General features: G+C 37.6%; 10 protein-coding genes across 12 annotated transcripts; 4 read left to right on the forward strand and 6 right to left on the reverse strand.

Annotated features, from left to right (window-relative positions):
* Window positions 1-3833: 3833 nt before the first annotated feature.
* apom (apolipoprotein M) lies at window positions 3834-7009 on the reverse strand. The gene is made up of 7 exons (XM_063017262.1): window positions 6842-7009; window positions 6084-6223; window positions 5050-5126; window positions 4850-4954; window positions 4662-4763; window positions 4313-4352; window positions 3834-4178 (listed from the first exon to the last, which is right to left on the reverse strand). Exons 1-6 carry the CDS (start codon window positions 6941-6943, stop codon window positions 4333-4335), a joined length of 546 nt encoding a protein of 181 aa, XP_062873332.1. The 5' UTR covers window positions 6944-7009; the 3' UTR covers window positions 3834-4178; window positions 4313-4332.
* A 7300-nt stretch (window positions 7010-14309) lies between these two features.
* igflr1 (IGF-like family receptor 1) lies at window positions 14310-21130 on the forward strand. The gene is made up of 7 exons (XM_063017337.1): window positions 14310-14373; window positions 15079-15271; window positions 15364-15430; window positions 16667-16745; window positions 17481-17579; window positions 19386-19493; window positions 20719-21130. Exons 1-7 carry the CDS (start codon window positions 14310-14312, stop codon window positions 21042-21044), a joined length of 936 nt encoding a protein of 311 aa, XP_062873407.1. The 3' UTR covers window positions 21045-21130.
* Window positions 21131-22566: 1436 nt separating this feature from the next.
* kmt2bb (lysine (K)-specific methyltransferase 2Bb) lies at window positions 22567-60157 on the reverse strand. Its single transcript, XM_063017338.1, has 37 exons — window positions 59816-60157; window positions 54552-54630; window positions 49327-53790; window positions 48885-49096; window positions 48246-48350; window positions 46479-46635; window positions 45434-45647; window positions 44514-44575; window positions 44146-44394; window positions 43936-44042; window positions 43587-43697; window positions 42944-43057; window positions 42532-42678; window positions 42220-42312; window positions 41773-41890; window positions 40956-41069; window positions 40456-40667; window positions 39742-39855; window positions 39449-39559; window positions 38855-38931; window positions 37402-37616; window positions 37024-37127; window positions 35121-35258; window positions 34883-35041; window positions 34682-34799; window positions 34503-34581; window positions 34256-34416; window positions 33995-34144; window positions 31081-33862; window positions 30630-30725; window positions 30392-30501; window positions 29380-29517; window positions 28970-29222; window positions 28075-28182; window positions 26487-26570; window positions 25565-25694; window positions 22567-25195 (listed from the first exon to the last, which is right to left on the reverse strand). The coding sequence occupies exons 1-37, from the start codon at window positions 60155-60157 to the stop codon at window positions 24920-24922; spliced, it is 12303 nt and encodes a 4100-aa protein (XP_062873408.1). The 3' UTR covers window positions 22567-24919.
* A 1191-nt stretch (window positions 60158-61348) lies between these two features.
* Window positions 61349-64763, forward strand: psenen (presenilin enhancer, gamma-secretase subunit). 2 transcript variants are annotated; one of them, XM_063016712.1, is made up of 4 exons: window positions 61349-61454; window positions 62920-62986; window positions 63332-63436; window positions 63969-64763. In XM_063016712.1, the coding sequence occupies exons 2-4, from the start codon at window positions 62926-62928 to the stop codon at window positions 64106-64108; spliced, it is 306 nt and encodes a 101-aa protein (XP_062872782.1). In that variant the 5' UTR covers window positions 61349-61454; window positions 62920-62925; the 3' UTR covers window positions 64109-64763. The 2 variants fall into 2 exon arrangements, with proteins under 2 accessions (XP_062872782.1, XP_062872781.1); XM_063016711.1 differs by lacking the exon at window positions 61349-61454 and adding an exon at window positions 62426-62444.
* A 2603-nt stretch (window positions 64764-67366) lies between these two features.
* Window positions 67367-71412, forward strand: hspb6 (heat shock protein, alpha-crystallin-related, b6). The gene is made up of 3 exons (XM_063016544.1): window positions 67367-67671; window positions 70296-70418; window positions 70740-71412. The coding sequence occupies exons 1-3, from the start codon at window positions 67513-67515 to the stop codon at window positions 70899-70901; spliced, it is 444 nt and encodes a 147-aa protein (XP_062872614.1). The 5' UTR covers window positions 67367-67512; the 3' UTR covers window positions 70902-71412.
* proser3 (proline and serine rich 3) lies at window positions 71405-79364 on the reverse strand. Its single transcript, XM_063016543.1, has 13 exons — window positions 79160-79364; window positions 78958-79066; window positions 78563-78819; window positions 78002-78159; window positions 77323-77435; window positions 76160-76245; window positions 75165-75304; window positions 73956-74161; window positions 73416-73858; window positions 72919-73126; window positions 72583-72754; window positions 71715-71796; window positions 71405-71561 (listed from the first exon to the last, which is right to left on the reverse strand). The coding sequence occupies exons 1-13, from the start codon at window positions 79168-79170 to the stop codon at window positions 71522-71524; spliced, it is 2025 nt and encodes a 674-aa protein (XP_062872613.1). The 5' UTR covers window positions 79171-79364; the 3' UTR covers window positions 71405-71521.
* A 583-nt stretch (window positions 79365-79947) lies between these two features.
* lin37 (lin-37 DREAM MuvB core complex component) lies at window positions 79948-85880 on the forward strand. Of its 2 annotated transcripts, none has more exons than XM_063016790.1 (10): window positions 79948-80045; window positions 81580-81629; window positions 81757-81832; window positions 82173-82223; window positions 82302-82331; window positions 83343-83428; window positions 84648-84805; window positions 85067-85198; window positions 85329-85399; window positions 85542-85880. In XM_063016790.1, the coding sequence occupies exons 2-10, from the start codon at window positions 81596-81598 to the stop codon at window positions 85618-85620; spliced, it is 717 nt and encodes a 238-aa protein (XP_062872860.1). In that variant the 5' UTR covers window positions 79948-80045; window positions 81580-81595; the 3' UTR covers window positions 85621-85880. The 2 variants fall into 2 exon arrangements, with proteins under 2 accessions (XP_062872860.1, XP_062872859.1); XM_063016789.1 differs by having other exon boundaries at window positions 79957-80045; window positions 81540-81629.
* A 4233-nt stretch (window positions 85881-90113) lies between these two features.
* On the reverse strand, window positions 90114-91136 carry LOC134334872 (C3a anaphylatoxin chemotactic receptor-like). Its single transcript, XM_063017339.1, has one exon. The coding sequence runs from the start codon at window positions 91134-91136 to the stop codon at window positions 90114-90116; it is 1023 nt and encodes a 340-aa protein (XP_062873409.1).
* A 2020-nt stretch (window positions 91137-93156) lies between these two features.
* On the reverse strand, window positions 93157-97286 carry LOC134334120 (chymotrypsin-like protease CTRL-1). The gene is made up of 7 exons (XM_063016304.1): window positions 97238-97286; window positions 97028-97131; window positions 95821-95900; window positions 95638-95719; window positions 94845-95019; window positions 93697-93827; window positions 93157-93566 (listed from the first exon to the last, which is right to left on the reverse strand). Exons 1-7 carry the CDS (start codon window positions 97281-97283, stop codon window positions 93405-93407), a joined length of 780 nt encoding a protein of 259 aa, XP_062872374.1. The 5' UTR covers window positions 97284-97286; the 3' UTR covers window positions 93157-93404.
* Window positions 97287-99175: 1889 nt separating this feature from the next.
* Window positions 99176-107221, reverse strand: hsc70 (heat shock cognate 70). The gene is made up of 9 exons (XM_063017236.1): window positions 107132-107221; window positions 105819-106028; window positions 103846-104051; window positions 102800-102952; window positions 101836-102391; window positions 101526-101728; window positions 101178-101376; window positions 100749-100981; window positions 99176-99761 (listed from the first exon to the last, which is right to left on the reverse strand). Exons 2-9 carry the CDS (start codon window positions 106021-106023, stop codon window positions 99576-99578), a joined length of 1941 nt encoding a protein of 646 aa, XP_062873306.1. The 5' UTR covers window positions 106024-106028; window positions 107132-107221; the 3' UTR covers window positions 99176-99575.
* Window positions 107222-130192: the final 22971 nt, after the last annotated feature.

A 130192-nucleotide genomic window follows, 5' to 3' on the forward strand; every position in this document is an offset into this window, starting at 1 on the left:
TGTTTTTTAAATTTATTTTCCTCACTATCAATTAAAAATTAAATGGACTGCGTTTTTATTATCATTGCACCATTATAATACTGCATATCACTTAAATCATGTATATTATCTCCTTATGTTTAGGTACAGATACATAGAAATACATTGGCAGCCCTATCACCTTATTTAAATAAAAACTTATTTACCAGTAAGGTTAAAGCCAAGCAATGGAAGAAAAATCTTAATTATACAGTAATTAATATTGTAGTATGAATATTACTAATAACAGTAGATGACAGAGAAACTGTACTCACCTCAGCATGTACTGTAGTGTAAGGACTAATGAACCAATGTGTGTTTGTTCCAGTCCCACACATCAACTCTGCCCACAGGATTTCCCCTTCTACATTTGCTCTTCACACAAATTCACACTCACTCTGAACTGACTGTGGGTGGAAAGGAAACTCAAGCCTGGACATCATTTTAAATAAGAGAAAGTACAGCTTTAAAAGTTACCACTTTCTCAAACCATCTGGTGATGACCATGCCACAACATGAAAAATCACGACCTGCCTGGTATAATGTTATACCATTTGACTGCTATGGCTAACTAGGTACACCTGACCCACTGCCTCCCCATTAAAATGCTATGGTTTAACCTATAAAAGTGCAAGCAAATATCACTGAATATCTTTCAAATTAATGTAAAATATTGGACAGGGTGTTTTACACATTCACTTAATTGTTTACAGCTTGACAGTATTTTTTAGTGGCCAGTCCATTTCATGACATAGAGATGAGAGGGTAACTAATCCAAACAGTGCATGTTTGAGAAGATAGAAGGAAACTGTGGTGCCTAGAGCAACATGTACGACAGTTCTTCAAAAAGTTTCCACACTTTTTAACTTTATTGAGAATTCTAAACACAAATTACATCACTCGTAGCGCCGTACCGACTTTTTAATGCCGTCAGTAAAAAATGTTTTTGGTTGAGCGTGTAGCCACTGATGCCCCGCTGCTTTCACATCATCATCACATGAAAATCTTCTTCCCCTTAAAGCTTCTTTGAGTGTCCAAAAAGGTGGAAATCAGATGGAGCTAAATCTGGACTATAAGCTCTCTTAGACACGACCAATTACTACTCCAACCACCCTCACCAATTCCAACAAAAATATAAAACTGCAGAAACATTTTGAAGATTCTTCATAAATACATGCCAAATTTGTCATGGCAGTGACCTGAGAATGGAATTCCACCACATTCCAGATGTAAAAGGTGTTAACAGTTGTTTGTTTTGTCTGGGGTGATATACTCTAGGTAGTTAAATTTCTGGGACAACCCCGATGAAGGCATTTGTACTTTCCTATGAAGAAAGACAGGTACCCACCCACACAGCAACATACCCCACCCACAGAACACAAAAACACAAATAGCACATGCAGTGCACTGCAGTGTTGCCAAGTCATCAAATAGACATGAACAAGGTTTCAAAATGCAGAAGTAGATTATGGTGTATGACTGCAGTGGTCAGCTTGCTTTTTTTACTCCTACTTTTAAATTTTGTCTGTGTGAACGTAGATCTGAATTCTTCTCCAATAAATCAGTTTATTTCAATAACAAAATGTGAATGAGAGTAGTAAAAGAGATGTTGTGACTACACACGTCACTGTGAGATATGTGAATGAAACAGTGCATAAGTCTCAACACGGCAGTTGTACCAAAGATGATCTAACTAAAGAAGAACTCACTAGTTAAAGCATGAACAAACAAGAACATAACATTAACTCATATAGGGGTTTTACTGCAGAAAGTCCCAGTGGTTAATAAAACATTTCTTGTAACAATCTATTTTATGTACTAATATGCCTTATAATACAGTTGACAACAGGAAACAGTTTGGGATCCTGTCCTTTTTTGGAAGATGCAATCACTACAAAACCCTTGCTAAGTCCATCTGCTGTTACATGTGCTAAATAATCAAACCCTTACTGCACAACACAGCAGTGATTTTCTAGGCATTTTGGCATTCTGCTTTGTTGCTAATGAATGTTTTATGAATCCTCATATCTACCTGATTGACCAGTGCCATTCAAAGCCTGAACAATAGCATTGTTATAATAAAAAAAGAAGAAGCTGTAGAACCAGAATTCGCATGTGGGAAGAAAGTGTCTGGGATTTTTTTGTTTTGTTTTCTGAGGTTTATAAGGTTCTCTTTGTTTTCAATTGTATGGGAGGGGAAAGAGAAAGTGAATTTGAGGGAGTGATAGAGACTAAAGACTAAAAATGAAAAATCACTTCTGCTATATTTATCAAAACTAAGCAAATTTGTTGACTTTCCTCTTGTGGTCGCATGTGCAGTTCTGAAACGCTCTAAAAATTTCCCCACCGTGCTTTCAGCCCACTTTTTACAAAACACCTAAGTCTTTTTTTAGTAAACCTGCAACTTATTTATTAGTGGAATGTAGCAAAATGTAAAACCTGATCCAATGGTAAACAGACCCCTGAAATGTAAATTAACCCTTATACACTGATCAGCCATAACATTAAAACCACCACTCCAGCAACACCATCACAAATATTTGGACAGGGCAAAATAGGAGTGAAAGGTTTATAGAATATTCAAGTATTACCATTTTGAAACATTTCGCAATAAGCGGGTAAATTGGTATCAGTCATGATTGGGTATAAAACAAGGATCCAACAAAGGCTCAGATGGGTCATGGCTCACCACTTTATGCCAAACCTCATGAGGAAATCTTGTTTTGCACACGCTACAACCAAGGACGGATTAAGGATAGTCTGGGCCCCTGGGCAAAGAGTTGTTGTCAGGCATATTGTCAGGCATGAAAAGAACATCAAATAGCTCAGTTAAGTGTGTGTATGCATTCAAACTGCTTAAAATTGCTTGTCTTAAATTTAAATAATTGCAAAATTGCTAAATTAATTTGTGTCTCTGCGCTTAAGAGAAATTGAACATAATAATTTTGAAACAATACAAATTCAGAAACATTAAGTAAGGGCCTGAATCGCATATTTGCAACAAAACATCTGTTATGAAATATGGTAGCTTGCCTGGCAATTTGTAGGTCCCTAGAAAGTCAAGGAGCCATGGTAAACGACTTCTATGGAAGTCAAGGGCCCCATAGCAGGGGCCCTCGTGATCAAGGGCCCTCTAATGGTATGCCCTGCTCTTCTCTAGGGCCCCCTGGTAGGGGCTCTCATAACCAGGGCCCTCTAAAAATATGCCCCCCTCTTTCCTAGGACCCCTAATAGCCAGAAGTCAAAGTCAGAGCAGTGCCACAACGCCTCATCCATTTTCATAAGGGGCCCAAAAGCATGGCTAGGGCCCCCAAAAGTATGGCTAGGGCCCCCAAGAGGCCCTGGGGTCAAAGTCCCTAATAGTCAGAGGATCCTTAAAATGAAGGAAATAAAAATATATTGTATCATAAATGTTGATAGGCATCGCAAAATGTTTTGGGCCAGGGCCCCCCCGGGGCCCCCTGACCTCAAGGGCCCCTGGGCGCTGGCCCCACTGGCCCGGTCAGTAATCCAGCCATGGCTACAACAGAGTGGCTTTAACGATAACAGAGTATGTGTAGTTGACTGGCTTGTCTGCAGTCCAGCTCTGTCTTAAATTGAAAATGTCTGCCTCTATATAAAGAGGAGAATCAGACAACGGCACCCACTAACTCCTGAGTGGCAGAAGTAGTGGTACTAAATAGTGGTGTTAAATAGTATTTTCTGCACAGTACATTGTTAGTGTCACTGCTCTGCTAAAATGATCCTCATCTCAAAATATGAATATGTTAGTGGTATTTCTTTTCCATTAATGGATGAACTGAGATGGGAGACAATTTGGTCACAGCTTGAGATAAGCTACATTTACTTCAGTTAATAATCAAAAAGTGCACATATACAGCAGGTGTACCTTATTAACAGACTATTACATATATTTTATTTACATCATCAAATTGTAAATATTGGAGATTAAGGATACCAATAATTTTAAACACTGACCCTAAAATTACTGGAACTTTATTTTATTACGCTGACATACACTGACTATATTTAAAAGCAAAGTAGAGACAAGTTTATCTGCATCAGCAGGAGGTCTTCATCTTTTACACACTGAAGTTTATGCATCTTAGCAGTTTTCTTCATTACTGGTCAGCCATTAATGATTTAAGATCTGTCTGTGTCTGCAAAAAACATATATTAATAAAAAATGTATATTATTTTACAAACAAAGTTATTGGCATTATGAGTATGTCTATTTTCAAACAAAAATAGCAAAATGATCTGTCATGTAAAAGTTAATTTAAAGCTTTTTTACCTGCTTTGTTTGCTGTATGTTTATTCCAGTTCACAGAACTCTGAAAAAAAGCAGATGCTGAGTTGACATATCTGCTAGATGTGAATAGATGCATATTTAATTATAATTATAATTATGTACATGTTAAACCATTTTTTATTTACACTGACTAAAACACACTACAACACGCTAGCCCACTACTGCTGAGATCTGGGAGCTCTCCAGTTGCCTACACAGACAAGTATTGATATATGCTTATGCAAGACGTTATACTGTATTATAAATAACATTTAACTTCTTATTTATCATGACAAAACTTAATTTAAAATAAGTTAATGGTAAATCGTAAATTATGGAAATTATGACTTACCTTTTGTCTGAGCAGTCATCATAAAAGTATCAATGACCAAAGAACATTTCATTTTTGCCTTAAATCTGTGTACAACCTCAGCTGGTACACTCTCAGAACGTGCTGAAAAATAATGGCCAATATTACGCATTACGAAATATCTGTGAACTTAATCTGTATTTTGAAACTAAATGGTTAAATATACTGACCAAATAACATAATTCTGATAAAGGCTTCATTTGGATGAATCTTTGCAAACATCATACATAAGGGACATTTGATCCAATTTCCACTTAAAGCTACTCCAATATGATCTGTTTAAAAAAAAAAGAAAAAAAAAAAAAGAAATAATATAACATAATGACATAATAACACGTTTGAACTAAACATTATGCTGGTAGAACATTACCTTCACCCTCTGTCATGATGGGATCAAAATTTGAGTCAAGTTTGTAAGTCCAGGCCGTGTTGTTGCACTGATCATTCCTGTAATGACATGGTATGGTTATAATTTACCAGCATGTGTATATAAAACAATACAATAAATAATCTACCCCTAGTAGGACTCATGGGCCAGAGACTACAGCAAAAAACTCCTCAAATTTTTTGCAGTACTATGTGACTACAATGAATTAGTGATGGTACATAGGCCACATACTATTAAAGATGATCTTTAGGAATAGCATGTACTTTTAAAATGTCTTATTGTCAAATACTAGTATAGAGTAAGAAAATAATAAAGGTAAAAACAGTGAATGATAAAATGCAGTTAAGATGATATAGCATTATGTGGATTAGTGTTAACTGGTGTTTCATACAGAGCATCATCCAGTGGATATTGTCTTGTCAGAATTTAACAAAACAGGCCATGAAATGCAGTTAAGAACATTAGACCAGTTGCTGCATTTTACACTTACTTGTATTTTTAGGAATAAGGAATCGGTAAATCAGTTTATTTGAATGTATATTTTAAATCATTATTCTCGATGAAAAAACCTAAACTGACATATTTTTATTTAAATATTCCTGGTTTACAGTTACATTTATTCTGCAAGACATTTATTTTGAAAGACAAAAAGACCTAAACATTACACTGGTTACTCAGCTCTTCTCTTTATAAACATACCTTTTGTTAGCAATACCCACTGTGTTTGTTGGCAAAAGCTTTATCATCTTTCTTTATTCTGTCACACACTTTTGAATAGTTTATTGGCATAAGTGTGGCATCTAACTGTACATTTGTAGATTTAAAACATCAGGATAGACTCTCTGTATGCTTCTGATGCTCAAGCAGGTACCTTAAACTAAGAGTACACATTACTGCAGTAGTAAGAAGGCAAAAAAGGTGACTCCCAGTCTTGCCTTACAACCACCAAGATACAATCTTGTTTCTGCCACATTAGTTATTATTGTAAAAAGTGAACTTGACTACTTTTTACTTACTGCCGCAAGGCCCCAGCCATTACCAAAGTGTCTTTGTCAGCCTTCTTCAGTTCCACCACTGTGCTGTCAATTCCCTGAAACGCTGCAATGTCCTCATTATCCCATGAAGCCACTCCAACAAAATACCACTTTCCTAAATACTGCATGGAAAAAAAAGAATCTGCATTACGTTTTTACAAAGCACAGATTACTTTACGTGATATATTTTTTTCTTTCTTACTGATCCACTGCACAAATTCATGTTTGTTTAGTTGTTGCAATTATCACACTGTTGAAATAAATTCAAGAAATTAACAACATAACTGTACTGTATATACAAAATTATTTATTTTACTGTCACAACTTTAAAACCTTTAAACTTTAACTTTTGAAACATTATTATTTTAAATGAGTAGTCTTACATGATTTTCTTATGTGTCTATACATACATATATACATACTGTACATCTATACAGACACAAAACATATTTTCAGAAAGTATGTGTTCAGAAGTACATTTCTTTTGAATAGGGAAGTATGTGTTCCAAGTATGTGCACCAATTAGAAAATCTTCAGGCTTTCATTTCTTACATGTCACCTGCAATGGACTGTAAGTCAGCGTTTGAATTAAGGTATGCCATGAAGCCAAAAGGAGGCTTCAGGGCATTTTATGCAAAAGCATTTCAGCATGCTACATAATTTTAAACTGTGCTATAATGCTTTAAGGCTCTTATATTATAATGAAAATTAATTATTTGGTAAACCCACCCTTGTCTTACCTGGTCAGTAGTTAGAACTTCATGGGACAGAGGAACTGGAGGAAGGCATGGCATCAGAGCCTGTGCTAATGTGTAAATTATAGTCAATACTGATCCAATCATGTTTGCAGCTTAGAGAGTAATCATGCACACATGATCTTTAGTCTCTGACTGATACCGTTTCAGAGATCGGCATGACTTTAAATATGCTGGCGGGTTCATTCACCCTGATAGATGCCGCCGTCAATATGAGCTGATATTTTAAAAAGGTTTTGGGCATGTTTTAATTGTAGTGACACGAATGAATTTGTGTAATGTATAGATTCATCATGTTTTATCATTAAAATATTTTAGATAATGTTATTTGGGGCTATACTTAATCATTTATCTTTGAAATAATGCCTTATATTACATACTGCAATGACTTTTATTGTAAAATGTAATCAAAATATATTGATTGGAATGTGTATTCCACCAGTGGTCTTTACTGGAGGGGTCATAGAGTCTTATTATTAGAATCAAATAATAAGAATGCTACAATACTTAAAATGAATAACATCTAAAGCTTGTAGCATTTGAATCAAATAATAAGAACTGAAGTGAGTGGTTACTGAGTAGTTGTTGACAAACAAAAACAACATTTTAAAAACAGATCATTTACCATTCACTGTTTCTAGCAGTTTTACATTAATGTCTGCTAAAAATCAATAATGTTATCAGGTGGCTTTGAAATTAAGTTTGCATGTGTCTGTCTGTGTGTGTGTGTGTGTGTGTGTGTGTGTGTGTGCGTGTGTGTGTGTGTTTGTGTGATATAAAAATGGTTATGTCTCATGTCTAAACGAATGATCATAATTATTCAAATATTGTCTAAAATATTGGGACTCCACAATTCAGCAGTGTTTGATGCCAACAGAATGTCACTTTGTCCTATTTTCGGGTTTGACTTTAACCCTGCTATGGATCCGTTGGGATTAATGCCAGAAAATAACTGCACAAACCAAATTCACCTAAATGAACTGAAACTGTGTTTGTATGCCTGGTTTGTGTGGTAATATGGTCAATACAAACATCATTATTAAACATTAAAGTCCATCATGGGGAGTAACACATTCATCCATTCACATACTTACACATCAGCCAACTGCATGTTTCTGGAAGGTGGAAGGGTACGGGAATGCTTGGAGAGAGAAGGTGGAGGTGAGGCTTAAAACCAGATGACTGTGGGACATCTTCAAAAATTCTTTTTGAAATTATAAAAAGAATTTTGTACTTTACGGTGTCCTTGGTTTGGAAACTGATTTTTAAGTTGCATCAACATTTTTGATATAACAACTGACACAGTATTAAGTGGTTTTGACAGACAAGGGATTATATTTTGGTGTATTATTTAAATTTGTAGTATTGCAATGCTTGGCTGTAGTGCAGTGGTAAATGGTTCAATATTTACAGTTACATCATCTGAGTACTTACAGCAAGGCTGAGGGTGTTTATTTAATCTTACTTTTAAACTTTGCTCTTGTAATTGGAATCAGCTGGTACAACAAAGCCAGTGATTGCAGAAATATCTATGGAAGATCATCAAGCAGTTTGTTTACAATTTCATTGGACTTTACCCAGTGCCACCTCATTCAAAATATTTAAATCAAATAACTGTTGGGTACTTTGAGTTATTGGTCAAGAATTAGTAAATAAAGCATTTAGCTATGATTTGCAGTTAGAGTTTGAGATCCAATGATGGCACAAATGTTTTAAATTTTAGAAGTAAAAGCCTGTTCTTAATTATGTGATAAAACAAGTCCAAATGGTTACATAATTTGTGGCAGTATTTATTTTAAACTTAATTCAGAAAATAATAAATTGTATTTCATATTAGTTTATTTAATTTAAAAAATACAACTAAAGCTTGTAGCATTTTATGTATATAGTTTGAGAGTTAAATACTACATTTAATTGTTCTGGATTATGTAAAACATTACAAGAAGAGTCATTCATTTCAGTCATGGTAGTGTTTTGTTCTGATATGACTGGATCTTGTTGTTGGGATTTTTAAAAACTTGAATGTCAATGCTGAGAGGAAAATAGTGAAGCACCCTGTGATCAGAAAGTGTCCACTAATAATGGACCAGACAAAGATTGGAGTCAGTGGGGGTCCTTTGAAAGTAGAGGGGTTTGACAAGGTGTACAGAGCAATAGAAACTGTATACTCACAAAGTGCATGTATTTGGTAGGTTTAGCTCATGAAATGGACAGTGAATTTACTTAAAGGCAGGTCTTTATAAAATGCTCGGTGAGTGTATTAATGAATTTTAAACAATTACTAATAGAATTTTAATCAACATGACATTATATTACTGTGATTTTGTTACAGAAGAGCACAGACAGCAATGTTTATCATTGCTTTGCAGCATATGAATCACTATTACAATATGGTAGTTCTTTCAAATACTGTCTTTGAATGCTGAGTTTACAAAAGTTCAATCAGGGAGAAAGATATACAGATTAATCATTTACAGCAGTCAAGTTGACTCTTTACATTTACCAGACATCAGTTGTCATTTCAGCTACAATGACCCAGATAGCAGAGTCCACACTAACAGCCAGTTTTAGCACCTAGTAAGCAGCTCCCCAGATAGGCAGCATGATAAGTATAGTGATAGCATGATCAAATGTTTATTATACTTAATAGCTACTGACAATACTAAGATGGACTACAGATTTGTAAGAATTAAGGTTAGGGGGTTTGATGCAGGATTAGTTTTTATATTAGGGCTGTAGTGAGGAACACTTTTGTTGATTACAAAACAAGTAAAAGACCACAAACAGTGGAGATCAAGTCAAGATTGAGGTTTTACTAGCATTCAACTGGTTCCTTTTAAAATGGTGGAACAGTAAATGCATGTATTTGTATAAATTGTCAATTAAAATTATTACAAATACATACAAAGATATGTGATGCCTGACCATGAGCTTGTTGGACATTCCAAAACCATGAGCATTTATACATGGTCAAACCATGTCTTTATGAACCTGGCTTTGTGTTCACAATTTCTTTGGCCACAAGTCATTCCACTGGTGCTTGTTTGCTATACACATTAGCACAAAATGATCTTTGTCTCTATCTAGTGGTATAACTGTAGTTAACGCTCGTATCCAGAGCAACCTAAAGAAGCGTTTGTAAAATTGTGTTGAATTGTGAATTGATTGCAAATTTGTTTGAAAAATTTAATTTTTAATTAGTTTTCAAAAAACTAAAAATATGTGATATTTTTCTTAATAAAAAGTGTAGACAAGTAGGCAAAATTGCCATTATAAAAACATTATTAAGGGGTCTAGAACTTGCCTGATCCACTTTATGTTTCTATGATGAACAAAATTTTAATTAGGAATATTTTAGCGGGCTAGAAACTAACCTTTCACTTATAGCCATTTCGAACTATTTATATCTAAAGCATGTCTGTATAATTCACATTTAATATGTACGAGTCTGGCTTACTTATGATTCAGGTTATTAATGATCATTAATCATGTTTGGCTAGCTTGCTGCATTTTGAGCTGTGACTAGTAACATCTGGAAGCCATGAATCCACACAGCTGGTGTTTTCCAAATTCCCCTAAAAAAAATGTTTTACAGGGTGGTGGTCCTGTGAAAATGCAGAACTACCCAGTGTTATAGTCAAGTTCTTTTCATTTGTCATTAAGTTTATTAAAAATATGTGAATGAATTGTTATGATTGTCGGGGATTTGTGGCCACAGAATCAAGTTATTTACAAATAGTACACAGTACAAAGAATTTTGCTTTGACAAATTCAGTTAACCAAAGGTGAGTAGAGGCCTGAGTGAAAGTATACTTGTGGAAAAAGGTACTTAAGTGTTGTGTTACAGTTTGCAAATAGTTGCAAAAAAAATGATAGAAATTAAATAGAAAAAAGATTCAAACTTCCACCATATCGCACAAATGATTGCTTATTTAATATATATTAAGAAATAACAAAAGGATAATAGTGGTTACCTCACATTAACCCATTACATCATAGTGATTCGGATAATAAAACAACAGGTTTAAAATTTACTGGGGGTGTAAGATTTGGGGGATACAAACACAAACAGATATTAAATCTGAACATAAAAAATATAAACCAAGAACACAGAATGTATGAAGCATAAATATAATAAGCTCTCTGAACCCTTTATTTATGAGCCCCCAAGATCAAACATGTGCCTCTGATATGATACTGATATAACTTTGTTTTTAACTTTGCAGGTGCTTTGCAAGACTAGTTTACTTGTAGTATAAAATAATAAAATACAGTAATAAATCTTTTAAGACTTTTTGCCACTTTTGTAAATCGATTAGGAGCAAATTCAATTAAAAAATGGACGCCTCTTGCAATAAGATCACATTCCACTAGAGGGCAGCAGCCCAAAATTTAAAAACCACGACACTGAAGTAAAACCTGCATTTTTACTCATCACACTCGCAAACATCAGTATTGCATGAGCATGATGCTTATTTGCTGAGTACTTCAGCCAGAAGTTTTCAATCCTACTTCATTTCTGTCCTGTAGACACAAATGCAGATTTAATTTTAGTCACTGTTATGATGATCAAAACACTTAAAACACTTAAAGTCTTAAATTACTTTCAATCATGTATAGAAAAACGTTTTTACAATGTTAGACTGTAGGCTCATGTAGTTTTTAATAAAGTGACAAACCTATGATCGTAATTAAACGAGCTTTTACTACAGACAGCACCAGCAGTTTTGTGATGGTTTAACAACTTTTTTCAATGAAATACCTGTAGACGGTTCCTGTTCCAACTTTTTTTGGAATTAGGTTTGTGTTTGTTTTAAATAAATGTACTCTAAACAAAGATTAGGGCGGCACGGTGGCTCGGTGGGTAGCACTGTCACCTCACAGCAAGAAGGTCCTAGGTTCAATCCCCAGGTGGGGTGGCCCGGGTCCTTTCTGTGCGGAGTTTGCATGTTCTCCCCGTGTCTGTGTGGGTTTCTTCTGGAATCTCCGGTTTCCTCTCACAGTCCAAAAACATGCAGTCAGGTTAATTAGAGAAACTGAATTGCCCTGTGTGTGTGTCTGCCCTGAGATGGACTGGTGCCCCGTCCAGAGTGTTACTGTGTGCCTTGTGCCCACTGAAAAGCTGGGATAGGTAGGAATTGTATTTTGTTTAGGCATTTTAATGACAGTTATACTTATTTTGCTAGGGGAGCCAGTTATTATGAAAATAACTTAAGTAAATTTAAAACAGTATTTCATTACTTCAGCACGATTCCAGACAGGTCATGTGTTTTTTATCTCCTATTGTCAAAATTAAAAAAATAAAATAAAAAGTTGTTTACATGAGATCACGACTTATTTTTCCTGTGTTCATGAGATAACAAATGTTGGGTACACTCCTCCATAGTTGGTAAATCGTATTTAGTATTTATAAAACGGATAGTTCCGGTCCTAAAGTCCTAAAATCTGATTGGTTCGAAGCCATTGTAAAATCCCCGATAAACGCACACCTAGGACCACCTCACATCATTCCATATTAATACGCCACTGAAAAGAAAAAGTTAATGTTATTTTCGCCCTCATGTTGCCTAGCAACACTGTTAATCGAACTACCTGGCGTCGCGGAAGAATGCTTTATTGTAAGTTTATACACAATAAATACATTTATGAATTAAACATTGTTGTATTTATTGTATTTTATGTTGACCGCCGTTTTATAAAAGCAATAAGCCACTCGAGACCATGCATTACTGCTATGATTTTAGCACGGGGAAAGAAGTTTTAGGCACTCCGCTTCGCGTCGTGCCAAAAACGTCATCCCCGTGCTAAAATCACAGTAACGTACGGCCTCTCGTGGCTTATTTAAGCAATAGAACACGAGAGGTTGTGTGTTATCGCGAATAACATCATGTGATTTGGCCGTAGATCATCACAGCCGTGATGTTATTCGCGATAACACACGACCTCAAGTGTTCTACTGCTTTTATACAACAGTTTTTACAAAATAAAGAAAGAAAATAAATCAAAGAAGCCCTGAATTTCATATTAAATATGCTTTAATATTGACAATACCTTCCACCAAAAAGTAGTTCCACAACGAATATAAAGTTTAACACTACAAAGCAGACATCCCAAGTTGCAAAAACTCATTTCAGGGAGGTAAGAACAACAAGAAGAAGAAAACAAGAACCTCCGAAGGGAAAAAAAGAAATAAAAAAAACCTCTCGCACACACCAAAGGCTATGGATGAAAACAAAACTACTACGAGCTGCTAACTGGCTTAACTAACTGTTCGCGTTACAAACACATTAATGTTCCCTAAATAGTGCACTAGATTGTGTATCAGATCATGGATATATGTTCCCTACATAGTGCACTAGATAGTGAATTAGACAATTGGTTATGTTCCCTACACACTGCGCTAGATTGTATATCAGATAACGGATTTAAAACGCGACCAGGAAAAAAAGTCTGTGTCCCTGCGTGCGCGTTTGTGTGCATGAAGCTTGTCAGCGGAGTAATACAGTTGTGGTGTGAAAAGACCGTGCTGTTATCACGAAAATCAGCACGTTTAGAACGCTTCTCAACCAATCAGATTGTAAGGTCGGAACTACCTGTTGTATAATGCTTTATTAGAACACTCTATTTTATCACTTTAGTAATGGTCTAGCACTGATAAACATCATTTTTCCCCTTGTGTCAGTCCCTGAACAAAACAAATGTGTGGATCCATGATGTGATGGACAGAGCAGAGGAAGCCCTATGCATTTAATCACCATTAAGGCCGACGCTTCAGCCACATGAAGACCCGAACGACCAGGCTACAGAGAAGCTTTTATCCAAACTCCATTACACTCATGAACAATTGAACACTACTGTACTGATAATACTCGGGACACTTGCACATCAAAAACTACCTATTTCATTTATGTAATGGCATACACAGGATTTTCACCTTTACTTCCATTTCATATTTATATATTTTTATATTTTCTAGAGTTTTTATATTGCACCTTTTTAAAATTACAATGTAAATAGCACATGCTAAATGTTTACAATGTTTTCTATGTTTACAGGTATGAATGTGTGTGTTAGAGAGAGAGTGAGCTGTGTGAATAAGATTGTCTTTACTATATTTTTCGTGCACTGCAAGCATCTGTGTAACCAAAAACAAATTCCTTGTATGTGTGAGCATACTTGGCCAATAAAGCCCGATTCTGATTCTGATTCTGATTAAAGTCATGATCACAAAAACTTCTGTTATCGTGAGATCACAAGATAGAAACTCCACCTTTTTCCTTTACTCACGGACAAACCCAGACTTATTGAGGGAAGTTCAAGCTGCTGAGAGGTTCAGATCTCCTGGGGCTGATTTAACTCAGTGAGAACATTTTAGAGCTCAAGTTGGATTTTAGTTCTGTTGTTGTTTGCTGATTGCTGATTGAAGATGTGGTCGTACAAATGTACATATAACATGTACTGGGATGAGAATAAAAACCAGTGCTTGCACTGTGCTGTTCGTTTCAATATAACAGCGGGTAAGTAAAAAAATAAAGCTAAATAAATAAAAATAAACATGTATTGCTCTATTCTATTGCACGCGTTTAAATCCGGGTTCTCGTATTAGTGGTTGTTTTTAGTGCTAAGCGGGGCGGCGCGGTGGCTCAGTGGGTAGCCGTGTCGCCTGACAGCAAGAAGGTCCTGGGTTCGATCCCCGAGTGCGGCGGTCTGGGTCCTTTCTGTGTAATGTTTGCATGTACATTGTTGAAAAATGCATTGACATCCCTGAAAAAGATGTCGCTTCGAGGGCAGCATTATGTTGCTTTAAAATCTTAATGTACTTTTCTGCATTAATGCTGCCATCACAAAAGTGTAAATACCATGACAGGGTATGACCTGCGCTTTTGGACACGTTGTTTATAACAGTCTGGATGGTCCTTTTTGTGTTTGGTCTGGGGCTCTTTTTGTCTAAAATACTAATTTGTCTGACCATTTGCACTGTATGACGGTCCATCCCAAATAGTTTGGCGACATAGCTGGGCACTCAAGTAGAAACAATCAGAGCTCAGCCACTGCAGAGGGGTACAAGTGACAAGAAGAATTGCAACAAGGGAGGAAATGATTAGACTATGTGAAATACAGGGACTAATATCCTGCACTAATATCTAATAATGATGATCTATATTATACAACAAAGTACAAATGTTGTAACCCTGTTGTAAATTTCGCATTTACAACCACAGGTTATGAATTTGCTCCTAATTGTGGACGGTCAGATGATGGGAGTCAGCATGTTTCCCCATATATAAAGTGCACAAGTGGTACATTTAACAACGGCTCATTTTTGGACTGTCAGAAGTGTTCTTCCATGTGCCCATCAGGGCGCTTACTTTCTGAATGCACTGCAACTTCAGACAGACGTTGTTGTGCAGCTGAGTAAGTACTGTTTTATTGCACTAACTAAACAGTTGCAAATTTAGTTAGCTTACCTGTAATTGACAAATCATGTGTTTTGTCTTTTTGTGTAGGCAACATATTCAAAAGTGCAGAGAAGAATTCAGCCCTACTACTGCATCACTGTTTACAACAAGTCAAGTGAGGGCCAGTACCACAGTGACAAGTACAGAAAGTTTAATTACCACATTAACAAACTCAGAGACTGCAAGTACCACAGCATCAAGCACAGAGAGTCCAGTTACCACATCAGGCACAAAGAATGTAGGTGCCATATTGCCAAGCTTTAGGACTACCCATTCCAAAACCCTTAGGTGGCAAAGCACTCACCTTATAGTCAAAAGATTCTAAGTTTGAATTCTAGTAATGCCCTAACCACCCATTGCCAAGAGTTCAAATGAGCAATACTGGCCTGGTGTTACAATTACAATAATAATTAAGACCATCTGTAAACTTATGTATATAAATTAAGACAGTTTATCTCTTGGTGTATTGGGCTGTTCAGAGGCATTGCTTGAGCAGTTGATGGAAACTGACAATGACTACTTTGGGTAAAAATAAAAAAGCAATTCTAAATACATTATATGGGCAGTGGTATAGACAGTGGTAGCTGAACGATTAGGGTATTGGACTGGTAGTTTACATTTACAGCATTTAGTAGACGCTTTTATCCAAAGCGACTTACACAATGAGCAGAACACGATGAGCAATTGAGGGTTAAGGGCCTTGCTCAGGGACCCAACAGTGGCAACTTGGTGGTGGTGGGGCTTGAACCGGCAACCTTCTGTTTACTAGTCCAGTACCTTAACCACTTAGCTATCACTGGTAGTTGGATGATTATAAAGGTTGCTGCTTCAAGCCCCACTACAGACACATTGCAATTGTTGGACCCCTGATGCCTTTAACCCTCATTTCCTTGGATTAAGTTGCTTGAGATAAAAGCTAAATGCCATAAATGTAAATCTGTATACTCAATGGTATGCAGACACCCCTGCTGTGAAGAGCAGTGGTAGCTTAGTGGTTACTGAAATACTGGATTAGTAATCAGATGGTTGCTGGTTCAAGCCCCACCACAGCCACTGTTGGGCTATTGAGCATGCCCTTCTCCCTTAATTACTTGGATTGTATTCTGTCGTTGGCTAATTGCAGAAAATATAAATGCTAACTATTGAGTTTAGATTATTCATTGGCAGACTTACTCACAGGATGCATTCAAACTCTGCTGGTGTCTCATGTTTTTGTAGTTTTTTTTATTGTTAGCCTTTTGCATATAAAAAAAATCAAATGTTTTAATTCCAATAAGTAATCTAAAAAAATCTTTTAGTCTTTTTGCTTCTTCTAAGTGACAAAAATGCTTTAAAAAAAATAATTTCATAGGAATACATCCCTAAGTCAACTTTGAGCTACACATCTCAGGCAAAGACAACTGTTCGAAGTTCAACCAACTCCAATCCATGTAAGTGTATATTTGCTTTGTAAATTGCAATTTTAACCTTACCTGTAGGGCTGGGCGATTACTGAACATTTACCAATACCGAATGTCCAGTACTTTCAGTTGAGTACTTTCTGTGTTAAGTCAGATTTTTTTCTGCCTACATATATATACGTATGCACACACAGTGGATAATAATCAGTCTAAAAGGGTTAAATATATGTTTCTAAAGCTTTAAGAAATTAGGACACCGAACTAGTGTTACTCATTAGAACAGTGGTCAGTGTTCCTAGATGTGCTTGGCCTACCAAAAATCCTCCAAAATCAACACCTCAAGTAGTAAATTACAAGAAAGTAACTGCAGGCCTTGCTCTCTTCTGATAAGGTCCAGGTTTACAATACCATCAAAGGCACCATGCGGAACTATTATGTGTGTATCAGGTGTCAGTATCAATCAAGCCTGTCCTGCAAAAAAGTGATCACCAGTGGCTTGGCACAGCAAACCCTCCAATCTTAAATACCCCTTTAATGCCTTTTAACTTGTCGCCTGCAACATGTAAACTGGTGTTCAAATTGGTGTTAGTGATTTGATTAAGTTTTAAAAAATAAATGTAAATTATTACATTTGTTGCCAAATATACATTTTGTATTGTCCAGCTCTATTAAGTAGTTTTCAGTTGTTTGGCTCTTTTAGTGTTCTTTTTTTTATACTTTGGATGGTTATGTTTCAGAAAAAACCTTTCTAATGTCTGTATGCAGGGGTTGGCTTTGGTGCTGTTATTTTCACCATCCTGCTGTGTGTTGCTCTATATTTTTTATTTCACATTATAAGGAAGAGGAAACACCATAGCTGCAGAGGTTAGTGTATGTATGTGTATGTGTATGTGTGGGTGGGGCGGGGGGGGGGGGGAGGGGGAGTTCTGTAATTTAAAGAAATAACCCACACATTCATAAGCTAACGTACTATGCTGACCACATTAATTTCCAAAGATCTGAAATATAATAGGCTGGAGGTGGGGAATCTACTATGTTTAAAATTCGTCATTTTGTAGGCCACGCCATGTTGTTATGCCCATGCCATGTTGTTATGCCCATATTTGGTAACCCGGGTCTAAGAGAAATTTTGAATGGGAAATATGAATGGAGATTTCACAAATTGCCTCTCTCGCATCCTGTAGTCATAAAAAATGTTTCAAAGCTGTTACGTTTAGTTTTATGGAGATTCTTCTGTCTATTATCACTGGATCCTCTGAATTATGAAGTCGTTAGAGTCAAAATATGAATATTGCTACATGTAAGCTAATGCTACTGCGCACTGAATTGACGTCACTAAACTGGAAGCCTCTTAATATTTTCATTTTTTTTCTTGTATAAGCCTCTTAAATAACCGCACAAAGCAGCGCGATTCAAAAGTGTAACAGTGGAGTGATATTCACAAGTTTTGGTTGATATTTTTAGTAGCTAGCTACATTAAAGTAGAAAGCAAGGATGTTGGGTGTTACGCCTTTGGTTGTACTCAACAAAAGCGAGCCGCTCGTTCCGTTGTTTTGGTTGGTGTAGTTCAGTGACGTCTAATTAATGTGCAGTAGCATTAGCTTTCGTGTAGCATTATTAGTATTTAACAACCTTGTAATTCAGGGGATCCAGTGATGTACAAGAGAAAAATGTACACAGGACAAAACGGACAGGGTTCTGAACATGTTTATTTAGCACAGGATGCGCTAGAGCCGATTTTTGGAAAACCCCATTCAAATTTCCCATAGGAAATCTGAGTTAGACCCGGGTCTCCAAATATGGGCATAACGAGGACTACAGAATGACGCACGACTTCAGTGGTCTATTGCTTTAATATAGAATATTATAATATATATGGTTCTAGTATTCAATCTACAAGCACTTAGGTACACAGAGTGATTATTTTGTAAGCTATACCCACCATAAATATAAACTTTGTGAATAAACAAATGCTGAGAGTAGTCCATTTATTACTTTGTACACTGTCACCCCCTGTACCAATCGAAAGGTACCCCTATGGAACCTCACTGACCAAATGATGTTTGGGTGATGAACCAGGTCCTGTTTTAGCATTACTGTCTCCTGTGCGCAAAACAAGACATGAAAAAAAGCTTGGTTTAAAGAAACTCCAGTGTCCTGCAGAGCCCTGACCTCAGCCCAGCTGACCTGATTTGGAACGAACTTGAACATCAATTGAGGCTTTTTGACCGAAGTCAGTACCCAGTCATACAAATTCACACAAACATACTTCAATGTCTTGTGAAACGCCTTCTTAGAAGAGTGGCTGTTGTTATTGCTGAAAAGGTCACGAAAAAATCCTTCTATTTTAATACAATATGTGGGATGTCCAACAAGTTTATGGTCAGATTCAAATACTTTTGGCCATTTAGTGCAGGTGTAGCTTATAATAAAAAATCACATGTACCAGTAATATGTATTCAGTGAGTGTGTATTCGAATTTTTTTTTTGCCCAATACTTAGATAAGATTTTTTTAGATAAAAAAAAAAAAAAAAAAAGTATATTCAAATTGCTTTTGACCTTACTGCCCTTTTCCACATGCATGAACATTTCTATAAAATTAGATAAGCATTTTTGAATGGTGCAGATTTACCAGTGACTTACATTACGATGAATTTCTTTGTTCGAAGGCATGAAAAGACGAGTAAGTAGAATAAGTGTGAAAACCCACGAACCTCTGGAAGATAAACACTTACATTTGAAAGAAAACAGTGTTGAAGATCTAAGAAGTCTGTTGTGTAAGTAGCCTTTGCTTAAGCCACTACATAAGAGACACTTTAATTATTTAAAAAATATTTGAAAATGCAGAAACATGCTGTAATCTGAAGCTCTCTTCATGGACTATAAGGACCAAGTCTATGTGGACACCCAATCCAATTTTTGTGCTTGCTAAAACTCGTAGGCATTTATATGAAGTTGGTTGTCCTTTGCTGCCATTTACTTTTTATATATTTTTTCAATGTCCAACTGGCCCTCTTGGACAACTGTGGGTGGATACTCAGTGTAGCTGCGTGTGAGCACCCAGTATTATTTTAAAGATACTTTTGAAGACTGTTCATAACAATATGGCCCTAATAAAAGTCTTAATGCCTGGTCATAACTGCTGCATTCAACACATACTATGAGTAACTACTTTCAGCCCAACATTTATTATACCCAGAGCTTGACATGCACATATTTGGCACAACAGTCATGGCTCACACATGCTGTTCCAGTTAATTCAAAAGTTTTTAGATCAGTCCATTCCTTTGCGATACACTCAGCAACTTATTGGCTACAAGTTTGTTCAGGCACGTGGCATTCACCTGGCATGTAACAAACAAAAATTTACTAGTCATACTTCCAGATGAAGTGAAACTTCGTTATTTGAGATAATGTTTTTATTAATATTAAGTTTAACAGTGGCAATCATTTCAACACTCTGTACTGAGTTATTGCACTGCTGGTAATTTTGGGTTGGTGTTCAGCTGTTTAGCCTTGAAAATGTAATCTGTAAAGTGAAATAAGCAGCTTTTATGATGACAATGTTTTCAAAGCAGTTTGGAACTTCCCTAGTGAGGACATGTTTTTCCATGCTATGTCTAATTTGTGTGATCTTGTATGACCTATTGCTTTATGGCCCAGTTGTTTCCGCTTTTCAATAACAGCATTTTAGGTTTACCAGGGCAGCTGTAGAAGAGCAAGGTGGCATAAAAACATGGCATCCTGAGAAAGGCTCACATTAAATTTATTTAACTACTTAATTTTATGCATATGTTGCCAGGGAAAGTTGCTAAAACTGCTACATTATTTATTTATTACATTAAAAATGTGTTCACATGAATTCTGGCAATAGATACATAAGAACAACAGACAAAATGTTACTAAATGTGTTCTTGGGAAAGTTATAAGATAACACTTTATTGATCCCGAAGGAAATTGCAGTGCAAGAAATTATGCATGTCTTATGGTTTCTGCTAACAGCTGCTGAAATCCAGACTGCTCCGCTTCAGACAGTGCTGAATAATCTAGATGTGGTGGAAGAACTGATTGTTCTTCTAGACCCAGAAACACCTGGAATGAAGAATACTCGACACCTCGCCGCCAGCTGTTCATTGCCCTTTACATGGATCAACTACACGTATTCAATGAAGGATAGCAGAAGTCCCCTTATTGCTGTACTGGAAAAAGTAATTGCCAAACACCCGTACTGGAATGTGGGTCACTTGGTTGACTTACTGAGTAAAATAGGGCGCAATGATGCAGTAGCTGTCCTGGCAAAACTCAGTGTAACTGCAGAAGAGGTGTAGTTCAGATTAAAAATATCAAACCATTAAGGGAACATGTCATCATCCTTAAACAGACTCCTTCCATCAGGACAAAAATGTTCCATTTCTTTGGTCAGGTGTGGTCATGATAACTTTGTACTGATTCGCAATGAATGTCTTCTATATGGAAACAAGTGGACTCAACCCATAATAGCAAAATGCTCGCTAAGCATGTTCGTCTAAATTTCTTGTTCATCATGCACTCATGCTAAAATCCTCTGTAAAATGCTGCTTTAACATTTCTCTTTACATATCACACTTTTGCTTGAGCATCATGATCACTAAATATGTGCCTTCCAACACAATTTTAACCCTATTTACTAATTTGCCGTCCTCTACACTGATCTAAATGCAGATGTTAGTGCAGTCACATCATCAGTCAATGCTGCCAGGTCAGTGAGATTAAGTAGGTCATTTAAGATTTTTTATCAAGGCCACAAAGCATTAAAACAATTGCTTCATTGTATCATACAGTTAATTGTTTACTCATTTATTTCGACTTTATATAAATTTAATAAAGCCTGCATATATTTTGTATTAAACTACAGCAGAGGACTGAAGCAGAACATTGAGGATTTGTAATCTTGTTGATCTCAATTATGCAGCATTAAATTCATTGTTCATTACTGTAACAATGCAGTAACCAGCTAAAGCAAGCTACTGTAGTAGCCAGCATTTAATATAATACTCAAATAAAGCAACTATAGTAACACTTAAGTATATATTATACATATTAATGATAGTCATACAATATATGGTCAAAAGTAAGTGGACACCCTTCCTAGTTATTACGTTTGGGTGTTTCAGGCACTGTATATTTATTAACAAACATATAATTATCAATACAGCTCTGTACATCCGAGTCCTCCCAAAACATTTGTTTAGTGGAAAATACTACAGATAACTAGATTATTTACTGTATCAATGTTTCACTTTAACACAAAGTCCGAGTCAATTTCTAGCCATTTTACTACTTTCTTTTCTAGGCGTTTAACTTTGTAATGTTAAATGGCAGCACCAAAGCTTTTGTTTTTTTGAGTGAAAAAGGAAATTCTGTATTCATTGATATGTATTATGTATGAATGTTTGACTGTTGGAGTTATTAAACCAAGACTATGAGCAAAGAAACAATTCATTTTTTTCCAGTTTCCAGGGGTAAAGTAAACATGTTTTGTATTATATATAGACCCTTTCACATATGCATGTTTTTTAACCGACAGTTTACCAAGTTGAGTAGAAATGCAGACTTGAAATGTGCTGACAACAATTTTCTGAAAAGTACAACCAGAAAATATTACATACGAACAAAAGCTGAGGCATTACTGGGTAAAATTAGTTAGATAAGCCATCAAACTAAGTGCTGTTGATAGTCCAGTAAAAATTGGAATTTAGGCTTTGTAAACGGTATATATATATAGTAAATTACAGTAAAGCTAGAATGTGTGAAAGTAACCCAGTATTTAGAGTCTTTATTGTTAAGCAACTCACCGCAATCCAACTAGTGTTTGTTCAAACATTGTAACGTCTTTATTAAGCAAATAACATCATAAATAAAAAAGTGCATAGAAAAATTAAACAGGTTTAGAAATATGTATACAATTATTTACAAACTCAAGGTACTTTGTACAAGGTAGTAAAAGACACACTTTCTCACTTTGAAGTCTTTTCTCAACAGTTTTTAAAATAACCTTATGTACGAACATACACTTTTTCCACATGACTTTAGGAGACAGATCGGTACAGACGTTCTTGACTAGTGCTTTGCATCCTTCATTGCACACATGCTGACTCTGCAGGACGTTTAAGACTGAGCGATATCGCATCGTCATCTAAGATTTGCATTAGTATTCTCTGACAGTCTGTCTGAACAGCCTGAGGTAGAATCCTTGCAAGTTCAGAAAAAATGGTTCAAATTCTAATCGATGCATGATTATTTTGTCCAGAAGGAGGGACAGACAAGACAGGAAAATGACCAAAAGGGTGTTTGTTTATACTGAGCTGAGTTTATGGGTGGGGAACATCCTTCAACTGCTGCTCCTTTTCTGTTATTCAAGAGCTGGATACTAGCCCATAGTCAGGATAGGAGTTTATCCAAAAGTATGTGGCTGGTTACATTTTTAAAACCAACTAAAAGCTTACTATTAAAAATGATTCGAAACATTTTAAAACATCTGGACTACAAGAACTCCTTGAATAATGTTCAAGTGAAGAAAAAAGAAGAGAAAAAGATATGTAAACAAAATCAGCTGTGGCAAGATCTTGGCCCAAGAAAAATTCTGTCTGCTCCCGTGATCTAAACACTAAGAACAATAAATACAACCATAAAGCTTGAGTGATCTTGTCTTTCTAGGACAAACTGTCAAATTGGCATTGGTTTATATGTAGTTCCTCATAATAAAAGAATTCAAATTGTCTTAAATCTTAAAATGCAGGAACGTCAAGGTGCTGAGTGCTAGGTCATCATTATTTGAAAGACCGACCAGTAATTCTTAACAAGTTTAGAAATATCAGTAATGCATTCTGGAAACAATAATTCTAAATAACTGCATTGAGAGACTTTCTTGAGCATTTGTGCATCATCAGGATATCTTTAGCGAAATGTAAAAGTAGTGTTTTATTTAACAGCAGAAAAAAATAGTTTTATTCTTTATACTTAAAGAAATGATCTACATTTAAAACATCAAGTACTCAAAAAAGTCTCTTATACTGCAATTAATGAAAAACCAAGAAGAAGAAGGAGAAAAAAAAAAAAAAAAAGTTCCCACTTATTTCACGACTTTTGTTAAGTCTAGCACCATGAAGACAAAGACAAAGGATAAAAAGGTAAGAAATTGGCAAAACTTTTAACATACAGTATAAAACAGCAGGGTCCCAACAAGGGCGACAGATGTTTCTGCATGAGTAAATTAACCTTAAACACAAAGTAAAGAAATAAATAATATACACAGGAATTAAGCATCTTACAGCAGTGGCTTCAGAGCTTAACGGCTGATTTTACGAAAAATCTACAAATGGAACGATCGTCATGGCGTATTGCAGGGCTTCACAGCATCTTCCTGAGCAGAATAAAGCCATTCTTCTGCTAAACATCAAGTCCTATACTAGCATGAGAATCACAGATAAACATCTCAGTTAAAAGTATATATAGATATATTTCTCTAACTTTCGCTCTCTTAGTCATATATTCATTGAGTTATAGAATATTCTCATTCACAAAACTCATGTACATCTATTTGCACTAGGTGCAGGAGTATGCAGTTGAATTTTAAAACGAGTAAGGAGTGCAGAATTGCATCTGCTTTAAAAAGACCACACACTCAACATCCTTACAGGAACCAAAACCGCTTTATGAGCTAAAATAGACATAGCAACCACTTATATGCTTTTGTACGAAGAACTCAGGGTCCAGCAGAGCTTGGTTATTTCCATGATCTAATGGACCTACTAAATATAGTAATTAACTGATGGGCTTTATCAAGTTTCAAGCAACTGTAATCTGGCCCTTGCATGATCTACATGAAATACTAGGACACAGTATACATGTTTCAGTTGCACCCTTAAAGTTATCATTGGGAATGTGCCTTTCCGTTTCTACTGTCTTTGACAATGCATTTTCTTAGAAATGGTAACCACAATTTGGTGCATGATCATTTATACACCATGCGTTTTTTACAGCAGATATGTTTTCCTGCCTCAGTTGGTCTGCATCCATTTCCATTATTTTCCGATTTGTCCGGTGAATCTAAGCCCCATTTCAAAAAACACCTAAACATCTCAGTGGTAAGAACATACCCTTGTACCTGCAGGTTACTGCATCTGCGCTATATAGCTAGCCTCCAGCCTCTTCAGTACTTTCCTCAGTTCAGGAAGCGGCGGCAGCGCTTGGCTCCGCAGTTGCAGCCGAGCTTGTTGCTGGCATCCTCGATGGGAAACTTGTAGTCGTAAGTAAGCTCCTCACCCCGGTAGATCTTGCGCAGGGCAAAAATGACAATGTGTTTTTGCCCCTCTACGTTGATGACACGGGAGTAGCAGTTGGGCTCACACGAGTGGTTGATGAATCTCGCGGCATTACCATGCATGGTTGCATCGACCACATCAAAGTCGTCAATGCGGAACATGTAGCAGCCAATACCCTGGTAATAACAATCAAATGCCGTTCATACATACAGAAGAGACACAAATCAATATTTTCTTCCTTATTGTCCCTGAAAATTTCTACCTGCTTCTATTAAATTTGTCAAGGTCTCATGTAAAGCTTTCTTAAGTGTGGTGGACAGTAGCAAATCTCAGCAGGTTTTAGACCATACCTGTTTATCACATGTAAACTCATGATTTGATCAGAATTCAGATTTTTCACTTCCCTGGCTGTTAAATTTTCCAGTTGGACAAAAGGTAATTCCTAATTTAGTAGACCACTCTAACTTAACATTCGGTACCACTTAAAAGAGCATAGCTGAATTAAGGGCAGCATAAATGGTCATGTGAATGTTTTTTCCTCATACCTTTCCATCATAGTATTTCTCCCGTTTGTCTGTGAGAACAGAGCGAATGACGATGCCTGAGTACTCGATGACCATTTCACCTGCCTCAATGTTTCTCTTACAGAACAGTCCTCGCCCATGAATGGCCGACCTACGACAGGAAGTAATATATTATCATTAGATAATCAGGGCAACATTAACCAACAATAAAAAATATGTACATTTACAAATGTATGCATACCTGTCTAGTAATGACATACAACGATAAGCATAACATTATGACCACCTTCCTAATATTGTGTTGGTCCCCCTTTTGCTGCCCCATACGCAACCAACTGTGATGCTCTGTGTATTCTGACACCTTTCTATCAGAACCAGCATTAACTTCTTCAGCAATCTGAGCTACAGTAGCTCGCCTGTTGGATCGGACACACGGGCCAGCCTTCGCTCCCCATGTGCATCAATGAGCCTTGGTCACCCATGACCCTGTCGCCGGTTTACCACTGTTCCTTCCTTGGACCACTTTTGATAGATACTGACCACTGCAGACTGGGAACACCCCACAAGAGCTGCAGTTTGGGAGATGCTCTGACCCGGTTATCTAGTCATCACAATTTGGCCCTTGTCAAACTCGCTTAAATCCTTACTCTTGCCCATTTTTCCTGCTTCTAACACATCAACTTTGAGGATAAAATGTTCACTTGCTGCCTAATATATCCCACCCACTAACAGGTGCCATGATAAAGAGAGTCAGTGTTATTCACTTCACGTCAGTGGTCATAATGTTTTGCCTAGTTGGTGTAAATGGCAAATAAACTGACAATACTCCACCACAGCCTCTAACACTTTGATGACTCACATTACTTCCTGTTTCAATGTCGTTAACAAACCTAAAGCTCTGACTCAGTTCCTGCTACATTTGAGTAAAAATATGTAAACCAACCTGTAAACCCCAACTGCTTCTTTGGAAGTTCTTTCTAAATGTCTGAAGCGCATTGCCATGGGAAGCTCCAAACTGGTCGCACGCCTGTAATGCAAAAGTTAAGAAAACATGGTTCATTGTTTTACATTTACACTCCTGTGTAGACCAACGTCCAATGACCAATGGTGACTGGTTTGAAACAGAACATCACAAATAAAACCAGCTGTTAAGAAGTTTTAAATATGTATGCAGAGGTCATTGGTTTGCTCCATTAAAAAATGCACTGAGGTACAAAAAAGTGCTTTCTATTTTAATTTCTTTTGGGGTAAGCCTGTATTCACAGGTAATAATCTGGCTTGGTGCCAAAACCACAACACAGAAGTATGTTCCCATTGCCATTTGTAGCATTAGATGTTCTTATCCTGAGCCACTTACAGAAGGTTTTTCTTAGAAAACATTTTCTTACTTGTGTAGCCAACAGTCAAAAATAACGTAGATATAGAACTGGATTCTTTTTTTAGTTTTTAAAGAGAAGGAAGCATTAGTAAGTGCAAGGTTAGTTTCCACTGAAATGCTTAGTAAAGAGGTGAGTCTTTAGTCATAGTCTGACGACAGCAAACACACAGGGGAAATTATGAGCCAGAATCAAAGGGTAAAAGGTACATGTTGCTTTAGCAGATAAATAATTTTACCAACAGTTTCTGTTGTGATTTGTTATTAAATTAAGCTAAGCAGTACAAAAGCTAAGTGTACACTGGTCATTTCATTAAAAATACACAAGAACATCAAATTGAAAATTAGCTGGGTGCTAACAGATAATGGTAAAAATATGCACCAGGAATAACTCTGGATCAAGCATTGGTTTAACCAAACCATTTGGGATTTCCAATCAGAGCACAAAGTTAATCAAAAGAATCTGGATTATTGTGTCATGCTAAAACACTGATGGTCTGATGCTTTCAGTGCCCCTGACTGTCAGTGTCAACACACTAAAACAATCATTTTGGTCTGCTATTTTGACACACAATTTAATAGAAATGGGCAATATTGTCTGAACTTCAGATTACAATATTCTGTGAGATGAATTGACGTTAACAGTAGTTGACATTAAAACTCATTTTAACAGTACAATTCTTTCTATCTCTACTTTTTTTAGTTTGCAGTTTGGCACTGAGCTCTAACTATTATGCATTTTGGCTGTTTTACACTATTGACTGTTTTAATAGAATTTTATTACTAACCACTTGAGGCTGGAAAATAAAATTCATTAGCAACAGGATAATCAGCTCTTAAGTGCATGTTATGTCTGCAAAAAATGTGGGTTTTTTTTTTGTCTTTTGATTACAGGCCTGGACCGCACTTTAGAGGAACAATATTGTATTTAAACAATATTTCATAGTAGTGGACATGAAGGACTTAAGACAAAAACTAAGTAAAAACACTAAATTTAGGCAAAATCTGAACATTTAGTAACAATCTCAATCAATGTGAGTGGATGGAAGTGGAAAATAGTATAGAGACATAAACCCATCACCAAACAATTCTTTTCAACACATCAGTAATGTTTAAGCTGTAAAAGTGTGAAACATTGATGTTTTTTGTTTCTAACCTGCTTGATTTGAGCAGAACATCATCCTCCTCTTCATCATACAGGTCTGTGTCAGGAAGTTGTCTGTGCTGAGAAGCCAGGAAGTTGAACATGTCGAAAGTAGACTTTCTGTAATATTCGAACAACAAACAATGAATAAAAAGAATTGAGCACAAAAAAAAACAATAAAAAGGCTTTGGTCATGGAGGTGGGAAAAAACCCAACAGTCAATCCAAAAGTCCTGAGCAGAGATAGAATTATTTCTATTTATTTGTAAAAGCAGCAAAAAACAGATGCCACTGTAGAGCTTGGAGTTAGTTAAACGGCATGAAAAGGATGCTGGCAACATGAGGAAAAATATTCTCTAGTCTGATGAGAGACAGACATAAACACAGACATCACTGGCTTTATGTGAGGGAGGGTGGGCTGCTGCAATGGTGGCAACAATGTGGAATAAGACTCTGTAGCAGTGCTGATCCTTGTGTAAACACGCAACACTAAATGAGATTTAACTGGGTAATTTAATAAGACTAGATTAGAAGAAAAGAGAAAATGCAGAAATTAAATAAAAGAAAAAATAAAACAAACTTAAAAAACAATCAAACATTATAAAAGCTAGTTGTAAAGGAAGCTGCAGACTTAATCATTAGGCATGAAAGTATAGGTAATATTAATTACAAAAATAATAATTAAGAAGATGAAATAAAGGAAATATATGTTAGGTGTTCAAATAGTGTTTAAAACTTAAAAGTAGTGTTTTTACTAATACAATGACTTTTTATTATTATGACTTATTATATACAGGTGGTGGGTATTTAACCAGACAATTCGTAGTTTTGTGCACTTGTATATGAGCATGCAACGGTGGGTAGGGGACCAGTAAGAAAAGCCTGGAGCCCTGCACAATCGTACTGACCTCAGGTAGACCTCAGAGCGTGAGCAACCACTGGGGTTAATAGGCAAGTCATCCTCCTGGCTAGGCTGTCTATGGAAGCGGAAAGTGTGACGGTAACAGCTTTTGGCTCCTTGAAGCTGCTCCACCAAGTAAACCACAGCATCATGCAGCAAACCCATCATACGGGCACCACTTATCCCAGTGAAGGACAGCTGCCTCAAGCTGGCAGCAGCTCGAGCCTCCTGCACCCCATCAATCACTGCTCTCCAAGCCACTGTTTAGTTATGATGGGAGAAATAAAGCAAGTGTAAGGGAGTAATATTGCAATAAATTGGAATTAATGTGTTCAATGTGTGATGGAATAAATAAATAGGGTTTAAATCATGCCATATACTATATATAAAGTTTAAGTTTGGAGAAGTTCATGTTACCCTCAATGCTGTCTGCCTCCACACTGAAGCCGTCGTCACTGCAAATCTCAAAGCGTAAATGGGGCTGGTCTCCTCTTGGAGGGCACTCTTCTTTACTTTCTGGCACAGATGCTTCATCATCCGAGCATGACATCATCCCTAGTGACAAAAAAGCAGCCAAATATTTACATGCTCATGTGATTTTGTTTTATGATTTCATATATTTTTTCTAAAGATCTGGTAAGTCAAGGATGCAGAACTGCAAATTAAATTTTCACCCAGTGACATCTTACTTAAATATTAGACCATGGTAAGAAAGCAAGTCAATGGTTAACCAGCAATCATATAATGATACACCCCTGAGCTATCAGAAAATCTTCATACTTTCTTGATTAATAAAAACATCTTCTGCACTCACTAGCTCACAAACTGCTGAGATTCGAGTTACAATTTCAGCTGTGCAATTAACTGGCCGAACACCTACACACATATGATTGACTGTGTCTGTAAGGGAAAGAGGTGGTCAAACAGGGGTTCATTACTGCTGCAATTACAGCCTCTGCAGGCTGGCCGAGGCACGTGCAAATGGCATGGTGGAACGCAGATGCCATTGCACTCTTAATCCCCTATACTGAAGCCATTAAAAAGCAGCAGCCAAGCTGAAGAGGAGAGTCCACTAAAGAAAATTTGGAGAATCTTAAAAGATTGTGCACTGAAGAGTGCTTTCAGATTCTATGCTCTGACTTCTCCCTTCTCTTCAAGCCTTAGTGCTGTTATGTTGGGAAAGAAATGCTGCACAAAGTGGTAAATGCAGAGGTTCTAGCAACAGTAACACAGTTTTGTTTTTGTCATCAGTTTTTGTTCTTAATCTAATTAATTATCTTTTTTAACCCATTTTTTTAACCCAGGATTACAGAGTCATCGCCAAAGGTTTTGGAGATGACTGGACCGCTGCGATTTGTGGCCCCAGAGTTCTTTAAATCCTGGTAATTCAAATGATTTTGAATTAACTTTGTAAAGCACTGCTGTGTACCTGAGTATTTGTTCCAGTCGGACAGAGAACTGCACCCTGTGGCATCCCAGCTCTGTGGTTTTCCATTATCTCCACACCGAGACCCTGATAAACACTCCCACAGTCCTGGCCTTTAGTGAACAGAGAACAAAAATGATTTTTAATCAAATGAGGCCCCAGTAATCTAAAAATTTTAAATTTGCACCAATAAAAATGCTTTACACACAAGTCACACAAATTGCATGAAATGTAAACATACCTTGTACTCTCTGAATCACTGCTTTGCTCTTCATTAAGCTTGTCCAGGTCTAAGACGCCTTTGACAGATGGAGCTTTGATGCGAACTCCCCCACACCTATTATTAAGAAAAACAAAAGAAAACAAGGATTTAATAGACTGGTTAAAAACATATTTTAATACCTCCAACTGAACAGAATGTAAGTAATTAAGGGTTAATGGCCTTGCTCAGGGGCCCATCTGTAACAACTTGGCAATGGTGGGACCTAAACCAGTGACCTTCTAATCACTAGTCCAGTACCTTAACCCCTGAGCTACCCCCGCCCTCAGTCAAAACCCATAGTGTGTAATTTTAATCTACACACTCATCAAATCATTCAGTTGTGGTCATATCATAAATGTAAGAAAACCTTTATTGGGTTTTTAAAAGCATTAATAAAAATTCCTTAATGTCAAATTTATCTTATTCTTACCTTGCAGCAGCAGAACTTAACATGTGTTGCTCTTCAGGGCCACTGGACAGTTCCGGTTCTACAAAGTCAGACTTGGATTTTTTTATGGCTACTCGTTCCGAGAAAGTGGAAACTCTCTTTATTCGAACCTGCTTTGGTCTAGAAGAAGCTGACTGTGGAGTAGATGGTGGTGAGTCGGAGGTCTCTGATTTAAGGGCTGGGGGGGTAACTATGGAACTCTGTGATTGAGGTCTGGCAAAGGGACTGAGAACTTTGCCAGCATTTCGTTTTGGGTCATAATACCCAGCCATAGCTTGGTTTATAATGGCTTGAGCACTTTCTGCATGATTGTCCGCTGATCCAGGCTTAATAACAGACTTGGTTTTGGATGATGTTAAAGATTCCTTTTTTGTCCGCGACTTCTTAACTCCAGTGTTATCCGTGGAATCTTTTGTATTTCGCTTTGACTTCTTGACTTCCGGTGGTGTTGTTGTTTCTTTGCCGTTAGAGGTAAGGAGCTGGGTAATTGTATTGGAGGTCTGAACCACAGGTGCCCCTAGAGCGGGGACTTGGGCTGGTATGGTGGCTCCAGAAACTGTTGGTAAGTTACCTGCAGCAGCCAGTGTAGCAGAAAGTGTGTTGCTTTGCAGAAGACTGGCAATTTGCGTAACACAGTTGTATGAAGGTGAGTTGGGACTAGGTAGCTGGAAGGTGTTACTTTTAGGGTTCTTAACGAAAATTTGACCGAGACGATTAACAAGTAAAACGTGAGGGGTGGGATCCACATTGGGTCCACCAACCTCTTTCACAGTGAGAATTGCATGTCCTGGTAATGCTTGGGTGACCTGTTGTTGAGGATCCATTGTTGGTCTTGGATTTGCAAAGTTTATGGAAATTGTATGTCCAGAGGCACCATCCGCTTGCACAGGCAGGGAGCTATAGCCGTTAACAACAAGAGGTCCAGAGACTGGTTGAATAATAGAGGGCACTGAATGGCACTGAACAGATGTCTGGGAGGTTGCAGAGGGGACTATGCTGACTGTTGCTGTGGCTACAGGTTGTGTATTAGCTGGGTACACAGAACCACACACTGACCCAATGGATGCAAAAGATACACTGCTGCCTAATGATAAAGGAAGATTTAAATCTGGCTGAGAAGACGAATTTGCACACATTGCTCCACTAGGAACTGACTGGACATGGGAACCAGCATCTAGAGGTGGATTCTTGTTTGTAAAGCTCTCCATTGGTGGAAGAACTGTTTTGCTGTCATGGGGCTGGATAGGGTATGAAGTGATTTTAGAGGATGATGTAGAATTTGAATTAGAAGATGATGTTGGTGCAGCTGACACTGACTCCTTGATACTTTTAAAGGAGTCTGGCATGGAGACTTCTGAAGTACCATCTGACAAGTTATTTGAATAAATTGTAGAACCATCAAGGAATGAAACAAAGTGACCACTGTTATGATCCAGGTAGATTTCTTTTGTATTCACGGTTTCCGGAGTGTCAAAGTGAGAATCATCTTTTACTGGAAGCAACTCAGTAAAGCAAGTGCTGGGAGAGGGTGGGTCACATCTGTCCAAAATAAGAGGTAACCTCAAGTCTGCCGTAAACTCAGAATAGGTTGAATCCATGTCCTTTGGCACAACAGTATTGATGGAAGTCTCCTGAAGAGGTACCAGGGAACTTGACTCAAATGTCTGAGCAATAAAGTCCGTGTTCTGGTAGGCATCAAAACAGACTGGATTACTGGAATTTTGATCAGTAGTACCACTTAATGAAAGAGATCCAAACCGTTCTCTAGGGAGTTCTGCACATAGCCCATTACTGGTGATCTGTTTATGAGACTGACCAAGATCAAGAGACTGAGGTGGTTTCTGAGTCAGCTTCTTTAAATTCTGGGTACTACTGCTAGACACACTTGTATCACTCTCTGTCCCATCATCTACACCATCTAGTTGGGAAATTGATCTTCTGGAGGAAGCAGGGCTCTTTGAGGTATCTCTTGAGCCCTTGCAGGTAACTACAGTTCGTGAAAAGTCGAAATAATTTCCCATATCTTCATCTGAGGAACTATTACCCCAGTCCTCTGCACATGTGTCTGCAGCAAGAGGTAATCTTCCAGCCGGCACTTCCATGTCTTGGTCCCAGAATTCTTCTTGATTTTCATCACCCTCAGCTACTCCCTCATTTAGCACTGTTGCCTCAATTTCAAGCTCAGATTTAAGTTCTGATACAACACTCAAGTCTGAGTCCAATTGAAATGGAGTGTAGGGGAACTCCTTTTCTGTCTGACCTTTCTCTGAATCCACAGCATCTCTGAACAGTGAGGTTCCATTTGCTGCAGGCAGTTCCTGTGGTGATGCCATTAAATTATGTGGCAGTTCAGGAGAGTCTAACAAATTAAGATCAAAAGGCAGCCTTGGTCTTGAAGGAGGAGTAGGAGAGGACAGGGACTGGTTAGAGAAAGGGGTGCTGCCAGCGCCATCATGCCACATGGGCTCTGGAAACAGTCCTGAGGTAGAATGGGGTGCCAGTATTCCGGGACCCCGGGAAAAGGAAGCGCTTCGACCCACAGGGCGGGCTGAGGAGGAGGTCAACAGGTTATCAGTAGCACCATGCGGGAAAACTGGGGAGGTAAGCTGGGTGGTTTTTGAGTGATGAGAGCACCCAGCTGAGCCAGTGGGTGGTTGTCTACGAATCCCGGTATTCTGCAAGTGTGGGTTGTTCCTTCGTGGTCTGCGGGCATCTTCAAGATCGCTGATAGTCAAAATATGATGGGACTTAGATGGAGCAACACCTGGAAAAAAAAATCCAGCACTTATTTATTCAGACATCAAACAGGCATGGAAACGAGTGTTGATCCAGAGATTTCACATATTTGTAGACAGAAATTCAGTTAAAATAATTTGTATTAATTAATGTAAATAACCTGGAGATGGTAGTGGTCTATATAGTCCTCCAGCTGGTCTTCTATTTAGAGGGTAGCCAGAGACTTTGGGTCGAGAATTATGGTCAGGCTTAGCAAAGGGAGACACTGAACTGGGTGTTAAAGGTGTCATATCTTCTGCTGTTTCTGGTTCTAGTAAGAAAAGTGTTGTTGTTTTCACTCAAATCAATAAATAAAATAGAACGAAAAAGTCACACCCAAACACAATAATAATTGTAGTTATGTAAATAAAACAAAGTCTACCTGTTTGGGAACATGGACTGTGAGCAATAGTCCGGTTGTCTCCCAGCTCAGGCAAGTCTTCTACTGGCTTCTCTTGAACTGGTGGTCGTACCTCCAAAACCCGGCACGTGTACTTGCAGCGACGACGTGGGTTTATTGTGCTCCAGTACCAACGAGAGCATCTATTAACATAGTGCATAGACTTAGAATTTATCTCAATACTGTATGAATTACACAAGTAACAGGGACAAAGTCAAAATGTACTTACTCATAACCCACAGGAAAAAGTTTTCCCTGGCTAACTGACAATTCATTCAGCTTTCCAAGTCTGCAGACCTGAAGAGAACCTATAGTTGGAAAAACATCAAAAGAGTACATGTAAACATTGCCAAGATTATAAAAGTTATCAACCGTCATTCACTTTCATACCAGCTATAAGATGCTTACCAATCATTATATTAATGTATTCTGGTTCTAATCCTGTCAAAAACTTCCTGCGAAGGCTGATCCCTTCAAAGTCCACAAAGACCCTACGGAGCACCTCAAATCCTTGTCCTGTAATAATCTGATAGGTCAAGAAATAAGAAGCTTTTAAAATAAAATGAGAATTGAAAAAGCCAATTAAAGTAATGTTAGTTAAAACAACACCTTTCCACTGATGAGGTTGCGATGCTTGTAGCAGAACACTTTCTTGTCATCTTGGAAGACGCAGTTACGGGAACGGGCGCACATAAAGTGGTAGTTACTTTGGCAGGACGTAAGGCAGCAACCCACTGTTGCTCCAGTCTGGTTACACCGTTCACAACGCTGATAAAAATGTAGATGTTAAAAAAATACAACATAAAGCAATAACAACTACAACTTGCAAAGCCATATTTTATCTTACCATAAGACGACCTCGAGCAACAGCACTATGCACATGCATGAGGCAACCATTGTTCTCTTCAAACACCTCTGCTGACCACATGGAGCAGTTCACGTGAGCCCACTCATTTTGACCCAGATACAGCAAGCGCCCTGCATCCTGGAGATGTAAATATGCATAAAGGCACCACATTTACACACAATACTTAAAACAGACCAAAATGAGGATGAAGAGTACAGTAAATGTGATTATGAATGAGTAAAAAAACATACAGTGTATCACGAAAGTGAGTACACCCCTCACATTTCTGCAAATATTTCATTATATCTTTTCATGGGACAACACTATAGACATGAAACTTGGATATAACTAAGAGTAGTCAGTGTACAACTTGTATAGCAGTGTAGATTTACTGTCTTCTGAAAATAACTCAACACACAGCCATTAATGTCTACATAGCTGGCAACATAAGTGAGTACACCCCACAGTGAACATGTCCAAATTGTGCCTAAAGTGTCAATATTTTGTGTGACCACCATTATTATCCAGCACTGCCTTAACCCTCCTGGGCATGGAATTCACCAGAGCTGCACAGGTTGCTACTGGAATCCTCTTCCACTCCTCCGTGATGACATCACGGAGCTGGTGGATGTTAGACACCTTAAACTCCTCCACCTTCCGCTTGAGGATGTGCCACAGGTGCTCAATTGGGTTTAGTCCATCACCTTTACCTTCAGCTTCCTCAGCAAGGCAGTTGTCATCTTGGAGGTTGTGTTTGGGGTCGTTATCCTGTTGGAAAACTGCCATGAGGCCCAGTTTTCGAAGGGAGGGGATCATGCTCTGTTTCAGAATGTCACAGTACATGTTGGAATTCATGTTTCCCTCAATGAACTGCAGCTCCCCAGTGCCAGCAACACTCATGCAGCCCAAGACCATGATGCTACCACCACCATGCTTGACTGTAGGCAAGATACAGTTGTCTTGGTACTTCTCACCAGGGCGCCGCCACACATGCTGGACACCATCTGAGCCAAACAAGTTTATCTTGGTCTCGTCAGACCACAGGGCATTCCAGTAATCCATGTTCTTGGACTGCTTGTCTTCAGCAAACTGTTTGCTGGCTTTCTTGTGCGTCAGCTTCCTTCTGGGATGACGACCATGCAGACCGAGTTGATGCAGTGTGCGGCGTATGGTCTGAGCACTGACAGGCTGACCTCCCACGTCTTCAACCTCTGCAGCAATGCTGGCAGCACTCATGTGTCTATTTTTTAAAGCCAACCTCTGGATATGACGCCGAACACGTGGACTCAACTTCTTTGGTCGACCCTGGCGAAGCCTGTTCCGAGTGGAACCTGTCCTGGAAAACCGCTGTATGACCTTGGCCACCATGCTGTAGCTCAGTTTCAGGGTGTTAGCAATCTTCTTATAGCCCAGGCCATCTTTGTGGAGAGCAACAATTATATTTCTCACATCCTCAGAGAGTTCTTTGCCATGAGGTGCCATGTTGAATATCCAGTGGCCAGTATGAGAGAATTGTACCCAAAACACCAAATTTAACAGCCCTGCTCCCCATTTACACCTGGGACCTTGACACATGGCACCAGGCAGGGACAACGACACATTTGGGCACAATTTGGACATGTTCACTGTGGGGTGTACTCACTTATGTTGCCAGCTATTTAGACATTAATGGCTGTGTGTTGAGTTATTTTCAGAAGACAGTAAATCTACACTGCTATACAAGCTGTACACTGACTACTCTAAGTTATATCCAAGTTTCATGTCTATAGTGTTGTCCCATGAAAAGATATAATGAAATATTTGCAGAAATGTGAGGGGTGTACTCACTTTCGTGATACACTGTATACACATAAATGGCTAGTCTAAGAAATATGACCAAAACAAAAAACTAAAATTTACTTACACTGGATTTTGCATCCCCATACTTCTGACACAAGACACACTGCCGCTCATCCTCTTTTGACCAGCCAGTGTCCAAATCTTCTTTTGATCCCTGGCTCTTTTTTCCTGTCACACCACCAAAAAGATTCAGTACAAACAAATATTATACTGAAGTTTAGGGCTCTGAAGAGATTGAGGTTACATTTTTAGATAAAACAGAAATTCATTGAAACCACTTAAATTCATTGGAAAGATGGGAAATAGATTGGGCGTAATATAACCCATACTTTAAAATAAGCCTTCAAACGCATAGATTTTAATGATACAAAGATTTTTTAAATATGCCATCATTTACCTTAAAAGGATGATTTTATGGTAGTTATAATGTGTAATTAATTACCTGTTGGCTTGTAATGTAAGCCCAAGTCCTCATGGGTACTAACAGGTCTATAAAGAGGTGAGGTGGAGAGATCTGCTTCATCCTCTCCTTTAACCTCTGAGTGCCCTCTCACTGCTGGCATGGTGCTGTTTAGAGACCTGCTCTTCTCTCTCTCCCGCCACTGGGCAAATATGTGCTCATTTGTGGGGGGTACGACAGCATGTGAAAGCATTCCACTAGATGATAAAAAAACAAGAATGAGGGGGCTGCACATTTCATTTCGGTTCCTACTCATCAGTTACAACTGGCTTGTGCCTACAAAGCCCTGAGTTATTACATGTTGTGCTGCAGCACTTTGTAGATATGCACTTACAGACTGTAGCCCATCATTTACATTTTCAGCATTTAGCAGACGCTTTTATCCAAAGCGACTTACACAATGAGCAATTGAGGGTTAAGGGCCTTGCTCAGGGACCCAACAGTGGCAACTTGGTGGTGGCGGGGCTTGAACCGGTAACCTTCTGTTTACTAGTCCAGTACCTTAACCACTGAGCTATCACTGGCCATCAGCTGCAATGCACTGTGTGTAAGTCCAAAGCCATAATAAATAATAACTCAAAAAAGGAACTTGAACAGGACAACCTTTGACAAATATTATTTGGGTGGTTGGTTGTTACTGAGGTGTATAAAAAAATCCACCAACCGGAAACTGACAGTCTTAAATAACAAGAAAAACAAGACATCACTCATGGAAAAGATGAGGCTATTAATGAGCTATCTGATTTTACGCCTACATGTCTCAAAAACAGAGCAGTTAAAACATGCCCTTATACATACAAAATATCTAACATCTAGGGTTGCACCCACTCCCAGAGCACTCATACAAGCCCTGTTCATTGTTTTTACTTTTCTGTAACTTCAAGCATTTACGTAACAACATTTATTGTTGTATTTGGTAGTAACTTTTGGTGTTGTATTTTTATTTGAAAATGTAATAATTAACCTGCATATTATTCTACTTTCTTGAACTTATCACCTCTGTAGGTGAAATTAAACATAACCACTTCTTGGTCGAATACTGGGCCAAAAGCAGATGTGGAAGGGGTTTGATTATAACTACAGTAAATGTATCCATTATTTACAATACCTGTGTAGTATTGTAATCTTGAGTAATACATGTACCAGCACCACAAACATTCACATGTCAGTACTGTGTCTTGTGGTGTTCGTTTTCTTTTACTGATGGACAGTGAGAGGCTCAATTGGTACAGTTCATGGTTACAGACAGTAAGAGTATACTGGAAAGTGCACTCATATAATAGGTGTACTCGATAAAATGGTCAATTAGTTATTATTGATCTTTTAGGCAACATTACAAATTTAATAGAAAATAAAGTATAACACAGCTTTCTAATGCAAACACAAGCTTGTCAGATTAGTTAGATTAGACCTCCCTGTTGGACCAGATACTTACGCTGGCAGATGTTTGGAGCGTGGATCCCACACTTTAGGGTCCTGACTGTTGAACCAGCTAAAAACCTCCTCCATCAGCTACAAAAAGTTAGAAAAAATGATAAAAGAATTCATTATTTTGAGCAGTAAAGTAAAAGATTTTCCTCTCCTAGCTAGTTTGTTTTGCTGCCTGGAAACAATCTCTAAACCACCTACCTAATTCATTCTTTCATTTATTTACTCATTGTTTGATTTACCACTGCTTTATCCTGGTCAGGGTTGGGGTAGATCTGATTTGTTGAGCGAAAGGCAGGAAAATCAGCATTACCCAAGCTTTAGATTTTTTTGCTTTCACTAATTTTGTGTTTATTTAAGAAGTGTGAAATTCATACCCTTCTCTCAAAACATTAGTTAAAAATATACCATCACTGACTAACAAGTTAAAACTTGTTTCCACAAGAAGCAGAGTAATTGTAGCTGCAGTGATCATTTATAAAAACAATCATACCTTTTTGCAGGTGCTGATAGCATTTGTATTTAATTTGTTAATAAACTAAAACCAGCACTCACTAAGCTATCTAGAAGCAAAATGTACATCTGAAGGACTAGATCTGACCTTCAGGTAGTAGGAGCGAGCCAACGCAGTGGGTCTTTGATCCTCCGGTAAGGTTTCCTCCTCTTCAAGCTTTCTGCGAACTACCCTAACCACATCCTCATGAAAAGATTTCTGCATAGAAAATTACAAACATCAAGCATCTAAACAGTGTATACTAATAATCCACATTCAAGAATTTGTCTAAAATAACTGCTTACTTTTATACAAATTCAGGATTCGGCAATTAAGGATAGCTCCTTACATTAAACAAAGCATTCAACAATTCTACTAAAAATGTATCACTGAATACTCACCAGTGTGGAGTAATGGCCATTATCAAACTTTTTCCCCACTGCACGTAAATCACAAATAGGAAGTTCTTCTTCCACTTCATCATCTCCTCCAGCAGGGTCACACAGCGCCGCACACTACAGTAACACAAAAATGACAATCCAAAACTTTGACATTGTTTTGTCATGTTATTGTAGTAATATCTTGAGTATAGGACATTTATTAATCCTTTAACAAGCTGCTCACAGTTACTAAGGGATTGTAATGATTGTTATGATTTTACAGTAGATGATTTTTAGGATCGTTATAATTTTTGAAGTAGATGTTTACATGACCAAACCTACACCGTAGCAATCAAGTAATTAGGGACGTCAATGATGAACTGTTTTACACATAACCAACGAAGAAGTTCATTTTATGCAATGCATGACTTTTCACACACTGTACTAAGCTCTGTAAGACCCTGGCAGGTGAAAAGAAGCAACTGACGGGTGCACGCATGTTGGCCCTCCTCAATCAGGGGTGAGGGTGGTCATAGCAATGATAAAGATAGGAAACAAAAAAGTAAAAATGAATAAATAGAAGATGAAAAAAATCACTTCCAACAGTTGACGCTTGGTTTTGATTACGAGTGCATTATTACATTTAAAGTTGAGAAATGTGAAAAGAAAAATGTATTAAGTAAATGATTCATTATTAAGACCTAACAGTGCAATTTTAGGGCGTGCGAGTCGTACCTCTTTGCAGGTGACCAGGTGCTGGGTGAGCGTAGAGCTAAGCAGGCATGCGAGAACTTTCTCCACTCCAGCTCGGAGCTCCATCTGCAGCAGTTCCCTCCATCCTCCACCCGCTTCACTCTCTTGTGCAGCACCGGGCTGTGCTTGAGTGCACGGCTGACATGAGTACACCACACTCTCGGGCAAACTCGACAGGATCTCATACAGATCATCTGTGGGGTGTTGGAAGACAAAACATGAGCAGGTCTTAAAGTCCAAGAATCTGCCACTGATTGGTAGGTTGTGCTTACATACACTATTTGACAAAAGTATGTGGACACCACATAAAAATAGTGTTTTAGCTACACCTGCCAGAGTGGTAACTGTCTGCTTTCCTCAAAACACAAATTTGTATTTGAATAAAATATTTTACAGCATTGTGTGCAGCAACAGCTCTAATACATGATGAAATGAGTGTTATAGCTTTATTGAATGAGTTGAGTCTCATAGGTCCTACTCACCTGTCAGGCCCTCACACTTGGCATGGACCCAGTGGTTACATATAGAGCACTGCATCATCTGACTCTCATAGTCATTATCCTCATAGCACTTGAAGCACATTGTGCAATAGTTACCTGAGAAACAACCAACAGGAGAGAATTACAACCAGCGGCTTGGCTTACATGTGATTTACATTTTAAGGAAGAAAGGCTGTATTTGGTTTATACATTTACATTTTCAGCATTTAGCAGACGCTTTTATCCAAAGCGACTTACACAATGAGCGGAACACGATGAGCAATTGAGGGTTAAGGGCCTTGCTCAGGGACCCAACAGTGGCAACTTGGTGGTGGTAGCGGGGCTTGAACCGGCAACCTTCTGTTTACTAGTCCAGTACCTTAACCACTGAGCTATCACTGGCCCTAGGTAGGTCCTATAATGACATTGTGCAATGGTAGTAATTTGTCTAATTATTGTTTTCTCCTCCTGTCTCCAAACCAAAAGCAGCTTTTATGATGAAGTCATGAAGTGATTTGCACTAATTCTTATGAAAAGTAAGGAAGCCTGCATTCACATGATCCACTGCTCTAGCACTCCATTGTTTGTTTGTTTTTTGGACTGAGGCAGTGCTGCTTACCTTGCCACATTTACAGTTTTGACAGTCATTTATGCCTAAAGTGTAATCTGACTGAATTGTGACCGAGTCTGCCAATGACCTTTTCAACCAAAAGCGTAATTGGATTTGGTAAATAAAGGGAAACGTTAAAATAAAATTAAAAATTCACTGGTAAATTGTTAGAACTTAAAGTATAATCAGTGCAGCTTGTAAGGTTCTGACCTTGATCATAAAGCCGGGTGCAGTCAGGACAGAAGCCCTTATCAAGATTCCACTCAGTGTCCCAAGTCTTCCCCGGAGTCACGCCACAGCTTTTACACCTGATACAAGTCATACACACCTGCACAAACACATGGGTAAGAAGAAAGTAGTGACGAGTAACAGATTTAGTAAACAAAGCAAAATAATTGCAGCACGGCATTCTTACAACGTTGACAACTTAAAGTTTATTACTAAAATAATTGGTCAGGATGTGTCAATTACAGCATCTAATTTTGCAGCTAGAGTAAAACCTCAGTGCCTGGAGAAACCCACACCGGCTCAAAGAAAACATGACAAAAATTTCATACACAGTATTTGGGAGCAAGGTTTGAACTGTGTCACACCCACCTACTGTGTACGCTGTCACAATTTGCAATATCTGCATTTTATTTGACTTTGTAAACTCACCAAGGTCCTTTTGCGCTTGTTGGGTTTGGGGTAGTTAGGCCCTAAACAGGCTGGGTGATAGCAGTTCTGACATCGCTCACACTCTAGAAGGGGCTGTGGGGGTGTAAGGAAAATTAAAAATATAATACAGATGTTAAACTCACAAAGGAAATGAAAGCAGAAAGCACCCAGACATGCAATACTGCTTTTATCCTTTATCTTAAAAGTTTTTGATGGGATCTAAATTTAACATGTGGTAACATGTGCTAAGGTTCGTTTTTAAATCTGTGATTCCACAGTAGTATGATCAGTGCAATGTAAAGTTCAACTAACTTTGGAATGTTTGTTCTTGCGACCACAAACACGGCAAGACTTGCAACAAGGGCAGCACCAGTTCTCTTTATTCTCTTCCTCAGGCCGCTCCGATGGCTCCAAGCAGAAGAGATGAAAAGGCTCACAACACACTTGGCAGTACAACATCTGGAATGAACAATCAATAAAGAATAGGAAAACAACCACCACACACAAACAGCTGAAATAACAATACCCAATGCAAAATACCAATCACACACTATACGAAGCTGTGCAACTACACACACACACACACACAAACACTGCATATCTTTAAAATGGGATGTCCAACAAGCTTATGGTCAGGTGCCCTTATATTTTTACTACAGAGTACCTACTACAGCAGCTCCTACAGTGATGAGTAAATCAGAATAAGGAAAGATTCAGCCCATACCTCATGTTGTCCTTTGCTGGCACATAGCAGGCACACCGATGGAGGCATGAGAGGCACAGAAGTAAGGATGCTCATGCCTCCTGTTGACCACAAGCTCTGCAGGCTAAAGTCCTCCTATAAGATAAAAAACACAGAAAAGGAGATACATCACTTAGCACAAAGATAATGGTCTTCAGTATAATAAAAGGTCCAAAACAGCCACGTCAAATGTCACGTTACAGCCATTTGAACCTTTACGTGATTTGGTATAGTTACAAGATTTGTATTTTCAAGGAAAATGTAAATTGTAGTGGAAATTTTGTTTGTGCTGCCATCATGTGGTGTTTTGACAGTATTACAATCCCGATATCTATTCACAAAGCTGCACAAAAACACATGCAACTACACACATCATAAAAGTGTTTCATTTATTTGCAAACACAAAGATACCTTAAACAGTTTGCTATTGGCAGTTATAGCGTGGTGTAAAAAACTTACCATAGCAATATAAGCTATGATAAAGTACATGAACACACTATTATCGCTATACTGCTAGTGTTTCTCATTTTAAATGACGCCAGGGTAGAACAAGTTTCATAAAATAATTACACACTTGCATACAATGAAAACTCACATTATCAAGTGCTAATGGTTCACAGCTTACCTTAAAGTCAATACGGATCTTGTATGTGGGTTCAGACAGCTCCTTCGTTCTCTGAGCAAATCCATTAGCCAAGGCTGCCAGTACACTGGGGGGTGTTTGCTCCGAGGTACTCTATTAATAATTAAAAGTGTTACAGTTTAGGGAGTTGTGTTGTATTAATGATATCTAAATAATGCGCATACAAACACTTCTTTTCACCTGCTGGACAACTTTCCCTCAGACATGGCCAATTGTGTTTTGGGGGTATGCCTGGCCAAGTTGGAGGCTCTGCTCAGATTCGAAATTAAACCTTTTTTGTTAGAATCCCACCATAAACTAAAATGTCTCAGTGTTGACTAAAATTCGTTACCTTTTCAGGTTTCCGTCTGATAGTTGGAACTCTGTGTAATCCAGGCTTTCGCTGTCGTATACCATCATCAAGTCCATCACCGACAAAGTCTTCCAGTGACACAAAGTCTGAGGTTCATAAGTAAACATTTACATAAACAACAGTACTTGACAATATAAAGTAGCTGAACTGTTGTTTAACAAAAACAGTTCCCACATTAATTCCTTTTACCTGCGTTGCGTGAACCGGGCACTCTCCTCCGGGCTGGTGAGATGGAATTTGGAGTTTTGTTCACGTTGGTTTCAAGGTCTGAGTCGTATTCCAGCAGATCGCAGTAGTAACGTGGTTTAACAGTTCGCTTTGGTTGCTTGCGTAGTGAGGGGCTCTGACTGTCTCCTGCAGAAGCTCCCTCTGTCACCTCACCCTCCTCATTACTCGAGTGGCCAGCACTGACTGATGATCGATGCCGCTTTATTTGCCCTACAAAGACAGTGGCAGAAGAATTATGTAGACAGACATGGACAGTGCATAGAAAAATGGCGATCAGGTGGCGCAGCAGGAAAACTGTCATGTGTATTGCACATATTGAAGAAGTTTACCTTTATGGAGTTTACCAAGTCGTATAGCCTTCCGTTCTTCAACCATATCACATCTTTTAAACCTTCAAATGAGAAACACAAAATAAGAGTTTAAATAAAGTAGAATTTATAAAAGTATAACTGCATGGTCAGGGTATGAGGAAATCAATAAGTGATTAAGTGATTTGATTAAAATAAATTAAAAAAATCTAAAATTCATGATGTTCTTTTCTACAACAACATAAAATGAAGACAGTTGGACAGTTTTCATATCTATTCACTTTTTCAGGGGGCAAAACTATGATAAATCTGTGCATGAGAATTATGACTTACTTAGGCCGACTTAACATTGAATGTAACCATATAGTACCAACTGGTACTTTCAGATAAAGCTTTTTAGATACACAGAGTTTTAAATGGATTTAGGCTAGTGTAGACTGGCACCTAATCAGGAACAAATTTATACGACTGATTACACAAGTCTGATTAAATGTGGAAAAATGGATGAAACAGTAAGCTATTCAGAGCCTGTTGCAATTAATCTTAATGGCTACTTTATCCTGGTCAGGGTAACAGTGGGTCTGGCATCCCACTGTTATGAACACTATATAATAAAGCAGATATATAACTGCACATTAATTCCTGTCAGATTAAGGGATAAAATAATAAAGCACTGTAGCAAAAGCACATGTTCTATGGGGCTCTACTGTATGCTATGTGATCAGGAAATAATGAGCATTCTAATCTACAGTTCAGTATGGTAGCCACGCTGCAATCGTAAAATGTGCTGGGGTCATTTTATGGCTGTATAAATGTACAAGTAGTTTTGCTAAGAACATTTTCTCAAAGCCACTCCACCAAGAAACAACCCAAGCATGTATTAACTGTTGCATACAACAATGGCAATAAGAAGCTTTATGCCAGGTACACTTTTTACTTACACACAGCACTGTCGTTTGGTGTTGGGTCCACCAAACTTAGGTTTGTCCAGGCAGTTAACACACTTGCCACAGTCCTCTTCATGGAGGCAGCCCTTACACTCCCCACATCTGCGTTTACTTGAGCGATTCCCATGTGCTCTGCTTCCTTTGCGAAACTTGGGCGTCCTTTGATCTTGAATGTGAGGGCTGTCTGGGTCAGAGTGTGATTCGACATCTGCAAAGTAAAATTAAAGGGACCAAAGTTAGCATGGGCAAAAAATAAGAATAAAAACTTGAGTATTTAAGTTTCACCATTAAAAAAAAATCCACAATAAGCAGGTAAATTGGTAACAGGTGAGAGTATCATGAGTATTCAGTATTTGCTAAGATAAGTCATGGCTTACTTGTGAGTGAATTGTCAGTTAAAATCTACTGTACATAATACTGTGAAAGGATTTCAGGAGAAAATGCAGTCCAATTTGTGTGAGGCCAGAACACCACTGTTGAATGTGCGCGACATTCGAGCCCTCAGACAGCACTGCATTACAACCGTCACGCTACTATAACATATGAAGCCACACAGGCTCTGAAATCCAGCATTATGTAACTCAAAAAAAGCAACCTGAAACTTGTGATGCAAAGAGAATGCCATATAGTAATTGCCGAGATATCTGGGCAAGAGCACATCTTAGATGAATTGAAAGACTGTGAATGTGTGTGCTGTGGACAGTCCAGACTGTTATCAGTGAAAGGTGCAAAAGCTGCCATAACGTCATGGTATGCAGGTGCAACAGTGGTGACTTGCATATGTGTAAAGGAACCATTAAAGCAGAGGCATACATTGGGGTTATAGGTAAATATCTGCTGCCATTAAGGCAACATATTTTTTAAGCTTTTTAATGGCCAGGCCCTGCCGGCAAAAAATTTGCAGCCATCAAATTCTACAAATATAACTTAGTTAGTAAAACATTGGAAACTTTTCCAGAAAAGGTGTTTGTATAAAATGTACTTTGGTGAAACATCACCACAGTGGCATTATTCAGTACCTTTAACTGTGTGTGGTTACCTTTAGTAGTGGGTGATGGAGAAATGCCTAATCTTTCATGCAGAGGGAGAGCACTAAGTCGGGGGATGTCGTCAGGGATCATGGCGCGAGGCTGCCCCAAAACCACTGCTGCAGCTCTGCAGACATGCTTAATGCGTGGCCCTCCTCTAGATGGTTCCTGATGCAAAACATAGCAGAGAAACACAACTGATGAGTTATACAAGTTATTTCCCGATGTAAAATAGATTGCTTTGTAAAATGGATTTAACAGAAGGCTTAAGAAATGTCTATCTGTGTCAGGAATAAAAAAATATTAATTATGTTCATGTTGACTTTTTTATGAGGTGATATTTATAAATCTCCTGTATCCAAAAGATCTTCTTAACAGCAGAAGCAGCCCTAGCACTAAACATTTGCACTACAGTTTAGAAAGAATTTGTTTTTCCAACTTCCAGCCAAAATTAATACCAGGTACTGCCATGAGAATTCAAACCCAAGATGAAAACATCCATTATGTCGGAGAGCTGTTCTACTAAATACATCCACTGTGCCCTGTAAACAAGGCATTTATTCCCCCAAACTGCACCACGCCTTTCCCTAAGCAAGACAGCACATTAGCAAAGTAGAACTCATCATGTGCTTCTCCTTTCACCTATCCAGCAATGGCAAAGAATCAGCACTGACCAAATAATATGCTGGTGGATCATTGTCAGCAGGCAGTGTCATGTGATGCTGGTATAAGAGGTCTGTTTGCTTGGATTTTCTAACCCTGGTTTCTCGGGCCAGGATTAAAATACCCCATCGGCCAAACTATTAGTGTACCGCCATCCAGTGGTCAGAAACTGACACTCCTGACAGACCTGAAAATTTACACAAATTGTGCACAATAATTATCATTATAAAGGCACTGGAGGTTCAAATGATCTGTTTGGTTTTAACTGATCTTGTAAATGATATGCACACACTGCAGTCTGAATGATAAGCCATCACTGCAAAAAATCTTTGTGATTTTATGCATTACTGATTACTTTTTTTTTATCCAGTCATTTTAGGAAATGAAAAGAAGAAGTCAGCTTGGGAAGCCAATCAGATTAAAAAGTGTGTTTTGTGTCAAGTTGAATGTACACTGTCCCTGTATTTTCTCATTACGTCTTTTGTTTCACTTCTTTAAGCATTTGGTTGGTGGTGACTTCTTGTTTTTAGTTGTAGTCAAGCCTAACTTTGAACTGCAGAGAGAGTGGAGAGTTAAACAACACTGGGGGACTGTAACTAAAGTAATCGGCCCATGAGAGGACTGTTAGAAATGCAGACTTTAAAATAATCAAAGCTAGATGTTGACGCTAAGCATTTTTAAAGTCAACACAGACTGCTAATTTTCCTATGCAGATACAATCAGTGAAACATGTACTTAGAACAACACATATGGGACACACAGAGTGCACAAAGTGCTTAATCATGGCAAAAATTACTGTAATCCAATATAATATAACAAGATACAGAAATTTCTGGCTATATCACTCACCCTTACACACATCTGCGAGTGCAAGAAAAAGCTTATAATATTCATCTCATTCATGTTAGCCAATGGCAGATTTTGGGAAAATATCAACAACCTATTGACCTAATAATGACCTATTTCCAAGCTCATTCTAAACCCACTGACAGGTTAGGTAGATGTAAAGAGGTGGCCAGTATGTGTACAAAGTGATTAAGCTCTTTTTGTTGACAGACAGGATTAAGAAACATGCAAAAGAAAAAAAAACACTCATAGTTAGTCCATAGTATTACCTGCTCTGGAGGAACATCTGGCTTGATGGGGCAGGTTCCCTCAACAGATGCCTTTGCTTTACTTATTCGCCTCTTTGCTGCAGTCATTACACCTTCTGGAAGGAGCTATAAAGTGGACAATAAAAATATTTCATGGATGTTATAACTGTAAAAAAAATTCCAGAAAAGTTTGAAAGGTATGTTAAATCCTAAAAACAAAGCTGTGATTTGATAATTCTCTTTAAAAAAAACGCTGCTTTACCATGTTGTTTTACCATGTTGTTTTTCTGTAAATATATCATTTAATTTCAATCCCAAAAAACTTGGGACAGATGAATGTTAACTCTGTTTACATGTTGCTGATGCATCTTTTTGCTGTCTTACAATGGTCTTATGGTCTTAAAATATATAAGTGCTTTCAGTCTTGTATCGAGAAATCTGAGAATTGTTTTTGCGTCATCTTGAGTGAGGGTTTCTTTTTGTGTTTAGGTATATTCAACCAGGTTCCTGGCATTCAACCAGGATGTTTTACAGTGATGGGTGTCTGACAGATGATGTTGCGTCAGTCTGTAACCTACATCTAGTGTAGGTTACTTGATCTATGCGTTTTTCAAAGTGTATTTTGGGTTTGGTCCTGGAACAAAGGCTACTTAGACTTACCCCTGATGACTTGAGTTGCTTCTGCTGATCAATCTTGATAAGCTGAACCTTGGCTTTCTTAAGAAGGTTGAACATACGCTTGTTGGCACCAGTGAGATGGGGACGTTGGAAAACACCTTTCTCCTTGGAGACAATGGCATCGGTCTTCCTCTTCTGATCGAGACGCCCTGCTTTTTTCTCTCCGGATTCAGCCAAGAACAGTTTGTCCATGTCTAAAAATCAGGTAAGATAAAGACCATTGATATATTATTAAAGCATATGTTCAAGAAGATGTAAAAATGTGAAAATGCACTCCACCAAATACAATATGATTTAGGCAGTACATAGCATCCTCAAATGCACTATGTAAGCAAAAACATATAAACAGCCTTCCTAATTATTCCCATTGCTAAAAGGTGCATAAAACAATATAAAAAAATTCCAATATGGGCAAAATACTTACCCAACGTCTTCTTGGGAAGCGAAATGTCTGTATGAATGGAGAATTCATCGGGCATCTCATCCACCTGCTCCTCCTGATGCTGAGCCAGTAACTTAGAGCCAAGAGCCCGCACACAGATGGACACTTTACGAACAACTCCTGGAGTGTCTAGATCCTCAATCTTCAATTTAGCCTTTTCCTTTTTAATGTCTGAAAGAGGCTGAATTAAACTATCCTCTTTCTCCACATCCTCTCTTTTTTCTTCAGCAAAGGGTAAAACATCTTTTCTTGCTTCACCCGATGGAATCTTTTGTTGTGTTTTTCTTTTAGGGCCATAGTTCAGGTTATCTCTAAGTTTCTTATATAACTTTAGGTCCGACGTTTGCTTCTTGAATTTCATGCAAGGTTTCTTCGTCTGTGGTGGATCAATCAGAGAATCAAATGGAAAATCTTTGGCGGATAACAAGGCCTCACATTCTTTCTCAAAATCTGGATCAAAATCAAAGAGATCTGCACCTGCAGGCTCCAGTACTTGCCAGTTAAAATCCGGTTCTCTGAGCAGTGACCGTCTCTTGTCAGGGGACTTCTCTTCTCCTAGGTTCACCAGGTCATCTAATAATGGTTCAAATTTGGAATCTTCAGCAGAAGACAAATCAAGATCTAAATGGGCTTTGTGTACAATATCATCATGATCTGATACTGGAAGGGAGACTGGCTCTTCTTTCTCACCACTGTCTCGTTTTTTGGACTTTGGATTCAATGCCAACTGTTGACCTTTCTTTCTTCGAGGCAAATCTGACATGTCAGCATCATCCATAAATCGCTTTGGTGTTTTAATTACCCGTGAGGAGCGAGCACTAACCACAGGCATTATGAAATGCTTAATGTTCTTAACAAATTTTGTTTTACCAGGCTGTGCTTCAGGAGTTGTCAGATCTTTTTCTTCGATCTCAGAAGTCTTTTCTGGCTGATCATTACTATGAAACCGGAGATCCCTTTCCACTTGCTGTGCAAATAGTTTTGCCCTCCTCCTTCTTTCCTCAAGAGAGTTTGGAAGACTTGAGGAAACCTGCTGACTTCTGTACTTGGTCTTAAGTATGCCAACTAGTTTTGACCGCGCAGAATCAGGGGATACCACAGTTGAGGAATCATCACCCTCTCCTTTTGTTGACGGTTTTGATAACAGCCTCTTTCTGCGAACTTTTAACCTCTGACCTATCAAATTCCTTCTCCTTTTTTTGCTCTGCTTGTTTTTGGAATTTGGAATTTTATGAGGGGACTGACCTTGATCTGGGACAGGAGGTTCTAAAACTAAAACTTCAGCAGTTGAGGATGTCTGTTCGCCCATCGATGCCTGCTCAACTGGCAATGCCCACTCAGCCGATAATACCTGCTTGGTCTGGAGTGTTGGCTCTGGTGAGTGCAGCTCCACAGCAGAAGACAACTTCTCCGATGACGGAGCCTCCTTAGCCAATGATACCTCTGAAGGTAACAAAGCCTCCGTGGACAATGACATTTCCTTGGCAGACAGCACCACCTCAATTGATGCTGCATCCTTGGCTGACAGCTTAGTGTCAGAGGGTGTTTCTGTTATTTGACGTGGTTGAAGCGCAGCACAATCAACACTTGTGGGTCCAGTTGCTTCAGGCAATGTTGCTTCACACACTGGAAGAGACATTTTTGTTTTAGAGACCACAGCCTGCCCAGAGCACTTCCTCAGATTATGTTGTTCACATGATGCTGGTAATTCCCCTGTTTTAGGTTTGGTTTTAGTGGTTGGTGTTTCCGTTGAAGAGGCTAAATCTATTGTTTCACCAGTAACTTTAGAGTCATGGTTACCACTAGATGTATTAGTAGATTTTCGTCTGTAAGCTGTCCAAGGTCTGTGCCTTGTGCGTTTCTTTCGAGCAATGTTTCGATTTAATCTGGGCTTAACTTTAAGCATCAGAAAGCCATTAGTGTCCTTTAGATTCTCTATCTCTGCTGGTGACTGATCAGCTCCCGTAGGAACTTCTTTTGGTTTAGGTGTAGTTGTGACCTGTTGGATTAAAAATGACTGCGTCAAACTACTTTCTTTTCCTGGTGAGGATACAACCTTGATCTGAAAAGGAGGAACAAAATCTTCACCCAGATCAAAATCTGACTGTGTGACCTCATCACGATGCATTTCTTTTACAACTTCAGACCCAACTGGAGATTTTACCTCATCCTTTCTTGGAGAAACTTGAGTGTTTGGCCTCACGTTTTCATTATTTCCAGAGGTCACTCCACCATCCTTTCTCAGTCTCACACACTGATTCTTTTTTGGAGTAATTTCACTATTGTTTGAGCTGGCTTGTGCATTTTTTACTGGGGTCACCCCACCATCTTTTCTTGATCTTGCTCTGCGATTCTTTATTGGTGTCACCTCTTTATTATTATTTGATCTTACTTCATTTTTTTCTGAAGTCAACCTTTCGTTAATTTCTAATCTCACCTGATTTTTACTTGGGGTTACCTCATTCTCATCTGTGATTGCTTTCTCATTCTTTGAGGTCACCTCACAATCCTTCCTTAATATCGTCTCCTGATTTTTTTGAGGGTCCAGCTTGTTATCGATTAACCTAGCTTCATCATTTTTTAAAATCGCCGCATCATCCATTCCTAGATTTTCACACTGACTGTTACCTGGGGCTAAATTATTCTTGTTTGAGCTTGTTTCCTTATTTTCTGAAGTCAACCCACTACGCTTTTTTATTCTTGCCTCACGAATATTTCTAGGGGTCACCACACTATTGTTGAAGCTCAGTTTCTCATTAATTCCTGAGGTCACCACATCATCCTTTCTCAGTCTTGCCCCATGATTCTTTCTTGGGACAACCTCATCATCTGACCTTGACTGATCACTCTTACTTAAGGAAACTGCACTATTCTTTCTTACTCTGGCTTGTCGAATCTTTGCTGGGGCCACCTCACGGTCTGAAGTTACTTCTTCATTCTTTTTTAAGGCAGTTCCACCAACTTTTCTTAATCTTGTTTCACGAACATTTATTGAAGTAACTTCAACATCACTTGGCCTCACTTCCTTATCATTTTTTAGGGTCACCTCACAGTCTTTTTCAGAGGTTGTGTTTCCATCAGTTTTTGAGAAAACCTCAACATGCTTTCTTAATCTTGTTTCTCGAATTTTACTCGAAGTCAATCCATCCTCCTTTGCTAATGCTACTTCGGCATCATTTGACTTTACTTTCTTCTCTTTAAGCAGGTTCACTTCATCATCTTTTCTTGTTTTCTTCTTTTCATCTGTTCTTGGATTTTCGGTATCCTCGACTGAAGTCGCCTCATCATTTCTAGAGGTCTCCTCAGCGTTCTTGATGCCTGCATCTTTTGGGGTTTTGAGGAAACTTTCAGTGCATTCTTCATTTTCTGACTTGTCACCTAGGCTAGATGTAGTTTCTGTGGAAACATCTGGTTCTTTTGCACATGTGGAGGGACTTCCTGTTTTTTGATTAAGGCTTTCTGGTGTTTTGCTTAGATTTTCTTGAGTTTGTGGAATTTTGCCTTTGGACTTTATTAATGATAAGGTCCAAATAAACTTGCTGCATTTCTTACGTGATCTGCGTTTTGGGTTTCGTATTCGCTTCAGTTTTAATCTTGGAATTTCCACAAACTCTTTGGACAGCACATCGGTAGAGCCACTTGGTGGCTTTTCAGACAAAGTGCCATCGGCCTCTCGATTACTCTTTTCTTTCCGATGTTTCTTCTTTCGTTTTTTCTTCTTCTTTCTGGAAGGTGGTTTATGCTCCTCAACTGTTGACACTTCCAACACAGAGTCGGACAAAGAGCCCTCATTGTTAAAGTCTCCTGATTGCTGAACCAAGTCTTTTCTTTGCCATCTACGAATGACAAGCTTGTTTAATTCAGTTTTTTCTTTTGAAGAACTGTCTGTGGCTTCTGTCTCATTCTTCTCAGTGTTTTGCTGACATGATGCAGATCGAGTCTTGCGGGCAGACTTCCTCAAATTATCTTCTAATTTTTGGTAATCAACCTTTGTGTCAGGCACACTTGAGGGAACAGAGGCAGATCTTCCTCGTCTTCTTGAGAAAACCTCTTTTTTAACCACAGCAGAATTGGTATCTGCACATGTTTCACCTCTCTTGAGTTTTACTTGAGCAAATGAGACAATGGCACATTGGTTTTCCTTCGACTGTGACTGCTGTGTTGAAGCCCCTCTAATTCTCCTCTTAGTCACCAACTTGATGGTGATTCTTGGAGCTGATGAAACTAGTTCTTTTGCAGTGCCTCTTCTGCGTCTTGGTTTTGCTAGCTTAACTGAGCCAGGACCAGAATCTTTGGTCAATGCAGCATTAGGGGACTCTTCACTGTGTGGTTGCTGTGTAGATTCAAGATCATTCTCAGGCATCTGACTTTTTTGCACATCTGTGGCTGCTATAGGTGCTGGTCTTCTACGTTTTCTTTTTGTTACTCTAACAAACGCCCTATTTCCTGTTTAAAACAAAATCAAATAAGAGAAATGTTATTTATAATATTGCCACTCTATTTTAACCATTGTCCTGCAGTCCCATCAATCACATTTACCTGAAGTTTGTGGGGTTTTTAAAAAAAATCTGATGCATCAAAAATAAACATACAGCAGCTTAGATTATTCATTTGTCAGTTTGACAAGATCTGTCAATTATGGCTGTGGTATAGTATGTAGGTGATCATAATTTCCTACAACCTCTCTGTGCCCATAAAAACATTGTGTGACTACACAAAGTACAAAATATGGCCAAATGGTCCAACTCACGCAATTATTGACTTGTATTGTTTTGGCAACACACACTGCTAAAATTAATTAATATGTTGTTTTCAACTTATACCAGTCATCATCCAACAACAACAACATGATCCAAAATCCCCCCCAACTGTCACTTTATGCTGGAAGAAGACTTGTCTGGACAGTCATATGTAATCAAAGAACCGAAGAAAGAGCTCCATGGACTAGAAGCTTATTAAACATAGGTGTGACAGTCCATAAGTCAATCGAGCTTTACAGTGGCATGGACTTAAAGACCATCTAGCAAGAAAAAAGCCCTTTTTTCTTTTTTTATCTATCTGACCACTATTAGTCCTGTACGGTGCCTATTTTGGAGTGGAACGTCTTTCTAGTACTGCTGTAAAACCCTATTTTATGTTTCTGCATTTGCTTGTTTGATTGTTAAAACTAAAATACTTTTACACTTCATGATAATCCTCTCACTTACGTTTTGGTGGTTTTCGTCTTTTTTGTTCTTGAACAATGCTGCCATGATTTTCAGCTTCAAAGCCTCTGAATTCGGACCCCTGCAGTGCACACAAAAATCACTTTATTATTAACAGCAGTTTTGCATTTATTTTTTAAGATTTAATTTATTTCACGATAAAATATTTCTGAAAATTGTTTGTGTTTCTTTAGTACTAACAATAGCAACTGATGCAATGCAATCATGTTCAAAGAGATTCAGGTCTGAACCCCAGGTAAGCAAGCCAGGGGTGGTGGTGTTGAGGGAAAAACTCCCTAAATGCATCAGAAAGAAAAATTAAGAAACATACAGAGAAAACATACAGAGAAATTCAGGTGTAGATAACGATCTGATGATGGTGTTTATTAAGCTAGAGTAGTTCTTGATGGTGTATAACTGGGGGATGTACAGGTCTAGTTATTCAACTGTGACTAACCGGCGCTCGAGTGGTGCAACATCACATAACGTCACATGGAGCACAATGTAGTACGACTCTGTGCATAAACCTGACATTGGCAGGTAATAAGAAGTGGTTGGCGACTGCATTTTGGCACATGGTAGTCTGTGGCACTGGCTAAAACAAAGGTTGTGCAAGTGGCAGTAAAAGTAAATGGGGAAATTGAAATGGCCAGATTGGGTGAAAAAGAGACAAAAAATTCAAAGAAAACCAATACTGACCTCTACGAAAGATCTGGTTTGATTCGATCTAATACTGACATCCTGAAAGTAACCATGCTAAGTTGCTGAGTATTATGTTTATATGCAAGATTTGTGTTGTGTTGTATTTGTGTCAACCGCATTCATGACATACCCAACGTAAGCAACAAACTTGAACTACTAAAAATTTCTGATATCTGTACAGTACCCGAGCAGAAGATATGCAAAGTGTGTGTTTACATAAATGTTCACCTTAATGTTCTGTGTTGTTTCTGAGGACAAGTTCAGGGCGTCCCTAATGTATGCATGGTTTGCAGACAATGCAAAGCAGTAGCATGTAATACAGGACTGAATGAAATTTATTTTAGCTTAAATCAACAAGCTCTGGCAAAGGTCATCATTTAGAGACTCAAAAAATAAAAAAGGAAGTTAATGAACCTTTATTGTTTTAATCAAAGGGTGCATTAAATCTTTTCATAAAGCTATGAAGCCACAACAAGCAACTCCAGGATTAACAAATGTGGGATTGCTATCTAAAAGGCAAACCCAGTCTCCCCAATTCACCAGTGTGAAGCCATTATGTATGTCTTCTCACAATGTTATGTTGAATACATCAGTTCAGGGTTCTGATGAGAAAAGTGAGAATCACTTTCCCTCCATCATGTCTGTGCTTCAATTCAGACTATGTGATATAAAGAATTTGTCTCACTGGCAGATGCAAACTGGGTCAAGGTTCAATCAGACTGAACTGTAAGCACAGTGGCAAGTGGTAAAAAACGTGAGTGCATGATGTGCAACACCTAGGAAAGCACCACAGCAAGATAAACGGCACCGCCACGCTCCATAGGAAACTAAAGCACAGTGAGCACAAATTGGTTTTGCCATGCATCATGTGAATGCAGTCTTAAACATCTATAGCTGAATGGATGTTGATAGTAATTCAGGATCAAGGTCATCAGAAACAGGACAGGGGCATACCTATTGTGAAGAAATCTAACACAGACCACTAATGTACGCTGCAAATATTCGAAGATGCTATGCTATAGAGGCTCTGTTTACTTGCAGCCTAAGAATCTGTTATTAATCAAACATGCCAGTTTGATCAGAATATAAAATGTTCAGTTACAGACCCAGAGTGATCCGGTGTAAGTCAATTCAAATAAAATGTGTGTTTCAACACAATGAGTAATTCTTTAATCATTTATTAAACAGAGGAGTACTAGCCATGAAAATTCTTGTATTTGGTTACATTCTCAGTGGGAGTCAGTGAGTTTCTGTCTAATCTAATATTATACATATATAACTAAGCATATTTTATTGTTATGAAATGTGAGAGCACTGGACACACGTGCCCAGCTGTACGTGTGCATCACTTTCAGACACTTCACTCTGCTATCAGTACATACTGGTACTGAAGGGGCCATGAGCCACTACAATCAGTTTATATTAAACAGATTTATTATTATTTTGTTGGTGCTCTAATATAATGTGTTTTAATTAGCACAGAACTGTTACACTATACAGCCAAAAGTGTGTGGAAAACCCTCCTAATTATTTGGAAGCCAAACCTGTTGCTAACAAGAGTATGAATCAGTAATATGCTTCCAACTTTGGGGCAACAGTTTAGGGAAGGTTTTATGTTCTGAGTCTTCTGGATGTGTTGTAAGCATTCAGTTTGGAGAAGGCCCTTTCATGCCCCAGGAATACAGTTCTGAGTTTTCCAAGTGTGCTGCAGGCATGTACTTTAGGAAAGGCTCTTTCCTGTCACAGACTGACTGTGCCTCTCCTAACCTTAAACGACTGGAACACCTTAGGGATGAAATGGTTTTGGAACGGAATGTCCAACAAGCTCATGGTCAATGGGCCACACTCCTATGGACTTAAACTGTATCTAAACCTGCGCTCATACTAAACAGCCAATCTATGATATAATATTTACTATATTTACTATTGAATGTGTGTGACCTTCGAGCTTTCAGGTGGCACTATATGAGACACTTTTATGCTACTGTCATAAATATAGCCACATGGGTTTGGGAGTACTTCAGAAAATCGTTCACTGAACACAGTCCACTTCAGCATCAAGAAATGCAACCTAGAACTCTCACACAAAGAGAAAGCCATACATATCATATCAATACATAAACACATACATCAATTATATGCAGAAACGCTATTAGTAACCTTAGTTCCAAAATAGTTATAAAGTGTATTTGATAAGAAAGGTGATGTTATGAATGGTAAACATGCCTCTGCACCAACTTTATGTGCTAGATGCATACAAAATACAATAAAATTGGTCAGGGAAAACATTGGAAAACTTTTCTTTGTATTTTTAAGATTCAAATAAATTAACAAAGGTAAACAACTGCCACATAACAGATTAGTGTTTTAATTGCATTTTACAAATTGTCCAGAAATGGGATTTGAAGACAGTTTTGAGGGTTTTTTTTTTCCTCTGCAAGCAAATTATGAAGACTGTTGAAGATGTAATGTTGCTGTGCTTTTAGATAGTTTAAACTTTCAGTTAACTTATGTTAAAAATAAACAACAGTGACCACTTACAATGACCTGACTAAATAGCAATATTGACAAACCACGCCAACTTTTTCCCCAATGGAATCATGCAAACTTCCAAAAGTATAAAGGTGCTGTGCCTTTATACAGTTTAAGTATCCTGACATCACTACTGTAAAAAAAAAACAAATATGTAATCAATATGAACCACTAAGATCTGGCTTAACAATAACAAAGTAACCAAGCTCACACTCCAGTGTGATGGTGATGTGCTTTAGATAATTTGATTTGCTAAGACAAAGAAAAAAAAAAAAAAAAAACATGGAGCACTAACAGAGATCTTTCCGAACAAGCTTTGCAAAACTGTCAAAGGTGTGATGGTGGTGTGCCTAGCTGTGTTTAAAAAAATACTTAACACACGTATACCACTAACATCTAATAGCAGCATTCAGTAACCAAGCTGAATATGCAAGCAAGTTATGCAAACTGGCAAAGATGTGATGGGGTTTTGCTTTTACATAGTTTGAGTACTGAGACAATCCAAATGTACCAGAACATTTACTAAATATTGACCACTAACAAAAAACTGACTTAATAAACATACAGTAACTAAGCAGACTCTTTGCATGCAAACTGCCAAAGGTGTGACGTGGTGTGCTGTCATGTCATTTGAGTTTCCAGGACATCTATAATAAAGATTTAATGTACCTGGATGACTAATAAAAGATCTTTTTAAGCAAGTTTCCAATAGTGTAATGGTAGTGTGAGAGTATTCAGCTCAGCTCTTGTGCAATTTATTTATTATTAATAACACATAGAACAAAGATTCGATCTGATAGCAACATACAGCAACAGCTGAATTTCTGCAAGCATGTTATGTAAACTATTAAATTCATGATGGGTGAGTGCTTTTAGATAGTTTGAGCACTGGGACTAGAAAGAAAGAACTGATCTCATACTGACATACTGTACCCAAGCAAGGTTTGCTATCTGTCAAAGCTGTAATGATGGTGTTTAGATAACTTTAGATAAGGAATAACCAACCAACATGGACCACAAATAAAGATTTACTAAAATGCTTTGCAAACAAATCAGTCAAAGAGGGCGGCACGGTGGCTCAGTGGGTAGCACTGTCGCCTCACAGCAAGACGGTCCTGGGTTCGATCTCCAGGTGGGGCGATCCGGGTCCTTTCTCGCCGTGTCCGTGTGGGTTTCCTCCGGGAGCTCCGGTTTCCTCCCACAGTCCAAGGGCATGCAAGTAAAGTGAATTGGAGATACAAAATTGTCCGTGTTTGACATTAAGGTGTAAATTGATGAATCTTGTGTAACGAGTAACTACCGTTTCTGTCATGAATGTAATCAAAGTGTGTAAAGCATGACGTTACAATTCTAATAAATAAATAAATAAGTCAGAGAAGACGAAATAGTGATACCAAACTTTGTTAATAAACTGGCCAGCATGGATCTATCATCTACCATTGTTCTCCAGTGCCCAGTATCAGCCATGTCTGTCTGAGAGGGCATGTATGTAAACTCCAGTGCCCCTTTGCAGTCTCCCCTTAGGCTATGCTCATGCTGCTAAGTACTTATACAACCACAATTTATATATAAGCGGTTATGCATTTAAAAGCAATACTATTAAACAAAGCATTGGCCGGGCAGATTAGACAGGTCAGACTGACACACAGACACGGATATAAACACACAGACAGGTCAATGTTAGTGTTAGCTGTAATGCTACAGTAGATGCCCCCTCCCCCTCCCCGACAACACTCAGTGTTGTTAGCGCAGAAACATTGTTTCTCTGATCGCGGTGCTAAAATGTAACATTATGTTTCTGAAACTAGTAACCATTTATACACTGGACACAAACAGCTGCTCGGTCTACATCCTAACTTCATTTCCCTTTGCTCTATCAAGCTATTCATTGAACTAAACGCATCTAGCAGTCCATAAAGCTTGTAATATGTCCATTTTGTTCGTATTAAACTTGCAGGCCTACCGCACAGAGCACTTTTAAAAGCTGCAATACAAACCCCGTCATTTGCATGTAGAGAAAATGGTAGACTCGCCTCTTCGCTAGCGCTCGAGCTGTAGCCGGCCTCTCCCAGGCAGTTGTAGCTCGCTTCGATGCCCAGCAGGCGCATGTAAGGCTGGTCCTCTCCGCACGCAAACGCCAGGCAGCCGGGCCTCAGGCCTCCACCTCCGAGCTCGTCCAGCTCCGTAACCGAGCGGCCCAGCTGCCACCGCTTCTCCGAACGCAGACGGCTCCGCGACGTCCACGGCCTGCCGGGAAAGCGACCTCGTGCCGCAGCTACTCCACCAGGTACGCCCGCTCCCCCGCATGCAGCCGCGGCTACTGAGCCGCAACCCGCCGCCGTCACTGCTGCTGCTGTTGCTGCTACTGCAGCCATCATTAGCTTCAACAACACCGATTTACACTGTAGCTGTTCAGCACACAGCCAAAGCGCCAGAGCGGGAGGGGGACGCCGCGGTGCACTCTGGGAAATGGAGGCGTACACAGTCCGGTTTCTGTGTAGTGAGAAAAAGACTGGACATTAGATACGTTTTTCAGTAAATTTATTTTGTTAAACCACTTTTAATGTTAAATGATATACTCATCCATTTAATAATAATAATAATTATTATTATTATTATTATTATTGTTGTTATAATATATAATATAATGTATTATGTAATATAATATAATATTATGTAATATAATTATTGTGTTTATTACTCGATCATGTCTGTGTAGATGCCCTGCTGACTGATAGCACCAGAGAGACTGATTTTAGATATGAAGGGCTAACATTATTATTATTATTATTATTATTATTATTATATAAGCCGTAGCCTAGTGGTCAAGGTACAGGACTAGTCATCAGAAGGTTGCTGGTTTAAGCCCCACCACTGCCAGGTTGCTGCTTTTGGGCCCATGAGCAAGGCCCTTAACTCTCAATTGCTCAGGCTGTATAATGTAACTGTAATTTAAGTCGCTTTGGATAAAGGCATCTGCTAAATGAGGAAAATGAAAATGTAAATGTATGCCCTGCAGATCGCCAATCCATTACAGCGCTTTGGGTATTACCTCATCAGACATACTCAATCATGTCTGTGTAGATGCCCGGCCGACTGATAGCACCAGAGAGACTGATTTTAGATATGAAGGGCTAACATTATTATTATTATTATTATTATTGGATTCATAATTACAGTAGTTATTACAGTAATACATAATTACAGTAGTTATTACAGTGGTAGTTACAGTAGAACACCAAGAAAAGCTTATTGTTGATATACTGTAGAACAAATATGCCATATGTTAGTAGTTATAAATAGTACATTTTAATGTACCAGAATTTCATTGTTTGATATATTTTATATAATCTGTATATAATATCTAAATAATAATAATAGACTCATTCTTATTCACTCATTTTAAATGCTAAAAAAACAAATTGCATTTAAATGTTTAAAATGATTCTCTAAACTAAACAAATCCCTCTGTGTGCTTTTGAACAGCCGCAGCTGTGACCGCCTACAAGTCCTCACTAAGAACTACATTTCACAGCTCTAACCCCGAGCTACTGACGTCATGCCACCCTGTCACAAGGAAGCGGATGTTAGTTAATTTTTCGTCTCAAAGCCGTTTTCAAGCTCTAATGTGTGTTTTGTAACATTTTTACAGATCGAGTTTTACATATAAAGGTAATTCTTTTGCGACTCTAACATTACAGCTACCGATTCAAAACACAGCGGGAATTAGCAGTTAGATGAGGTTAGCACGGAATGTTAGCCACCAGTAGTTAGCCTGTTATTCTCTCAGCTGACTGTGCTGTGGGGTTTTCTGTACCGAGCAAAAGCTCAAATACATCAAACTTCTTTACTTTCACCTTAACGAGTTCTTTATGTAATGAATATTCCATACCAGTTTAAGTGTATAGTTTTTGTGTATTTTCGTTTTAATAAAACAGACTGTTAGTTTTAGGGGGATGCTGAAACTCTTAAGATACATTTACAGCATTTAGCAGACGCCTTTATCCAAAGCGATATACAGTAGTTACAGTATACAATCTGAGCAATTGAGGGTTAAGGGCCTTGCTCAGGGGCCCAACAGCAGCAACCTGGCAGTGGTGAGCTTTGAACCAGCGACCTTTTGATTACTAGTCCAGTACCTTAACCACTAGGCTACGGCTTGCCCAATTGTTTAGGTTTTATTAAAATAAATATCTACACCATTTCATATAAATAAGTATTTTGTGTATAATGAACACAATTGTTGGTATATTTTGGTAGTACAGACCATTACAGACAGGTGGCAGCAGTAAATCAGCATTAGTTCAGAAGAAGCTGATTCAGCCATTTCAAGTGCTGCACAGTTAAAGGATTCCTATTTTACTTATTACAGCTGGGGCTGGTTAAAATCCTCACAGAGAAGCTGTTAAAAGTGAGATTAAATTTAAAATACAAAGAAAGAAAAGCTCTCTTTCGTCTGACTGGGTGGACAGTATACACACTATGGTTACATTTACACTGCATGTAAAAACGACCAAATCCTCATTTTCTCCTGAATCTGTTTACTTGAACAACAGCAGTGACACCTCAGTCTGAATAGCCAGAGATAACATTGTCTACAGCGCTACCCTATTTGTTCATAAACTGAAGATAAGGGTCATAAAGATGAAGGCCTGTATGTCTGTAGGCTGTTTTCTCCATAATTTCTCTCCCATTATACTTGATGTGATATCTAATCTTATTATTTTAACATATTAATGCACTTGAGCGACTGGTCTTTGCTGTTCGATATGGATTTTACATAGATTTTGCCAACCTCTGTTTGGGTTGTATTCTTACATGGACCCCAGTGTTTTTGTATAGGCTTAACAGCAATCTCAACCCTATTCAGGATAAGGCTACATATTAATAACTAATGTTACTAAGATCTTGTTTGTATGGAAAGATGTTTGTGTTTGAACTGAAATTGTCTGACAAGTCTGGTGTAAAAGAAAGTTTTTCACTGATTTAAAAATGATAAAGTGTACTAACAATCTTTTATACCTAAACTGGATTAATAATTAAGCTTAACACTTCAGAGTACAGAGATAAAATGATTTTAATTATGATTTTATTCTTATTTCAGCCTTATTTTAACAGAAACTAACTTATTTTGCAGGAAATCATGAATTTGGAGCGCATTCCCAATGAGGAAAAACTAAGTCTTTGCAGGAAATATTATTTGGGTATGTCTGGAAATCCTCACCAAATGTCTTTTTATTTATAAATGCAAAATTTGCATAGGAGTACATTTTATGATCAAATAAGCTAAGCAAAATAGTCCCTTTTGTTAGCCTGTTTATATGTACTACACTACATTAAGTCATTGTAATGCATGGTTGAAATGTGTGGGCTGATGCCTTGCAATCCTCCAGAATTTAAAAGGTTGTGGTAGAGGTTGTGTTTGAGGTTGCGGTATATGCAAACATTTTTTAACCCTACAGTGTTCTAATTACAACTTAACTTAACATTAATTATGTGCTTAGTTTTATGATTTGTTTCTAAACAAAATACGTGTTGGTCTCCCACAGGTGGTTTTGCTTTCTTGCCTTTCCTGTGGCTGGTTAATGTTGTGTGGTTTTTCAAAGAGGCTTTCGTAAAACCTGCATACACAGAACAACCCCAGATCAAAACCTGTGAGTATCACACAACAAACTTGGCATGCTGCTCTTTGTTTTGCAAAGTCAAGTAGGCTTTAGTTCATCACTAAAGTGTTTTAAAGCTTGACAAAAAAACATGAGCAAGGGCTTCTTTCTAGTAAAGCACAAGTTAAGTCATGCGGATGTAAAGCTTGCTTGATTGTGGACGGTGTCTGTTATTTTCCAGAAGCTTTTAATTCATGGCATACTTTTTGTGCCTCTTAGAATAAATCTGAAAGTCTGGACTAACTTCCTTTCAGCATGAAGTTACAGTTTAGATTTTTTCCAACCTTCGCTGGTAAACATTGTAAACTAACAAATGTGCAATAGCTTGTAACAGTGTACAAAGTGCACATATTTGACTGTTGTGGCCAGTAAAAAGTATGAAGCACCTAGAAAATCCAGGGACACAAGCTGTAACATGCACTTGTTATACTGTATTAATTTAAGTATACTGTATCTTATGTATGAATGTGTTTAAGCAATATGTAAAGTGTTGCTCTGACCCTGATGTATGTTCCTGTGATAGATGTGAAGAAGTCCGCTTTGGGGTTGATGCTGTGGGTAGCCGTGCTTACAACCTGGATCACCATATTTCAGCATTGCAGAGCACAGTGGGGAGATGTGGCTGACTACCTTTCTTTTACCATTCCTCTCGGCACACCGTGAACAGATTCTCTGTGACACTACCAACACATTTCTTTTATTTTACTTTATTCCATCTACTGACGACTTTATACAGCTGGTACTGCGTATTAGCTACAAAGACTAAATTGTTAACAAATTAGGTTGGCATTAAACTAAAATAAGGGGGAGCCATTTTATTGTAAGAAAAATACATTTAAAAAGTTTGCCCAAGACAGATTGGGCAATGTACACACTAAGGCTACATTCACACTGCAGGTAATGTGGACTTATATGCACATTTAGTCCCAAAAGTGCTTCTTATTATTTTTCTTTACTTCCTATTTGCCTTTTATTAGGGAATTTAGATGCTAGCATTTTACAAGTAATATGAAGGCTCACACATGTCTGAACAGTAAAATTGGCTTAACAGTACTACTAAGCTAGCATCTGGCACAGGCTTGTTCTTTTGCTCATACAGCTCATTTGAGAAGCGTGATCTATAGGCTACATTAAAACAACCTAAAACATGGCATTTGAAAGGAAAATCAGTATTTAACGGTTAGCAGTGTGAATGTAGCCGAAGGTTCAGTAATTTAAGTGTCTCTTATTCTGTATTAGATAATGTTTTATAGTATACTGTTTATTTCATGAATTCATAACCTTGCTTGAGGTAAAAAAAATAAACTGATCCAATCAAGAGGGCTTTTTTGTTATTGCTGCTAGTTGTGAGGGATAAAATAATGAAACTGAATCTCAACAACTTTTGTGTGAACAGATGTAAACACACTTTCTTAATTTATACTGATTAATAACAATCTCATAATCCCCATAAAACTAGCACACCCGACGTTCAGTGAAGCCCATCTTTCATGTCTAGCTCTATGCTGGCGCCTATTGTGAAACTCAATCTAATGTTCAGGCACTTTCTAAGCCCCCATCTAGCAGGATCTTACTGGATGCTGTTTTTAGTAGGCTGTAGTCAGAGAGCACCGGTGGCAGGCAGAACATGGTTTCCAGCATCAGCACCTGGCACAAATCATTGAAAAGATCGATTAGTCACATGCTCAGGAATCCTGACTACATTTTCCATGTTCTGACCAGCAGGTAATTATGGGCTGAACTTATGTGGACAGTCAGTACAGAGTCAGTAGTCAGTACAGCAACACTTTTAAACATGGACACATTGTAGAGTCTGATTTGACAAATCTGATTTGCTTTATTACACCAGAAGAGATTTTTAGTTGATAACATTTTTGCAAATTATCTTTTAATTTGAACACATATTTCTTTATCAGAAAAATAATATTGAAGGATAATACTTTGGCTTTCTGCACTGTAGATTGGTAATTTGGAGGTTTTGAAAGTTCTATAAAATCTAGGCAAAATCTCAGCTTAATATGTTTGTTTTTTGCCCTGACTTTGTCAAGAGACAGTTCTCGTGTTAGGAGACAAATGTTTCCGTATGTACATTTTTATTATTTTCAGAAAACCCATAACACACTTATGTATAAACTTAAATGTTTTGGGCAAAAATAAAAATATGTTCCAATTATTTACTCAATATGGAGAAGTCATCAAATTATAAAACACATGAAATTTACACTATATGCAGTACAGTCAATAATATGTGCACACCCTGACTTTAGGTGTTAGCCAAACCAATTAATAATAAATATATTGCATTAATTACATTAAATAAATGACATGCGTTTGTGGCACAATTTGGGAAGGACAATATGCTGTTCCAGCCAGTCACCTCTGGGCTTTTAACATTAGTGCCTGACCAAACAAATGCTTTTTTTGACTGAACAAGCAGAAATGCTGCAAAATCTTATGGAAAGACTTCCTAAAGGGCTGTTATATCTTAAAAAGGAATCAACTCCATATTAATGCTCCTGATTTTGGAATGGCATGTCCAAAAAGTTTATTGCCAGGTGTCACATACTTTGCAAGTAAATTCAAGTGTGTAGCTTTTACACTCTGTCCCATCATATGGTATTAATGGACTTGAAGGTGCCCTTAATACTGGGCTATGCACCAATAATTACATAACTGGCACCAAGTAGTGGAACCTTATAGGACTAGAGAGCAGTGCTTAGTCAGGGATCAAATAAAATTTCAGATGTCACAGGAAACCTAATAAGGTGAATAGGGAGTGAACATATTTTTCTGATCACATGTGCTGCTCTCATGTACCCCTGGTGACTTTGGGAAACAAGCCTGCAGCATGTACTGCTCTTCCAAACGCTTTGAACTTATTTATAGCCCACAAGCTACAATACAGGAAGGCAAAAAGCCTGTTGTCACTCTGTAAAGGTGTATCAATAAATATTCATTATTGAGGTTAACAAGGCACTGGGTTGCCTTGTTGAGCTAATTCTTTCTGTAGTCTAGAATTTTCATCCATAAAATTGTCGAAATGTACCTGTGTGTACATTACACTAAGCAGTAATAAACTATGTAAACAGCCCTTTAATGTCTGAGGTTTGGTGTTTTAGCTACATCAATTACATTCTGCTAACTTGTGGCAACAGTTGCACTTTTATGTTCTAGCATGACTGTGCAAGCTCTATAAAGACATGGTTTGACTAGTTTGTATGGAGGTTCAGTGGCCTGGCCTAAACTTCAGTAGGTTAAATTAGAACAAAATTAGAACATGAGTTGTATACCTGAACTGATTGGTAAATGTTTTTGGGTCCTGGGATCTATGTAACAAATTCACTTTTTGACTATTCAAGGAAATAATATCAATGGTTATAGTGAATCAATAACAACGTATAAACAGCCCCAGTAGATGCTCAAAAAACACAAGGATACGCAATGATTGCAAAATAAATACAAAATCGGCAAATAATTTTGCTAATGTAATGGGCACAAACGAAACATATAGTGGTACAGAAACTGCTGTTGGAAATTTATGGTGGGCTAAAGAGAAAGTTTACCAAGTTTGTCGAGAATTACAGTGCAACTCAGACATTTCTGGTCATTTTAACACTTGTAATTTTGAATGTTTTATTGTGTTGTCCCATAATGGATTGCTACAGTGTGTTCCAGCTTTGTGTACAGTGTTTCATGGTGATGCTGAACTTACTCTGACCCTTGATCTGAAAAACATATATAACATATACATATACTGTACATATACGTATATACACATACATATATACATATACATATATACATATACAATGGAAAAGACATTTGAACTCGTCTGTCATCCATCTGTGACACGTGGTGTCCGTGTGGGTATAAATCTCTGTCTAGAAGACACAACAGCGCAGGGGCTGAGGGGGAGAGCTATTTAAACCTGACACTCAGTTCAGCACTCATTCTTACTGCAGCAGTGCACATTACCAAGCACTTTACTCTAAGTCTTCTGTATCAGAGGTGGACCTACACCAGTTGTTCTTTCTTACAGTTTATCATAACTGAATAGAAGAGAAAGAATGGATTTTGACATGCACCCCACTGTATTCATGAATGGGGTTAACTGGGAGAGAATTCTGCCACCCTTGTTTCCCCGGGTCAACGGAACAGAAGGAAAGTACGCATGGACTCCAGCTGAACTGCTCTTACCAGAGAGTGAACATAAAGGAGCAACACAGGTGAGGAACTTTATGAAGACTTTCATAAAATGCAGCATGGTACTCATGTTTAAAACATCAAACTGGGTTAAAACCAAAAAACATAATCTGATATGAATACATTGATATATTAATGATTTTAGTATTTGGGTCTTTAGAACCAACAAGCAAAGCTAGAAGGAAAAACATCAAACTCAAACTCAGTTTAAAGCAACAGCATCTGTTTGTGTCCACTGAAAAATAACCTGGTAATTTTACACCTTACAGATGTAGTGTTTAACTTTTGATTTTTTCTGTCCTTACATGGATTACCTCTGGGTACTTAAATTTACCTCCCACCTTTCAAAAACATGGATAAAGTAGCTCTAACTTGCCCTGTGAATTTGTCAAGGGGGCATGAGTAAGTGTTGCTCTGATGCCCTGTCCAGGGTCTATTTCTGCCTTTCACTGAAAACGAATAAAACTCTTAAATGTTTGAGTGAAGCAACTCAAACACTGAACCTTTGCAGTTCCCTTCATTCCTTCATTTAACTAATGTTGTTTTTCAGATCAAGGGTCAGAGTGAGTTCAGCATCACCCTGAAACACTGTATACAAAGCTGGAACACACTGTACCAATCCATTACGGGACAACACAATAAAACATTCACATTTACCCCCTGGCATTTAATGATGAACCCTTAAAGATAAAATACAAAGTCAAGTTACAAGCCATAAATTCTAATATGTCAGACTTCATTCCACATCTGGTACTTCAGCATTGCCGATTGGTAATGCAAAAATATCTACACAAAATTGGATTACCAGAAACAGGGAACGGGTGAGGAATACCTAAGGACACCCTGAAATTAAAATTGTGAAGGGGAGGGTGAAGCTGGAAATGGTACTTGCATCCAAAAACCTCATATTCCAATAAACTGTTGCCCCATATGGAAATGGTATTTTTCAGGTTATATACAGTGTATCACAAAAGTGAGTACACCCCTCACATTTCTGCAAATATTTTATTATATCTTTTCATGGGACAACACTATAGACATGAAACTTGGATATAAGTTAGAGTAGTCAGTGTACAACTTGTATAGCAGTGTAGATTTACTGTCTTCTGAAAATAACTCAACACACAGCCATTAATGTCTAAATAGCTGGCAACATAAGTGAGTACACCCCACAGTGAACATGTCCAAATTGTGCCCAAAGTGTCAATATTTTGTGTGACCACCATTATTATCCAGCACTGCCTTAACCCTCCTGGGCATGAAATTCACCAGAGCTGCACAGGTTGCTACTGGAATCCTCTTCCACTCCTCCATGATGACATCACGGAGCTGGTGGATGTTAGACACCTTGAACTCCTCCACCTTCCACTTGAGGATGCGCCACAGGTGCTCAATTGGGTTTAGTCCATCACCTTTACCTTCAGCTTCCTCAGCAAGGCAGTTGTCATCTTGGAGGTTGTGTTTGGGGTCGTTATCCTGTTGGAAAACTGCCATGAGGCCCAGTTTTCTAAGGGAGGGGATCATGCTCTGTTTCAGAATGTCACAGTACATGTTGGAATTCATGTTTCCCTCAATGAACTGCAGCTCCTCAGTGCCAGCAACACTCATGCAGCCCAAGACCATGATGCTACCACCACCATGCTTGACTGTAGGCAAGATACAGTTGTCTTGGTACTTCTCACCAGGGCGCCGCCACACATGCTGGACACCATCTGAGCCAAACAAGTTTATCTTGGTCTCGTCAGACCACAGGGCATTCCAGTAATCCATGTTCTTGGACTGCTTGTCTTCAGCAAACTGTTTGCGGGCTTTCTTGTGCGTCAGCTTCCTTCTGGGATGATGACCATGCAGACCGAGTTGATGCAGTGTGTGGCGTATGGTCTGAGCACTGACAGGCTGACCTCCCACGTCTTCAACCTCTGCAGCAATGTTGGCAGCACTCATGTGTCTATTTTTTAAAGCCAACCTCTGGATATGACGCCGAACACGTGGACTCAACTTCTTTGGTCGACCCTGGCGAAGCCTGTTCCGAGTGGAACCTGTCCTGGAAAACCGCTGTATGACCTTGGCCACCATGCTGTAGCTCAGTTTCAGGGTGTTAGCAATCTTCTTATAGCCCAGGCCATCTTTGTGGAGAGCAACAATTCTATTTCTCACATCCTCAGAGAGTTCTTTGCCATGAGGTGCCATGTTGAATATCCAGTGGCCAGTATGAGAGAATTGTACCCAAAACACCAAATTTAACAGCCCTGCTCCCCATTTACACCTGGGACCTTGACACATGACACCAGGGAGGGACAACGATACATTTGGGCACAATTTGGACATGTTCACTGTGGGGTGTACTCACTTATGTTGCCAGCTATTTAGACATTAATGGCTGTGTGTTGAGTTATTTTCAGGAGACAGTAAATCTACACTGCTATACAAGTTGTACACTGACTACTCTAAGTTATATCCAAGTTTCATGTCTATAGTGTTGTCCCATGAAAAGATATAATGAAATATTTGCAGAAATGTGAGGGGTGTACTCACTTTTGTGATACACTGTATAATGGTATATTTCTGGTTACCCATACAGGTTAATTTACCAATTACTATGCATTTTAATATATGTATATTTATTTTCTCATTTGTTTGTTTTCAGGCTGTTTGTGACCAAAATGGATTTACAGTTAAGCTTGATGTGAAACATTTCAGTCCTGAAGATCTAATGGTCAAAGTCAAGGGGGGCTATGTTGTTGTGGAGGGTAAAAATGAACAGAAAAAGGTCAGTTCCTAACTTTCTAATAGAATGATTTGCCAGTTGTTAACCCTAGTAATGTTTGTTAGTAACTGTTTTGTTGCTGGGGACATTGTTGCCCCTGGACTTTTATCATGAGTGAGCTTCAAGTAAAGTTTACTTAAATTATTATTTTTCTTAGTACAGACTGAATGTTTATATGTTAAAATGATTCCTGTTAATCACACATACAACACTGAGAAAAAAAATGTAATATTGAGAGTATCTCCTCCAATCTATTAAAAGAAAAAGAAAAAATCACATTTGAATGAAATTCACTGGACAACAATGTGACTCTTCTGACTGTAGGATGGACCAGGGATGGTGACCAGACAGTTTAACAGACGCTACCGCATCCCAAAAGAAGTAGATGCTATGAAATTGGAGTGTGCAGTTTCGCCAGATGGCATGCTTGTGATTTCTGCTCCTTTGCAACAAGATGAGAACTCAACGTTACCCTCAACCGAATAAGCATGAAGTATAGAGGCATACACCAGTGAAGACAAGCCGATCTGGTGGACATTTTCCTATTTATTTGAGTGGTTCCATGCTGTACTTCACTCATGCTTAACAGAGTCAACACAATGAACGACAGGAGAAATGGATCAACTGTTCTCATGCACTGAAGCTAACAACCATCACCCCCCCATATAAATTTTAAACATTCTTAATACCAAGCCATACATCACCACATACTTTCCCTGTAGCATTTACATAAGACTAAGCTTTTAAGCTCACTGAAGCTGCTTGAGTTAATCCATCTCAAAGTTTCCAGCATGTTCTAAGCTTTCTAGCAATTGTCAATTATTGGCAATGATTGCACATATCAAATAACCTAATCATTCTCACAAATTACCAAAAATGGGATTGATAAGTTTAAGACTGTACATATTCCTTAATAACTGTTTGTTTTGTGTTTGAGTTATATTTTATGCACTGTTTAACTTTTATAAAAAGTCTTCAAATGATTGTTTTATTCCAAAACAGTTTATTTTCGTAATCACATTCATATAAAATACACAGTGTATTGTATGCAGTAATAAACATGATTGTGCATTTAAGTGTCTTCTTTGTTTTGGGTTCATGGCATATCAGTCTTTATGCAGTTTCTCAAGCATTAGGTCGACTTCGCTGGGGAAGAAAAAACATTTTCTTAAAAAATAATCATATTATCTTATTAACAAAACTCAAATTACAAACCAACTGAAAATTTCATAAGACATAGTTAATAAATATATTATCAAATAATGTTTCAAATAATCAAAATATGTTAGATTTTCTTACCAGAGTTGTTCCTTCACCCATTTCCTCTGCTGTCGAAGGACTATGAGTAAGGAGTCATCCTCAAATTCCAGCCCATCTGAGTCTGTAGGAAAGAGTAAAAAGAAGGTTAGTACGATATGTGTATATAAGAACTAGCAGTTGTGAGATGAATGAACTATCAGTTGTGAGTGGAAACGTGACAAAATGGTCCAGGAAAGTAAAATTTGGTTTTTGGAGCACAGTGCATTAATTTTTCAAGAAAAAGGGGTTGACAAATATTAGAAACTAATATGATTTTTAATATTTGAGTTTTCATCAATGATACCCTGATTACAGTATAATTATTTTACATTACTGGTATAAATTTATATTTATATTCAGTCGTTTTCACAGTACATACTGTCAAACATTTTACTGACAGCAGAATGAATGACATTAATGACAACATTATATCAATGAACAGCACAGGTTTTTAACCGTACTTAAATTAGTCCTGGTTGCTAAGTGTCAGTTTTAGTTTTTTTGATAAACAGTTTATTTAGGAACAATGGATGGACTGGACAGTATAACCTGTCTGTTGTGCAGCATGTACTGTGGTCACTCTGAAGAAAAATGTGACATTAATGAGGTGAATCATTATTTCTTTTAATTTCATTTTCATCAACCGTTACCCAAGTACCCAGGAATGTGGAACTACCAGCTATAATGAATGGCGTCACTAACTGTGCTGTAACGCAATATATGACAATGGCATACACATTACATAAAAGTTATTTAAAGAATCGGCTGCAACAGGTGGCAGCTAAAACAGTTAGATGTGCTCAATGACGGCCTTACACAAATCATTTTACTAAAAGAGCTGACAGCTCATTATTTAGAATTCTCCTACCTTCTGCTTCCTGCATCAGCTGACCAATAACCTCACATGGCTCGTATGTACTCTGAGGAGTATTGGTGACTTGGGATGGTTCTGAGGGGTTGGATGTGGGAGAGGCTGAGGAATGAGGGGTTATAGAGTGGACTGGTGAATTAGCACCGGAAAACAACACCTCGGACACAACCTATCAAAGCAATGAAAGATACAAGGTCAGAAAAAAAGCATGACAGGAAATTAAATTCAGAAATAGAAGTATGATTAGAAGAAAACAGACAGCCATTTCCCGCTTACATAAAAATAAAAGGGAGATAATAATTTAAAAATGCCTTTTCTTGACATGAAACTGACCTGTTCTAGAGTGCTGTGTATTGGCGATGATGGTGGTGCTGCTCTTAAACAGGTGCCATTGGTTGAACTTTGACCCCCTCTGTGTCCCATGCTCTTTTTGCTGGATGATTGTGTTTGACAGCTCACCTGTTCCTGACTTCTGGCATTTCTGCCTTTGATCATGGCAGTGTGCTGGTTGCTCTCAGTGGCATCTCTGTCCCCCACGAGCCTGCAAGGAATGATTGCACATGTTGGCCAATACTTGGTACATATCTAATACAACCTGGTTGTTCTGTGCTTTGTACAGTGAGACTCTGTATCCTGATACACATGTAGTTGATACAAAAATTCTAGGGAACTGATTCTAAAACTTCAGATAGAATCCAGAAAAAGAAATGCCCAGATTAAAAAAAAAATTAACAGACAAGGCGAACATTGTATAACTCTGATGTGAATGTAATAAAGAAAAAATATATATTTTGGGGAAAATAAAGGCTTAAAAAAGACAGAAATCGTACCTATTAGACTTTTTCTTTCGACTGGGTGAAGCTGACTTTTTGTCAAGCTTTTCCCTTTGCCTTATTCCTATGTCATTATCCTGAACGTTCTCTTTCTCCTGGTGACTATGTAAGACTTCTTCTGTGCTCCGAGTGGGTTGAAGAGATGAAGATACACTGTGCTTATTAATGGACTCTTCTTTAGTTTTTGGCGAGAGCCTCTGTCCTCTTTGGTGTGACTGATGAAAGGAAGAGGGGATCTGCGGGTCCCTAGTGTTACTCTGACTGGTAGAGGGTGAGAAAAAGCCAAGGTGGCTTTGTGTGGTAAAATCCTCTTTGGTTGGAAAACTGGAGATGGGGTAAACATTGCTGGAGACAGGAGGCACTGGCTCATGAATTGAATGAGGTGCAGGATTACCAGTCTCAGCTAATGGTGCAGGGGTGCAAGAGGGGCCAGGTTGTGTCTTGTTATGGAAAGAAAAATTAAAAACAAAAAAACAGAGATAAAAGCCAACTACATATAAGTTACTGTTATTATTATTAATGTGTATTTTGATTTACCTGCATTACTAGTCTGTTCAACATTGGCTGATTAAGAGCTGAGCTATGACATGTAGCATGACTCCACTGTCTGGCCTGCTCCATCTTTCTTCTCAGACGCCACTGCAACAGGATGTCATCCTCGGGCCGAATTCTTGACCCCCTAGAACCTATAGTTGTTGGAGCAGGAAATGGATCTTCTCTAGACATGCCGTGATGTGTTAGCACTGGCAAACATACAAGCAAAAAAGTATTAAGATAAAACTATTAAGATTTAAATAAGAGAGTAAACTTTTATTCTGAAACAAATGATCTGTAAACAAGGATTTTATGGATTTTCATTTTATCACCTGCTTAATACTGGTCAGTGTCGTTGCAGGTCTGGTACCACCAAAAAACACTGTGTGCAAAACAAGAACACCCTGGACATGGCACCAATCCATTGCAGGGCTTCAGCCATCCCCCTTTTAGACATAGCCAATCATGTCTGTATAGACACCTGACTGGACAATAGCACCAGATAGATTTAAACCCAGATCTGTGGTGGTGGGCTAGAATAACAGCCTGTTGTGCCACACAAGCACCGCGTTAAGATGTATGACATTTATTAACAAATGTAATGCGACTCACAGTATAGGCTGATCCTCACCCCATGGAGGTGAGGATATACAGTACAGCAGCTTATGTTTAATTAGTACACTATAAACAGTAACAAACTATGTATCACAAAAGATTTGGGGCACAGCCAGATTATTGTTAGGTAAACAACATCTGTCTTTTATTACCATAAATGTTACATGGCTAAGAGCAACCACAAGTTTGAAGTAAAAATAAAATAAATATAAATACATTTTAAAAGGGGCTAAGCTGTTGAGTTGCTGTTGCATTAGACAAGAATAATCTGCTGTTAGATTAGACAAGAATCTGTATACAGTGAGTTAAACTGAATTGCAGTGGTGTGTGTCTCAGAGTAAATTCAAAGGCATTGGCAGCTGGTCATAGGAATATAAATATTAGGATTTGTATCAGCACTGTGCAGTTACCAATGAGAAAACATACCTCATAGAGAACGGAATTACACTGTAAGTAAAATTCTGTTGAATTTTGCAAAATTTTGATTGTTTACTGATGTTTTTCTACTGTTATGATTGAAAGTCTGGCATTTATCAGGCGCACTGAAAAATAAACAATGCCTTAAGTAATAAAAAGCTGCTGGCTTGTATCACTTACAGTTCGCTGTATCCATTAGGCTGGGCACCATGGGCCTTCGGATTGGTTCATCAACACTAACAGGGGAGGAGAAATCAGAGCAGCCAAGACCTTCAGTGCTGATCTGTACACCAATGGATCCACTGCTATGAGAGTGCTCACTGGAAAACACCACACAACATGTGCAATGTACTTCAAATAAACTAAAGGTTTTTATTTTTTATTTTATTTTAAAGATCTATTTAAAGTTCATTGTAGACCACAGTTATTTAATATAACCTCTCGTAAACTCGCTAGGGAGCAAAAACATCTTACTAAAACATCACCAAAATAAAACCTTTTTAGCTATGTAGACTTAAAAGGTCTCTACAAGCAGCACACTATGACACCTCAATTTGCCTAAAGTTATCAGAAGCATTTGTTTGCAGCTGTTGATGTGGGTGGCACAACCAGTTTTTAGAATTAGATTTTTTTGTTTACTTAGGACGTCTTTGCCTTAATCTTGTTTGAAGATGGAATATATATATATATATATATATATAATATATAAAATGTGTCCCCATTTAGTCAAAAGAGCACTAATGAGATTAGATGTTGGACAAGAATCTAATCAACCAACAGGGTTAAAAGTGTTTTGCCCTTTTCTTACTGGTAACCTTCCATACCAAATTACTTAAGCCATGGGGACACTTACAGTGGAAAAAAAGCCTTTCCCTAAACTGTTGCCACAGTTGGAAACATTATATTTAGTTAAAATAACCAATTTATAGTAGTGGTTGTGGCAGAAACACCTAAACTTAATAGTTAGGAGTGGTGTTCACATTCTTTTGGTCATCTAGTGTTTATGAAAAATGCACAAACATGGTTTTACAGCACTTTACTTCAGGGGCACCTAAGTATGACCTATAAGTGGAGGTGTTCAAGTAATACTACTGCACTTAAATTAGTGTAATATTAATATAATTCATGTAAATGAATATGATTTGTTTAGCAAGAGTAGTGTGTGTGTGTTGTACCTTTTCTGCAGAAGCCTGTTGGCTCTCTCCTGTAGCTGAATAATCTCTGGCTCTTCAGGCTCACAGTGAGAGGAATCAGATAAGGCCTGGAACACAGTAAACACAACATCAATCTGCTTTAAAGATGTTGGTAACCTTTAACAAACATATCTATAAATAGTAATGTATTTCTTTCTTGCATGTTGTTTATTTCAATGTTCACTGTCTGCATTCTCATTTTGACTTTTTGCCAGGAGATTTTTGCTGCTCTGGAATTTCTAGAGTGTGCAACTTTTATTCTAACTACATATAAATTCTGACACTGAAATTTTGCATAAGGCTGTTCAGTGGTCAAATAGCTAAAGGTTTTCAAAAAAAGTCAGCCCTAAGTATTAAGAATGATGGCTAGGTCCAGATCAGTGCACACCATTTGATGTTTTTGAAATTTGCGAGAGAAAACAGTAAGTGTGCTGGAGTAGCCAGGGTGTACATAACAGTTCTGCATTCAGTATAAAGAATTTAGAAATATAAAACAACATGACACAATGATGAAGCATGAGATGTGAGCACAGCAAGTTAAGCAGAGAAGCTTTCCATCTTCCTTTAATGCCAAGGCATTCCACAAGGGAACACAAAGAACTGGTGTATAAACACAGCCAACACTGTTCCTGCCAAACTGTTTAATGTCATACAAAGGATTTCTACGGAAGAGTTGTTTCAGTCTATTACCACTAGAAGGTGTCATTAAGCCACCAAAAACCAAAGTATAAAACCACGATGCATAAACACTTTAATAACTTCAGTTCAAAGTAACAAATGTGCCGTCCAGAAGACTTAACAGCACTCATCACTCATCATCTGTAAATGAAGCCATTAGGTATTTATGTCATACTTATGAGCCTGCTATAGTATACACCAGCTAAAAGAAGTCACACAGAGGCAGACACCAACTTAAGATAGTTACTACTAAACTGATACTAAAGCTGGAGAAGTTGTTTTGCTTGTGCTATCTTTCCTCTGATGTTAACACAACACTTGATTGTATTGCAATTCCTAGCCAACACTTACAAAAGCTTTTCCCAGATGTCATCTGGTTGGCAATCACATGTGGCCCCACAAAACTATTGAATCAGTTAATGGTATTAAATTAGTTAATGTGTGGTACAAGTCACTTTATATTTTACCAGCACACTCAGGTCAAACTGTTCTCTGGTAGGGGAGAGCAATGTCTTGGGTGGATGATGGCTGATCAGGTCCTGCAGGTTTCCCTTACCATCATGTACACCATCATATGATCCTGTGAAAACAATAATTTAATCAACAAACCACCATATATCCACTTCCCATAGATGCTAGAATAACATAGAAATTATATAAAGCACTTCTAAGAGCATACATTAATATTTCAATTACCTCTGTAACTGTGACTGAACAATTTGAACTTTGTTTAAAAATTTTGCTGGATCAAATGTGTACATACAGCTACATACAGTATATAAAAAAAAACTCACAATGGCGCTCGGGTGGCGCAGTTGTAATTTGTGCTAGCCCACTTTACGTAAACGGTTTGAATCTCCAGCGGTGCTGACAAGAGATATGACCAAAGCCCTACAATGGATTGGTGTCCTGACTGGGGTGTGTAACTGCATTGCACCCAGTGATTTAGGTGAAACAGGACCAACTAGTGCTAAACATGAAAGTGAATTGAAAGAAAAAACCCACAATGAACTTTTTAAAGAAGTTCCAATCACAGAAACTGTTACAAATTCTTCATGCACTTACATGTACAAGCATATGCAAACTTTTAATTTTCCACCAGCATTTTATGATTTATTCCACTTGCTGATTGTATTTGAAACATACCCCTATAGCATTCCTTGGATTGGTTTGAAGTTGAGCTGGATGGCTGCAGAGAGGATGGAGACATCCACCAATACGGTTGATCAGCTTCTCCATCACTTGCCAATTTTTCTCTTTCCCCACGGCTTTGTGGCATTCCATAACGAAAACGCTCAATGTACCTGAAATATTTTATTACAAACAGGAGATCATCCAAACCAGAAATCTCTTAGATCTTCATTAAAACATTCTTTTAATTATTTATTAAATGTGGCTAATAAAAGCAAAGAACAAGGAAAACATGTTAAAAATGCTTATATTTCTGGCCATATAGTACAGTATATCTGTTTTTAATTATGGCCTGCCTGCCAACCAGGTGAAACAGCTCTACTTTACTGATTGATTTTTAATAAGTTTAGTAAATGTTTTTTTTTTTAGCATAAGAAAATGTGTTAATAATTTTTGCTACAAACATGGTGCACAGTTCGCCCCCATCAATTGGCCCAAAGTAGCACTACTAGTGGTAATCAGTGCAGAGTAGTAGTAACCAGTGTTTTCGTGCTGTGTTTTCCACACATATCATACTTTTTCATCACTGAAGGCTCCTGTGAAGCTGCAGTGTGTTGTGGCTGTGATACACTTGTACTTGCAGGGGAAGAGCTCTGATCAGTGGATGGCCAAGTCTCTGTAAATTTCTGGTTTCCCTCGACAGACGAAGAAGGACACAAAACTACACGATGAGAACCATCAAGGAAGCGCTGATCCTCTGGGCTGAGACAATCGGTGTGAGTTGGAGACTCTGGAGGACTGACTGACCGGGTAAATCGGACAGGACTCAGTGCCTAGATGAAACATAAACAACCCATGTGATTATAACAGAAGGTTGCGTGGACGTGCAAAGTAGGTTTACCTAATAAAGAAATAACTAACTTGTATGTGTGTTGATGAAAACTGTAAAAAAAAAAAGTGAATTCTTTTACCAGACTTTTCTGCTTCTTGGGGATCTTCTTTACTTTAGATGGATTATAATGGCTTTTTGGCAAGTGAGGTTCTGCAGGAAAGGGATTCTTTCTGGTAAATACAGGCTCACTGAAACAAGATGATGGTGAATTGATTACTGCATTGTATATATAACATATATTACTAAAGTAGCTGTACTGGTGTGTTCTGACCTGATCTTACCTAGATTTCATCCTTCCAGACTGTAAATGCAATTCAGGTGCCAACTTCTTGGTCTACAAGACACAACTGAGAATGTTGTAGTGACATGCGTGTTACGTGCTCACTCAACATTTACATTTTCGGCATTTAGCAGACGCTTTTATCCAAAGCGACTTACAGTTGTGACAGTATACAGTCTAAGCAATTGAGGGTTAAGGGCCTTGCTCAAGGGCCCAACAGTGGCAACCTGGTAGTGGTGAGGCTTGAACCGGCAACCTTCTGAATACTGGACCAGTACCTTAACCACTAGGCTACACTGCCGACATAAACACCAAAGCTACCAAACGTTACTACTCTGTTACTTAGCAGCCAACAGACTACAAGCTAACCTTAACAGCCCCAAAAAGAAACAACTACAAACTCCATTCGAATAAAACTATAACAGCAATAGTACTATAACTGTTTTCGAAAAAACAGCGCAACTCTGTTTATTAAAATGAGGATTGAAAAGTAAATCTCCGAGGAATACAAACAAAACTGCCAGCTTTTCGAATTTTCTGTTTGCATTGACCACGTCCCAAATCGCATAATTAACACTACAAAGTATGCCTAAAAATAGAATTCAGACTATTGGTTTAGTACTAATACGACACACACTTAATTACTTTTAAATGCAATTGGAACACCATCTAAAGTGACCGTGTGTCCAGAAGCCAATCAAATTCTGCAACTCCTGACAGACAGGCGTTTTACCCAATGATAATAGAGAACTGTTATTTACAGTCACCAATAAGCAAACAGAAGTCGGGTTGCGCGCGGAAGAGGAAAGTCAGGCCAACTGAAAACAAAAATAGCTAGATAGCTAACAGCTAATGGCACTAGCTGTTTACGTTAATTGTTTAGTACGGTAAGATATTTACTAAATATGTATTAAAGTTATATGTTTTATTAAGTTAAAGATGTTAATGGCGTTTGGTACACTGTTTGAAATTTCAGCAAATATGTGAATGACGACTGTAATTATACTGAAATAGCTCGCTGGCTAATGCCGACGGCTTCGTCTCAGCCCGAACAACTTTACTAAATAGTGTGAAATATCAAAAGATTAATACAACATTAATGGTGTCCGGGTCCTTTCTGTGTGGAGTTTGCATGTTCTCCCCGTGTCTGCGCGGGTTTACTCCGGGTTTCTCCAGTTTCCTCCCACAGTCCAAAGACGTGCAAGTGAGGTGAATTGGAGACACTAAATTGTCCAAGACTGTGTTTGTTATAAACTTGTGAACTGATGAATCTTGTGTAATGAATAACTACCGTTCCTGTCATGAATGTAACCAAAGTGTAAAACATGACGTTAAAATCCGAATAAACAAACACATCCAAAACGACTTACAGTACTGTGACAGTATATTGTCCAAGCAATTGAGGGTTAAGGGCCTTGCTCAAGGGCCCAACAGTGACAACCTGGCAGTGGTGGGGCTTGAACCAGCGACCTTTTGATTACTAGTCCAGTACTCAACCACTAGACTACGTCCCTGATGAACACTAGTCTTATGATAATCTTGAGGTAGATGAATATCATTGAGTGAAGTTGCACTGCAGCTCACTTTGTTGAAGTTCACTCCAAACTACAACATAATCATTTGGTTCTTTACTATAACCCACCAAGATAATTTACTGTCGTGTTCTGTTTCACAATATTTTAATGACATACATTTTGTGTTCATGTAACACCCACACTACCAGCAGTGCCACAATGTCATTCTACCAGCTGACAAATAAAATGTTTTTTGGGTTTAAATGTAAGAAAAATAAACCTTACACAGCTTAAAATGTGTCATGGTGAGTAATCATTCTACAAGTGTTCAGTGTTGGTTGTTTTTAATGGGATTCAAATGCTCGGTTGGCGCAGCAGTTTACTACGCTGGCCTACAACCTCCAAGATCCTAGTTCGAATCTTGGTGGTGCTATCAGCTGGTTGGGCATCTACACAGACATGGTTGGTTATATCTGGAGTGATTTTGATGGAATCTTTAGGGTTTTGATAGCTCAGCAATTAAGGTACAGGCCTAGTAATTGGAAGATTGCTTCCTGTGAGGCTGTTTAAGTTTCCACTGTTTGGCCTCTAAGCAATAACCTTAATCCCAAATTACTTGCATTGTGTTTGGTTTTCCAAACATGTTATGGTCTGAAAGTCACTGATGTGTTTAGCTTCACCCACTTGACCGACACGAACATAAAGTAATTGCCCCAAACGGTTTGTTCATTTATTTCTTTACTCACTCTTGGTATTAAACCTAATTTATGGGAACCATGTTTATCCAATTGCGTACAGTTCCACAAGTGATCGGGGGTGAGGCTGCAGCTGCGATTTAAACTTGTATTTAACTGTTTGACTTTGCAGTATTGAACTCTGGATTCTCTCTAACGAAAATCACTTTTAGGTGAGGACAAGTCAAAATGCTTCACAATAAAATAAAGATGGAGAAACTAGGTAAGGGGTTACTTTTGTACCTAATAATTTGACTTCATGATGATTTCATCGTTCTCATTACTGAGTTGTGTCTTATTGCATCTACACTGACTTATCAGCAATTCTGTTGTACTTGGTTTTGTTAAAGACTCAGATGGTACTGGTGCGAGACATCGCCTGGATGCGGTGCTGCAAGGCCTGGTAGACAAAAGCGACAATGAGAGGTCTGTAGTACACCTGTGAGCTCTAGTGGATTGTCTCTGTCGCCCTCTGTAGGTGCGAGGAGTTATGAACATTTAGGGAAATCTATTTGTCATTAGTGAAATGTAGGTTATTTTCCATATTATTAATGCTCTATTGTTGGCGATATGAATTGTTCCCCTTAGGAGTTTTGTGTCAATGAAATGTAAATACTTGTAATTACTTGATGTTTTTTAAGAACCCCCCAAGCAATGTGTTATAATATCCCCCATGGTGATTTCCCCAATGGGGATCATTAAAGGAATCTTATTTTATCTTATCTTATTTATTTTTAACTATGCTCTGTCTTTTCTTCTTTTGTAGAGATCAGAATGATGATGATGCTGGGAAATTGGTAGCTGACTCCATGAATAAGTACGTTTCTACAGTCAATGGAATGTCTGTCTTCTAAAAGAACTGTGATTGATTTTTTTTAAACTTTTCTCTTGATAGGGACTTATCTCCTACATCTATTGGTAAAAGGTATGCAAATTCATATTTTTATTTAATTTGTGGCCATGTGAAAACCTACAGTGATGACATTTATATACAGAGAGAAATGTCTTGTGGTCTGTAACTGGCATTCATTTAGTCACTGGTTAGGCTACTTTTAGTGGTTATGGTTAATGTCCAGTGGTTTTGCATCCACTGTGTAATTTACAAAGTACATATTTGATAATAAAATTGTGCTACTATAAAGTTGTGTATAAAGTCAGCTTTAGAATTTTAGCACTCTTGTTAATGAATGGTAAATTTGGTTTATTAGCTTCACCTTAAGTTGAAAATAAACAACTGAATTTATTCCATGAAAATAATCAAGTTAGAAACTCATCACAAATGGTTTTCCTCAAAAAACATTTTGTTACAATTATTGGCACCGCTTCATTTAGCACTCAGCACAACAGCATCAGGTCTAGTTTTATAATGTTTTGAAAAAATGAGCTAAAAATCTGGATGGCTGCCTCTAGGAAGACTCAGTCAGACCAAGCTTTGTCCTTTTCAAAATGATTAAGGTCACTGTGGTCCTGGGAACACTCAAAGCCTTAGATATTGTTTTCACTCTATTTTCACAATTTGATCAACTCAACTTGCAACTGGGGGACTCCAGTTCAGTTCTATTTGAGTAATTAAAGCAAACAGGATGCACCTGAACACAATCTGGAATGCAACAGCAAGTGATTTGATACTTTTGTAAATTTGAGACTTAAAACATTTTCACTTTATTATGGGTAATTAAGTGTAGATTAAAACATAAACTAGCAATTATTTTAGTTCAATATTAAAATCGCAACACAAAGTGTGCAAAAAAGTCAAGCTGTCTAAATACTACAAAGACATTATTTTTCATAACATTTTAATCTACTGTAGTCGTGTGTTTTCTTCTCCTTTTTTAGTTTTTACTTTTGTATTGACTAACAAATTCTTATTGTGTGTAACAAAGAAAGTGATTCTTAGAAAGCTAACACATTTGATGTTGTTGGGGACTTTCCACAGGCCATCATCACGTTTTTCTCAGCACCGGAGGAAGAAGCGCAAAGAAATGGATGATGGTTTACCTGAGACTAACCAGCAAAAACAAAGTGAGATTTAGTGTAAATTAAAAGCGTATTACATTAAATGATAAGTAGTTTTAGGTTTCTACTGGCTCACATTTAGTTTTGAGTTTGTACTTACCAAAGTAGAAAGTCAGTCTTGCATGACAAATAACTTCCTTTGCTTTCAGATTTAGCAAGGTGTGAAAAGCCATTTCCGTTTGATTTTACTGCAACACTTGTTGGGTGAGGGCAAAAAGTTATTTAAAAAAGAATTCAGTTTTTTTAAATACTTGTGACAAACTTGTAATAAAACTGAATCCTTCACCAAAATAAATATTTGTAGAAATCATGACACACATGTACCTTACAAGTATTTGTAAACTTTTAAGTTTAAATGTAACCTGTATTTTGGCATACAATCAGGTCATCAAATCAGGTTCTACATGTTCACAGTTGGTTGTCTGTCTTGCCTGCCTGAATTGGTCTATTCAGGAACTAAAAAATTCAACATCTCTACTGACTGCAAACCATGTCACTGTATTTTTAATAAGTTATTGCATTAAACATAGCAGAAAAGTTGCTGTTGGTCACAGATGCAAAATTTGCTTAAATTTTGCGTACAGAATATTTGTAACGCTTTATTTGCAAGGGAAGTTGGCATTGTGTAATTGCATAATGGGAAAAAGTATGTTATTTTGAGCAAAACATTTCGTCTACAGTAACCTGGTGACCTTATGTGTAACACAGCATATGTGAACTGATGCATGTGTGATAAGAAAGTGAAATTTCTAGAAAGTTATATCAGCAAAACAACAGGCTTTCTACACATAACGCTGATGTTGGTTAGATTCTCAGCTCTGCTTGAAATTTACCTATCAGTAGAGAGTGGTTAAAAATTTGCATTGATCAAACATTCAGTTAGCTCTCAGTTAACTATTTATTTAGCTATAATGTAAGACACTCATATCTTATGATGTTAATTTACAGGCATTAATGTACATGCTTCTAATTTTTATGTCCTGAAACTTCATGCAATGTTTTTCATTACAAATTATATCATTAGCATAACAATGAGTAAAAAGTTAAATCTTAAAAAACCATACATTATCTCTTAGTAGTATTTGTCACTACTGAAAAGCCGGTGAGCACAATTTGTGAAAGTGACCATGTACATTTCTTGGTAGAAACATTGTACTAAGAAAATGGCAAAATAGCAGCCAAAACAGCAAACGTTTAAATTTTTGTGTTCTGCTGTTTCTATTAGACTCGTACATTATTAAGCTGTTCGACCGCAGTGTGGATTTAGCACAGTTTAGCAGCAACACTCCACTCTACCCCATCTGCAGATCATGGATGAAGAACAACCCCTCTGTGAAAGAGAGCATAATTTCCACCCCACCTCACAACATGGCAGATGATGAGGTAAGATCCACCACTACACCTTCCTGTCCTCTCTTTAAATTAAAATTGCAGAAAAATAGTGTATGTTAAGCCTAAAATTGTAGAAATCAATAAACACAGAACTCTTCAATGTTGTGTCCAGCATCAACACTGATGTTGGATGAAAAAGCCCAAGGAACACTTTTCAAAGCATAATGCTGGCCACTAGAGTCACTCCACTGCAATTAATTGAGTTACAGAAAAAGATGCAGTTCTAAATTGGTTGTGTTTTATCTATTCCAGATATCGGACATGTTAAATGGCAAAAGTGAAAATGTTTATCGTCTTCCACATTCTGTTGCCTGTCCACTTAATGAGTCTGGTGATCCAGTCAACCTAAGAATTCCTCCTATAGAGAAACAGCCTGCCAGCCAGGTGAGTGTACCTTTAGCACACTTACATTTTTATAAAATGTATACTAACATTTTTACATAAACTCCCTCAATTAAAAAGACCTGTTTTTTAAAGAGTACATATGATAAGTGTTTAATAACCTTTTCTTTAGTCTGCAGAGACTGGAGGAGCTGCTAACCTCATGTTTAACCACATGAAACGCTGGAAGAAAATAAGGCAGAAGTACGATTCCTCACTGTTTTTACAAAGGCCATGCTGGTTATGATGTTAGCCATTTAATAGTGGCTTTACTATTTTTAATCTTATTATTATTGTTAGTCAAATACAACTGAATAATTTATATGAATTATTTTATCTCCTTTAGGTGGAAAGAAGCTTCTAATAAGAACCAACTGCGTTACAGTGAGAGCATTAAGATTTTAAAGGAGATGTATGAACGCTAGCTCAACCCTATTCTCATCACCTGCATCAGGAGCCTGAAAACTTCTAGGTGGAAGTCTGTGGAGTCTATGAAAAATTGTAATCAAGCAATGTTCGTAGGACCTGCACTACAATAGAGAAAGCAAATATTGATTGTTTTTGTTTATTTTGCATTCTTTTTATGCCATGCAGACCAATTCCAGAGTCGGACTATAAACTGTTATTTTAAAACCTACTGAAGTTTATTCAGTCTGAATTTAATAAATGTTCATTTTTGTTCCTGTATGGTTTACCTTGCTTTTAGCACATTTAGCACATCTGTGTGTTAAAGCTTTTTTAAATTTTCAAAAATGGTTTCATACTCATCAAAAATAGTGTCAAGTTTTTTCAGAACTTTGGTAGTGTGCAGCACCCACACTACCTAATTAACATTTATGGTATTTGGCAGATGCTTTTACTCAAAGCAACTTGCAGTTATGACTGAATACACTGCGAACAATTGAGGGTTAAGGACGCAGGGATTTATTTTTAACTGCCCAAAAAACATTAGTGAGGTCAAGCTCTGATGTTAGGTAATGTAACCTGGTTTACAGTCCAGTTACAATGTTCCTGTTCATCCCAAAGAATGAAATGAGGGCATTTTTTGAAAGTAAACAGAACTAAGCTTTTACAAACTGTTACCATAAATTTGATATTGAATTCATGTTTTACTTCTCTAAAACCAACTCGGATGCCACATTTTACAAGTGTGACTTATTTAACTGCTTTGTTTTTGTTTATGCCAGTATGCATATTTTAGTGCTTAGCAGCATGTGGCTAAAACAGCAGAAACCAATTGTTAGAATGTTTCAAAAGATCAAAGTTACCATCACTAATTACCATCACTAGGAAAACTGGTTAGGTGTACCATGCTAACATTACCAGTTAAACAGTATAAACCCAGTATGATGGCAAAAATCTATAATCTTTTCTATGCCAGTTTGTTTTGGGTGGCATGTAAAAAGTTCATTGGGCATATTCCATTTACATCTGCCTGGTTGCTGCTTTTTTTGCAACATCAAAGAGAAAAAACATTTAAGTTTTTACACTGCAGAGCATGTGGGGAATTAAACATTACACTAAAACCATAACGGCGTCTATTCTAAGAAGGTTTCCACTAGATTTTAAAACCTGGCTGTTGTTAGGATAAATCTTTTAGTTCAAAAGGTCCTGAAGAAAGCAGTCGGGAAGTCCAGAAAGTACTCTTTAAAACACTTTATTAAGTGTAAAAATGATCTGTGAATATATATCAGAGCTAAGCCGACCGACGCACCTTTCTCCTGCAGTCTAGACACACAACCACGTAAGAAAGAGGCCGCTTCTGTCCGCGCCGTTCTTTTTTAAACTCAGCTAGGCTCCTCCTCCTTTACTGCTGGTGGAGCCAATGAAGTGTGCTAAAAAGCCCAGGGCTCCGCCTCCCCCCTTCGGTAGAAGTCAAGGAGGGAGTCTAGCCGGCGCCATGTTGGACAAAAGACCATGCGGCCTGGATGTCGTAAACCTTGGAAATTGCCGTAAAACTTCCCATATTAAATGTACGTTTTTATGTTCCGAAAAACCTAACACTGTTTATAGTTGGTTTATAAAAATAAACAAGATGCTTTAGCAGTTAAGGCCACTTGTGTTTAAATGAGTACAGTGGCTTGCAAAAGTATTCATACCCCTTGAACATTTCCATATTTTGTCACATTACAACCACAAACATAAATATATTTCACTGGAATTTAATGTGAAAGACCAACACAAAGTGGTATACAATTGTGAAGTGGAACGAAAGTTATACATGATTCAAAACATTTTTTACAAATAAAAAACTGAAAAGTGCGGTGTGCAAAAGTATCCAGCCCCCCTGAGTCAATACTTTGTGGAACCACCTTTTGCTGCAATTACAGCTGCAAGTCTTTTAGGGTATGTCTCCACCAGCTTTGCACATCTAGTGACTGACATTTTTGCCCATTCTTCTTTGCAAAACAGCTCAAGCTCAGTCAGATTAGATGGAGAGCGTTTGTGAACAGCAGTTTTCAGATCTTGCCACAAATTCTCGATTGGGTTTAGGTCTGGACTTTGACTGGGCCATTCTAACACATGAATATGTTTTGTTTTAAACCATTCCATTGTAGCCCTGGCTTTATGTTTAGGGTCGTTGTCCTGCTGGAAGGTGAATCTCCGCCCCAGTTTTAAGTCTTTTGCAGACTCCAACAGGTTTTCTTCCAAGATTGCCCTGTATTTGGCTCCATCCATCTTCCCATCAACTTTGACCAACTTCCCTGTCCCTGCTGAAGAGAAGCAGCCCCAGAGCATGATGCTGCCACCACCTTATTTGACAGTGGGGATGGTGTGTTCAGAGTGATGTGCAGTGTTAATTCTCTGCCACACATAGCGTTTTGCATTTAGGCCAAAAAGTTCAATTTTGGTCTCATCTGACCAGAGCACCTTATTCCACATGTTTGCTGTGTCCCCAACATGGCTTCTGGCAAACTGCAAACGGGACTTTTTATGGTTTTCTTTTAACAATGGCTTTCTTCTTGCCACTCTTCCATAAAGACCACATTTGTGCAGTGCACGACTAATAGTTGTCCTGTGGACAGATTCCCCCACCTGAGCTGTGGATCTCTGCATTTCGTCGAGAGTCACCATGGGCCTCTTGGCTGCATCTCTGAACAGTGCTCTCCTTGTTCGGCCTGTAAGTTTAGGTGGACGGCCTTGTCTTGGTAGGTTTACAGTTGTGCCATACTCTTTCCATTTCCGGATAATGGATTGAACAGTGCTCCGTGAGATGTTCAAAGCTTGGGAAATCTTTTTATAGCCTAAGCCTGCTTTAAACTTCTCCACAACCTTATTCCTGACCTGTCTGGTGTGTTCTTTGGACTTCATAATGCTGTTTACTCCCCAATATTCTCTTAACCAACCTCTGAGGCCGTCACGGAGCAGCTGTATTTGTACTGAGATTAGATTACACACAGGTGGACTCTTTTTAGTCATTAGCAGTCATCAGGCAACTTCTGAATGCGATTGGTTGCACTCAGAGAAAAGGGGGCTGGATACTTTTGCACACCGCACTTTTCAGTTTTTTATTTGTAAAAAATGTTTTGAATCATGTATAATTTTCCTTCCACTTCACAATTGTATACCACTTTGTGTTGGTCTTTCACATTAAATTCCAGTGAAATATATTTATGTTTGTGGTTGTAATGTGACAAAATATGGAAAAGTTCAAGGGGTATGAATACTTTTGCAAGCCACTGTATATGATGAAGCACTCTTGTAAAATAAGGAGAGCAAAATGGAGAGGAAATACATTATTTGAGGTTACAATTTAATGTAGATACCATTGTATGGTAGTAATTCTGCACTGTAAAACCTGAAATCTGAAAAAGAGAAAAGCCATACAACTGAAGGTTTCAAAATCTAGTGGAAAGCCTTCTTAGAATAACAGCTTATGGTTTTTAGTGTAATGTTAAGTTCCTTACATGCTCGGCAGTGTAAAAACTGCTGTTCTCCCTTTGCTGTTGTGGTATGTACTACTATACAGAAACAGCACCAGGTTCTTAATTAAGGTTAAAGGTTATCTCAGATAAACTAAAAGCCAGTAAAGCATGTGGTGTGGTCAGTTAAGTCCACTTTTGAGCTTGTCTTGGGGAAAAAAAAACAATGTGCCAAAACAATTGTACATCACCTGACACAGCAATTTATGTTTGTTTTTAAGTTACTTTTAGTGAGAAAAGAATTCTCTGGACTAGCCCTAAGTGGTTGCAGGCTTGGGATCTGAATTTGCTATTAAAATGCTCTGTGAATTTATCTTACAATTTGTAGAGAAGTCTTAAAATTACATCACTGCCTCTACTATTCTCTTGTTGGTCATGAATTGGCCAGTTTACTTTAAGAATAAAGAATCTTTGTAAATATGGCTTCTTAACAACAGCAGTTGCCACCATGTTAGTGTTAGAAGGGTTAGAAAAGATATAAATGCTAAAATGTTTTGAAAATAATATTTATTAGGCAAAAACAAGAAGTGGTTCATTTAAACTATAAAAATACTGTTACAAGAGAATGGTAAAAAAAAAAAATCAATTAAAAAAGATTATGATACAAAGCACACATTGAGGTCTTTAAAAATAACAAAAAAACACACATATATATATATATATATATATATATATATATATATGTATATATATATATATATATATATATATATATATATACAGTATATATAGTATATATTACCATATGTATTTAAGACTGAAATATGGAAATAAAAAAAGCATTTCAGTCATGACTCAAATCACACCATAAATTGTGGGAAGATACTCTGCGCTGATTTGCAATTGTTTTACATGCCCCTATTTAATGTAAAATCTTAAAAATTCTAGGACAATATAAAAGCATTTCCACTTTGCACATTAGTAGATATTTGTACACTTTTTTATTTTAATTATAATTGTTTGCATTTATCAGAAAATAAAAAACTCAAAACGGTTTAGTTCTCTGTAGATGTAGTTCCATCTAAAGGGGTGACGGGGAAAACAGTTATTATTTTTGTTTTTGTTTCTGTCTGATTTTCAGTATGGTGAGAGCTGATGGAATGGCGATGGCTGAGAAAGGAAAAGTGCTCCTCGGCAAAAGCATTCTCCAGCACCAGCAGCAAGGACTGTCTGAGCTTTGTTTTAAACTGATCACACATAAACATGTACAGAATTGGATTCAGGCAGCTGTTTAGGTATGCCAGGATCACAGTGAAGGGAGTCGCAGATGCAAGTGCTTTTGCTTTATCTTCATTCCACTTTCCTAAGACAAGGCTTAACTGTTGGATGTGAAATGGGAGCCAGCACAAAAAAAAGGCGAGGATCACAGTCAGGATGATTTTGAAGGGCCGGAGCTTTTTGTCGCGCTGTAGCCTTAAAACTTTCACTCCAATTGCTATGTATGAACAAATAATGACAATGAAAGGAATAAGGAAGCCCACTGTAAATCGTAACATGGCCAAAGTTATTTTCACACTTTTTGGGGCAATGGTGCCACAAAATGTGATTTGTTTTACAACCACTTCGCGATAAGTGGCAAAAGGGATGCTAAAGGCTACGGCTGCCACCCATATAAACAAGCATGTTATCCATGCTTTAAATGGGGTGCGATGGTTCTGGGTCCACACAGTTAACCATGTCAAAAGGCAGCGGTCCAGACTGATGGTGGCCAGCAGAAAAATGCTTGCAAACATATTAAGCACTGAAATTAAGGTGTTGGACTTGCACATAAAAAGGCCAAAGGGCCAGTTATAATTCTGAGAGATAGAGATGATGTTCAGGATCAGAAAAGACATGAAGAGGAAGTCTGCCAAGGCCAAGTTGAGAAACCAGATGGAATTCACAGTTCTCTTCATCTTGTAGCCAGTCACAAAAATGACCAGTGCATTGCCAACTGTGCCAAGCACAAACACCACTATGTATATGATTAGAATTATTATCTGCTTAAACGTCAATCCAGCTTTTTGGCCACTTTCCATGATGCTGGTGTTTTGGCTTTGCAAACATGCTGTGACATTGCATGTTTGATCTGTATAATAAACAGGAAAAAAATATATAAATGTATCTGTACATCATTCAATTTTCATTCATCTTTAGTAAACAAATCTTTTTAATAAAAGTAATGATGGGTGTGGCACCAGGACACAAGAAAAAGTTTACTCTAGATGGAGTTCCATTAATTCACAATGCACTCTTTTCACACACACCTTTTTATTTACATCTCTCTCATTTACACTTACACACATCTGGGACCATTTAAAATAAACAATCCACCTAGAAGCATTTAAAATTTTCAATTTAATTGGAACACGTCAGTTTCTTCACAGTGACCAGACACAAGGATCGAACCCCAGTTTCCACAAACTCTGCAAACATTGGTAATTTACTGTTGACCACTAGCTGATTGTAACTACAATACCAGATAACAGGTATTTTCAATCAATGATCAAAAACTTTGACATTTGAATTTGCAATCTATTTTATCCACTTAAAATAAATAAACAATTAATGTAGGGGTCATATGAAAAACAGGTTTCAGATTTTTTTTAGGTCACAATAAAATTTGGTTGTAATTTTTTTAAATCTATGAAAGCTGGCTGAAGATTGTTGTTGTTCACATGGACAAAAGAGCAGGAGCAGGGGCGTCTTCCTTGCACTATAGCCTCTGAGCCCATGTGTGCTGTCAAGCAAGGTTGTTTTTTTTATTGGCACAAAATAGTCACCATCTGTAATCACTAGCAAGTAATGGGGTTTTTATGCAGCCCTGGTGAATTACTATTATATAACTTTCCATTTTAAACACCAAACACCACAACAAACTGATGAAGGTTTATGTAAATTTGTGAGTTTATGTATGCAAAATATTTGTAAAACTTTAAGCCTATATAAAGAAAGAAAATACTTAATCAGTAAGACCAGCTGGAAGCACAGAAAGATCTTGGTTAAATCATTACACAGCTCAGTACACTAGTATAAATAGAATGCATTAAGCAGGACTGCAATAGCATTTTATATTTAAATTACAATAAAAAATAAAAAATAACAATTATAACTAATATCAATATTGCAGAAAAGCACATTCAGTTAAGACTCAGATAATTAAGTATATTATTTCTGTTTAATCAGATTTTTTGAGTATCTAAAACTCATTGCATAAAAAGTACAAAAACATAGAAAGTATTTAAAAGTGTTTTATGCTTACTCATTTTGCCTTTTTCCTTAATGAGTTATGTCTTAGCTGACTAAAAAGATCCTTTCGAGATGCAGTGTTCTGACAATATGAGCTGAGGGAAGGAAGTAGGAGGAGTGAAAAGATATATTTTCTATTGTTTCATTAGTACATTAGTAATTATAAAAAGCAACAAAGCTGATTAACATTTGTGTAGTATTATCATTATGTATACTCCTCTTGTTCTATGGTTAAAAATGACCTGCTATCATTAAACTCTTAAAAAAAAACAGCTTAATTAAATTTTATTTAATTATTTTGTGTAAGGAAACATGTTGTCATTTACCACAAACTTGTGAATAACTGGGGTCAGTCTAGAAAATTTAAATACCAATGTTAGAAGATCTTATCTGCTGATAATTGTATTAATGGATCATTTTTGACCCTTAAAACAATACCAGGGTTAAAAGACAAATTTCTCAAGTGTACCTAGATAAAACCAGAAAATCATTTGCTTAACCCCTGTTATTAACATTATACATGTGATAGAAGCTCTACATCTTTCATTGCCACTTCTGATATTTTATCTACTGAAAACAAAGCAATTACAAATCTCCTTTTCCTCTAGACTCTTCCTGTGTCCTTTCCAACTTAGCAGTAAGTAGGTGTGTGCATTTCTTCATATCTGTTTAGGGGATTTATAGTACTTTTATGGTCCGTAAGTGTTAAATTGATATTGCTAACTAGAATTCATTTGTTCTTTGGCACACCAAACACGAACAGTTACCATTTTCACATTTTCATATACCAGATACAAGTTATTTGACCTCATGTTTTATTATTGAACAAAATATTTCAAAATGTTTACTTTTGTAGCAAACTGATTCCAACCATTTACAATAGGTGTCTTAATCACAACAAAACATTTTATGGATTTTTTTTTTTTTTTGAAAATTTGCTTGTACAAATTTCCAGTACATGACCAGCTGAAAAACCTCAGCTGTTAACAGACACATACACAGGAAAACAAGACATTAGAAATATTGGTTCTCCTGGTCGTCTGAGGAGCTGCTGGTGTTCAGTTCATTGCAACTGTCTGGTCAATCCAGCCACGCAGATAAGAGACGCGAGCATAGACAGCAGGAGTGCGCACATTGCAGTTGCTTGTTCCCCAAGACACAATACCAACTTGATACCAGACGCCAGCACTTTCACAGACCAGTGGGCCACCTGAGTCACCCTGCACATAACATCCACACATACACATGTGGTAAATAAATCTGGGGTCAAAAAGAATGAAATGAGCTTATAGGTTATATATTTACTTATTGTGTGTGTGTCTGTGTGTTTGTTTGCCTGTATATGCTCACCTGGCAAGATGACACTCCAGAGGCTCCAGCACAGATCATAGCATCTGTGATCCTATTCTGGCCCCAGTACTGCATGCACTGAGCCTGGCTCAGTATGGGCAGGGCAGTCTGCTGCAGGATATAGGGGCTTGCTAAAAAATACAACCAGACACAGGTTAGAACAAAATAATCAGTGAATGAACGGCTGAGTGAATGTCACCCAGATGTGCCAAATGTGCTTCCTCTGGCACGTGTCTTCAGCTGTGTCCATTTGCATGTCTTGCTTCCAACAATAGTTATTTATATCTCAATTATTGTCCATGTCCCCTGCTTTGTATCTCGCTCTCTAGTAAGTTTTCTTAGCTGTGTGCTTTCTTCTAGTGCCTAATTTACTTCTCAGTTAATCTATCACTAAACAGTTAGTTCCTAGCCTAGTTGCATAATAAAAATAGCAATTTAACTGACACTTCATGTAATTGACACTTCAGTCATTTGCAATGCTATTAGGAAATTTAATCTCAGCACTAGTCTTTTGCAAAGCTACTTCAGGCCTGAACTGCTTGTTCTACGTCTCACATCATTTTATTTGACTACGTTGCTTCAAAACTTTATTTAGTTTTTTAGCTATTCATACGTGAAATTGCTTACATTTTTCTGTCGTAGCTTCAGCTTACAGAATAATAACCTTCCTTGTAAAAATGCAAATGTTAAATGTTTTAACTGATTGTGTAGTCACAAAGACAGAACTAAGTTGAGACTAAAGACTTTGCTTCTCTTTAAAAGCACTCAAAGAAATTGTATTGTGTAGATTTACCACTATTTCCCAATTTAAAGATAATTCTCTTTTTGAGTGTGATTTTTACTGTGCAGGGCTGGATGATCATAACTGTCAGTCTTTAATTAGCTAAACTGACTGATATTCCATACAATCTGGTGAACTGGATGATTAAGTTACATAAAAATGTTTTATACAGTATAGATGATAGATTTCAAATTTACAAAATGTAAAATGTGTTTTTACTTAACTTTGTTTATCATGTTTTATTGATGATCTGCAATTATTTATTATGATAAATATGCACTAATAAAGAACATCAAAGAGGAATCAAATATCCATGCCTTGCAAACCTATAATGACGGCTAACAGATAAAACAATAATTGCACTCACATGTATATGCAGTTTTGCCCCAGCCAGTGGTCACACAGCGTGTACCAGCAGCAACATTGGTGCTAGCTAAGCACACAGGGGACACACGATTGGTCATCTGAGCTGGAGAGGACAGCTTTAGCAGGGTGACATCATTGTTGAAGTTTTGGCTATTATAGTAAGGATGGGTGATGGCCTGGGAATGAGAGAAATACAAACTATGAAGAATAAACCGGAAGATTAATACATTAGATTAGTAAATATTACTCCCAGTTTAGCAAGCCACTAGCTGAATTTATTATTTGTTAGACAGCTTCTCCAAGACGCCTGAAGCCAGTCGGTACCTCTTTCTAAGTGTGCTGGATGATATTTATTAGTGTTGTTTAACTGAATACTTATAAGCCACTGGTGCATACTGTATTTGCATAAGGATCTAAAAAAATATTTATGGTTAGTAGTCCCCAAGCACTACCAGTAGTAACACTGGTATATAGAAATTGCCTAGATTTGTGCCCCCTACCTATATTGGTAAGAGATTTTGTAAGTCTTTTTTGCTCCCACACAAAATTTAAGGCCAGTTATGCTCTTTTATAATAATAATAATAATAATTGGACTTTTGGAATTTTGGACTGTCAGACATGAATGGTTATGGTTTTGTACAGTGTAATCTGTCGATCCGCCACCTACAGGGTAAACATTACCCAAGGCAACATGTTTTGTTACTGAAAGCTTATGAACATCAAAGATAAAGATAAATGTATTATTGGTTGTGATAACATTGCAAAAGAAGTCAAAAAGACATCAGAATGATACCTTGGCAATATTTTTAACCTGAAGGGGCTCAGCGTTGGATGCGCGATCATGCTCTCCAATTACTACGAGGTGACGTGAAGGTCTGCAGAATGAGAAGATTAAAAGAATATCATAGAACAGTACAGCAGTGCAGGATACAATTCAGTAATTATAGTTATACTGAAATATAATTGTTTTATTTACGTCACACGGCAATGGGCAGCAGTGACGACCCAGTACTGGTTGAGGAGAGATCCTCCACAGAAATGGAAGCCAGTAGTGTCCTGATTTGCAAAGAAATTACATTATTGTCTTTAAAATATGGATTTGGATTTACATTGATTGCAAATAGTAAAGTGTTTGTGAACCATGTATAATAAAAACAAGTTTGTTATTTTTTCATTTTATTTTATTTTATCAGCAAAAACAGGTCCATGATATTTTTGAATTTTCACTGTCGTAAATTATAAGATTCTGTAACACAGGTGGCAATGTCCACAGTCGTGTAAACTTGACATTGCTATTATCTCAGAGGCTACCATGAGAGAAAGAAGCTGATTATGTGAGTAAAGAAAAAAACATAGCTAAGAGAGTTTTATTGTAGGATTAAACAAAGATCAAGTTATTTGGCCACAATGTTTGAAAGTATGTTTGGTGAAGAAAACCCGACAACACTGTACCCATAATCAATCATTTAAACCTAACAGCACTTTATCAATTGTCAAGCATAGTTGTGATCTATGACAGTTTTGCCACCAGTAGAAAACCTGCAATTGCAAAAAGTAAATCAAATGTTGAAGAACAAAGTTTACCTCAGAATTCTTTAGCACAACCTCAAACTATCAGCCAATAATCCTAGAGGTAATTGAGTGTTCCAACAGATCAACAGCCCAAAACACATCTTAAAATGAGCTTTTGCAATATCTTCTCCAAGGACTATGTAAACTGTAAAGTCAATTGTAAAGTCTGCACTGTAATGTCAAGTCTGTGCCAGACAACTAACAAATTCACTTGAATTCTGTGAAGTAAAGTGGTCAAGGTCCAACCAGAGTTGTGCCTGATTCTTGTTGCCTGAAGCTATCAAAAGCAGTTGATACAGAGTTGGGAGACATATAATTAAATATTATATGTGCTGTGTGTATATTTTTGGCCCTACAGCCTGTCATATTTTCCAAACCCCCCTCCCCCAAAAAAACCTAAAGAACCCACATAATACACAATGCACCTTTACAGCTCTAACTCGAAACTTCTTGCGGAGCATTGACAGCACAATTACACAACTGCAGAGAAACTCTGGTTTCATATTTACTCAATGTTACTCCTTTCTCTTTCAAATGAGAAAAACGACATACTGCAGCTTTTAGTTCAGATATAATCTGACATGCATTACTCATAAAATGGTACATGTTACCTGGAGTGAAACCTGCCATGGCCAGGATCCAGAAACTGCATTCTCTCCATTTACAATTCTGTTGTAGCCACTGATCTGAGGCTTAGTAGTGGGCACTCCACAACCTGTAGAATATTTTACCAGAATTAAAGCTTTTTTTTTTATATATAAAAGTTAAATTAAACAAACCAGTTTTCATTACTGTTGATGTGGAGCTGTCTGTATACTTACCCAGTGTGGATGCCACAAGAGCAAGGCAACTGATGATCCAGAGCATTGTGCAGACTAGCCACTGTGTTCCTAACCTGGCATACCAGCCACTCTTTTATAATCCTTTTTATATCTGATAAAGCTGGGAAAACCACAAGATGCGTGGGAGCACCTGGAAAAATCCCACAGTGTGGTTAAAATATTATCTCACCTTATTTTTGAAAAATATACTACATGTACATCAGCACATCAACAACACTAACCTTTAGCAAAAGGTTGAATTAAATATGTGTTTATATTGCTGTTATATATACATACTGTGGTCATTTCTATCATAGAACTAGTGGTACCTCAAAAGTAACTAAAATAATTAAAAGAATGACTTTGCCAAAAGAGAGGAAAAGAAAAGTTTAAAGACGACAGTTTGTAAGAATAACAGCAGACAAACTGGACAACAAAGCTACATGCCATCAAAAGGTAAAAACAGCTCTTAACAACTTTAATATCTGTGTGTAGTTAGGTATGTTCTACCTGTGTTTGCCCCTAAGTGTGAGTAAGTAAATGCATAAATAGGTAATGTCCTGCATGCTGGATTATTATTTAATACATATTATTATTGATGAATAAAAATAATTAATTTTATAATATTTTTATAATAGCTGATCAGAATAGCTCCAATACATATGCCATATTCCTGTGTGCCAGATGCAAATACACTAGTACAACACAGTAACTGGGAGAAAGGATTGAACCCATGTTCTCACTAACTTAAAGCTGTGTGGCACCAACACTACCTACTGCGCCACTGTGATGTCTGTATCAAAAGAAGATCATCAAACCAGGTACCTACAGCTGTGCTGCACCTACACTCAGTGTGCCCATGTGGCCCTTGAGTATACCCAGTTAAACCTTAAAATAGCTCTGTGTTTGAGCCTTTTCAGTGTCAAGGCCAAAATTAGTGATATCAGGATGTACTGACTTGCCCACAGCGTTTTCTTTTGCAAAGAGACACACTTTTACATTGCATGTGATTTAGTTATGTTTGTTTCAAGCAAATCAACAATTATTTCTATTTATGGTTGCGCCACCTGCAAGAACTGCAACCATAAATAGTTTGGGCCACCAACTAAATTTAAAAATGTCATGCAACACAGTTCAAATGAACACGCAAACACACACACACACACACACACACACACACACACACACACACACACACACAGGAACTGAAATTAACAGCCCAACAGCAGTGTTACCAACAAAACTCCTTGGTTCCTCTAAAGGTTTTTTCCTTTAATTTTAAGGGAGTTTTCCCTTGCCACTGCCGCCCTCAGCTTGCTTAACAGGGGTTTTTGGTCTGTCGGTCCTGGATTCTGTAAAGTTGCTTTGAGACAATGTTCATTGTAAAAAGTGCTATACAAATAAATTTGACTTGACTTGAAAACTATGAACTTTGCTGGTGCTAAATAATCAAACCCTCACTGCATAGCAGCACTGTTATTAGTTACCTCATGTCTTACCTACATTTTGATGAAACTTCCAAAAAGGGATGATATCCAATCTGTGCAGAATGTTTCTGGTGCAGTTGTATTACAGGTAGGTGTGACATCTTTTGGATCATCAAATGCCTGAATGACCAATCCACTGTATAGATAATACTAAATACTAAACATACAGCATATTTAATCAATACATAATAGAACTGACTGTCCATAATAAAAAAAGGACAAAAAGTTATGATTCCAATTAAATTAATAGGAAATGTTTAAGATATGTGGGGAGCAGAATATACAGACTGTTTAAAACTCCCTCCTTCCTGTGCCAATGGAAAGATCAGAACATCATTATGGAGTCATTTAGCAATAAAGTGGTTAACAGTGTTATAGGGCTCTGGAGTTATGATCAAAAATAAAGTTACAATTTGTCTTGTTTTCAAGGAATAAAATACAGGACACATAAATATAGAGAATCCATTTTATTTATTTATTTTGTTTTACTCAAATGCTACCATAAAACTGTTAAGACACTGAACTAAAGAATGATCTGTTTTGAGGAAGTCTGGCAGAATGTGAAGTTAGAAAAGAGGAAATAAGGGCATAAACTACTAACCAAAACCTAACCAAAGAAATCTGAGACCATTACGAGACGACCTGGAGTGTATTGACAAAAGACTGCAAATAAATCTGTATGTTGTCATGCAAGACACATCCAGATTTGGTCACCGGCTGTATGTTAGTATGCCATTAGCTGCCATTAACAAACTCTAATGAGAGCAGTTGGTGTGAAATGGGTGGAAAAAATATCTTTTGAATGTGTTACTGATGCCATGGATTTCTCTGTGTGTTTGATGGACAGGGGTTTAATCAACCTCCTCAATGGTGGGACCAGAAGAAGAAGAAGCACCTCCTGCACCTCCAGGAAAACCTGCACCACCAGGCATTCCACCTGGCATACCCCCAGCGCCCTGGTACAGCTTGGTGATAATGGGGTTACAGACTTTTTCTAGTTCTTTTTGCTGGTGCTCATACTCTTCCTTTTCTGCAGTCTGTGGAACAGTGTCAGAGAGAAACAGAGTAAGAAAACAAAATCTGAAAATGTATCAATGTAACACACAATTCCTTTATTAACCTCTTGAGACCCTGTGGACACATATCATTATGGAAATGGGGAAAATGTAAAAAAAAAAAAAAAAAATCAAAGCCTGGGTCTTAAAGTGCTTCTGAACTTGTCAGTGATACTGGTCATTGTAATAATATTTTTATTTAATCTTTTTATTATTATTGAAAAGCTCTCATTGCTGAAAAACCCTTTGTTTCTGCCTTATACTGTTATAATTAGGGGTTATGTGCTATGTTCTGTGCTAGTTTTGTGCTGTGCTATGCAGAATATATGACCAAAGATATGTGGACACATATCAGCTTGCTGTACATCCCATACAAAAACCATCTGCATTTATATGGAGTTGGTCCCCCTTGCTGCTATAACAGCCTCTAAAAAGGTGTACCACAAATGTGTGCTACAGTGTGTCTGTGCCCTTCAGTAAAAAGGGCATTTGTTCAAATCTCAGCTGTCCTTTTGGCCAGTCAGGCGCCTACACAAATGTGATTCACTACTTCTGATTGGATAGCAGAAGCCCTGCGATAGATTGACACCCTGTTCAGTGTATTTCTGCCATGCGCCCAGTTATTCCTGGTATCCCTGCCTGCACAACCCTGACCAGAATAAAGCAGTTAATTTTGAAGAAAATGAAATGAACTAAGTACATGTTACACTTTTGGTTTCAAACACAGATTTGGTTTAGGTAGGAAGCATTCAGTAAGCCTGCATTTTAAATGTAAAACTATGCCATTTGCTCTTTGGTCAATAATTTAACCAACTGAAGCAATTTAAACAGAATCAACCATGCAAGAGGACCATTCATTTTTTTCTTTTAGTTTAGGGTTACTTTCATCAGTAAACAGTTTATTATGACTTGCAAATCACACAACATTTTAAAATTAGTAAACCTTTTTTTAGGTCCTATAATCTTTACCTGGTTCCTGTCCAGCCAGGCAATGACCTCATTACACTTGTCCACTATGGTCTTTTTGTCCTCTGGACTGATCTTGTCCTTGAGATTATCGTCCTCCACTGTGCTCTTCATGTTAAAGGCCAGAGACTCTAAAGCGTTCTTGGCTTGGACCTTTTCCCTCTGGGAATCATCCTCTGCCTTGTACCTGTCAGCTTCCTGCACCATTCGCTCAATGTCCTCCTTAGACAGGCGGCCTAAAAAGTCAGAGGTCATTTAACGTGTAACTTGGTGTAACATAAAGATAAAGGGTGTGGTAAAAATTCTTACAAAAAATGGATTATGTAGGAGGTCTTAAATGGTGAATACCCAGAAAATGAAAGGGGTAAATGGGTAAATGCAACCTTAGACAGGAAATAAATAAGAATTTAAGAGGCTGATTGCTGTCTGTACCTTTGTCATTGGTGATGGTGATCTTGTTCTCCTTGCCAGTGCTCTTGTCAACTGCAGACACATTGAGAATGCCATTGGCATCAATGTCAAAGGTCACTTCAATTTGTGGCACACCTCGAGGGGCAGGGGGAATGCCAGTCAGCTCAAATTTGCCTAAAATGTTGTTGTCCTTCGTCATGGCTCGTTCTCCTTCATATACCTGACAACCAAAAAGCACATGACCATGTTGGGTTAAGCTATCAGCTTTTAGACAACTGAATAAAAAAAATAATGAGGACAAAAAAACAACGTCTATTGTTGTACAAAGCTTCACAATTGTATAATCTGCATTTCATAAAGTAGGAGTACCTGGATCAACACACCAGGCTGGTTGTCAGAGTAGGTAGTAAAGGTCTGGGTCTGTTTGGTGGGGATGGTAGTGTTCCTTTTAATGAGCACAGTCATGACCCCTCCAGCAGTCTCAATGCCCAGAGACAAAGGAGTGACGTCCAGCAGCAGCAGATCTTGGACATTTTCTGATTTATCTCCTGACAGAATAGCTGCCTGGACAGCTGCAATGTAATATAGGAAGATACAAGTCTAGAAAAAAATATTTTAAGAAAACAAATAATGGCTATTCACTAACTACTAACTAATAGATACAGCTTGATTCTTGTACCTGCTCCATAGGCCACAGCTTCATCAGGGTTAATGCTCTTGTTAAGATCACGACCATTGAAAAAGTCTTGTAGAAGTTTCTGGATCTTGGGAATGCGAGTTGAACCTCCAACAAGGACAATGTCATGGATCTGTGACTTGTCCATTTTGGCATCACGCAAGGCCTTCTCAACAGGCTCTAGAGTACCGCGGAAAAGGTCGGCGTTGAGCTCCTCAAAACGTGCCCTTGTGATAGAGGTGTAGAAGTCAGCACCCTCATAGAGTGAGTCAATCTCAATGCTGGCCTGGGTGCTGGAGGACAGGGTGCGCTTGGCACGTTCGCATGCTGTTCTCAGGCGGCGTACTGCACGTTTGTTGCCCGTGATGTCCTTCTTGAATTTGCGCTTGAACTCACCAATGAAGTGGTTTACCATACGGTTGTCGAAATCCTCACCTCCAAGGTGTGTGTCTCCGGCCGTGGCCTTGACCTCAAAGATTCCATCCTCAATGGTCAGAATGGACACATCAAATGTGCCACCACCCAGGTCGAAAATAAGGACATTACGCTCACTGCCAACCTAAGACAGTTGAGTGTAAACAACATTGTCAGAAAAAAAATCTTTTTTATTGTATAATGAATTTTAATTATGAAGATTACTATGCTTGCTGTATTTCCAGACCCATCAGTTTAGTTAACATGAATTACATTTTCAGTCATTATCAAATCAGTTTTCTTCATTTTTAAATAAATTGATTAAAAGAAGCCTCATAAATAGATAGTGTCACTCTTGATTAAAAAACAGTGAAGGTATGCCGCCCCTGCAGCCCAGAGAGCAGGCCCATATTGGTCTCCTGGCCATGGATGCATGGATGGATTATTTTCAAACAGAGCTGCTGTTACATTTTTAGCATTAAGTATTATTTTCAATTACAAAGTGATGCTAAGATTTGTCCCAACTGAAAAAAAATGTAAAAAATTTAGATACCTTTTTATCCAGCCCATAGGCAATGGCTGCTGCGGTTGGTTCATTGATGATGCGGAGGACATTCAGGCCGGAGATAGTGCCAGCATCCTTGGTTGCCTGACGCTGGGAGTCGTTAAAGTAGGCCGGCACTGTGACAACAGCATTTGTTACAGGCTAAACCAAAAGCAAACAAGAATGTTATGAATGAAAGTTCATTGATCTTATCTTTAATTAAAAAATGGTAATCCTAATTCAATTTTTATTTTTGTTTAGTGGAGTATTTGTATTTTCAAGTGAGTAAGAATACATTTGCCACTTCTGACTATTACCAATGAAAATAATAATAATGGAATAATAATCTAGCTGGTTAGAACTCAAGCATCTCGTGAGAAGAACAATTGCTTGACCAAGAACATGCAAATACTGAGGTTTTTTAAACAGGAAAAAACAATTATAAAAAACTCTCAGAGGTGAGGGTGTTAGCAGACTGTTGTTTTGACGGTTATGGTTTCTTTACATCAAAGATGAAATTTTTTTTTTTTTTGTGACCAATTTACAAACTTATCCATAACATTACTACATTTAAGCCAAAGGAATGTGTAGGCAGCTAAAGACAACTCACGGTTATTGGGTGATAAAAGAGGGTCCTGAAAACTGTTAATGCAATATATAAATATATAAGCTTTAAATTGCTGAATTCAGCTCAGTAGCCCTACTACCTCATGCAATTAGGTTTGGAAAGAGTACCAAACTTTTACTACAAAGTTGATTATTTTACTACAAAGAAATTTGATTAACTGATTACTTATATACATGACATTCAATTACAGTGATCTTGGATGTCTTTTAGTTCTTCAGGATGACTTATACTACTGCCAATGTTTGTGTATAAATAAAGCATGAGTGTATGCCTAATTTTATGCACTTGTTGGCAATAAATTAAGCTTAAATAATCAAGTCCACTAATAAGAAAGAGTGTTTATATGAAATCACTTCCTGGTTTTATCTTAAGAAATTTCGAATTGTAGCTATTAATGTGCACAGCTAGCTTCCATAACTGTTCTTACCTTTCCCAAATATGCCTCAGAGATCTCTTTCATCTTAGTGAGGACCATAGAGGACACCTCTTCAGGATAGAAAGTCTTAATCTCTCCCTTGTACTCCACCTCCACCTTGGGCTTGCCTCCATCACTCACCACCTTAAAAGGCCAGTGTTTCATGTCTGACTGAACCACGGGATCGTCAAACCTTCGCCCAATTAAGCGCTTAGCATCTAGGCAAAGACAATGTATGGAGTTATAGTTATGTGTGATGATTTGAAGCATATCAGAGTCAGAGTCAGAGAGTCAGAGAGGTTTTATTGTCATTTCAGCTACATACAAGTACATATTGAAACGAAACAGCATTCCTCTAGGATCACGGTGTAACACGGTACAAAAAGTGCAAGACAAAACAGTGTAAATACAAAACAGTGTAAGTACAACAATAAATACAAAAAATCCTATAATAAATAACTACAAAAGATATTCCTAATTATCCCTAATCTAAACAAGTAAGACAGGACTAAAGACAAGTGTTAGTACATGATGGTGAATAGATGGTACAATGGTTCATGAGGTAGTGACATGTTGTACATTAGCAGCGTAAAATTGACAATGGAGCCTAAAAAGTAAATAAGGTGCAAAAATACAAAAAGACTTTTCAATATTTTAATAAACAGTAAAATTGGCAATGGAGATAAGTATATGACAGTATATAGTACCTTTACAAGTATTAATCACCCAAACATTTGTTTACACAAGTAAAAACCAGCCTGGGTTTCTATTTGTTAGACTGAAACATTTAATTCTAAAAGAAAGAAAGAAAAGATTTGTGCAGTCTGAAAATCCAATTTCCAAATATATTTTTAGAGCAGAAAAAACTTATCTATTAGCTTTTCCTTTTAGAATGGGTTGATGCAGATATATTAAATGTATGGTTAACTTTTAGAGGTCAAACATATGGGAGACTGTGCAGAATACAGCTGCACAATTACACAATTCTCTTGTTCAACATGCGTTTTAGTATGCCATCTAGTGGACACTATTGCTACTACACTTATATAAAACTCACTGTATATCCTAATGCCAAGTTCACACTACATGACTTTCCAAGTCGTCAGGTCGCTGTACAGTTCACACTACACGACTGGATCTCTTGTAATCGGGAGTCTTTCAAGTCGGTGTGGCTTTCACACTACACGACTAACCGGCGATAGGGGGTTTCACACTCCCCATCTATCACCAATTGGAATCCCAGGCGAGCTTCTCTGGTCTCCCAAACTACGTTTTGTCACGAAAACAAACGCAAGAAGTGACGAGAGGTTTAATGATACCACGTCCAAAAATGCACATCAACAAGTAGCGAGCGATCAAAGTTTGTGCGCAGATGTGCAGCGTGGTTTGGTGTGGACGATAAATTCATAAATATTGTAAAACTTGTGTGTGTGCGCTGATGTATTCTGATAGAAACTATATTATCCCCCTTACCACACTCATTGCCAGTCGCAACCGACTGATCCAGATATTCAACATGCTAGATATCTCTCCTCAGTCGGTGAGCGCTCGGCGACTGCTTTAAGACTCGGGTCGAGTCGTTGAACAGTTCACACACAGCGATTGAGAGCCGAGTTTAGATCGCCGAGCGAACACCAAGTTGCTCCCGAGCTGCCACATGTAGCGGCGACCAGTCGTCGAGCGAAAATCAGGGCAAAAATCGTATAGTGTGAACTAGGCATAAAGACACTTGCTTAAAGGGTGGCAAAGTTAAAGCAAATTGAGTAATGATCGGGACCAATATGGGCCTAAAGCCTAAAGGCCAGTGATGCAGTACTATGGTTGCTGTTGTGTAATTGTGTGTAACTGCTGTGTAATTGTGGGTACTATGGTTTACTTAAAACTCCTGAAATTGCGCCAAAATGTAGACTGGCTACCCTACATTGGCCCTAGAATGGGTAAATAAGTCAGTTACCACTGCCATGTTTGCATCACAGTGTCCTTACCAAACACAGTGTTGTTGGGGTTCATGGCCACCTGGTTTTTGGCAGCATCTCCAATCAGCCTCTCAGTGTCTGTAAAGGCAACATAGCTGGGTGTTGTTCTGTTTCCTTGGTCATTGGCGATGATCTCCACTTTGCCATGCTGGAAAATGCCAACACATGAGTAGGTGGTGCCCAGGTCAATGCCTACCGCTGGACCTTTAGACATTATATCTATAACCAAGGGAAAGAGAACAGTCAGGCACAGCTGTGATATAAATAAGAACTGGGCATGATGCCACCAGCTGTCAGCAGTTCTAGAAAGTCATTGAAAGGTTTAAATAAAAGACTCATTAAATCCCACTGAGGTTGTGCTTTTAAGCATAAATATAAGAAAAAAGACTTCTTTATCTTTTGGGTGGATAATCACTTCAACCTTTTAGATGTATGTTTGCCAGTTTAGTATTGCATTAACTTCTCAAGTAGTCTTAGACTATTAAAATAATCAGATACTGCTTGACCAACACATATAAAAGGGGGAACATAATATCCATATATCAGCAACAGATTACTTTACAGAGCAGTCTAACAAGATATTATTGCACTACAAGTAACAAATAGAAACAATTTTTATTGTGGTGCCATGATATCACGCTCTTGTCCGTACACAACCTCTCAGATGCCTCAGGTTGACTGTTATCGCTGGTCAGAAAAAAAGGAATACCATGACTGTTACCCAAAAAAGCAAATCAGGGTTAATTAGCATTAATTGGTTAATTGACTGTATAAACTGCCTAATCAACAAATAATTACTCAGAAAATGAAAACACTTGTCAGTGATAAAATGTATTAATGCAAATTAAATAAATAAGAGATTTTTAAGAGATTTAAAGAATAATATACAGGCTGATAAGGGCTAGAACAAAAGAGTTATAGTGAACAACTGTCAAAAGAAGAGACTGTTGTATAGAATTAATACAAGTCCTCAACATCAAACATTTTGGTATATTATACAAAACTCGCTGTATCAGGCTGCACACAATGTAGAGAGGATATTGCTCTAGCCAACAAGGTGAATGGCTGTGTCTCAATCCCCACACACTACTGTGTTTGAGATAGTATCCTTACCATCTATTTTGTCAAACTTTGTAGTACAAAAACATGCATTTTTTTACTTAATAATATATAATATAGAAAAATATATAAGTAAACAAAAGACAAAACAATTAATGTGACATGACAGCCAAGCCTAGAACCATATGAACATAAAGCTCATAAACATAGAGTCATTTCTGCAGACTGCCAGACTAGCTAACATCTCTGAGAAAAACTTTTACCTTATTTTGGAAATGTTGCACTTGAGAGAAACTCTCCGAGCTGTACTCTTCTTTAGCAATGCTTAAACACTGCAGGCCTGCTCACACTCCTGTCCTGCTGGAATCAGAGACCGAAACTCTGAATACTGGTTGAATATAACTACAGCAGCCAGAGGGATACCAGTGCCCAGTCACCTGATCCTGCCACCCAGAAACTTCTAGCACTGCTCATGTGGTCTGATCTGCCAACTATCTGCCACACAAGCACAATTACAGCTCACTGCCAATTCAGATGGTACATCCACTGTTTATTACAATATGAATGGACACACGATTACAACATTTGTAGTTTAGTTTTACATAGAAATCTATGAGGTATTATGGAGCATGGTTGAAGTGCTCAGCTGCATTAGGTTTGATAAGCATTTGCTCAGAAGAGATAAGCTCAGAAAGGGCACTGAAAATAAAGAGCGGGGTGAAGTTAGGTTAATTCCACCCCCTTTTGATTATTCCTGGTAAAGCATTACAAATAACAAAAGACATAAATATAGACAACAGAATTGTAGGCTTTATTGAGTATGGCTGTGTGTAAATAATGTGGAAGTGAATTTCTAATACAAACTGTTACTTTTAACACTTTTAATTATGTCACATATATGGTATGTCACATGATCATTGTTAAAACACTTGAAATAACACACTAATCATACTTTGATAAAGATCAGGGCTCTGCAGGCCGTTGGAGTTTTCTTAAACCAAGCTTTTTCTTATGTACCTTGCTATGCGCACAGGGGCACAGTCAAGTTAGAACAGACAAGGGCCTGATCTAAACTGTTAGAAGTTAAAATAATGTAATTTCCTTTATACCATTGATTTCCTACACCTGTTAACAATTGTTGTGGCTGAACACATTAATTCAATAATTAGATGTGGTGTTCCAGTATTTTTGTCCATATAGTGTTTGGGTTTTATAATTTGATAATTCTTTGGGTTCCCAGATGCCTTGTTCTACTAAACAGTCTTTATTGTGTCTGGTCCCCTTTGCCACCAATCTACCCAGTGCACTGGGAAGCACCCTATCCCTTTTATAGTTACCCTGGCATTACATACAGCATCTCCTTATTGAACAGCTGAAATTGTTTTAGTGGAGCATTTATTTTTGACCCACTGACACTTGAGCATCACAAGCTTGAGGCTTTCTAGAAGCAGCACTGCTCCGGTCAGCTTAGTATGTTTCTATTAATGCACCACAATCTAATCTTATTTAAAGGTCTAGCAGCTTCAGATTTTCCTTTACTAACAAACATAAGCACAGAAAAAGAAAAACAGACAGCACAACACATCTTCACAACGGAAACACAACACTGAAGCAGAAGTTCACAAACATTTTTACAGTTTTGTACCCCTGAGAAATTAAAGCCTCTGCTGAAGAATAACAAGTGCTAAAAGTGATTTGATTCAAGCAAGTACATCAGGCAAAAAACAGTATAAAAAGCAAACATGCTTTCTCTACAATATGTGTATGACATTGTCAGGGATATTAAATGTTGGGCTGATGGTAGTTACTTTTAGCACACGTCAGCACAGCAGATATGGACAGACGAAGACCTGAGTGATTTTAATAAGGGCCTAATTGTTTTGGACTGCTGATGAGGTGTGAGTATATCTGAAACAGCAAGGGGGATTTACAACACTTCTTACCATCAATGATCCAAAGAGGGAAATGCCACAAACTGGCAAAAGCTTGTTGATAAGACAAGACTCATTGATGCCAAAGCAAGCCAGGATGCACTATAGGGCGATCTGCCACCACAGTGAACAGATGTTAAAAGACCTGATGGTAATGTCCTGGTAATAGATACAACAGGGCTTTTTTACATGTCTTATGAAGTCCATCTCTCGATTGGTAAGAGGCGGGTGGTCCTAATGGTTTACTCACTCACTCATTTTCTTTACCGCTTATCCAGTCAGGGTTGCAGGGGGGTGCTGGAGCAAGGCACACAGTAACACCCTGGACAGGGCGCCAGTCCATCGCAGGGCAGACACACATACACACACACCCATTCACCTATAGGGCAATTCAGTGTCTCCAATTAACCTTGACTGTTTTTGGACTGTGGGAGGAAACCAGAGTTCCCGGAGGAAACCCACACGGACATGGGGAGAACATGCAAACTCCGCACAGAAAGGACCCGGACCGCCCCACCTGGGGATCAAACCCAGGACCTTCTTGCTGTGAGGTGACAGTGCTACCCACTTAGCCACCGTGCTGCTCCCCTAGCGGTTTAGCTTGACACTATATTATATACGCTCTATTGCCAAAAGTAAGTGGACACCCCTCCTAATGATTGAATTTAGTTCTTTCTGCCACATTCATTGCTAACAATGGTAGAAAAATGATTTCAGATAAATTATACACTTTTTGTGACAACAGTTTGGGGTGTTCCACTTTCTCTTTCAGTATAATTATGCCCCTGAGCACAAACCAAGGTCTATAAAGACATGGTTTAATTAGTTGTGAGCAAAACAGCCCTGGTCTCAACCCAGCTGAACAATTTTGGGATAAATTAAACTTTTATTGTGAGTACTTGGACTAATAAAACTTAAATAATGAATACTTTATATCATTGATTTGTCATAAAGTAACTAAACAATGTAGCAAAATGGAGTAAACATATTCTTATGACTGGAACTAATAATAACTTATCCATAAAACAATAAAATTTTAAGAAGAAGAAATAAAATGTCTCAGACTATCTCACATCAGAGAATAATTCAGGCTGACCGGCTTCTTATAAAAACAGATAACATAAGCAGCTTCAATAAAGTTTTAACAGTCCTTTACACTAAAATCAACTCTTAAATATAACACAGTTCAGTAGTCTTTACATCAGTCTTTAAAACTGACCTTTTTTAAACATTCTGAAAATCCTTGTTAAGGTAAAAATGTTTCAGTTCATGAGAAAAAGTTGCAGAGTTGGTGGAGGAATTGTTCCTCTTTGCTTGTGCTCCTTCTGCAGTGTCCACTTAGACAGTCCCACACTGAGCGCTTACAGTAGTTATAAAAATGCTCCTCAGCTTTTTTTAAGCTGCTGTTCAGGTCCAGGGTCCCTTGCAGACTAAACACAAATTACATAGAAATTAAGTTTAACTATTACCAGTGGCATTTGCTAATAGTGTATAGTGGGGAGAGCAAAAGTGGGTAAATTAGTTAAAAACCTCACAAAAGTCCAATCAGCCAGGACCAAACTAACAAATTATGAACCCAACATATATACACATTTATATATTTTTAAGTCTAAAATTATGGACTAAAATTGTGCATTTTATTGATCAGTGAATATAACTAATACACTCAAAGCTCTCTAGTTAAAAAAACTAAATAGAATAATACATGATAAAATGGGCAAAAGTGAACAATGTCTGAATCTTCCTTTCCTAAAAAAGTTATAGTACGTCATGTTTTCCCTATAATAAGTATCAGCTGACATTGATGTCAATAGAGGAGTGCAGCCACGTATGTAAGAGGAATTATTGCAAATAAAAATGAAACAGGAATAAAAAAACAGGTCTAATAAAGGTACAGAACAAGAACCTGTTAGTGAACTGGAGGAGCTGCACCTCATTCCTGCAGCTAAGCAGTGAATCTCGGTTTTCCAGCAGAATGGTGGCACAGAGGAACAGTTCGAATGTGAAGTCAGCATTAATGACATGAGGCTCAGTCACTGGCTTTTCGTCTGCAATCAGACAACACTGTATTAAAAACCTGCATGCTTCTGAGACAGATATCACGACGTGCTCAGCAACACTTAAACGAATCACTGTCAGTAAACACTGTTTAGATCAGGACTGTGCTATGCACAGTATAGGCAATATATCAACAATGTCCAGAAACACAGCTGGCCTCCAGGTAACTTAAAAATCTGATTGTCTTATATGACTATTCATATTAAACAAAACACAAAAGAAAAACTTAAATCGATTTAGTTTAGTTTAGTACAGACAGTAGTACTAACTGCGAAAAACCTCACCAAGGCTAAATTTTCTGGCCAGTCTCTCCTGATAGTGTGCCCGGTCCACCTGCTGAGAAATGAGCTCCAGATGATCACAACTTAGAATCTCGAACAGCCTGAGAGCATCACTGTGCTCAAACTCACGCTGGAAACCCAACAGCAGCCACCTGTTTGTTTTAACACCATAAACAGATTCACACACAGAATAACAGGTGTCCAAAGATAAAAACAGAAAAAATAAAAGGAAAATAAGTGCATGTACTGTATACCTGTGACAGAAGGTCAGTGCATCTGTGCTGTCGGTGACTAAATGAGCATGAAGTTGTGGGTCCAGCTCTTTTAGCAGAGCCGCCTCTAATTCTAATAAAGACAGAATAAAACCAGCAATCAACAGTTTGTAACAGAGCTTATTAACATAAAATGCACATCTTTTAATAATAAACATACAACAAGTAAAGTAAAAATGCACTTGGTTTCATTTTATAATTAGTTGTGAGTGGTTACGAACATTTAATGCCACACAACTTGCAATTAAGATGAAGGTAAAAAAGCTACATAAAGTACTTTAGATACAAAAATGTTTATTGTATTGTCTCCTGAAAAAAAAAAGAGGCCAGTAGTCACTCATAAACAGTTTCAAGCTGGCCTGAAAGCAACACAGACTGATGTGCAAAAGCTCTTTAATATTTTTTACATTAATTTTTTCACAGGGTGTGTTTGGGTGGCACAGCCTAATGCCGTTGTCCACCATTTAAGAGAACCAGGTTCAAGAAGCTCCTGGTCCTGGCTGCATTTGTCCACAAATCATGAAATATAGAAAAAATGCAGTTACAGTTAACAACAAAACACACCAATTTTGCGGTGCAGCCCGTCAGCACAGAAATCTTTTGAGAATTTTTCCATATAGCAGCAAAAGCTCCAGTACGTATCCACTTCAGAGTCAAGAACCTCCAGAAAGCGACTGCACAGATCATTCATACCCTGTGCATAGCTCACCTCTGAGAAGCAGAGAGAAACAAATATATAAAGACACCAACACAAGTTGAAGTGAACTGCAACACGCAGTGCATGATTTACCTGGGTGAAAAGCAGCAAAGGTGATGAGAATATCTCTCAGTACAAGCAGGTTTCCCAATCCTACATCCCTATGAAAAACAACAACACACTGAAAACAATGTGGCAACAACTATAAAAATTTTTTAAGAATAACTTCATTTTAAAGGGACCCATTCTCCTGGAATAGTTGTTTCATAAATATGAACTATTAAGATAAAATAATTCAGCTAGCCCACCACCACTGATATCCGGGTGCTACTGGCTGGCATCTACACAAACATGAACGGCTGTGTCTGAGGGGAAGATGGCTGAAGGCTGGCGATGGATTTGCACACTGTCTTTTTTTTGCAACTAGTGTTTCCTAATGGGACAGGACGGACCCATTATGACCCTGCTTAGGAGAATGTGGTTGGGTGGCTCAGCAGTAAATTATGCTAAGGGTTCATATCCCACTGCTATCACCCGGTCAGGCATTGGCTGTGGGGGGATGGCTAAGGCCCTGCAATGGATTGGCGTCTTGTCCAGGGTGTGATAAAATAACAAGTAAGTATCATCATTTTATATCTAGCAGGTGGAGTCAAAGTCAGTTTCTATATCTGGATCTGTTGATGTAAGTGTTATGGGGTGTGGTGGGTGAGAAATTTTACACCTCTATTTAGGTTTAGATAATGATGTTGATTCTAATCATTCACATTTTGTTGTGTGTATAACTTTATGTTATTGTAAAGAAAACCAGTTATCACACACTATAGCTGCATTTCAGAAATATAAGTACTGAAATGTACCTTTTGTCACTGGGGTGGTTACAGTAAAAGTAACTTTTATATACCTTTCACATGTGCCTTTTACATGGATTTTTAAATTTTATTAGTATTTATTATGGTCATATTTATAATAGGTAAATAAAGACTTTCAATGTTTTAACTTCAAGTAAATTTAATTTACATGCTTAAAAATGTCTTAGCATGTCCTTCATTTAAAAGGACAAGACTCAAGATAAGTTTATCTTTTAAAGAAAGGAATTTACATGCTCAGTTTTACAAATACTGTATTAAATTAAGGAAAAAATGCAAAACAGAACCATGATTTACCAAGGGTCTCAGACTTCTGGCCTTGACTGTGTAAGTCACATAAAGTGCTAAATTATATTATGTATTTAAAATATTTAATAAAAAAGACACATTATGTGTACATTCTAATATAACGTATGTTTCTTCTTTTTTAGGAAAATATAATTTAATATATATTTATTTAAGCTTAGGTCTAAGTTTTGGGAAAATATAGAGACGAGCAATTCTAAAAAAATAGACAAAAACTTCAGATTGTACCACTAGATGTCAGTTTTGTAACTTTCAATACATAAAAGCGGAACACAGTGCTTAAACAGGTCCAGCCTATTTTTGTGCATTTTTTGCATGAAAGACATACCTAGTTTCTAAGGCTTCTCATTCAGAAAGTTTATAAGATAACACAAAAATTATACTTCAGTGTTCTAGAAAACCCTTTAAAGTATCAGTAAAACACAGCCAAACGCCATGATTATATTTTACCATGCTTAAATGATGATTAAAATAAACCCAAAAATGTAGGCGCTTTTTACATTTTTTTTAAAAATCCAAAGTTTCAGTGAATATAAGTAGGACTGCAGGTCTGTATATCACCTAAACAACACTATAGAGTTGTGCTCAATGGTGTTTTCTAACATCAACTCAAATTTTAGGCCTCTAACTCATTCTGATCTGGAGTTATTGAAGTTAGAACAATATGAGACCCCGCTACTCTCCAAATCTCTCCAAAGCTTTCCAACTCAGAATAAACAGATTATACTGCAGATTAAATGTGTAAAATGCATTATCTATACTTAATAAAGTGATCAGAGCGCCTCTCAATTGAAACACTGTAAACATTCACTGTTGCGTCACCAAACTGATTCTTTTCTGACGGGTTTTTGTCTGGAGTCGATTCCTGGAGTTTTCTCATGTCTTCTGTAGAGATTAATGAATCAGAGGGCTGTGAAATGACACCAAGGAATCGTTTACACATGGACACTGTGTGAACCATTGATTCATATGCTAATAAACCGATTTCTAGATCAATCACCACAAAAACCAGGGTGGGATCTGAGTTCTTACTGCAATCCAAAGCAAGATATGCTAATGTTTTTGCATTTCTCCAATGAAAATCATTATTATATGGGGTCATGAATAACTGTCTCTACATTGGCTGTAAAGGTATAACGTGACATAACGGATAACCAATGAGTAGAATCAGTAGGAGGGACGTTTTCTGAATGTTTTGAGCGCGGTTTTGTACAGATATAATCAGAAACGCGTTTGTTATTGAATTTATACAATTATAAACATGTTTTGCCCATATCCAAGATGGCCGCCGAGTGTGTAAACATTTACAAAAAAGTGGATTTTATCTCGAATAAAACGGCTAATGGATATAAATTTGGTCTCAGATTGAAGATAACAGAAGCAGGTATGCGCTGATTTAGCTCTTGTGCTATTGCTTGCTATAACTTTGTCGCAGTGTTGTTGTTTACCGAATGCTTTGATTATGCATTGATGACATGATCATGATGATGCTTTATCAGATATGAAACTTTTCCGGGATATTTTTTATGCTGATGTATTTGAAGTAAAACAGACAGCAGAAATGTGATTGTGAGGTTGTGCTGGCTTGTTTGGTATAAATGTTGTCGCTATTTATGTAAGTTCTGCCTTATATAATAATACAAATATAAACACTGTACTTCTGGCAGAATTTATCAGACCTACAATTCTTTTGTGTTTTTAAAAGAACTTATAAACAAAATAAGCTCAATGTTTACGTTGCTAAAAAGTAGAGATTTTAAGTTATCAAAAGGTACCTTGTTTACCAGAAATGATATTTTGATGGTGTAACAGTATACAGAGAAACACAATAACATAAATTCCTAGCCCGTCGACAAGGGGTTTTAAGGCTTGTTCATGTGTAAACCGGATTTGTTAACATTACTATATTTACAGTAACTAAGATGAGTGTTTATGTCTGTATAAACTGGACTACACTAAAGTGTCTGGTATTAAAGTGCATGATTGGAGTGTCTATGTCATCCAAAATCTCACTCTTTTATGGCACAATATCAGACATAATCAGGCAATAAAATATGGCAAACGCCAATCCTTTTCCAATCCAGAATTTTAGGGGATCGTATTGATGCAGAACAAACAACAATACACTTACGTGTAGTATGGTAGTTCTCTATCTGTCCTGGGGACATCTTTATCAATAATGCGTATCGCTTCTTGTAGCTCCTCCAGATCAAAGGTCACCCTTTCAAAAATCATCTGCAGGTAAACATTCCAAATATATCTAAATAACTTCCATAACAAATAGTTTGTTACTGAAATTCAGGCAGATATTTTAAAACAGAATCTCACAAATACTACAGATAAGACTGTGTGTGAGTTAATTGTAATGTAAGATTAACGGCTGTTAGTTAGGCTGATTGTGTCTTATTTTATCTATGATATTTTGGGACAATAAATGTAGTCTTTATAAGTCAAACTAGTCACTTTTATAAGCATGTACTTTTGCACATTCCTAATCTAAAGTTAATCAGTGGTGGCTGGAGCTGATTAGACTCAAACTCAAACTCAAGACTTACCTGAGCCTGAAGCTCCAAGAAGGAAATTCGTTCCCTGACCTCTTCAGCCTGGTAGTGGTACTGCAACATATCCAGCTCCCTTTCCTGCCTCTGGTCAAAATACTGGACAGCTGCCACCAGCTCACCTTATAAACCAAGGACATAAAAAAAGGATAAAATGAGAAAATGCAGTATATTTTACTCATAGTTGTTGTTCCCTTTGCAATCCTGTTGTTTTGATGTTTTGGAGGTAAAAAAAAAGGATTCAGACACCACAAATGAACAACATTAGTATTTGGACTAGTGGGCTGCTGATTGCTGCTTCAAAGCCAGTGTTGGCAATTGCAGCTTTGAAACGTACATGGGGAAAAACTAGCTTTAGCAGTATTTTGTTTTAGGTTTGTTTCATTACTCCTTAATGCAACTGTCTTTAATTTATCAAGGTTACAAGATGTCTCTCTGATGGATTCTCTGTCGGCAGCTGTTAAGGCCTCTACAATTTTCAGTGGAATTATGGAGCTTTTTTTGAGACCTTACACATTTTTCTTTCAGGTGACTGTTGGACACTCTGTGGATCCCTGCACTAGACTCATGACAAACCTTCCAAACTAAACATCAAATTCTTTTAATTTAAGCTGTACCATCAGTGCCATTAAGATGTAACCGAACAGCTCCAGGAAGCAGGCGCTGCCACTTCCTCTTCATGATGTCGTATCGGACGGTCAATTGCTCAAGTAGCAAGGAACGCTCTAGAGGAGTAGAGCTGCAGGGGTACATGCCAAACAGGAAGCGCCACACCAGGCCCCGCTCTATTGGAGACACACCACCTACAACACCCACACATAAGAAGTTTAACAACACTCTAATGTACTTCCTGTGTTTTTATCTTAGTTCCTGTACAGGTTTGAAAATAAGCATTGAAATAGACAGCTAAAACATAAATTCTATTAAACTAGCCTGTAAGTGTCTAAATAAATAAAGAAGGAAAAGTGAAAAGCAAATAGTCTTAATGGGAAAGTATTCCATTGGTATTAATAAAGCAACAGCATTAAACATGAAAACAGCATTTTAACATTTTTCAAGGAATTCAGGGTACATAAGCACAGTTTTTGTAATGCAGGGAAATGTGTGGTAATCACATATACACATAAGATGCACTAGTCAGCATCATCAGTTCATGTTTTTCCACTTTATCCTGGTAAGGACGATGGGTCCAGCTTGACTTACCCTTTCATTTACATACTCAAACCTAAGATAGTGGACAAAATGTCCAGTATTTCTGCTCTATCTGTACTGAATACTTCTGTCTACTGCCATAATTCTATTTTAAAAACAGAACTGTCAATACAAAAAACAGACATTTTATTTTTATTTATCTGTAAAGTTAAAAAGCATTTGCATTTTGGATATAACTGGTGCTGCCATAGAAATCTTGTTACCACTGTTTTCCTCTAAACAAACCTTTGACTGAATATATTGTAATATTATCACTGTAGATAAAGATATTGATCCAGTTTAGCATTTCACAATGGTTACTGTTCTCATCTGTGAGAGTCAGCAGGAAACAAAACAACACATAATCCTCTTTGTGAACTTTATCCTTTTCTTAAAAGAGAAAATAAAGACCCCTCTACTGAGGTCTTACACCAATCTTATTATGTAAGTCTTTGACCTTTGAGGCCATGTGGAGAAAAAACAACTGAACAAAACATGGGTTTTGTTTTGGAAAGATGACAGGCATGCTGTGTGCAAATCATACAAAAAGTAAGTTATTTGCATCACATGCAGACTTTCAAAAAACGTGTGGTTTTTGGTGTTGCGGCTAAAATCTGATTTGCCTGTTTTTGAGATATGCTAAAAACCAAATAGGGAACTGCCATTACAATGTTTTTGCCACCACGGGTGGCATTTATACCAAAAACTCCCCTTCAGAAACCCACTGAAAGCAGCCTTAATCATGATGTATAACTAAAAATACCCCTTGCTAATATTCTACAGGGCTCACCATGTTGCACTGCTTTCTAATTAATAAAAAGACTATTTAAAAGAGTGTTTAGTGCAGTGACTTAATCCTTACCAGTTTCCTTAAAGTGTTGTATCACCTCACATTGCTCAAGAGCTGCACAGTGAAATGAGTTAATGAGGGAAACCGCACTCTTCCTTTCTACATATGGGCAAGAAGTTTGTTTTTTGGTAAGACAACCTAAACGCACAGCCAAAGCAGCATTTTATTGCTTTAAATGTAAAGTACGGAGTCCCAATACCAACCACATTAAACATTGGCGGTTCATTTAATTTTATTTCATTTTCATCCAGTGTGGGTGGATGGGCCCAGTTCTACTGGGAAACAGTAACTCTTTCCTCAGACACGGTCAATCATATCTGTGTAGATGCCCGGCTGGCTGATATCAGTTCTGAGATTTGAACAGAGATGATGTGCTAGTGTGACTGACCGCTGCACCACCCAGGTTCAAAACACTGATGGTAAAAACTTAAATTTCTGTACAAGCACTCCTTAACTACCTGTAAGGATTTAGAAAACAAAACAGTTTAACAAAATGTGTTTTTGTGCTAAATAAATTGAGACAAAAAGACTGCTGACTGTAGTAACTACAAAGGTGGCTTAATCAAATTAATCCATCGCAGTGATAAATTATGCTAGCCCACTATCGCTGGGATAAAGGGTTCAAATCACAGCAGTGCTATCAGCCAGTTGGGCATCTACATACAGACATGATTGGCTATGACAATTTCTAAACACTGTAGTTAAATTTTTCTTTGCACACACATTTTTTTTAAATTGGGACTCTTAACATTTTATTATTATAATTATTATTGTATTATAATATTATTATTGTAATATTTGTATTTTATATTTATATTCTCTTAACTAAAATTAATTTTAGACTAATGCAACTGACAATAATAATGTATTGGCTAAAATACTTTCTATATTCAACTTATAATTACTGTGGAACAGCTGGTACCACACAGCAACAGAGGCTTGGGGATCTGTGGGTGATCCTCACCTCTGGTCACTGTTTGTAAAAAGTTTGGTATTTTCTCCTTGTGTCTGCTTATGTTTTTTTTTTTAACCAACACTCCAGTTTCCTCCCACCTACCATTAACATTCAGAAGATGAAGTGACTGACTGTTTGAGTGCTCTGGGATGAATTGGAGCCCTGTCCAGCTTAGATTTGTTCCTGATGTTTTACACACTTATGACATTCATGACAAGACAGTTGGGTACTCGTTACTCAAGATTTATCAGTTCAAGTCTCCCAATGTCAAACACAGTCATGGACAATTTTGTATCTGTAATTCACCTGACTTGCACGTCTTTGGACTGTGGAGGGAAACCGAAATATTCAAAGAATATGTAGAAATGTAAATAATACCGTATCACAGTAGTTCAGTTCTGATTAAAACACCCTGACCTTACCATGAATTTAGCACTAAACGCTTAATTACTAAAGAGTGTAGTTACCGTTTTGAAAGATGTGCATCCTCAGTCGGGACTCGTCCACTCTGCCCTCAGTGTCCATCACCCCCGGTACACTGATCCGCTCCCTGGGGGACCCAAGTGACGTCACGCTGGCAACACGGGATTTCCCCTCAGAAGAATCGCCATTATTTTTGTTTATCCAAACTGACCTGTTATGTTTCACAGTGAGTTTACTGTTTCTCTCCAATGCAGAACTTTCACGACGTGATCTCAGCAGTGTGTTTGAACCTGTAAACTCCATAATCACTCCAAAAAGTTCACAACCAAATAATAACCCATTACACCATATTAAAGACCTGAAACACCTGCTGTGGGTTTCTGTACAGGGCTCGATCTCTGAACAAAAGTCTTCTGCTGAGTCTCACTACACTAGCAGATGTAATATCAGCATTAGTAAACACTGCCTGCACCCCTCCTAATGTCATATGATCAGACATGGACATTTCTCAGCTCAAGCACGTTAAAACAAACTCCCTCTGCTGGTCAATTTGTTCTACTACTTAACTCCTTTTCAAACCCTAAAACCTAAAGTACTAGCAAAACTTCTCAGAAACAAAGGTTATATAATCTAGAAACTAATAGCAAATAATATATTAATACTTTAATATATTTAATAATGCGATATATTTAATGAATAATAAATAAACACAAAACGAATTCTTTATTTGCCACCCTGAAATCATAATGCATCATATGCCATATACTATCATAAACTATCTAGGACAATTGTAAACTAGTAATTAAGGCACAGGACTAGTAAGCAGAAGAATGGGCCAGGTTGCTACTGTTTGGCCCTTGAGCAAGGCCTTTAACCCTCAATTGCTTGGACTGTATACTGTAAGTTGCTTTGGATAAAAGCTGCTAAATGCAAAAAACGTAAATAAGTTTTTATGTTCACCATGTGTATTCTTTAATGGCCATAATGTTCCCATCTTTCAGAATGACAGTGCATCCTGTCATGAACATGGACCAAATCTGCGAGGATTTTTTAAACACCATGTCAGATCTATGCCCCCAAAGAAATAAGGTGATCAATTCAAAGTGGCTAGAGTGTATTATATACCACTTCCCCCCAGTTTTAGTTACTGATGGCACTTTAGGCATTCAGTACCCCCCCCCCCCCCCCCCCCCCCCCTTATTTAAAAAGTTGCTAAATTGCATGAAAATCACACCTACAGCGTCAAGGTTTTTCTTGTGTTATACTTAATACTTGCTGTTAATTGGAAATCAAGCTAATTACATTCAAGTATATAGGTGTTCGTAATTGTGACGTCGTTACATCAAATTTAAATACACACTGCTTTTTATATGGTATTTTCATTATTAAAAATATCCTTATACCCCAACCTCTATCTGTTATCCTCTATTAACTCACATTTAATTAAATGGAACTGATCTTCTTTTTGTTTTTACTTTTTCATTTTTATTTCCCTAATGCACATGCATATACATACAATGTAATGTACCTAATAAATTGTAAGGCAAAGACAACATTCCACACAATTTACCAGTGTTTGTACTAAAAAGGACAGTTTCATTATGTTGTTTTCTGACCATGTGTTCATAATAGAAAAGAATAAGAAATGTGCAGTCTGTGGGTGGCTAAAAGAAACATATACAGTAGTTAATGGAAAAATTCATTTTTGTAGTAAGACATTTGTCTTGTTACACTCTACAATTTCTTAACAACAAAAAACAACTGATGTTATATGAATACAATGTGTATGTATATATAAGTACAGATCCCACAAACTTAAATAATAATGGAAATAAAATAAGAAATGTGTAAAAAACATCTGTGGTGTAGTCCTCCATATCTGCTTCTAAAAAAAATAAAAAAAATAATAATAATAATAATACTAATATAATAATAATAATAATAATAATAATAATAATAATAATAATAATAATGATCCTTTAAGGCAAACATTATACATTTGACTGGAATTACTTTCTCTTATCGGCGTACTATTGCCATAATAAGAAATACATTTTCTGTTAATGATCTGAAAAACTGATCTGTGTGTTATAACATCAAGGTTAGATTCTTGCATTCCCCTTGTTTCTGATGCTTTGTTAGATCCATAAACAAACTCCAATTGCTTCCAAATGTAACAGCTTGAATGCTAACTAGAATTCTTTCACTTTCTAAAATCACAGCAGGGAGCCCCACAGCATATTCTACACTGACCTGGCTGTTTGGAAACATACAACATTGGCAATATACTGAGACCCTGGCCTATGTTGTATAAAACAAGAGCAGGAAAAAAAATTTAAATAGTTAGAAAAAATTATGAATTGATGATGAAACATCAGCAATACAGTTATAGTCTAGAGCTTATATACAATTGTAGGAGATTATGTAAATCATGACAATTTTGGGATTTTAATCATTTCTGCAATTGCATTTTTTTATTTAATAGAAAAAATGATGGGCCAGTGATAGCTCAGTGGTTAAGGTACTGGACTAGTAAACAGAAGGTTGCCGGTTCAAGCCCCGCCACCACCAAGTTGCCACTGTTGGGTCCCTGAGCAAGGCCCTTAACCCTCAATTGCTCATCGTGTTCTGCTCACTGTGTAAGTCGCTTTGGATAAAAGCGTCTGCTAAATGCTGTAAATGTAAATGTAAAAAATGCTGCCAAGGTCATTGAAATTACAAGACTGCTATAATCTGCATGTTTTTTCTCCAACTGTAAATGAAGTTTTCTAGCTTTAAATATACCCTGTAAACAATGTTGTATATATTCAGCATGACTTACCAGTATTTTCTGTGGTACTAAGGTTAACAGTTTTTGTAGTCGTCTCTTCATGAACAATAAGCATTGTGCCACTTCCATTATGCTGTGAAACACTGCCACTGATCAGACAGAAGAAATTGCAGTAGAATTTGCCGGAGTCGTTTAGCTCAAGCATGCTGAGTGAAAGGCTGGTACTGTATATGTGGCTGCTTTTGTGCTCATTAGTAATAAGCCTTCCTTTGAACTCGGAAAGGTGTTTAACCTCAGGCAGCTGTCCATCGCTCGCCATTCTGTACCACTCCACCCGGCATCTGGAAATATTCTTCCCTTCATCCACATATATCTTACATGACAGGTTGACATTTTGCCCTGGCGTACAATGTACTGTGGTTGGTTGTTGGTCAACACATACATGACCACAGACCCATGCTACAGTAGGACACAGACAGGAAATCGCACAATCACAACGGATCAACAAATGAAAATTTATACACTTTGTAATTAAATAAAGGTTTAATTTGAATTAACAAATCACAGATTCTTGTTTTATTGCATATTACAATATGTCCCAACTTCTACAAAAATGGTGTTTGTATTTTTGAGACTAAAAAAATGAAGACACTGTGATTCTTGTTGGATCAAGATTAGGAATAAGTTTATCAGAGGAATAGCACAGGTAAGATCTTTTGGGTACAAATTTAGGGAAGCAAGATTGATATGGTTTTGGGTATGTGGCAGGAGAAGGAAAGTAGGGACACATTTTATGAAAGTGGTGAGGGAGGACATGCAGCCGGTTAGTGTGACAGATAAAGATGCACAGGACAGGGCAAGATGGAGACAAATGATTCACTGTGGTGACCCCTAATGGGAACAGCCAAAAGAAGAAGAATATGAAAAAGAAAAAGAAGAAAGATGAAGAAGAAAGAGAAGTCTATATGTCAAGTAAGCATTGGGGTCAAGTAAGCATTGGCTTATTCTTTTTGGCAAACTGTCTCCAATTTCCGGTGATAATGAGGGTTCCTCTGTTTGATTTGCAATTTTAACATTGTCTATACATTTTCTGTATCTACACAGGGTCACAGTCATGCTGGAACAGAAGTTGGACAGGTTGTTAACTCTATGGTTAAGTGCAAAAGTAATGCAAATTTATTTACTGTCATTTTAAGGTCATTTTCAAAGTTAGAGAGCATTCTGTCTAACAGTTACTTGTAGAAAAACAGGCATTGTGATCAAAATGCTGTAATGTTGTATTTACATTAAAACTGGTTGGGATAACTGTGGTTTTACCTGAAAGATAGATTACAGCCAAGAAGAAACCATGCGGTTCCATATCTAAGAAAAAGAGAACAGCTCTTATTTTAATGGAACTCACTGCTGTCACAACTTTCCTTTGTCACAACCACGACCACTTGTTGTATACATACTTTCACATGATTACTAACTGACAAATATAAACAATAATCTTTGTTTTTGCCATAAACAAATAAGAAAACTTAGGTTGACTGTACAAGGTCAATTTTATACTTGTACTTTTTTTTGGGGGTAAAGCAGTTTTTAAAAGACACTTTCACTTTCTTTCTCTAAATGACTGAATAAATCCAAGTTAGGGTGTTAGATCCTAATATACTTTTGTGTGCTCTACCCTGTCAATAAAAATCAGTGTGTTGCTCTTATTTTATGCAAAATCTCTTACAGCTAAAACTAAACCTAGCTTTCACTATGGTTTTAGCATATAATCTATGTGCATGACGCACATCAACTATTTAATAACTGTACGACCACCCTGTTTCTATTTTTGATTATTGTATATTATTTTATGCATAATGTATGGCTTTTTTTAAGTCATGACTTACCCATTTGTTTTCCAAAATCAACTTTTTGTTGAAGTATTTGTCTATCAGAACCTGCGCATTGAAACAAATGGCACATGTAAGTGAGAGGGTCTTTCACGCCTTTCTAAGAGCAAGATCTCATTTCCTGCATTTTAACAAATCTGGTGTATTGTTGCTGGCGCCACACACAAACAGCAAAGAAATGTGGGCAGTCAGATGTGATGATACAGTCAGGGCCAGTACAACATGATGTAAAATTCTGTATGTAATATATATATTTTTTTTTTTACTAAAAAGCTTCCTTGGTATTTCTTAACTCATGTGGTTGTGAAGAAACAGGAAGTCAACAGTTTGAAAAGACAAAAAACGATTTTAAGTTAATCATGCAACAGATGATAGTGATAGCAGTTTAGCTTAACACCACTTTATTTGCTTCAGTGTAAGTAATTTCTGACTTCTTACTATTTTATTAGAAATATGATATTAATAATGCTATGTATTATGCCATCTGTTAATAAACCATAAATAAAGTTTTAAGCGAGTTTGGACACTCCTTGTCAACATTTTTTACAAAGAAAAACTTTAACAAACATTTTTATTAACATTTTTCATGTGTTTATTTGCTGAATTTAACATACTGAGAAAAATCTACTATGTGTAAAAGTGATGAAATAAGGTAATTTGTTCCCTGTTTGTTACATTTAGCAAAATCATAAACTGTACACTAAATTTTTTCAAATATAGTCTACTGTAAATTGTTTTTTATTTAGTTTCATTATAACAAAGGAATATACAGTATGTAATGGCAGTCTTGAGATTTTATTTCTTAAAAAAAAGAAATGTTTTTGTGGAGAAAGGTAATCCAAGCATTCCACAAGACTTTGGAGTATGTCTGTCAAAATTTGTGCCCATTTATTTAAAAAAATTGTAAGGCCAGGTACTGATGTTGGAAGAAAAGTTCCAGATATTTATTGAGGTTGAGGTTAAGTTGAGGTCTCAAGCTGAACTAAGAACTTCTTGGCACATTATGACAACTGCATCTGCAGCAACCCAGCTCTCAGAAAAAAAGAAATATATTGAACTGGTTATGCATAAGTGGAACCAACTGGTACACCCACGGATTACAAGGAAAAAGGATGTCATACCACATCTTGGGCAATCTACTTTCCCAGGGTGTTTTTGGGAGGCACCAAAGACAGCACCACAGGGTGAGTGTCCAGAAAGAGATGTCATCGCACATCAGCAGAAAAACAGACCAGACCATGCAGCCCTTTATCAGGTTTCAAAGAGAAGCACATATAGAGGAACTGCCAAGTGTGAGAGGAATAAACCATGATATATAGAGAAACATCAACCTGAAGCGAATCAACACTTATTACGCGCAGGTAGTTGTCAGTTAAGAGGACCTGACACAATCACCTGAGCCTCTGTGGCCCCTTAGTGGGCCAAAATTGCTCTTTATATGACTCACTGCCAAACAACTTCTGAAGCTTTCACATTAAAATTTTTTTCCACTGCTTAAGAGTCAAGTAGCATCGCTCAGGTCTGAGCAGCCAAATAAACAACGATTGGCCTGTTGTTCAGATATGGGTGGGATTAAGCCGGATAGGGTCTCTCTCTCATGACTAATGCAATTACGACCTCTGCTGGCTGATTGATGGCGCCTGCAGAGATGAGAAAATACTGCTCTCATTGTGTCTCTCCATACACAGTGCTAAGCTGCACTGCACTCATCAAAGTGTAGGTGCATACGGCATGCGGCCCACATGTAGGCGGGGGCATGGGTTAGCTTCGTTCTCCTCAATCAGAGCAGGGATCGGCATTGGTGGAGAGGAAGCATGACAAGTAACATTGTGCTTTACCCTACTCCACCCGATGCTTGATATTGTTTATTATGAAATTAGTTATAGTTATAATTTTTCATAAATACATAGTTTTTATATATTTGGGTGGTTTCATTTCATGCTATAATTGTCTTTAGATGGCTGGTTTGGTGTGGATAGGATTAATTTACATATGCTGTATGCTAAGTGATGCAGCAAGCTCTGTGGGTAAGATATTTAATATTCATCATAAAAAATGTTAACTTAGCTTTCTAAACTAAATATTTTATTTAACTCTCCCACCTTTGTCCTCCCTTTTTAAGAAAAATGGAAGATCAGCATTAACCCTAAACAGTTCAAGGTTAGTTCCAGACACATCACCATTAACTGCAGTGTGGAATATCCTTCTCCCAATGGCGGAAGAGCAAACATCCAGGCCTTTTGGAAGGCAATGAATAAAGGATCTTTGAACATTGACAGTAAAGATAAGAATGCATTTATCTGGCATCCAAATGCATCATTTGTCATCAAAAGCTTTCAGGGTAGAAGCAGGTTCACTGGAAATATCAGTCAAAATGATTGTTCTCTGTGCATCAGCAATGTAGGACAATCTGATTTTGGAAAGTACTACCTCAGAGTTGAGACTGGATCTGCTAACTACAGCTTTAAAAATGACTCGTTTATCATTAAAGGTAAGTATTCAAGATAACCGGATAAACATTTATGCAGAATGGAGCAGAGGGTTTTGTGGAAAACAATATGAATAGGATTTAAATGTTTCATTCATGGCATCCAGGTTTGTGGGCAGTTAGAGCTACTGACAAAAAAAACGAATTCTAAGATTTATTTCAGCCTTAGTCTGCAAAAATACTTTAAAGACATTGAGTAAAGTAAGGTCACCGTGTTTCATCACTTGCTAAAACACACAGGTTGCCTTAACCACTAAGCTACCACTGCCCAACACAGACACATGTTCATTAGTTAAGCTACTCCTACAATACAGTTGAACTTTGTGGCTTATTGACTATTTAGCCCACTAAATTAATTTCAGATCCTGTTACAACTTTCACCTGCACACATACCATCAGTATTTGTTTTTTGAAATGCTATAGGTTTTAAAATGTTTTATAGTTATGCAGGGCTTTATCATGAACACTTCATCAACTTACCTTGTCTTAATTTTGCAGGGTTAGGACTATAGTAAGAAACTACACAGGCCTCACCCATGTGCTGCTTCCCTTTTAGAAAGTTATTGCATAACTGTGTTTTTTTTGTCTTACTAGAAAATGGACTGCCAAGTCAACTGTAATCCTGATTAAAATGCATTTTTTATGAAACGTGGTGCTTAGACATAGCACTCTTCATTGTGTTACAGAATTAGCTCTCTTTATATGTTCAGTTTTTACTCCTAGGCAAACACCTTCCATGCTTTTATTACTGTTCATAATGGTTTCAGCAGTTCTAAAATATAGTGTTTAAAAAACATAGAGTGTTTACTGAAGTCTAGCTGGAGAATTTACACTAAACTGTAGGTGTTTGTGCAAAACAGATAACCGGATAAACATTTATGCAGAATGGAGCAGAGGGTTTTGTGGAAAACAATATGAATAGGATTTAAATGTTTCATTCATGGCATCCAGGTTTGTGGGCAGTTAGAGCTACTGACAAAAAAAACGAATTCTAAGATTTATTTCAGCCTTAGTCTGCAAAAATACTTTAAAGACATTGAGTAAAGTAAGGTCACCGTGTTTCATCACTTGCTAAAACACACAGGTTGCCTTAACCACTAAGCTACCACTGCCCAACACAGACACATGTTCATTAGTTAAGCTACTCCTACAATACAGTTGAACTTTGTGGCTCATTGACTATTTAGCCCACTAAATTAATTTCAGATCCTGTTACAACTTTCACCTGCACACATAAAATCAGTATTTGTTTTTTGAAATGCTATAGGTTTTAAAATGTTTTATAGTTATGCAGGGCTTTATCATGAACACTTCATCAACTTACCTTGTCTTAATTTTGCAGGGTTAGGACTATAGTAAGAAACTACACAGGCCTCACCCATGTGCTGCTTCCCTTTTAGAAAGTTATTGCATAACTGTGTTTTTTTTGTCTTACTAGAAAATGGACTGCCAAGTCAACTGTAATCCTGATTAAAATGCATTTTTTATGAAACGTGGTGCTTAGACATAGCACTCTTCATTGTGTTACAGAATTAGCTCTCTTTATATGTTCAGTTTTTACTCCTAGGCAAACACCTTCCATGCTTTTATTACTGTTCATAATGGTTTCAGCAGTTCTAAAATATAGTGTTTAAAAAACATAGAGTGTTTACTGAAGTCTAGCTGGAGAATTTACACTAAACTGTAGGTGTTTGTGCAAAACAGTTAAAATAAACTCATAATTTTTAGACAGTTTTACACAATATCCACATTTAAACTTTAAAATCATTTAGCAGTACCTGATCAGTCTAAACTATTGCTAAATAAAAGTTCCATTACTTTTAAAGTCAGGTATTCTATCTGACTAATGAAATACTCTTACTATGGTAAATGCAAACACTTACCATGCAGCCACTGCAATAATAAAATACAATAATAAACATACTTGAGTTAGGAATTTTTTTTTTTTTACTTTTACAAAAATTTAAGGTCAATCGCAGAAATGTTCTTCAATTTCTGCTTTTAGTAATTATTCAGTACTGAACTGTGTATGAACATTCATATATGTAAATTTAAAGTATAGATCTAATTATAATTATAGGTCACACCAGCGATGTTTTACCAGAGACAGAGTCTTCACGAGGTTGGTGTGATCACTCATCTCTTCATACGTGTTTTTGAAAAGTCTGATTTATGGCATTAAATGTGTTTGCTATTCCTAACTATTAAACATCCAAGTTTGTATTTCATTATATACATTTTAGGAATTGATGAAACAACAACCACAAGTTCATTCAAGAGTAAGTATTGAATTCCTAAATCTGTATAATTCTTAACTAATCTGATAAGGTTGAATGTAAATGGCCAGACTGGTAAACAGAAAATACTCTCACAACATGCTAAAAGTGAAGTGGGTGGGCTACAATAGCAAAGACAACACCAGGTTTCACTCCTGTCAGTCAAGAACACACAGAATGTAGTGGAAACCAGCTCACCAATGGTGAAAAGTTGGAGATTAGCAAAAAAATCTAAATTTTGGCTGTGACATACAGATACAAATGTCTAAATTTTGCATTAACAGCATGAATCCATAAAGTCAACCCGCCTTGTGTCAACACTTTGAGCTGCTGGTGGTGTAATGGTTTGGAAAATGTTTTCTTAGCACACATTGGCCCTGTAATATCAATATTGGATAGCACACGATAGGCTACAGTCAGTAAATGAGTACGTGCAAAGTACATCCATATGGTAAATGATCCTGATTAAATATTTCATTATGGTAACAAGAGAGTAGCTGCACACAGTACACACCTCCAAAAACATGCAGAAGGTGAAATGTCTGTCCAACTCACTTTTACAAATTTGGGTAGAAAGATCAAAATAACAGCATTTTATAAACACAGTTGTATATTTGTATAATGTATAGTCCACATTCAAGATTTGAACTTTTGGTGTTAGTCCTATTTATATGAGCACAGAAAAGGCACCAGCTGTGAAATATAGTCAAATATAATCACTAATATTATAATCACTGTACACTAGTTGGATCATAGCTAAACACTTACTAAAACTGAAATATTTTTTTTTTTTTATAAATAAAACAACAGCTATTGAAAATCCACCATCTCTGGAGTATGTTGCCATCTCTGTTCCTGTGGTTCTTATCCTGCTCACAGCTATCATTGTGGCTGTGCTTGTGTTATTCGTTAGAAAAAGAAAAAGGTGAGATTTAACATTTATCTAAGGTTTTAATAATAAATTATTTGCACTGTGAATGAAAGCTATTAAATGAATTAAGCTTTAAAACAATACCTCAAGTGTCCAACTGACCTACATTTGATTTAGTTTATTCATGACCTATTGATGGGTCTTTGAATGTTATCGTGTTAGTTAAATTCAATTTAAAATGTTTATATTATATAAGTAATGTTGGTTCTTTTTCAGAGAAAGCATGCCTAACAGGCAAAACTCAAGTTACTATGTAAATTTTCAAAGGCCTTCCAAGGCGGCATCTAATAGGTAAGATATAAAGTTGAAGTCATAAGTTGAAGTCACATACACCTAATTCGAATTGTCACCCATTCACCCTTACAGAACTGGTGTAACTGGGTCACCTTGCTTGCACATGTTTGATTAGTTCTGCCCATACATTTTCTATGGGATTTAGGCAAGGTCATTATAGCAATATATATTGAGGAAGAAATGTCCTTCAATATTCAATATGCTTACAATGCCCCCCTCAGTTGTAAAAATGATAAATGTTGCATATTCCACTCATGCCTAGTTCACACTACACAATTCTTGCCCTGATTT

This window comes from Trichomycterus rosablanca, chromosome 20 (genome assembly GCF_030014385.1).
Source record: "Trichomycterus rosablanca isolate fTriRos1 chromosome 20, fTriRos1.hap1, whole genome shotgun sequence".
Taxonomy (NCBI): Eukaryota; Metazoa; Chordata; class Actinopteri; order Siluriformes; family Trichomycteridae; genus Trichomycterus; species Trichomycterus rosablanca.

Bases quoted from the DNA above. Each gene is read 5' to 3' on its own strand.
- apom (XM_063017262.1), bottom strand. From the start codon at position 6,943: ATGATTGGATCAGTATTGACTATAATTTACACATTAGCACAGGCTCTG. The intron at 4,955-5,049 runs GTAATGTTCTAC...TTTTTTAAACAG, and splicing joins CATCATGACAGAGGGTGAAG to ATCATATTGGAGTAGCTTTA. The intron at 4,764-4,849 runs GTCAGTATATTT...ATTATTTTTCAG, and splicing joins TATCAGAATTATGTTATTTG to CACGTTCTGAGAGTGTACCA.
- igflr1 (XM_063017337.1), top strand. From the start codon at position 14,310: ATGTACTGGGATGAGAATAAAAACCAGTGCTTGCACTGTGCTGTTCGT. The intron at 14,374-15,078 runs GTAAGTAAAAAA...TTACAACCACAG, and splicing joins TCGTTTCAATATAACAGCGG to GTTATGAATTTGCTCCTAAT. The intron at 15,272-15,363 runs GTAAGTACTGTT...CTTTTTGTGTAG, and splicing joins AGACGTTGTTGTGCAGCTGA to GCAACATATTCAAAAGTGCA.
- kmt2bb (XM_063017338.1), bottom strand. From the start codon at position 60,157: ATGGCTGCAGTAGCAGCAACAGCAGCAGCAGTGACGGCGGCGGGTTGC. The intron at 41,070-41,772 runs GTCAGAACCTTA...GTTGTTTCTCAG, and splicing joins CACCCGGCTTTATGATCAAG to GTAACTATTGCACAATGTGC. The intron at 37,617-38,854 runs GTAAGTATCTGG...TTTATCATCTAG, and splicing joins CGCTCCAAACATCTGCCAGC to TGGAATGCTTTCACATGCTG.
- psenen (XM_063016711.1), top strand. The intron at 62,987-63,331 runs GTATGTCTGGAA...GGTCTCCCACAG, and splicing joins TTGCAGGAAATATTATTTGG to GTGGTTTTGCTTTCTTGCCT. The intron at 63,437-63,968 runs GTGAGTATCACA...TTCCTGTGATAG, and splicing joins ACAACCCCAGATCAAAACCT to ATGTGAAGAAGTCCGCTTTG.
- hspb6 (XM_063016544.1), top strand. From the start codon at position 67,513: ATGGATTTTGACATGCACCCCACTGTATTCATGAATGGGGTTAACTGG. The intron at 67,672-70,295 runs GTGAGGAACTTT...GTTTGTTTTCAG, and splicing joins AACATAAAGGAGCAACACAG to GCTGTTTGTGACCAAAATGG. The intron at 70,419-70,739 runs GTCAGTTCCTAA...TTCTGACTGTAG, and splicing joins GTAAAAATGAACAGAAAAAG to GATGGACCAGGGATGGTGAC.
- proser3 (XM_063016543.1), bottom strand. The intron at 77,436-78,001 runs GTATGTTTCAAA...TTGTTTTCACAG, and splicing joins ATCCAAGGAATGCTATAGGG to GATCATATGATGGTGTACAT. The intron at 76,246-77,322 runs GTAAAATATAAA...ACTGTGTTCCAG, and splicing joins AGTTTGACCTGAGTGTGCTG to GCCTTATCTGATTCCTCTCA.
- lin37 (XM_063016790.1), top strand. From the start codon at position 81,596: ATGCTTCACAATAAAATAAAGATGGAGAAACTAG. The intron at 82,332-83,342 runs GTATGCAAATTC...GACTTTCCACAG, and splicing joins CCTACATCTATTGGTAAAAG to GCCATCATCACGTTTTTCTC. The intron at 84,806-85,066 runs GTAAGATCCACC...TATCTATTCCAG, and splicing joins ACAACATGGCAGATGATGAG to ATATCGGACATGTTAAATGG.
- LOC134334872 (XM_063017339.1), bottom strand. From the start codon at position 91,136: ATGGAAAGTGGCCAAAAAGCTGGATTGACGTTTAAGCAGATAATAATT.
- LOC134334120 (XM_063016304.1), bottom strand. From the start codon at position 97,283: ATGCTCTGGATCATCAGTTGCCTTGCTCTTGTGGCATCCACACTGG. The intron at 95,020-95,637 runs GTATCATTCTGA...TCTCATTCCCAG, and splicing joins AGGTTAAAAATATTGCCAAG to GCCATCACCCATCCTTACTA. The intron at 93,828-94,844 runs GTGAGTGCAATT...TGTATTTTTTAG, and splicing joins GGGCAAAACTGCATATACAT to CAAGCCCCTATATCCTGCAG.
- hsc70 (XM_063017236.1), bottom strand. From the start codon at position 106,023: ATGTCTAAAGGTCCAGCGGTAGGCATTGACCTGGGCACCACCTACTCA. The intron at 104,052-105,818 runs GTAAGGACACTG...GTCTTTGCCTAG, and splicing joins CCCCAACAACACTGTGTTTG to ATGCTAAGCGCTTAATTGGG. The intron at 100,982-101,177 runs GTACAGACAGCA...CTGACTTTTTAG, and splicing joins CACCATCACCAATGACAAAG to GCCGCCTGTCTAAGGAGGAC.